The 144,179-nt window shown below is 31.8% G+C and overlaps 16 protein-coding genes, 1 long non-coding RNA gene and 2 pseudogenes across 20 annotated transcripts in view; 9 read left to right on the forward strand and 10 right to left on the reverse strand.

Annotated features, from left to right (window-relative positions):
• Window positions 1-5,191: 5,191 nt before the first annotated feature.
• LOC114423824 lies at window positions 5,192-12,024 on the reverse strand. Its single transcript, XM_028390721.1, has 4 exons — window positions 10,636-12,024; window positions 7,227-7,798; window positions 6,896-7,115; window positions 5,192-6,694 (listed from the first exon to the last, which is right to left on the reverse strand). The coding sequence occupies exons 1-4, from the start codon at window positions 11,851-11,853 to the stop codon at window positions 5,345-5,347; spliced, it is 3,360 nt and encodes a 1,119-aa protein (XP_028246522.1). The 5' UTR covers window positions 11,854-12,024; the 3' UTR covers window positions 5,192-5,344.
• A 4,324-nt stretch (window positions 12,025-16,348) lies between these two features.
• LOC114423825 lies at window positions 16,349-19,385 on the reverse strand. The gene is made up of 2 exons (XM_028390723.1): window positions 18,880-19,385; window positions 16,349-16,964 (listed from the first exon to the last, which is right to left on the reverse strand). The coding sequence occupies exons 1-2, from the start codon at window positions 19,185-19,187 to the stop codon at window positions 16,553-16,555; spliced, it is 720 nt and encodes a 239-aa protein (XP_028246524.1). The 5' UTR covers window positions 19,188-19,385; the 3' UTR covers window positions 16,349-16,552.
• Window positions 19,386-34,266: 14,881 nt separating this feature from the next.
• LOC114423826 (heparan-alpha-glucosaminide N-acetyltransferase-like) lies at window positions 34,267-40,962 on the forward strand. Its single transcript, XM_028390724.1, has 14 exons — window positions 34,267-34,410; window positions 34,545-34,846; window positions 37,416-37,553; window positions 37,744-37,825; window positions 38,034-38,110; window positions 38,397-38,503; window positions 38,833-38,947; window positions 39,064-39,180; window positions 39,286-39,377; window positions 39,524-39,590; window positions 39,668-39,746; window positions 39,839-39,930; window positions 40,146-40,289; window positions 40,440-40,962. Exons 2-14 carry the CDS (start codon window positions 34,592-34,594, stop codon window positions 40,464-40,466), a joined length of 1,392 nt encoding a protein of 463 aa, XP_028246525.1. The 5' UTR covers window positions 34,267-34,410; window positions 34,545-34,591; the 3' UTR covers window positions 40,467-40,962.
• Window positions 40,963-42,074: 1,112 nt separating this feature from the next.
• Window positions 42,075-48,307, reverse strand: LOC114423827 (glycine--tRNA ligase, mitochondrial 1). Its single transcript, XM_028390725.1, has 7 exons — window positions 47,313-48,307; window positions 47,013-47,207; window positions 46,679-46,903; window positions 45,151-45,210; window positions 44,934-45,014; window positions 44,425-44,830; window positions 42,075-42,606 (listed from the first exon to the last, which is right to left on the reverse strand). The coding sequence occupies exons 1-7, from the start codon at window positions 48,288-48,290 to the stop codon at window positions 42,374-42,376; spliced, it is 2,178 nt and encodes a 725-aa protein (XP_028246526.1). The 5' UTR covers window positions 48,291-48,307; the 3' UTR covers window positions 42,075-42,373.
• Window positions 48,308-50,688: 2,381 nt separating this feature from the next.
• Window positions 50,689-53,798, reverse strand: LOC114423828 (14-3-3-like protein A). Of its 2 annotated transcripts, none has more exons than XM_028390726.1 (5): window positions 53,596-53,798; window positions 52,574-53,084; window positions 52,350-52,472; window positions 51,660-51,776; window positions 50,689-51,099 (listed from the first exon to the last, which is right to left on the reverse strand). In XM_028390726.1, the coding sequence occupies exons 2-5, from the start codon at window positions 53,051-53,053 to the stop codon at window positions 51,046-51,048; spliced, it is 774 nt and encodes a 257-aa protein (XP_028246527.1). In that variant the 5' UTR covers window positions 53,054-53,084; window positions 53,596-53,798; the 3' UTR covers window positions 50,689-51,045. The 2 variants fall into 2 exon arrangements, with proteins under 2 accessions (XP_028246527.1, XP_028246528.1); XM_028390727.1 differs by lacking the exon at window positions 53,596-53,798 and adding an exon at window positions 53,509-53,566.
• Window positions 53,799-56,103: 2,305 nt separating this feature from the next.
• LOC114424400 lies at window positions 56,104-58,194 on the reverse strand (annotated as a pseudogene).
• Window positions 58,195-59,309: 1,115 nt separating this feature from the next.
• Window positions 59,310-65,671, reverse strand: LOC114423829 (T-complex protein 1 subunit zeta 1). Its single transcript, XM_028390728.1, has 15 exons — window positions 65,414-65,671; window positions 65,271-65,334; window positions 64,995-65,130; window positions 64,276-64,427; window positions 64,119-64,166; window positions 63,870-63,962; window positions 63,312-63,418; window positions 62,681-62,795; window positions 62,453-62,539; window positions 61,997-62,201; window positions 61,443-61,537; window positions 60,710-60,778; window positions 60,509-60,616; window positions 60,284-60,402; window positions 59,310-59,665 (listed from the first exon to the last, which is right to left on the reverse strand). The coding sequence occupies exons 1-15, from the start codon at window positions 65,545-65,547 to the stop codon at window positions 59,590-59,592; spliced, it is 1,608 nt and encodes a 535-aa protein (XP_028246529.1). The 5' UTR covers window positions 65,548-65,671; the 3' UTR covers window positions 59,310-59,589.
• Window positions 65,672-70,987: 5,316 nt separating this feature from the next.
• On the forward strand, window positions 70,988-72,473 carry LOC114424567 (probable carboxylesterase 17). Its single transcript, XM_028391422.1, has one exon. The coding sequence runs from the start codon at window positions 71,044-71,046 to the stop codon at window positions 72,073-72,075; it is 1,032 nt and encodes a 343-aa protein (XP_028247223.1). The 5' UTR covers window positions 70,988-71,043; the 3' UTR covers window positions 72,076-72,473.
• A 2,860-nt stretch (window positions 72,474-75,333) lies between these two features.
• Window positions 75,334-78,165, forward strand: LOC114423834 (protein SWEETIE-like). Its single transcript, XM_028390734.1, has 6 exons — window positions 75,334-75,889; window positions 75,972-76,106; window positions 76,230-76,394; window positions 76,477-76,602; window positions 76,813-77,475; window positions 77,567-78,165. Exons 1-6 carry the CDS (start codon window positions 75,623-75,625, stop codon window positions 77,888-77,890), a joined length of 1,680 nt encoding a protein of 559 aa, XP_028246535.1. The 5' UTR covers window positions 75,334-75,622; the 3' UTR covers window positions 77,891-78,165.
• On the reverse strand, window positions 75,930-77,399 carry LOC114423835. Its single transcript, XR_003668906.1, has 2 exons — window positions 77,292-77,399; window positions 75,930-77,080 (listed from the first exon to the last, which is right to left on the reverse strand). It is a non-coding gene; the product is annotated as an uncharacterized LOC114423835 (long non-coding RNA).
• Window positions 78,166-78,576: 411 nt separating the features above from the next.
• LOC114423831 lies at window positions 78,577-81,027 on the forward strand (annotated as a pseudogene).
• Window positions 81,028-81,542: 515 nt separating this feature from the next.
• On the forward strand, window positions 81,543-83,670 carry LOC114423833 (beta-mannosyltransferase 1-like). Of its 3 annotated transcripts, none has more exons than XM_028390730.1 (3): window positions 81,543-81,669; window positions 81,880-82,246; window positions 83,243-83,670. In XM_028390730.1, the coding sequence occupies exons 1-3, from the start codon at window positions 81,635-81,637 to the stop codon at window positions 83,411-83,413; spliced, it is 573 nt and encodes a 190-aa protein (XP_028246531.1). In that variant the 5' UTR covers window positions 81,543-81,634; the 3' UTR covers window positions 83,414-83,670. The 3 variants fall into 3 exon arrangements, with proteins under 3 accessions (XP_028246531.1, XP_028246532.1, XP_028246533.1); XM_028390731.1 differs by having other exon boundaries at window positions 81,549-81,674; XM_028390732.1 differs by having other exon boundaries at window positions 81,642-81,664.
• Window positions 83,671-85,451: 1,781 nt separating this feature from the next.
• Window positions 85,452-86,431, forward strand: LOC114423836. The gene is made up of 2 exons (XM_028390735.1): window positions 85,452-85,592; window positions 86,012-86,431. The coding sequence occupies exon 2, from the start codon at window positions 86,012-86,014 to the stop codon at window positions 86,216-86,218; it is 207 nt and encodes a 68-aa protein (XP_028246536.1). The 5' UTR covers window positions 85,452-85,592; the 3' UTR covers window positions 86,219-86,431.
• Window positions 86,432-87,992: 1,561 nt separating this feature from the next.
• Window positions 87,993-88,790, forward strand: LOC114423838 (30S ribosomal protein 3, chloroplastic-like). Its single transcript, XM_028390737.1, has 2 exons — window positions 87,993-88,263; window positions 88,342-88,790. The coding sequence occupies exons 1-2, from the start codon at window positions 88,069-88,071 to the stop codon at window positions 88,621-88,623; spliced, it is 477 nt and encodes a 158-aa protein (XP_028246538.1). The 5' UTR covers window positions 87,993-88,068; the 3' UTR covers window positions 88,624-88,790.
• Window positions 88,791-90,164: 1,374 nt separating this feature from the next.
• On the reverse strand, window positions 90,165-92,332 carry LOC114423837. The gene is made up of 5 exons (XM_028390736.1): window positions 91,936-92,332; window positions 91,739-91,842; window positions 91,425-91,596; window positions 91,209-91,331; window positions 90,165-91,118 (listed from the first exon to the last, which is right to left on the reverse strand). Exons 1-5 carry the CDS (start codon window positions 92,101-92,103, stop codon window positions 90,453-90,455), a joined length of 1,233 nt encoding a protein of 410 aa, XP_028246537.1. The 5' UTR covers window positions 92,104-92,332; the 3' UTR covers window positions 90,165-90,452.
• Window positions 92,333-94,988: 2,656 nt separating this feature from the next.
• Window positions 94,989-95,900, reverse strand: LOC114424261 (adenylate isopentenyltransferase 5, chloroplastic-like). The gene has a single exon (XM_028391101.1). The coding sequence runs from the start codon at window positions 95,898-95,900 to the stop codon at window positions 94,989-94,991; it is 912 nt and encodes a 303-aa protein (XP_028246902.1).
• An 18,678-nt stretch (window positions 95,901-114,578) lies between these two features.
• Window positions 114,579-118,507, forward strand: LOC114423839 (cytokinin hydroxylase-like). Its single transcript, XM_028390738.1, has 5 exons — window positions 114,579-114,959; window positions 115,073-115,299; window positions 115,409-115,650; window positions 116,130-116,520; window positions 117,860-118,507. The coding sequence occupies exons 1-5, from the start codon at window positions 114,677-114,679 to the stop codon at window positions 118,277-118,279; spliced, it is 1,563 nt and encodes a 520-aa protein (XP_028246539.1). The 5' UTR covers window positions 114,579-114,676; the 3' UTR covers window positions 118,280-118,507.
• A 16,566-nt stretch (window positions 118,508-135,073) lies between these two features.
• Window positions 135,074-136,562, reverse strand: LOC114423841 (LOB domain-containing protein 41-like). The gene is made up of 2 exons (XM_028390741.1): window positions 136,034-136,562; window positions 135,074-135,936 (listed from the first exon to the last, which is right to left on the reverse strand). The coding sequence occupies exons 1-2, from the start codon at window positions 136,221-136,223 to the stop codon at window positions 135,236-135,238; spliced, it is 891 nt and encodes a 296-aa protein (XP_028246542.1). The 5' UTR covers window positions 136,224-136,562; the 3' UTR covers window positions 135,074-135,235.
• A 7,148-nt stretch (window positions 136,563-143,710) lies between these two features.
• LOC114423843 (60S ribosomal protein L2, mitochondrial-like) overlaps window positions 143,711-144,179 on the forward strand; it is a 1,137-nt gene continuing 668 nt past the window's right edge. The window contains exon 1 of the mRNA XM_028390743.1: window positions 143,711-144,179. This exon is cut by the window's right edge and continues 668 nt beyond it. Within this exon, the coding sequence (XP_028246544.1) occupies window positions 143,796-144,179 (384 nt within the window). The 5' untranslated portion in view covers window positions 143,711-143,795.

Consider the following 144,179-nt stretch of genomic DNA (forward strand, 5'->3'; position numbering starts at 1 on the left):
TATATATATATATATATTCATGAATACAAATATAATGTATATGTTTAAAACATTTGTTATTAACAAATTTTAATTATAGTATGTATTTATATTTAAATTTATTTATTTATTACAAATTTATAATTATACGAAAAATAAACATTTATCCTTACTAGTTTAATTTAAATTAATAATTGATAAATCCTTACTTTCTTATTTTAAATGTTTTCTCATTTAAAAATATTCAAATATTTATATCGTAAAGATTCTCCACCGAATTTGTTCCTCACTATATTATTTTCAGCGGTACCTGAGACAAAATAGGTGATTGTCAACATGCATATAGAATAAAAAGATAACGTACAGTTCACAATAAAAAGCTTGGATTCCCTCACCTTGTGCATCTTGCTATCAAAATCTATCAATTGAAATGCTCATGACCTTGGAATTTGATCAATGAAATTCTTCCATCGTTAGGATCATTTTGTAAAACAACTAATTTCATTATTTGTGTTAATTTGTTAGTTCAATGCACAGTTAAATTTCGTATATTCATAGGAAAACATTTTATTTTTGTATGATTAGAAAAAGGCTTACGTATATGATTTTAAAGGCCACCAATCCTTTAACTTTTGAATAAAGTAGTATATTCCTCTTTCTTGGTTTCTTTAGTTTATGGGTTCGACAGTTGTGTGATAGGAAAAGCTTAACATATTCCCATGACTTATATTGGGAACTAAATCACGTATTCCCGTCTTTTGTTCTCCTAATGAGCCAAAAGAAACAAGTTAATAAAAAAAAAAAATAGATGTGTTTTTACTGCCTTTCCATAAATATATAGATAAGAAATTCTCATATTGGTTTTGAGGTGACTGAAATGTTTTTTGTTTTATAAAAGAATATTAAAAAGAGCAATTTTCAAAATTAAAGAATAAAAATTTAATTTAGAAAACTAAAAAAAAGTGACTCAAACTTAAGGTATAATTCAAAATCACAAGTGATATAGAAGAAACCAACCTTCATGAATAATTCTTTTTGTTCATTATGATATTAGCACAAAATTATTTTCATCAAAAGCAATAACTAATATTCCTCAATTGTCTAAAATTGTGAGTATACATAAGATAAATATTTCATTTACAATACAATTTGTTATCACTTATGTTAATCATTATTAATCCTTCATGATATGATTGTTTAGTCAGCCGATAAATGAAATATTTTATCAATGTTGTGTGTACCTTACAAAATTAACTTTGAGCAATTAATGTCATGGTTGTATTAATAAGATTAAATTTAAAAAATGACTCAATTAATTAATAGGTCTTGCTAACCAATGTCCTTAAGATATTAGTTAAGGAACTAAAAAAAATGTAAAAATCATAGAAGAGCATAAAAAAATTATAAACAGCTTAATTTTGCACATACCAATAAAAGTATTTTTTATTTTAGTTCCTTAACCAATATCTTAATGACACTAGTTAACCATTGTAGTAACTAATTCATTAAGATTAAGAAAAATGAATAATTTAGTTGATAACAATAAATTTATCTTACTTTTTTTTTAAAAAAACTTGTCTTACATTTATAATTTTTTCTAAAATCATCCTATCATTAATACTCTTCTCTCTTTAATTGTTTGTTAATATATTTTTTATTTTTTTAATTAGAGATATTCTAGTTTAAAAATAACTGATAAAAAAATAATATAAATTTGATTTCATAAAAAGAAACCAACTTCATTTTAAACATGAATCTTATAAATAAAAACGGATGGATGAAATATGTTATTATGAGATTGAGATTAGACTTTATATGCTCAATGTACCTTAAAAGTGCCAAGAAGTGGCAAAATTTGTATTACATAGATCGTACGGAATTATGAAAATATAGAATGGACAACTTTGTGGGTAAATTGCTTGTTATATTGTTTGTATGGACTTTGTGGAGTTCCTCTCATAGCATGAGTGGAACCAAGAAATATGCATTGGTCGATGAAATATATATGAGTGATGTATATCCATTTAATTTAAGAATCTCAGCAAGTAGCAAAAAATGGATTGTTGGGATGGAAATAACTTGGAGTGTGAGTGGGGGACGTTCCCCAACCAAATAAGCAATCAGATTTTTTTTTTGTTTTCATCATTATATGCCATGCTTACTTTCCTTGGACGTTTGCTCATCAAATCACGTACACATGCATTCATTCATAGAATTAATATGTGAGGCATCGCCCACTTATGATACTTCTTGTGGTCGTCCTAGCTAGGATATCTTGTGAGGAGCAAGACATATTAATAAAGAGAGAATCTCCTTCTTCTAGATGTGTGGACGCAAAAATGGAATCATAAGATCAAAAAATCTTGGAGTGATTCACTTATGATCTAAAGCCATATATTTACAGCGTAATCTATCAGAATATCTTAGATCGTCCAAAGTATACTTCTTTTTGTTGTCCACCCAAAGAACTAAAAAGGTGGAAGAAGAATGGATGAGAAGAATTTAATACAACTTTTTGTTTTTATCAACGTATACCTCTCGAACATATATCATATATATTATTTTCCCTAAAAAAAAAACATATATATTATTTTATTTGGACTGCCGGATATATATATTTTCCTTTACCATATAACTCTCAAATATATATATATATATATATATATATATATATATATATATATATATATATATATATATATTCTTTTATTAATAAAAAAATTGATATATACTATCTATGCAACAATTTATTTAAGTAAATATATATGACATTTATAATAACAAATTAATTTTCATCAAATCAAAACTATATTAATAATAACCAATCTAATGATTAATATTCTTCTTTGTTAAAATATGACATTTTTCAATCGTGTGTGTATATAAAGTAAAAGGAATGAATAACTTCTTAACAAATAAGGAAAACAAATATAGACTATTACATTAGATTATCAATATATAAAAATTATATGTCACTTTTTCAGTTTAATCAATAACTTTTTTTTTACAGAGTTTAATAAATAACTTATAGAATGGATAATTCATGTAATATTAATAATCCACATAATAAGATAGTAGTATCCCTTAATATGTTGCATGTATAATAATACTCCCACATATTTTTAGCTTGTAGGAGAACTTTATTGGGATGAAGATAAAGAAAGAATACATTTCAAATCTTCATCTGCCATTAGGGATTTGGAGCTGAATCTATGATCATCCTGCGGCGAATGCACTCTGTGAGCATTGTGGCAGCTCAAAATGTCAACGGAATCATTTAGTTAGCAAAAATCTATAAAGCATAGAAATAATTCTGAGTATCAGGTTCTATAGTTTTATCGTCACTATATATATTACTCGTTTGTAATTTATATTCCTACAAAACATCTAAAAAGTATTGGTCTCGAGGGCATATTTCAAAATTTGGAGAAGATGACTAGATGAGTATATATTAGCATCTTTCAAGCTTGATTTTTATATGCACATTTTCCTTTTTAATTTGACACTTATTAATGCCCATTTAACACAGGCACGCCATTTTAGAAATAACCACACATCATACAAGATTATGTATTAGAACGGAGGATATAAAGATTTAGAATAATGATTAATTATCTCCTTAATAAAAGAATTTTGATTTAGAAATTAGAATTGAACTTTTTTATTCACTCAAGTCGTATTCAAATCGACACGTTCTTACATAACTTCTAAACTCTTTTTAGTTTGACACTTATTAACACCCATTTAACAGAATCACAACATTTTTTTTTCAAACAGGAGGCTAGCAAACCCCACAAAAAGAAACTTTATTAAACCGCGTAGAAAAGACATAGCATATACATCAGCAATTACAGGACTATGTAGAAAAGGAGATAAAATATCAAAATTTCTACCCTATCTGTCAATGGATAAATCATACTTTGCAAGAGCTTTAGCTACACGGGGTATGTTTGATTTAAAGTTATAAAAGTGTGTTTATGAATTTCAATACAAAATTGTGTGTTCCAATAATGCATAAAACAAGAAGTAAAGATTTATTACTTTGAAAGTGAAAATACTTTTGAGCGCTCCAAACTTTATTTCAATCATACACTTAGTTTCATTGTAAATATACACCACGTAAAACATCCAACTTTGCCAATGCAAGATATGATGGATTGAACCATTTGATAGGACAAGTGGGATACCTCCAAAATGGAGTCATTCAATAATTAACTCTTTGAAACCATAAAAATAGTCCATAATTCAGATTAAGTTATAGAACAAAGGCTAAGGATATTAACATTTTGATTTTCGAACAAAAGACTAGACACCATGAAAATATTTATGCTAAATTATAATTTTGATTTTTCTAATTTTATAAATTTATAATTTTGGACTTCTCAAATTTAATCGAGACATTTGATTTTCAAATTTTAAAAATTCACGATTTTAGTTAATTCATCATATGATTTTTATTGACCGATAGATCATTAACGTTGACTAATTAAACGCTTATGTGCTAGACTTATGTTTTAGTTATTGACAAATAATTATCATTAGTAGAAATATTAAGTTAATTAATAAATAATTTAAAATCATTAATTATTACAAAAAAAAACTTTTATACAAGACTATTAACCCTTCTCAATCCTCTTCCCCCTCAATCTCAGTCACGAATCCAAGACAGCCAACTGCACACAAACACAAATCAACATAGCATTCATTCAGGTAGCAAGTGAAGAAGCCCTCAAATTGCTCCACAGAATCGCTCCCTGCTACTCAAGCTCGCTAATAATCCCTTGCACAACCATGTGATTGTGCAATTCCACAAGCTATGTGCAACATAGATACGTTCGTTTTTTATATACAATCAGCGTTCACTGTGCAGCAATTCCAGTTGTTTTCATCCCAATTTTTTTTTCCTATTTTCCCAAACTGCAAAACTTTCATCTCCTCTTCTAACCCATTTTCACGCTATAGTTTCAGGGAGAAGAAAATTCTCAACAAAGTAAACCGCAACCATTAGAGACTTGCCAATAATGATTTGGTATGCCAACGTTTATTCATGAATAAATCAAATACGATAGCAAGAACCAGGTAAATCGTAATTTGCTAGTTATTGCATATCAATTCTATTGACTTCAACAGAAGCTTCAGGCTATCTAATAAAAAGCAGAAGCTTCAGGCACGTCACAAGTGTCAAACTATACAGAAATAAATAGCCAAACCATTAACTCATCAAGAAAGATTGATTTAAATTTATCCGAATGGGTTATAGGTAATAACAAAAATGCATTCACATATTCCTCATACAAATTTAGGAAGACAAGCACGTGCATGAATACCTAAATTGACAAACATATCGTACAGTATATATGATGGTTTAGATGTACTTTAAACCAGAGATATATTGTTGCCTAGTAATTAGATACTGGGCCAGGGAATATATAACTCCTAATATACCCAAGATCTTAATCTTGAGTACATCTGTACAAGCAATAGGAAGCAGATTAAGAGGCAAAGTTATCCACGGGGATGAGTCACTCTGCTTCGTATGGCTCCACACGTACCTGTTGAAAAGTATATGACTGGGGAAGGTAAGAATGAGGAGGGCCAAATTCTTCACCACATAAATCCAGTCTGGCCCACCGATTTGAAGACCCCATCCACTATTTCCTTGCCAAACATCTTCCCATGTTCTGTAGAGGGCAGTTATAACGAAGTAGGCCGAGATGACAACAGTAACAGGAAAATATCTATGTTTGTCCCCAAAACCAGTAACAAAATCCGAATCTTGATTAAGCAGCAGCAGAATAGGAGCCAGGAAAAATATAGAGCGGTTTGAGCCACCAGTAAGGTTAACATTCAGGACTAGACATATGGCAAAGCACAATACTGTGGCAACATTGCCAACAGCAGGCATCCAGGCTCCATCAGCAGCCATCCTCTTAATTGTAAAGGAGGGTGCTGTAGTAGTCCGACGATGCTGCATAAACCTCATCCTTGGCAGGAAACTAGCAGATGCACTTTGACCGGAATGATTTTGTCTAATTCCACCTGAATCAATAACCTTCTCCCGCAAAATTGAAGCAAGTTTATACTTTATCTCCAAGGCTATAAGCATGAAGATTGCTGCATACAAACCAAGAAGGGATGTCCGGGCACCCTCTATTGCCAGCAATGTTGTAAGCTTCTTCTCCTCCTCACCCAAATTTCCTATCTCGCTATCTTCAAGAATATTTTTAATTCTCAGCTGGCCCTCCAAAAGATAAGTAACGGGAAAGAGAGCCACAAGTAGAGCAAATACCCAGGGCAAAAGCTTTGTGCTTGTAGCAGAGGGTAGATGAGTGAAGACAACAAAAACAGAGGCACAAACCATAGTGACAACAATGAGAACATGCAGAATGCCAGCCCAGAGAAAGTATTCAGCAGCAATGTAGATACCAAGGGCAACCCCCATAGCAATGGAGTAAAATGTCCGTAATTCAACAATGTATTTAATGGGTATAATAGATGTAATGGAAGCTAGAGTCAGCAAAATTGCAATAATAAGAAGCCAAGAAGGCCAGGTAGGCTTGCCAGCTATATAGCCATAAATTGAGATATCATCAGCAGAGTGACGAGCAGTCTTGATTAGGTTTGATTGGTAAGTCAATGACACAGGAAGAGGTGGCTGCATTAAAATAAAAAGTAGACCAGTTGCCACTACCAGCACTAGACATCTTTTGGCAGACTGCAGAGAGAGAAAAAAAAAAGGTTTATGATCAATCTTTAACAACAGATTAAATAGGAAGATATGATTGATTACTTTGACCATAAATAATATCTAATTGGTTATGAATCAAGTGACCACCAAAAATTTGCAATCGATATTGTATGATCCCCACTCCCAAAATAAACAATGAAAAACACAGGATTAGATATATATGCATACCAAAACATGAGAGAAATGAATAGCAACAATTGGAACACAAGCCAATCCAGTCAACAGTATGCAGAAGCCCAAAAGTAAACCATCTGAAGGAGACCTTCCATTCCACCACTGGAGGGCTTCAAAAATTGTTTCACGGCAAAACCATACAGACAAGGCAACCACACAGGCATGAACATAACCTTGCCATGGTTTCATCCTAGCAGTAGTTTTTGATCTATCCCTACAAAATCCAACAAGAATTATAATAAGGTTGACAATAAAGTCTAGAGGTGAAATATAGGTTAAGTAGGACCCCTTCAAACTGGCAAATTCCAAAGATTGTCACAATTACCTGTAAAGAAGCAATGGAGGAGAAACAGCCAACAAGAGAACTGCTGAAACCCACACAACGGACTTTGATGAAATAAACAACATGGCCAGCTTTGAAGAAAAGAGGCAAGTCAAAATCCAAACTGCTTTTCCTCCAATTCGATGATCCACGGATAGACTTCTCACCAAAGCCAAACCCAATAAAGTTGTCATCACAACCATATAGCTAGGATACATCACCTCGTCCTCAAATCCATAATAGTAAATGCTGGAGTAATTGAAAAATCGGTTCTCAATGTAGCATAAGAGCAATGCATGGCTTATCAAACCAGCCTCAGATAAAAAGGTCAGCTTTGATGGTAAAAGAGCTAAACCAGGAATAGCCATAGCTAGGACAGAATTTGCTATTATGAGTTTACAAAAAGATTTAAGGGACATGCCTGCCATCCAGATATTTAAATCCCAGAAGTTGTGCAGAACAAACCATGTAACCATCAAACTTCCAAGAATAACAAAAGCAAAGTACGATGTTAGACTCTTCTTTTCAAAAAAACGAGCCAAATAAAAGCCAGCAACTGCAGGCAGAGGGAGGAACTGCAAATCAAAGGTTGAAAATATCTCAGTAATAGAGAAATTCTAAAAGGGTTAATGAAATTAAAATATTTAACCACAAACATAAGCAATATTATCATAATCCACCAAAGATGTCGGCACACCAAGAATTGAATTTTTAAGAATGTCGTGCAGATAACCACCCAGTTGTTTTCATGAAGCAATATGAATTTTAGCACAATAAACGGTATTTTTCCAGTTACCACATTTAATATGATGACAAGGGTAGTTAATTGTGGGTCAGCAGCCGTCCTAAAAAAACACTAACAGTATAGTGGAACATAGAGTGACCATTATACAAAAGACGACAGATACAATTAAAAAGTTTCAAAAATTAAAGCAAATAAGATTCATTATTTTAAGTTTAATACAGATAATATCAAATAAATAAAACTGAAGTTTGCATTAATATTAAACTTACTAGTTTATAATTACTATACAAAATTATAAATTATCAATATTATCATTGTTGATATCTCACATGATCAACTAGAGATATGGCCAATGTAGTCCTATAAGGCTTAGGAAGTCTTCACCTTACAAGTCGATTTGATGGGGTTGGGTTAGATCCAAGACCCAAATTCTATAATGATATTAAAGTATATCCTAGATCTGTTATTGAGTCAACTATATTTGTTTACGCTCTGAATGTAAATTCCTAGGTGTAAGAGGGTGTTGTTATTGGGCTACCCGCATTTGTCTATGCTACAGATGTGCAGTGCTAGACAGGTGTGTTAAGATCTCACATTGACTAGAGATATAGCCAATGTGGTCCTTATAAGGATTGGGCAGTCCTCACCATGCAAGCTGGTTTTGTGGGGTTGAGTTAGAACCTGAACATAAACCCAAACTCTATGAATAATATACTAATTTAAAATAATGACATAAAAGTAATAATTAAGAGTTTAAAACAAATAACATGAACAGCCAATAATAATCAGTGACACAAACAAAAGTAAACAGCCCATGAAAAACCTAAACAGGGTATAAGAAGTAATCTAGATAGATAACATTAGAAAATAATACGTGCAGTAAACCATTTTAAATGCAATTTTGACAAATTATAGCAACTTTCAAGGTAGAAAGATACACCAAACCCTTGGGGTGTTTAGATGGATCCCACTACCCATAAACTTTTTATTCTGCTCAGTCGAATAGATTGCAACATAGATGGATAAATGGAAAAATACAGCAGTAATCTTGGACATTGAGCAAGACTATATGTCATTAAAGGAGACATTGACAAAAAAACAGTTGAAGGGTTAGGATTTAATGGGTCAGGATAACAATTTTTTTACAGTAAAGAACAGACAGATAGGAGTAAGAAATTTACAAGCAATATTAGGCGATTGTGGGATTGGAATAGGGACTGTTTGGGTGCTGTCTCAGATCTGTATAATGATTTTGAACAACTCTAACTTTATTCAAAGGCTTTCTAATTTACAAGACATGTTAAACTAGAAGAGTATACACACAACTGTCTCATTCACTTACCCTAATTACCATCTATTATCATATATACTAGCAGCACTATCAGTGGTCAGTAGTAAAGTCAAAGAAGCAATAACTAAAAATGGCAATAGTTTGCTCGAATTTCTATTCTATTGAAGCTATAAAGTTTTACAAAACATGTTGGCAATCAAATGATATTGATGCAAAGTGAAAAATAATCAGAAAAACAAAAGAGGAGAATATAACCTCTGTAAACAAAAAATAAAAACACACTCAAAGTTAGCACAAAAACACTCCCCAATACCTTCAAAATTCAAATATCTGTCCAAGTGATGCCCTGGAAAAAGGCCAAAGGCGTAAAATGAGAATAAAGAAAAAGAAAAGAAAACGCCAAATAGAAAATGATCCTAATGTTCCTGGGATTCCTTTTCCAAAGACAATAGGTAACTTTAATAAAGTTTTCATGGTTTATCTTGATAAATAAGATTGGTTACTGACAACATGAGATAATTTCTTATTCCCTATGCTTCCTCGATACACTGTACTATATTTTCCCAACACACAGCAAGCAGAAGCAACACCAAAAACCTGAATGAAAGAAAAATGCCTAACGAGATCTCATACAGCTCAAACCAGTCCAGAACAGAGAACAAAAGCCAAGAGAATCACACACAATCCAGAAACAGGGAACGTTGTAAACCCCACCAGAAACAGCTCAGATCAGTCACACAAGCACCAAGGTGGCACAAATTAAGTCATGTAGCCCAGCCAAAGCACAGATGAGGTCACAAAACCCTACATTAACACTAGGGTTTGAATGGAGAATGTTCAAAGCAGGTTCAGTTTTGGGTGGGTGAATGATAGACGTTGTCATTTAACTGAGTGGTTGGGTAAATTTTAGGCCAGAACAGGATTATTTTGCATCTGCCCAGTCTCCAACAACCACATTTCAGCAGAAGCTTGCAACATTCTGGAAATACACACATGACAATTATTTGTAAGTTCACAAGTAATCCCACCAAAATGTGTTAATGTGTAGGAATAGGATTGCAAAGGCTTGAGGAGTAGATACAACCGTACAACTCTATGGTCTGCATTTAACAACCATGCTCCACAAAGTTCAGCCTAAACTAAATTAAAAAGGGTAAAGCTGTGTCCAATGTGAAGGGTTTGTTTGGACAAGAGAGCTTAAGAGAATTAACAAGAATGATTTGGTCCAAAAGGCAGACCTGAAAAGGCTAATCCCCTGAAGTCTCAAGGATCCTACCGTAACTAATGGTGAGTCCCACTATAATAAAATTTTCAGTGCAAGAATATTCACAAGAGACCATCACGTATAAAATAAAAAGTAAAGCATTAGCACTTACAAGTAAGGGAAAGCCCACAACTAGTGCTCCAGCAGCACTGACCACAATAGCGGAAGTAGTGAAAGCAACAGAGCTGAGGGCATCAGAAACCATACCCATGGCATAAGCGGCGGTGGCAGAAGCCCCTCCAAGCATGGTGATAGTGACAAGAACAAAATTGAGGGGCGGAGGGACCTGAATGTACCTAGCAAAGGAATGGAAGACGACCCTGACCTCCAATGCAACGACGACAAACACCAAGGCAATGGCGCCATTAACGACGCGGATGCTGTGGAGCTGGTCGGGGTTGCTGGTGACCCACCAGAGCGCCCCTCGGGTGGAAGCATAAAGCTGAAAGAGGAAAGGGATGAAGAAGAGGAGAAGCAGGTCGCAGAAGGAAGCAGCGGAAGAGAGAACGAGGGAGTAATGAGAAGCGACGTGGAACAAGAGAGGGACCAAGACAAGGTTAAGAGTGTGGACGCAGCTCTCGAGTGGGCCCAATATGAAGCTGTCACGGGGGGCCTCGCCGCCGTGGTAGCGTGCTTCGTGTTTGGCCTTGAAGGAGGAAACACGAGGGACAGAGAAGAGCCAGTAGAAGCAACAGTTGAAGCCGGCGAGGTAGTAGGCGGCGTTGTTCATGCCGAGGGCGGCGATGGAGGCCCAGGCGAAGAGGGCGGAGGCGGAGATGGGGAGGCAGGCGAAGAGGAGGCGCTCCAGGGTGACGGCGATGGAAGGGTTTTCGAGGAGGAGCCACTTGAAGTTCAGGGAGGACCAGACGCCGAGGAGGAAGGTGGTGTGAGCGCAGAGGAAGGAGGCCAGGACAGCGACGGCGACGGAGGAGTTGAAGGCGGCAAAGAGGGAGGAGGAGGAGGAGAGGAAGAAGGCGAGCTGGGAGAAGATGAGGGAGAACCAGACGGCGAAGAAGGCGGCGGGCTTGAGGTTGAGGGAGTCGAGGATGTAGGAGATCATGAGGCCGACGAGAAGGGTGGCGACCACGGTGGTGCCACCGAGGTCCAGGAGGAAGAGGGCGGAGGGGAGCAGGGGGATGGCGATCCGGTAGTTGTGGGCGAAGGAAGAAGGGGTTTTGAGGGATCTGGAAGACGAGGTGTTGCCATGGGCGTGAAGTGACGGCGAAGTAACGGAGCCGTTAGGGTTTGGGGAGGAGGAGGAGAAGAAGGAAGGAGCGCTGGTGGAGGAAGATAACGGTATGTGGGGACGGAATGCGCGGGGTTGCAGCATTTTTGTTACACAGCGAAACTCGATCGAGGAAAGGGAATGATGAAGAAGCTAATTGCTGACTTCATTCATCTACCAAGCTCTGGTCAAACTCGATTCCATGGGCCTCAACATACAAACCCAAAGCCCGCTCACTTTGCTTGGGCCGCCTTCTATCTATATCACCATACTCAACAAAATGAAAACTAGTTCCCATAGTGTATCTTCAAATAATGAAAACTAGTTTTTATCGAATTAGTTACCAAAGTCGTATCTACGGCTAGGCAAAGTAGTCGGTTACCTCAGGCCCACTAAAATTGCAATCATTTTATCATATACTAATTTAATACGGCAACCATTAATTCACGTCAAGTAACAAAATCATTTTTTTGTTTAATGAAACGAATGTCAAGACTTTAAAGTGTGCAAGTCTAGAATTACAAATTTATACAATTATCATATTATTGGCCAATAGTAACAATATTTACAACAGTAATATTTACAACAATATTTGCAATATATATATATATATATATATATATATATATATATATATATAATTTAATATTTTCATTTGAAGTTTGGTGTGGACTTTGGTGAAGAATTGATGGTGATGTCTAGTAATGAATTGGAACAAGGGTTGACTATGGAGGGTGTAGGGGAAATATGAGAATGGGAAAGTAATGGTTCTGCAACATCATGGTGAGGTTCTTTCTCTGTGCAACTAATGTACTAGAATAACATAAACAACCAAATACACAAAGTGTAGATATGTCAAATGGTGTATTATGCAACTTTTCATGTGGGGAAACATTATTTAGGAATGGTGTAGGAAGGCAATTGATGAGTAATAATGCATGAAGAAGAGCATATAACCAAAATAGAGGGAGTAAATGTGATTGAAACAACAAGGCTCGTGTGACATTTAAGAGCTGCTGATGTTTCCTCTCAACAATGCCATTTTTTTGAAGGGTTTCAACACATGTGATTTGACGAGTGATGCCAGTTTCAATAAAGAACTGATGTATTATAAATTTTGCACCATTGTTAGACTTGACAATTTTAACTTTAGTATCAAATTGTCTCTCAACCTGATTAATGAATGCTTTCAAAAGTGTTTATGTATCGGCTTTTGAGTTTAAGGGAAAAACCCATACATATCTAGTGTGATCATCAACAATAGTGAGAAAGTATTTATGACCATGTATAGAGGGAATGGCACAAGGGCCCTAAATGTTAACATAAATCAAAGCAAAGGGAAGAAAAGCACGAGATGTATTGTTAGGGAAAACAAGTTTCTTTTGCTTTGCTCTATGGCAAGCATCACAAACAATAGATTTATTAATGGACAAATCTGGGTAATTTGCTTTCATTACAAGAATCCTATCATGAGACGGATGTCCCAATCTATAGTGCGAAAGATCAAATGGCATCTTATTGCAAGAAAAAGTAGAATGAGCAAAATTTGCTAAGGAACTTGAGTCTTGACCAACAATTGACTGCATCTGAAACTTGTACAAACCATCATTCACATTAACTATACTAATCATCTTCTAGTTGATAGTGTCTTGTATGAAACATTAAGTGGCACAAAAAGTGAGCTTACAATTCAAAGAAGTGACCAATTTAGAAATAGAGATGAGATTGAAATTGAAACTAGGCAAATATTGGACATTTATAAGGTAAAATGACTCAGTAAAGTGAATTGTCCCCGAATGAGTGGCCATAACTTATTGACCATTTGGTAACTTAACAATAATGGGTTGAATTTGTTTATATGAAGAATATAAGCTCAAGCAGAAAGCAACATGATTAGTTGCTCCGGAATCAAGAATCCAGGCAACTGAGTCATGCTTACTTACAATGCAAGTAGTTACATTTCCTACAACAATGTGAACTGAAACACGAGAGGGAAATGTACCAATCTGATTGGTGTGAGAGGAAGTAGTAGAATTTGGATTTGTTGCATTAGATTGTTGTTGAATCAAAGCAAGTAAAGTCTAATATTGTTGTGGTGTCAATTTCATTTCATTGAATTGAAAAATACTTGAATTTAAAGAATCAAAATGTGATTTAACACCATTATCAACACTACTTCTAGTATCGACTACTGCATTATTCATTGAATTCCCTTGGGGTCTATAGAACTTGCGGCCAGGAAGGTATCCAATTTTCTTATAGCATTCCTCCACTATATGGTCAGTGATGTCACAGTGTGTGCATACCTTGCTTCTTCTTCCACTTGTGGTGCCCCTACCAAAAGATCCTTGACTTCCTCTTCCTCCTGTATTAGATGAAAAGTTGGATGAAAACCCATTATTTCGATAGCAGTCCTCTATTGTGTGATCTTCTCTACCACAATAACTATATGAAACTCCAAAATTTCCGTTTGAGCCCGAACTTGCAGCATTAACTAGGCTTAAATTTCCAATCATATTTGAACTAATAATTCGTCTCTATTGTTGATCCATATAAGAGAATACTTTTAGTGATCTTAGGTAAAGGCTCCATCATTAGAATGTTTGATCTAAATTAGTGTAATTATCATTAAATCCTCTAAAAAATTGCATGACTTGATCTTGAGTCTTTCTTTGTATCATAGTTACAAAAGCATCACAAGAACATCTAGTTTCACATGTACATACAAGATCAGGTCTATAGCTATCCAATTCATCCCACATGACCCTTAATTTTATGAAATATTCAATTATAGTAGTATCACTTTGCTTTATTGACGCCAATTCTTGTTGAAGATTTGAGATATGTAATAAATCCCCTTGAGAGTATCGAGACTTCAAGTCTTTCCAAATGTCCACTACATTGTCCATCCATAATATGTTTTGGCGGATTGAAACTTTACTCAGTGTACCAACCACGATACTATCATATTGTTGCATTGTTTGCAAACTGTGAAGAGAGCATGGGTTGGTGCGGGCTTGGAAATCAAACCATCATCAAACCCACTTTGATCTTCGCGCTAAGTGTTGTAACTATCGATCTACTCCATGAATTGTAGTTAGTAGGATCCAATGCTTGTGAAACCAATGTTGTTGCAAGATTTTCACCAGGATAAAGGTAATAAGGGCTATGAACATTCAGAGATTGATCTAAATCTGCACTCATAATGAACTTTGTAAATAAGAGAAGAGGATAAGCAAATCAATCACAAGAAGCAGAGAAAATGATGAATAGAAAACGAGATGGTGAGCCACGCAACAAAACTCTTCAATTAAATTTCTGTGTGATACTATATCAAAGCTGTATGATGACATGATGATAGAAATAACAAAAAAGAATAGAGTTAACTTAAGATAATGAAAAGGATCAATCAAAGTGTATTAAATCTATAATTGATTGATTACATGAGATGAGTTCCTCTTTTATACAAGACATACAAAAATAATTACCTTGCAACTAACTTGCTAACTGAACTAACTGTTTTCCAACTAACTGTAGCAAATCCTATATACACTAAGTATCCTGGACGTGCATATACTATCCTCATTAATTTTGTGTCAAATCCAACAAAAATATAGGAAAAGTTACTGAGTAAGTTGTGGACATGAATCCAATTTGTGTCAGAAGTGGAACCAAACACGCAACAAGTTATGTTCAAAGAAAGCGCGATGTGTCTTTCCTCCGATGAGGTGTAGTTGCTTGTTTGTTCAATCAATCTTGGCATTCATATGTTAATGTTAATGTCACAGACACAATCTCACTTTTGTTGGGAAGAATTTGTGTGCATGTAAAACTTAAATAATGCAGCTGCTTCTGCATGATAAGATACGCTTCTTTTTATTGTCGGCATCGTAGAATTTTGAAGCTGTCCTGCGTGCACTTTCTCATATCAAGCTTAAGCTTCATTAAGCCCCATGACATGATAATGACGGATGGGACGGGTGGTTCCTCTTAAATGCCAATGAAGCCACCTGTTACGCGCATTTACGCTATGCAACAGCATTTCTGCACGAATCATTATCATTAATAAATATCCAAGATTATTTCGTTGCCTCCCTGCCTGCTCCTACTGCTAGCGTACAATTCACTCCATATTGTAAACAGTACTACTGTATTCGTACTTTTTATATGACAGTAAGTAAGATAATTTTATGAGAATAAATACCATTCTATCCAAATTCACGTTAATTAATTAATACAGCACTGACTGCTTAACAACTCATGTATCATCATAGTCTTGTATTGTATTCACCACCCAGACCAGACCCATGTATGTGACACTGTTTTTTAATAGAACTTAAACATTTTATAATGCTAAACACGTATAGATAATAATATCACAACACATTCCTCCTACTCATATCCCATTCACAAATGACAAACCTGCGTAATTGTACCGCTGGATCTTTGGCCTGAGTTTTTAGTACGGAAAAAGGTTCATGTAGGACCACCACCCACCCACTCTTACTTACCTAACACCCCAGCTCAGTTCGTGAGCAATTTTGCCAAGAATTATTGCGCACGTTCCACTATTTTATCTAGAGAAAGGTTTCAAATATAATTGAACAAAAAAATTCCAACCAAAGTTTAAATAACTCAACTGAAGTACAACTACCAGACTAAACGATGATCAAGTAACAACAAACATTTATAGGAACATGGGTATAATGTTAATCATACTAACTCAACAAAAAATTACTCTTGACCTTTTCGAAGGTACCCCGTCTCTTCACTACCAGATAAGCTGTGTCACGAATCATCAGTGTTAGTTTTGCTTGGGGGGGATTTCAGATACTGAAACTTGGGTTGAATACTTTTTAATTCTCAAAGAAATAACTACACTAGACAAAATACCAACTACAGGAAAAAAGTAGGACCAAATTTGAGATTTCTTAGAGCCAGAGGCTGAAGCAACAGCAGCACCAGCAAGGCTTCCAATAGATGTATTTTGCAAGATCATGGGGAGACATCCAATAGCAGTAGGAAGAAAAAAATCCAAAAGGAACCTAACATCAGTAGCCGCTAAGGTATAGTTAATAACATAAGAGGGCACAGGCGAGAAGCGGGCAAGAAGAACAAATTTCCAACCATCTCGCTCAACTCCTCTAGAGATTAAATGAAAGTATCTGTTTCTTTGGGCCCACTCCATTGCTGAGCTTGAACTCCTGAATACCAGCCTGAAAGAACCCAAAATTCAGCACAGATAAGCAAACAGAAACACCCAAGAAATTACATGTAGGCATTGCACGTCTAATCAAATAGGCAATACCTCATTAACAAGAAAATATTAGATATGGTTCCAAACCGGTAAGTGGCCATGGTCCAGAATAATCTTTACACAACATATAATTGAGATTTTCAATTTACAACGACCAGCTAAAATATTACTCAATTACGTGTCACCTAAAAATTGATTAAAACCACAATGGTCCTACACCATATAATAATTTCTCGTCATTAACACAAGTACATCCTTGTTTTTCGTTACTAGATAAGTTAAACTAGAATGGTGTTCGCACAAATGCCTCAATTCACCAATCCTATATGAATTAGCATTTATTGCTGTATATACACTAGCAGGCTAGCAGCTCTTTTCGGCAATCAGTAGTAAAGTCAAAGAGACAAAAACTAAAATGGCAATGGTTTTCTTGAATTTCTATTCTGATAAAGTTATAAATACAAACTCAACACGTTTTAAGACCAACTTGAATCAGACGATCTATTATTCTTACTATTCCCATTGAAAAAAATTAGGTCCACCTAACTGTGCCTGAGGACACAAGCTAAGTAAACAAAAACTCACGGTTTCAAGAAAAATCACAATTGTTTTGGTACAATGACAGCACCGGCATTTGGAAATACGACCTCCTACTAACAAATCAAATTTCTAACACGGGCCCAATTCAAAATTTGTATTCTGAAATTAAAATATATATTTACAAAATCCATGGAAGAAAAAAAAAGTACTAGTTGCTATTCCTTAACATGAGTGAACAAAGTTAACAAATGTCCAATTATTTGAGGAGTGCTACCAAGTACCAACATCCTCTTCATAGCATATCCTCTACTATTCATTAAAATTTATTGAAAATTACAAAATCTTGAATGAGGTTCATAAAAATATGAAGTAGGACCCACAAAATTTTGTGATTTCCTGATAATTTCAATCAATAATAAAAAGTGTATTGAAAAGGGTGAGTTAGAAAGTATCTAGTTATCATTTCTCTAATTAGTTTGACTCATTTATAAAAGAGGAAAAGTTTATTAAAAAATTAAAATGCAAAGCTAAAAATAATCAAAAAGATCAAAGAGAGGAATATAACCTCTGCAAAGCAAACAAAAAGATAAAAACAAAACACAAGTCAGCACAAAAACAGCCTCCAATGGCTTAGAATATTTGTACAAGGGATACCCACGAAAAGGCATAAAGCCTAACATGAACAAGAAAACACCAAATAGACAACATTCCTAAAGTTCGTAGCACTCCTTTTCCACAGACAAAAGGAAATTAAAATTCCAATTAAGTTCCTCTGAGCTATCTTAATAAACAAGATGGAGGAGGACCAAGGATCTGAAAAACGGTCCACGGCTACGATTTCAGGCACAACAGCAGGGTTTCTGGATGTTTGCAATGAAATTATGAACGCATTTATCCATAATTTCCTATAATATCAAGAAACTCAACAAAACCGCAATCACAACGGCAATTTAAAATCTTGAGGAGAACTAACGCCTAACAACAGAGGAGAAATCCTAATTCCCTCTGATCACTGGACAAATCAAGCATGCTGCCATCTCTAAATTGTTCTGACCAACCGATTTGTTTCCATAAAATGAAAATTTAGGTAACTGATTAAAACCCTCAAAAAGAGAATTGAGCTTCAATTTCAATTTCAACAAAGATACCACAACAAAAAATAAGTGAAATTTATGAATTTTAGCTGGATCATGCAAACCTAGTGCTCCTACGCAAAAATCAACTATCAATTAATCGCTCCTTTATGAGGAATTGACAATTAACAAGCTGCAGGCATACCCTAAAGTGAAAGCGCGCAAGTAATAGAGGCAGTGAGTGAAGAAGAGAGGGTAAACCTGCCGATGGAGAAGGAGAGTGACGCTGCGAGGATTTTGGCGGAGAAGACGCAGAAGACGGAAGGTAAGAAACCGAAGAGGAGAGGAGCGGCGGTTTCGAAGAAGATCGCAGAGGGTAAACACAGAGCGATGGAGACGGTGTGGAGCGACACGTAGAGAGGGATCGCCCAAATCCCTAACTTCTCCGACCATTCTCTGACAAAATTGAACGCTGCCTCCTTCTCCAATCCACCCACCTGCCACCCTCTCCAAACCACCGCCACTACCACCGCCAACACCGCCACTTTCCACCACCAACCCCGCCCCATTTTCGCTCCGATTCTGATACTCAACAAACCAACCAACAGCCACAACACACCGCCACTTGAGTTTACCTTATTGGATCGTCGTAATAATTTAATAATGCTAGAGATTAAAGATACATGTCAGATTTCTCTATTTTCTTCGGTGTAATTAAAAATATTTGTGAAAGACTTCAAAAAATTATCATAAAAGCCAATGAAATTATTTTAAAGGATGATATGTAATGGAATCATAATATATGTAAAGGATGATATGCAAAATGCAATGGAACAAAATATTTATTGTAAAAAATTATAAGAAAGCATAAAAAATAATAGACAGTGTAATTTTACTTATTCTAATATATGTAAAGGTTTAAAAAAAAATTGGTCCGTATAAAATAAGATATTTTTTGTTTTAGTCCTTTAAATATTTTATATTTTTGGTTTTAGTTTTCACTATCAAGTATCAAAATTAAATGATATAGATAGTCCATTAATTTATCATATTATTAAGGAGCATGATAAAACATGATTTTTTTTAGTAATTTTTTTATTTCTCGTGAACTAATCTATCTAAAGTCATCATCTGTTTAAATAGATAAGAATTTAAAAATATAGTTTGACAAAAAAAAAAAATGTTATGGTTGTTGCTAGGGCAAAGGAGCTAGACAAGGAAGTTGAGATTATGCAATGATTGTTGGAAGAAAAAGAAATGGAAGTTGTTATAGCTACAAGTAATGCTGATCTTGAATATGAAGGATTAATTAAACCAAGAAACTATGAAGATGGCAAGGCAGGTGAAGAAGCACATGATTGAGTTCAAGTTCCATTCAAATAGGATTTGTTCAAGGTTGTCTATAATTGACCTCAACAACAACAAGACTGGAGAGGTGGAGATGCTTGCTAAAGCCAAAGTCAAATTTCAACAATTTGATACTACTTTTGTTTTTTAATTATATTTTTATTAAAAAGGAAAAATAATATATAAAATATAGAAGTAACAAATAAGAGATAAAAGTCATTATATGAAATTATAGAAATAATATTAATATACATGAGAAAATTATTTCTAATATAAATGAAATATGAAAAAATAAATAAAGAAGTAATATACTTCATTTGAATGGGATTTTGACGCGCGAATCGCCCATGGCCGCAGGAGTGTAAGTAGGTATATCTCGTCATCATTCATATACGAAGCCCTAATTAGGACAGCTACTTTGTTACTTGTTTTGATCACTTTTTGGTGAAATATGCCTACTTTTGTTTTGGGTATACTATACCTAATTAATTTGTTCAGTACTTATTTATTAATTTATATATTTTGGCAGCACCAAACACCAAGCATGCATGTTACTAAAAAAAATTAACATCCCTACTTCGTGTTACATCATGGTAAAATAGAAAAATCATATTGATAAAATGATGATCATCAACACGTTCGAAAGAGATTTGCTAATTTATATATATATATATATTAAATCCTACAAACTAAACTCTCATTAATTATCATTTTATTCAATAACTTCTGATTGAATAAATTTATTTTAAAACTCTCCAATATATTAAAAAATTATTTTACTTACATCATATATTTTAAAACATAAATCATTTAATTACTTTTTATTGTGAATTTTAGTAATATATATATAAAGTTATAATTGAATAATTAGATCAATAAAATTGACAGTTTTTATAAAGTTATCAATGATATAATAATTTATTAGAGTTATACCAGTTACTAAAAGGTCTAACAATTGTTACAGATAAAAAAAAAAGTATACCAATTATACATGTGTTTTACTATTTTTTTTCATTATATTATAGCATTTAATACACGCATTAAAATTGATCACATGCCGGATTAAAGATATTTTTTATCAACTCTTTCTCCAGCCGTATGTCTTTTATCTTTAAAAGAGGGTCTTTCTCCACTAGTATTTTATTTATAAAAAAAAAAATCCTTCATTCTAATATATATGGATGACAAATTATTTATTATTTTCAGTACAATCTGTACAAGGGATTTTGCATTTGCTTTTATTATAAAAAAATAAAAATACTACTAACTAACATGAAAGGTTGAAGATTTGAACAGTAAAATGTATAATAGCTAAAATTCTTATGAAAAATGTAGAAAAGCAAAAGAAATATCTTAAATTATTTAATTTATAAAATCACAAGTGCATTTAGTAATTGTTTTCTCTACTAAACCACTTAAATTAGTATATTGATAGGTGGCAATATTTTTAAAAAATGAGCACATATGGGGTATTGGGCATTGGTGGGACAAAATGCTGGAAATTTAAGGGCCAGGACCAGAGTCCACAGGATAAGATGATTCGACATATTCTAGAGATAAGTATGACGAGGACGTTGCACCGCCCAATGCCAATACGTAACTGAGTCGAAATGGCATGAACAATGCATTATTATTTATGCATTGCATGCAACTCCAGTTTCAATTTAATTAATAATTACAAGCATTTTTCCTTTGCGTGGTTAGTGATGTCCACAAAACTGGACAAATTAACCTAATCCAATGATCATTAAGGTAGTTGTTCTAGCTAACTCTTTTTTATTATTAAACTGCTCTTCTACTTCGGTTTTTTTTTTAATATTTATAGACACATAATTAAACAGTAAAGTGTAAGTTAAAAAAATGGTTTGATGAAATGCAAATCTCCAACATTTGCATGTGCATTATTTTGAGGCTTATTAAATCAGTATTGAACTACAACTCCCCCTCACTCATTCGACACATACGTGTACTTTGTATTCGTTTATTTAGTTTAATCAACTATAACTGAATTTTAATTTAACCCTTAGAATCATTCAAGCTTTCGCTTTATCTCAAGTGTTCCTAAAAACAAAAAGTAAACAACTACAAGCATTGTTACATTAACCAAATTCCAAATATATGATACGATGGTGCTTACACTTTTATATTACTATATACAAATACAACTGAAATATAAAGCAACCACTACTAGTCCAGCATCTATACACTATTGTAATTTCTAACTGTACGTTAGTTTATTAGTGGCTAAAAGAGTAGGTAAAAGTTAACCAATCTAATTAAATAATAATATATGTCCTGTTTCTATTATATATATTAGTGGGAAAAAACAGCTTGTGCCTGAACTTGAACTTGGAAGTTGTCTATATATTTATGATTTTGAGGAATTTTTGAGTGATCATTTTTTCAGGATTAAACTGAGTGTTAATTATTTTTTCATCAATTTAGGTATTTAGTTATTTTTAATTATATCTTAATTGAACTAAAACCCCATTCAACTTTTTTTTTTTGTACCAAAAGAAAAAAAAAAAACATGTTCAACTTTATTATACACTAAAGTTAACGTTGTTATATCGATCATAACAAACAAACACATGTTAGCAATTAAGTTTGTCTGTTCTAATTAAGGAGTTTTTATCTATCAGAAATTATATTAAAAGAATCACATATTATTGGTTAGTACTTAGTTAAATTTGTTCTTGTTGGTAGATTTTAACTATTAAAAAATAATGAATTAATGAGTAAATTTAGTAACAAAACTTATTTTTCTACATTAATTATGGAGACACTAAATTTTAGTGACAAATATAATTCTTAAAAAGTATATTTGAATTCTTTTTTCTCCACTTTAAATTTTCCGAAAAATGTTTAACTAATGAAATGCAAATATATATTATTTCAACGAGAAAGGAGTAAAGGTATTTCCCCTCCTTTAATCATTAGAATAATAACAATAATGAAGAAACGTTTTTTTTTATTAGATAAGGTCGGCTATATATATAAAATGATATTATAATGTTCCGTTGTAAATTATATTAATAACGAAATTATTGGTTTCTAAATATTTTTTTAATGGTTTTATGTATAGTTTTTTTAATCTCCTCTTATTTTTAACATTTGCATGCTCCCTTTATTTTCATATCTCTAATAAAAGTATTTACATTGTATCATGCTCACTTGATCCAATCTCATGCACACGTGTTTAGAGTATAAGCGGATCGATTTGGGTTGAGTTTAATCAAATTCATGATTTAATCCAATCAAATTTGAACGGGTTGGTTTGAGTTAGTTTTCTCAATGATTCAATCCTTTTAGGAAAAGTTTGGACTGAGTTTAATTGCAATTAATTCTCTGCTTACAAAGTATCCATTGCTTCGAATTCAAATTTGATCTCCTTCCATACTTCACAAGCAGCAGCTAATTCAGGACTTCATTTGCTAGCCTCACGAATAATTTCATTACCTTCACGAGCAAGATGGCATCCTTCATTTCGAGCCTACACACATGCTTAGGAGGTCTTCATTCTTATTACTTTTTTAATATTGAAAAAGTAATAAGAATGAAAAATGAAAAGGTCGTCTTATTCAAAACCCCAACCAATTATGAAATCCCCTATCTCCCACTTCACACCTTGGAACGTACCGTTCTTATAGAGAGAGACGCTTTCACATCTTCTTAGGCTGGAAAGAGGAAATGTTCCCATTTTTTAGGATACTCCGGGGAACAGATATCCAGTGGAGATGACGGGGTAGGGCCTGTAGCTTAGAGGATTAGAGTGCGTGGCTACGAACCACACTAAAAATGCGTTTTCAAAAGGAAATGTATTTTTAGACTTGCTTAAAATTACATTCCTTGTCACCACATTTTCATTTTACCCAAAATGAGGTTCCTGATTTCAACTGAAAACACTAAAAACAAGATTTTATTGTTTCCAATTTTTAATTCGTTTGGGAAAATATTTTCACTAAAAATGAAAACAGAAATCCAACTAAACATATTTCCATCACCATTTTCTATTTTCAGTTAAAATGAAAACAAAAAACAACCAAACTAAACACCCCCTAATTTTGTTTGTTTTTTTTAACTTGATATTTTTTATAAGTTAAATTTTTTATTAAATGAATTAGATATATTTTTTTTGTTAGATTTTTTATCAAAAATTATTTTTTGTGATGCTGTCACATCTCACTCCACTTCACTAACTCCTATCTATCTATCTATATATTTATGGGATGAGAAATTAAGCATACCATATTCGAGATAAAGAGTTTCAATAAACATAGTGAAGATAGATTCCAAACATTTTTTTCTATCAAAATCAATGAGACATTATAAGACCTACTTTTTGTAGATAGATTCAAAATATTTTTAGAATCCCATCTGAAATGGCTTCAATCAATAAAATCATTGTCACTTTAATCTTGAAGGTTAAAAATGCATTAATGCTTACTCAATTCAGGTCGATAAGTTTATGTAATTAGTAGTCAATAGTATTTGATTTTTTAAAAATATATATTATATATTACATATATTAATAATATTAATTTAATACAAATTAATAGATGAACAAGTTTAAATATTAAAACTCATGAATCAACTCAAAACTTAGCAAATTTGATTGGTTTAATTTGAATCTGATCCAAACATAAAAATTATCCAACTCAAATTATTTAAATTGGTTTGAATCAATTTGGGTTGGTAGGTCACTCGTACCGTTTTTCATCCCTACACCAGTTCAAGTCAATTGTTTCTTAAAAAGTTCTTAAAACATGTTGATATATAAACACATAAAGGTGAGTAAAACCAAATAATGTGGGACATAAACCTTTTGAAATTTTCTCAAAACACAACATGTTTTAGCATGATACACAAAACTCGTAGGTACATGCATATATTTTTTTTCTTTCAAAACAAAAACGAATCTGATACATAGTAGTATAAGATTTTTTTTTTTTAAACTAATACTTGAAAATCTATATACAAATTTTATATTCATAATACTTCACTCATAAAAAACATATCCATTAATACTTCAATCACCAAAGCAAATATAGTAGTTAAAAAAGATGACACGTCAAATATAATTTTTTTTTTTGTTATATGAAGCTCTTTTCTTCTAGAATTCACTTTTCAAAACTTGAAAAAAAAAAGATATTTTTATTTGCATAAAATATAATATAATTAATAAAAAATCTAGTAACAAACGTCGACCTAAAGTTAATTTAAAGAATAATAAATGTAGGGGAAGCATATGAATTGAAAAAGAAAAAAAAGGTCAATCCAACTAATGTGTACGTTTCTTTGTGAGAGCTTGATAGTGTTGATTTAGAGCCGAAAGCAATAATGCATAGGTATGTCAGATAAATTTTAAATCTCAGGTCACAATTGCGACTAAATAAGCTTCATTTGTCACTCAAATTTCCATGGTGTTAATGAAAAGCAAATCAATTGTGAATTTGTGATCATATGTCAAAAAGTATCATGGTTGCCTGAAATTTAAAGTAGTCATTACATAAAGGGGACAACAAATATCTATATGTCCAAATAATGGGGAGAAAAAATTATTTTCAGGCCACTTGCAGTCATTGAAATTTCTCGATCACAAACGTACATAATAGTTTTGAAAATATACCTAAAGAAAAGGAAAGTCAGATAACTTCTCTAATTCGTACGAGTTAAGAAAGTCCTTGCTAGTGTTCCTTTCTATTTTATTAGTGTTTAAGAAATGAAAGATATTAAAGAAAAATAGGGAAGGAAGAGGAGTAAAGATGAGAGTGCCTTTTTTTCATATCTTTTATTTGTTAAAAGAAAATCTTAATTCAGGGACAAACTACTTAAAAAAAATTCAGGTACAAACCGACATTAAATATGGTCACTTTTTATAATAGGATTTTGAATCTTATTTTATCAAATTGCAGTGAATTAGTTCATTCTATTAGACTCAACCTCACTGTTTGTTATATGATAGAAAATAGCTAGATTTTAGAAACAATATTTAATTATAGAATATGAACAAATAGTAAAATAATTAACAGAAGATTGGAATTTAAAGTTTTAAATAAAGGCAACTAAAATAAGATAAAATTTTAAAATAAAACAAGAATAATGTGAGGAATCTGAAAAGATATGAAATGTCAATAGCCTCACCTTTTTTTTTAGATTAATATTCATTCAGAGTATTTTTGTTAATAAATTTGATTGATTATTTTTTAGTAGGAATTTGATTTCAACTCAAACTAATTACATGTTGTTATTAGCCTCACTCTAGTTATATATGTTTAAATTTATTTATTTATTTATTTATTTTTCAACCTTTAAATATTTTCTAGATCACTCGTAATGTTTATATTAATAGATAAATATTCCAATAAAGGTTATACTAATGAACAAGCCTAATAAGTAATAACCAATATTTTATTTGTTGTTAGATTTGACTCTTCGAAAATATGAAGTGAGAGTGAGGTAACTATTTATTAGAATTTTTTTTTCTTTGACAGATTGATTAGAAAATTTTAATAGTTTCATATTTTTCACTTTTAACCATTTTTTTTATTATTTAACGACAAATACTTCTTGCTTTAAAATGCATCAAACTTTTTTGAAGATGACAAAAATTAAAAACATTACTTTTGTAGAAATAGATCTAGCTTGATTTTTTAAAATTTCAATTTTAGTATTAATTTTCTCTCACTTTTAGATCATACTGATTATTTTTTTTAGATAAAGATCATACTGATTATTGACTATGTTTTTTTTTCATACATTAAAATTATTTATTAACGTGTTTCCATATTGAGAATGAGTGTGCACATTGTTTTTTTACTAAATTATATTGAATGAAAAATATATCTTAGTTCTAAAACTAAATTTACGAATAAAGATTCTTTACACGTTTTTAATATTAAAAACTCTTATTAATCACATTGTTAATCAGGACCAATGGTTATATATATCTCATGACAAATATAATCCATTTATAGGAATTCAACCTTGTTTTCCTTTAGGATTAGGTAGATTGTCTTTTTTTTTTAATAATAATTTTTTTTCTCACGCATCAATTAAGATTTGAATTCTTAATCACATTAAAGAGTCTCGATCCTAACCAGTTCAACTAACATATTTATTTATTTATTTTTTATTATTATGTAACTAACATGGTTGGTTGAATCCTTCACTCATGTGTATTTTTTGGTATTAAGTATATATTTCAATTTCATCAATTATAAGATACATATACTAATGCGACAAAATGCATAATTAAATGCCATTGTCACATCCAAGCTTTTTATTAGCAATGTTATCTTGGATATCATGCACAAATATCGCGGTACATGAGGTGCGGATTATTATTTATTTTTATTTATTTACTTTTAGATATTTTACTATTTTCGTACTAAAGTTTCGTGTTTTTTTTTTTTAATTCAACGGCATACACTTAATATTTTTTTTTCAATTCACAATTATTATCGTGTTTTCTTTATAATCTCACATTTTTAAGGTGCATGTGCTCGAAACTCCCAATATTGGTAACTAAAGTTTTTTCTTCTTGTAATATTGGTAAATAAAGTTGTGTATACTACCTTATTTGTTATGTAAGATAATTTTCATTTGTGAATTTTTATAAAATCTTCCTCTAAAAATATGGTGCTTAATTAATTAAAATATAGTTTCTTCAATCATTAGTTGAAAATGGAGACAAAGGCAGTAGCTTACATGTAAATAGATTAACATGAGGCAATTTTTTGTTTTCTGAGGTGAGAAGTATATGAATTTAATAAGAGTGAAGTGGTTTAAAAATAAGGCATATTGGCTTGGCTAGGTCCAAAAGGGTAAGTAAGTTAACATGACCCGAACAATTCTTCATCTCACTTGAACAATTCCTCACTCGTACGCCTCGTTGATTTTTGGGGCAATTCTTCATCCCATTCTTTCAATGATCAAGTAACAACAGTTTAGCGTAATGTGCCCAACACTAACATATACTCATATGGATCTACATCCTGTTGCATATTTTTATTAACACTGTTTCTAATTACCTAACGTTTACATGGGATTTATTAAATTAGAAATAAGACTCGTTGAATTAAAAAAAATCTTATTTAATAAGACTCCTATAAATTTTAATTAATAATAAAAAAACATTATTAATCGTTGAACTCAGTCTCATTAATAAAACCTATATCGTTTTATGGGATCCATAGATCAAATTATCAATCTTTTTTTATAATAAAAAGTTATGTGAAACTAATATAGAAAACGTCTAACTAATGTTTTGATTATCTTTCTACAAAGCTTTATTGTTTTGTTTTTTCGATTTTACACGTTAACCGGCTCAAAATTCAAACGTCTCACTCAGTGGCCGAAAACAATGCCCACGAGGCTCGGAAATTAAGAGATTTGTTATTATTTTCTCTAAAATGGAGTATTTTTTTTAATAATCTTGCATCCTTTCTTTAATATAGAATATTAAATAAAAATGAACAGAATTATTAGTTTATTATTACTTCATATACTTTTGGTAATAAAAAATAAATACAATTAATTTTGAAAAAAATATATAGCACATTATAAAATAATTTCATATTATCATTCGATCACAAATTATTATATATAATAAAATTGTTAACTTTTATGATAATCACTATAAAAGACATATCAATAATTATTTGTGATTGTATAAATAAATTATTGATAATGTAAAATTAGTTTACACCATCACTACATGACTATTAAGAATTTTTTACATAAATAATAATGAAAATTTATTATTTATCCAAATGATGCAAGTCAACTATTATTTATTTCCATGTCACAAATTGGTTTTCCCAAATCGATTTCTCATCTCTTTTTTTTATTTTAATTGTGAAATCTATTTCCCACAAACCAATTTCACAACGCTTTTTTAATTTAGCATTAAGCAAGCTAATGCTAAATACATATTCAACCACATTCACAAAGACCTTTCACTATATAATTGTATTTCATTGTAAACTTTGTAATTATAACATCTCTTCATTTTTGTGAATTTTTGACATAAACAATACAAAAAAATTATTATTTACCCAAATGATTAAAGCCAATTATTATTTAAATCCATGTTACAAATCATTGTTCATATGTAAGAAATCGATTCTCCCCAAATTGATTTCTTACCTTTCTTTTATTTTTATTTTTTGATTTTGGCATTAAGAAACCGGTTCCTAGAGAATCGATTTCTTAACATGTTTTATTTTTTTCATAACAATCTTACTACATCGGTTCCTAACGATGTCGTAAGGCATTTTTTTAAAATGTAGATCATAATGTGTTTTTCTTTCTCGTTTATTAATTTGAGTTTTTTTAATTATTATTTAAAAATTATCTATTTTTGTTTGGTTTTTATTTTAATTTATTTGAGTTTTTTTATTTTGTTTATTTTATTTATTTATTTTGCACAAAATTATACGAGGAGGTACAAGAACAACCCCCTCAAAAAATTAATTATCAATATGGGTGAGTGTCAAACTTTTTTCTCTTCATATTAAATATTACTTCATTTTGTATTATTCACAATAATGAAATTATATGTTTATAGCTACTCAACATATGCAAAGACAGAGCATACGTTCAATTATTTCTACAACATCTACAACATGTTGAGGGGGGAAGCAGATTAAACAATTAATTGCTTAGCAAGATTCCGCGAGAAAAATAGATTATCGCTTGGGATAGTGACCGACAATGGGGACACATGACCACTAATCTTGCTAAGTCAATTAATTTCGTACTCAAGAAATCTGTCAATAGGTGCGCTAGTAAAATCCACACATGTATGGTGTAATGCATTGTTCAACAAAAGAAGGAGAGAAATCACAACAATACTTGCATTTAGCAAAGTTTATACAAAATTACTAAACAAGGTCATCAAATACGCACTTAGAAAGATAAACACTCATAATGTTCTTAAGTTCGATCAATGTGACACATAGTTCTAGGTCCAAGAGAGAAAAAACTTGAGAGAGGTTAGTCTGTTGGAGATTTCACAGTCAGGCCGGATGAAAGGTGGTGAGACTATGACAAATTTCATAAGTTGTACATGTCTTGTTCTCATGTTGCTGCTGCTTGTAAGCATGCTCATCATTAGTACAAAAACTACATACATCCTGTGTATATGTTAGAAAGTGTCTCCAACATATACAAATGATTGGTTGGAGAATTGTGCAACGAAGCTTATTGGTCACTGTGTCATGAGCCAATGATCTCTCCTGACCTAGAAAAGAACATAAAATAAGTATTAAGGGTCGTCTTATCTCTACTCATATCACACCAAAATGGATATTTGAGAACCAAATCAACTAAATCAATGTTCCGTGTGTCACATTGTAGGTCATACAAAAAAAACTTGCTTTCACCGTGTAAGTTCAAGCCAATAACATTGAATGCATGTCATATTATTTGTGTTTGTAAAATGTTGTTGTATTGATTCAAATTTAAATATTTTACTTCAATTGAATTTGTTTCTATATTTTTAATCTTCTTTTGATTGTTTGCTACATGCTCTTTTTATTTTTATTATCATTTATATTTTTTCAACTTATTTTTAATAGGTTAAATGTTTTTATTAAATTAAATTTTGAAAATCAAATAAAATGAACTTTTATCATTAACTTAATTTTTTTCTAATTTAAAAAGTGAGTTTTAAAATTTTATTCAATGTTACTTTCTTTTCAGTAATTCAAAATATTTGATATGTATAAATATCGTAAGTGATATTATTTCATAGGAAAAATATTTGATGAGAATTTGCAATGTTATTATCAAACATCTGGGGAGAGAAAAAAATAATTATAAAAAATATAACTTTTAAAAAATTTATGATATGATAAAAAAAATAAAATATGTTAATAAGTAGGTAAAAAATGTAACTAATGAGTTTGATCTATAATCAGTTATAGATTTTATTTTTAACTTTAATTTAATCTATTTAAAAGTTTAACTTGATCTATTAATCATTTTAAACATGTATTTTATATTCAAGTTTTTACACAAGTGTACATAAATTATATTCTTTTAAATTAATATATATATATATATATATATATATATATATATATATATATATATATTAGTAAACTAAAAAAATTTGAATAAGTTAAAACAAAAAAACACTAAATTTTCTTTAAAAAAAGTTGTAGCAAAAAAATAAAAAAACAAACATATTTTTTTTAAAAAACAAAGGTAACAAAAATTTAGAAAAATATTTTAAAAAATAAAAAAAACCCAACTAAATAAATAAACGAAAAAAATTCTGACCTATGTTTTTTTTATAAAAAAATACGTCACTTTTATTAACAAAGTATATATATGAATGAAAAAGTACTTATGTTTTTAAACTTATTTTTTTAATAAAATAAATAATTTTATATTTTTTATAATCTAATATAAGTATTTTGTATTGATTTGGTCAATGCTAAACTTTTTTATATATGATATTACTTTTATATCAAATATGCTCATGTATTTAACTTAGCTTGACCAACACTAAATTTAAAATAACACTATCAATTCTTAGAGAATCGATTTCACAACTAAAATAAAAATAAAAAGAGGTTAGAAAATAAAAAGAGGTGAGAAATGAGTTTGGGAGAAACTGATTTCTCACTTATAAATAATCATTTATATCATAAATATAAATAATATTTGACTTGTATTATTTGGATAAATAATAAAGTTTTTTTTTATTATTTATGTAAAAATTCTGACTATTAAACTCATTGGTTTTTGCGAACATAAAGTATTTTAATGTTACGTTTTAGGATTACTTAAATGTTATTGAATTGGTAAAAAAATATGAATTAAGAAAATAATCTATTAATTAGTTAATTACTACTAATATATATTAGGTAATAAAAATATAATTAATATTAAATATTTGATAACCACCCTAGATCACACCCTTAGTGAAGCTAATCAGGTGCAGATAGCCTTGCCAAAGTGGGAACTATGCATCCAAAGTCCAATATAGATTTTTCATGAGCCTCCTCACTCTCCGTCAGGATTCAGGGGGTCTGGCCCTCATATTTTTCGTGTCTTGAATAAAATGGTATCATTTGAATTTTGTCTTTCTTATAATTTTTGTTGCAAAATCTTTAATAATTTATTCAAAATCATTTTTTTAAAAAGTTATTTTCGATAGAAATAAAAAAATATTTAATTTATCTCGTGACATAAAAAATTTCAAATAAAATTTTTACAATTCCAAATTTGATAAACTTTTTTTTCTTCAGTATATACAATGGATGGTAACAACAATAGTTAATCTTATTTTATAAGTTGTATTTGAATTAGGAAAATACTTAATATGTTAAAATAACTCAGTATCATAAAGCTTCATTTTGATTCAATTGTGAAAACCTCTCTAATGACTTTTAATTATCCAAATAAGATTTCATCATACAAAATCATAAGAATTATCATATTTTAGATAAGTTTTAATTTATATTGTTTTCTTTTATGCTTCTAACTTATCTATCTTTACATTTTATTGATAAAATTGTTCATATATCATCACACATCCTTTTATTATTTTAAAAAATTATGGATACAATTTTGTTTATAAGTGAAACTACCATCATTAGTTGACTAATTTTTGATAATTGTATCCCTAAAAAAATTACTAGAAATCATTTTATTTTTATAACATTTTTTATATAATTTAAAAATTGGATCATTTTAATTTTATTTTAATACCCATTTAAACTAAATATTTTTTTTGGTGTCTCTCTAAAAATGAGGTCATGGGTGGTCACCCACTTCAACCGTACTCAGGTCACCACTGTTTTTCATTCATATGCTATAACCTATAGACACAATGTTTCTTCACGGGAGTTTATTTTCTTTTCCTATTTATTTTTTGTTTGGTTTTGCTTTGTTTTTTGTCATATGTAACAAAAAAAAAAGGTAGTACCATTCTTTTAGTCCCTAAAAAAGGATTAAAATGACATGTGTAAGAAGTAAAAGAGATTAAAATTAATATATATATATAGAGATTAGAGGTGGATCGAGATTTCAATAAAAGGAATGAAAACTACCATAAAAAGAATATTCATCTAACAAGTAACAAATAAGTACCATCAATTTCTATACAAGAATATTCATAAATTGATATTCCAATACTTTAATTACATTAATATTTGGTTTAAAAAATTAAATTAATAATTAAATTAATTGTTTTTTATGTGGCATGTCTTTAAGAGCCAATAACTCCTTCAATTGCAAAAAAATAATTTAACAATTAGAGTTTTTTTGGGTACAGTAACATCAGAGTTTAACAAAGCTCAAGAAAAATAAAAACTTAATATATAATAACTAAAATTAATAAAATACTACAGTATTTAGATAAAATTCATATACAAAAGATAAAATTATTATTGATTTTAAAATTTTAAAATTGAGGAAACAAAAACTGATTGGATAACAACTAAAATTTGATAAAATATAATATTTAAATATACTTTCCCAGAAAAAGATAAGATTGGTATTGATTTTATAGTTTAGAAAAAAAAATTCAAGAGATAGAAATGATTATAGAATAACTAAAATTAGTAAAATATAATCTTCACATAAAATTTATTTTAAAAAAAAGATAAATTATTATTAATTTTATAATTTAAAAAAGTCAGGAAGTAAAAACTAATTGTATAGTAACTAACATTGACAAAATATAATATGTAAAGAAGGTTTCCTAAAAAGAGATACCATTGTTATTGATATGATAGTATATATATTTGAAAAGTTATATATTAAAAAGATTCATTAAGAAAAACAATGGATTACCAATGAATTTAACCCATTGATTGAAGCAGATGTGTGATAGTTTTTGAATAATAGAAAAAGTACAATCAGTAAAAAAATAAATACAATTAATATTTTGTGAACATAAAATATCTAAATGGTAGGATTATTTAAATCTCATTTAATTGGTGAAAAAATATGAAAAGGATGAATTAAGACAAAATGAAATGATGAATTATTTAATTATTACTAATGCAGTACTGGACTAGTACATATTTTTTGGGATAAGGAATGGCCATGGTGTTAGCAAGAGCATGGTAACGTATAGGGGGGGGTGATCGTCGTTAATGGTTAATGGTACGCGCATCAATCAATGAATAAAATCATAAATATCTATTTTTGAAATAAAGATAGAATCAAGTTAAGTGCAATAATAGTGAATTTTCAATAATCTTTTTTCATTTATAGTATTTTTAAAAAAGGAGCTAGAAATCTTATCCGAGAAAGCTTTTTTGGGGGGCATAAATAATAAATATAAAAAATGCTTGTGTTGTGTGTGGCAGGTCCTTCTCCGAAAAGGCCTATAAAAGCTGGGAAGAAGGGAAAAGAAGGCAAAGAACAAGTTGAAGGAAAAAAGACTCCTTCAACTAGTACTGCATTCTTTCTTTTCTTCAAGTAAGAAGAAGACTCTTTCTTTCTTTCTTTCTTTCTTTTTTCCGAAGGATTCCCCATTCTCCTAATCAATAATTATTATTATTTGTTTGATGTGATGTGATGTAATGGGAATATTATCATGTATGTATAAATAGATGGTAGCAAGAGGCATCAAGAGCAAAAGACATTGTTAATTTCGGAGATGGCGAGTTACGAGGCTATTAAGAACTTTGATGATGATGATGATGAAGATGTGGAGATGGCACTCCCCCATAACCAGATCTCTGAATCAAGATCTGCCACTGTTTCTCCCACCATTGCCCAAACTACCCCGCTTCACCTTCACATCAACAACATTATTGAGGAACAACACATAATCGCAAGGCACCAACCTCAACCCCAACCCAAATCTCCCCGTCTAGTTTCTCTTGATGTTTTTCGTGGTCTCACCGTCGCGGTAATCTCTCTCCTCCTCTTTCTCTTCCGTCTTTTATTCCTTTTTTTTTTCTTCAATAGAAAATAAATCATTAAATCTAATAAAGGGGAACCATTTTTTTTTTTAGCTGTCATGTTTAGTAAGATTTTTTGGTCACGCCTTTTTGTTTTTTCGGTGGGACCTCGACCTATTTCTATATATATATTTTTTTTGAGATTAATCTTTATCAAGAACTCAGTTACAAGTTATAGGAATATATTGTGTGAGAAATGAGGGTCTTTTTTAACAAGTTTAGCATGTGGTTGTTGGATAATAGTGTCAAATGCTAAGATGTTTCCTTCCTTACAACTTTGGGAAGAGCCAAACGACGTCGTTTGAGTCCTTTCCTCATTCCTTCCTTAGATTTGGACTTGGTGGTAGTCCAAAAATAATTGAAGTAACGAACCACTCACTACTGAGGCTTGACTCACCGGTGGTGCTTGTTTTGGAATTTTTAATGGTTATTATTGGAAGATTGATTCCTGGAGTTTTTTTTTTCTGGCTTTAATTTGTGATCCCAAATTCAATTTGACTCCAAAACGCAAAGAGTGTGCACGTGTTGAAGTAATATTGCTTTACTTTGAAGGAAAGAATAGCGTTTGGTGTTTGTTACTCATTATTCATCTCATCTCTTGTTATTCGGAAAACCGTCCATATAAATAGCACTGCTGCTACTTGCCTGTTCCGATCAACTTCCTCAATATTCTCCCTTTTTACTTTTAACACAAACTATTATTATCTTCCACTACTTTTCATTCTTATTTAACATAAAAAATCTACCACCAACTTATTTTAAATATATTTAATTTTTTTATCTACTTATTCTCATATATTAAATTGCATTTTTAATTATAAAATTGTTTTTTAATCACCCACCGTTTTTAGAGACTTTGGGTGATTTCTCTTTAGTCCTTTTGGAGAGCCGTCCATTTAAAGAGCATTACGGCTACTTGCCTTTTCGATCAAAATCTAACAATATTCTCTGATTATAATACTATTTACTTTTGTTAAAATAGATGTTGCTAGTATTTCTTTAAATCATAATTTCTATAATCCAAAGGGTTGGCCTTGAATAATCTATTTAACGAAAAATTTATATTTAAATTCTTTTTGTGTAAAAATTTCCCTGGCACTGTGAATAAGATTACTCTCTGACCTAGTTGGTAAGTTAGGAAACACCATTAGTTAGGTTGGAGGACACATGTCTTTTACATAGGATAAAAAATCATAACATCTCTATTTGTTCTTAACTTCATCCTGTCTATTCACTTTTATCATTGTTCTTGTTCGTATTATCGTGTATTAATTAATTTTAATTACGTTTCTAATTCAAGTATGGTTTTAATTTCTTCTGTTTTTTCCCCACAAAATGCTTTAAGAAAAATAGGAGTAGTTTTTGCAATTATTGACTTGAGAAATAAATAGTAGTATCCCAACTCCCAAGCGATTAAGTACTTTCGTGTCTTGTAACGGCCTCTTATTATTAGGTTTCCTTCCCGATTAATTATTTTTTGTTTGTATGTTATTGAACATATATGTTCAATTTTTAGAGAAAAAAAAGATTCTCCTAGTAACAATATAAATATTGATTATTACCAAATGAAAGTAAAAATACTACTACTTGTTTACAAGCCAAAAAAGGGCACTCTTGCGCTTCTTTTCTTTTTAGTTAATCAGAATTAACTAAAATCTCCATGGGATAAAATATATTATCACTCGTAATGATGATAATAGTTGTTGAGCATTTTTGGCCACTCTCAAAACCGTTTGACTGTAAACGTCAGTATTTGCAAATATCAGTTCTGATTCGATCTCAGTTTCACCTCTTTTCACGCATGGCACGAATTTGGTAGTTTTCTTTCATTCAACAAGGCCAGAAAAATAAATATTCTAAATGGATTATGTTACTAATACATCGTAGAAAGAGTGGTGGTGGTGGTGGCATAACGTGCAGTCGGTTAGATGTAATGCCGACTGGTCACCACTATGTCTTACTTTTGTATTACTTTATCAATTGGAGATGACAAAGAAACGCAATGCTTCCCATTCGCTTTAGAAAATGGCATCATGCACACTTGATCATTTTAACACGTTAGAAGTAACATGCATATCCTATGTTGTTGGCAAATATGCATCATTCAATAACAAGTCTATTATTATAATAAATGAATTTTATGCAACTTATGACATTTGTAAATCCATTATTTCCTATGTGGAATTCTTTGACTTTAGAACTTGATTGGTGCGCCTAATAAAAATGGACTGGGTAGGATAAGCTGCCCTATCTAGCCATATAGTGTAAGTTATGCTATTTGCTGGTAAGCATGACCAAACCACTGGATCTTTGATGAAGATGAAGATAAAATTGCAATGACCTTAAAGGATAAGATTAATCTAAGGATTCAATAATCTCTCAATATCAAACTAATGGGACTCCCGCTAAACCTTTCATATTTAGGCAGAAAGGAACGTGTGTATTACAAACTTAGGATCTTTGATTTCCTTTTCATTTTATTGCATTTTCTTACTGAATTTATCAATCTTTATGCAGCTTATGATACTTGTTGATGATGCTGGCGGACTCATTCCTGCACTCAATCATTCACCATGGAATGGTTTAACGCTAGCTGATTATGTCATGCCATTTTTCCTATTTATTGTTGGTGTTTCGCTTGCACTCACATACAAGGTATTCAATTGAATCTGTTGTATAAATTAACAAAGTACAGCCAAAACCAAGTGCGATAATGTTGCTTAGTAATGCAATTTCTTGCAATTCTTCAATCTAGATTGTTTTATATTATTTAAGTACAATAATTTGTTGTGGAAATCTCATGATAAATGCTCCATTTAACCTAACTACTGTTTTTTTCCAACAGAAACTGTCTTGTGGAGTTGATGCATCTAGGAAAGCAAGTTTACGGGCTCTAAAACTTCTTGTGTTAGGCCTTTTCCTTCAAGGTGGTTAACTGAATCTTTGTCTTTGTTTGTGGCAAGTTCTTGGCTAAATTTTAAGCTTTTTTAGCATCTGTTCCTTTTAATGAATGTTGAGCCGAAAGTATTAAATGTTGAAAACAGTATAGTGTTTAACAATGTGTATGTTAGATGCTGAGAACATGGATTTTGTTATACATTTCTCTGTCAAATGTCTAAAATTTGCCTTCTACAGGAGGTTATTTCCATCGGGTGAATGATCTGACCTATGGAGTTGATTTGAAACAGATAAGATGGATGGGAATACTACAGGTATGCTTTCTTCGGCAGGGTTTTCTTTGCCTCTCCTTGTGATTAGTTGTAAAGTAGAAACACCAACTTTTTTTCCCTCGCAAGAAATTTGACCACAAGTTAAAAACAAAAATGAACAGTTAACCATCTAATCCTTTGCCCAATTGAGTTTTGCTTTTTAGGCTATGATAATTTTTACATTTTTCCAATTGACCAATAAGTTGAAGATGATCATAAAATTTTCTGTTTGTCTATATTCTTTCCTGTATATTAATTATTGTTCCCTATTTTCTTCATCGGATGCCAGAGAATTGGGGTAGCATATTTGGTTGCCGCACTGTGTGAAATTTGGCTCAAGAGTGATGATACTGTTAATTCAGGACCATCCCTGTTAAGGAAGTATCGGTACCAGTGGTAAGCTTAATTTTCATCTGAACTTTTACTTTCTTACTTGACATTTGATAAAGCTACAACAGTACAAATTTTTTAACCTGGAAGCATACACCGGCATGCATCTCAATTCTTTTTAATTTTATTTATTTTTGTGCATGGCATGACAGTTTATTTGCAACATGTCCATATCTCTTTTAATCAAGAATATTCTGTTGGCAATGCAATTCTATTGTTCATGATTAGTCCTAATAATGCTGCTTTTCCATTGAATCTGTATCTCAAATCATGGTTTTCTAGTGGGATTTTACCTCACCATGGCAATGCCTTGTTAATCTGTTTGACTGTAACAGGGCTGTGGCTTTGATTCTTTCTTTCCTTTATCTTTGCTTGCTATATGGATTGTACGTTCCTGATTGGGTGTATCAAATTCAAACAGAACCTTCTTCAGAGCCAAAGACATTTTCAGTGAGTGTTGATGTCTTCTGTTTTTTCTCATTGTTGGTTTGAGGTTACTTTGGAATAATATAGCTTCTGGTATTGGTTTAGAACAGGATTTATGTTTATATTTATACATTTGCTAGGTTAAATGTGGAGTAAGGGGTAACACTGGGCCAGCCTGCAATGCAGTTGGAATGATTGATCGAACAATATTGGGTATACACCACCTGTACCAGAGACCAATATATGCTCGGATGCCTGTATGATCCTCTCTTAGATTCTTATCCAATATGATAGTTCTTGTTGCTTTTCATATTTTTTACAAATATGTTACCTTTTTCTTTTCCTTTTATCATTATCAATAGGAATGCAGTATTAATTCTCCCAACTATGGACCATTGCCTCCTGACGCTCCTGCTTGGTGTCAGGCCCCTTTTGATCCCGAAGGACTCCTAAGGTGAACTCACCATGTCACTCTCAAATCTCAATGGGGGAGGGGAAAAGAGAAAAAAAGAATGGCCAATACTTGAATGTGAAATTTAGTTCCTAAAAATGAGTGCTTTTCCATGTCCCTAATTTGTGTTCCATTGTGTGGATTTATAGTTCAGTGATGGCTATTGTCACCTGCTTGATTGGGCTGCACTACGGACATATTATTGTCCATTTTAAGGTAATACTTGTTCTTCTATTGTCTTTTTCCTGTTTTACTTGTAAGTTACTGACTTATTTCCTTGTTGCTGCATGCAGGACCACAGAGTGAGAATCATATACTGGATGATCCCGACCTCTTGTCTTGTAGTTTTTGGCCTTGCGTTGGACTTATTTGGTATGGCATTCTTTTTACCTATTTCTTGCACAGGACCATTGTTCCACTGACATTTATATTGCTTGTAGATATTGACATGGTTCTTCTTGCAGGAATGCATATAAATAAGGTTCTCTACTCGCTTAGTTACACATGTGTCACTGCTGGTGCTGCAGGCATCCTCTTTGTTGGAATATACTTGATGGTTAGATTTTAATTTCTTGCTTTTAAAAGAGCTTTCTAACTATATAGACAAAAAGTTATAGGTCTATGTACTGGTATCGACTTAAATGTTTACATGATTTCCCTCTTTTGATAACTATACAATTTTTTGTTCTCATGAAATTTGCTTTAGGATAGCATTATTCTTTAATCATCTTCTGGATACATTCTTAAGTGTTTTTTCCCCCCTCTGTGCAGGTTGATGTATGTGGGTGTCGTCGCATGACCTTGGTTCTGGAGTGGATGGGCATGCATGCATTAATGATTTATATCCTTGCGGCTTGCAATGTTTTTCCAATTTTCCTTCAAGGATTTTATTGGGGAAGTCCTCACAATAACATTGTAATTTCTTTGTCCCTCTCCAGTTTGGTTTTAATCCTACTTTCATAATCATAATTTTCTATTGTGACTTGTAAAGATTCAGTAATCTACTTGCACGTTTATATTCTGCACATGCTGATAATGTAATCTGATTGCAATTTCCTATCACAGCTCAAGTTAATTGGAGTTGGTACTTGAAGAGAGGCACATACACATGCTCGTGGATAAAGATTATATGCAGTAAGACAGTGAGACATGTTTTACTGTAAAAGAAATTGGCTACCACGCGGTGTTTATTGATTATTACCCGAGTTTTGGAGCTAATCTTTTGATCAAGAACAAGAACGGGTGTATCATATTCCTCTAATCTCTTGATGACGTCACCTGCATGGATGATGGATATAGTTTAGAGTTCGCTATATCTCTTGATGGCATAACCTTTCTATATATGGAAAGCAGCTTTTGTTTATAATAGCACCACTGCAATATAATGTGTACTTTTACTTCATATCCTTGAAATGATTTCAAGAGAGTAACCATTGGACACGATATTGATGTAAAATTTAGTTTTAGATTTTTTTATTTATTGTTACTATTAGCCTAGAAATGTCAATTTCTTCTGTATGAGCAGGCTCTCTCTATTATTGGATCTAGCAAAACTTTCTTTAATCATGCCAATGCTTGCGTTCTTCCATGTGTAATAGGGACAACTTAAAGTTATAATCGAATTCTTAATACTTAATTCTGAAATTAACTAAATCTCGAAAAATGTCTTCTGTATAAATCTGATGTACTATTTGCATAAAACCCTACAGGGCTTTAATGAAAGCAAACAAACTCTTTTCACACCGTTCATGCGACTAGAAGCTTCAGTTGATAAATGCTAATAGACAAAATTCAAGGTACCTTTTTTCATTTTCACTTTATCTCCTTTTGAATTGTTACACTTGTGCTCTTCTATTTCATTTTTCACTAACATAATACCCCACTAAATACTCGTTTCAGATAGCGACAAGGTCCTTTATAAATAAAAGATTTCGTGGGACCCATTCCGCTCCAAAAAATAAAGCAAATATGAAAATGCGAAAGATGTCGACCAAAAAAAATGTGGAGGATAAGGTGTCATAAAGCAAAACCTTATTGGGTCTTATCTTTTTGCCACCCTTGAAGTGGGAAGCCAATCATTTTGAGCTACCACAACTTGGATGCAAAAATTTAAGTTCGCGATAAATGCTTTGGGCTTTCTTATGGTTGAAAAGTGTTTTTAAGTGGTTGGCCAATATGACTCTAATTCCAATCCAAACGAAAGGATAAAAGGATGTCAATACCACCGCCATTCAAAAGGATTTTTTTAAGAAAAAAAGTTAATTAAGTCAGTATATCATAATTCTTTTAAGAAATTATTTTACAATAATTATTTGGAAAAATCAAATTTTTAATTGATTGATACTAAATCTTTATATTGACAAGTGAAAATAAAAAGCTTCTTCAGCGAAAATTTCTCTTCGAGTGTTAACCATAAATAGAAACTCTGCATCTTGTATCATCTGAAAGAAACTTTGTGGAGCAATTCAGTGCATTTCAGTTCACTCAAGTTGATTTTGCTCACCCCTAGATGCAAGTATTCTACAAAATTTATTTATTGCCATGCTAAGGCCCTTATAAAACCTGGACAAATAACTTATGTATAGTGAGAGTTGGAGGTTTTATTACGTTGAGGTGAAATCACTTGCTCGTGCCTAGCATAATAGAGCAATTTCAGTAACCCAAACCAAACATCTTTTGGTTAAGCCACGTAGCCTAAAATCCACAGCAAAAAAGACATTATTTATTAAATAATCTTCGGATTCCCCCTGATATCAGCTAGGATAGACAGTAAGACCCAACCCCCACGAGAAAACCTGGAGAAGCAATTGGCAAACCAGAAATTTCTCAAAATAACATATCTATGACTACAAACAACTGCATATGTTGCACAAAAGAAATGGGTATCTACTAGTTGACAACTGGTAATATCCCTGTAGTTTGATTCGCTACTCAAAAAACACAATTTTGCAACAGAAAACTATGATGGGTCAACCTAGATGGTGACTAATAAAACTCAATCATTCATCTGCAGATGTAGAGGAATGATGAGGAAAAGTTGACCACACATCTTCCCATGTCCTCTGGCCTTCAGTCACCTCCCTAACAACAGAGGCAGCTTTATCCACATCAACACGCACTTGATCCTTGCTGTCCCTCTCCCGAATAGTCACTGATGATGTTGAATCTACAGTGATAGCAAAGGGCACGCCAAGTTCATCTGTTCTTGCATATCGTTTTCCTATTGATGTACCTATATAACATTTTTAAAAGATTTATAAAAGTTAATAAAAATATAACATTAGTATTTGGGTATTATCACAACAAAAATTGGGATAAATCCATCCCTAAAACAAAATTATGAATGCAAGACACGTTAAATACCTTAGGACAGAGTTTAATCCTTCTAATCAGTTTTATCAGGAAAAAAACACTTGAACATAAAAGACCAAAAGACCAAACTTGCAACTAGCCTACCAAGCAAAGCCTACATTATAGGAAAAATAAATAAAAAACAGCTCAAGTGCCTAGACCACATTTACTGTCACCCTCCCCAAGATGTAATTTTAAAAGAATATTGCTCTTGCCAAGACATAAAGTTTCAAAGATTTATTCGGTGAGTATTCCCACAGCCTTGAACACAATATAGATATCCTTGATGATTATGGAATTGAGATCAATGCTCAATGTGTATAAGTGTGAGCTTCAACCAACCATAGGCATACTACCAATGGTAGCTGTGTGACATTATCCCATGAATGAGCATGAGCAGATTTCTTCAGTTTTCAAATTAATCACTTTTGAGGAGAAGCATAATCTTAACAGTTTTAAAAACCAAAAACATGAAATACAGACAACTGATACATAAACAAACTGTACAGTTTGAAGAACAAGATCCTCAGTTCCTCACCCCAAAGGTTGCATTTCTAATTTTGAAAGGCTAATTTACAATTTTTGTCCCCCTATTTTTCAGAAATTCAATTTTGGTCCCTCTATTTTGTTTTTAGCAATTTTAGTCTTCCCATTTTTAAAAATGGGTGATTTTAGTCCTGCCATTAAATTCCTAGAATTGACCGTTAAATTCCTAAAGGCAAACCAATCTGCTACAAACAAGGAACAAAATCAATAAAAAAATATCAATTCTGCTAATCGTGATTCAGATTTGATTACAATCTGATTCTGATGCACATTTTATAACAAAATAATATTAAAGTAATTACTCATGACAGGATATGGAATCTCCAATATGTTTCTGGCTTTCTGCCATCTGAAATTTGTTCAAAAGCTGCCAAAATATTAAATTCCTAAATGCAAAGTTGTTCATAAAAAGGAAATTAATCTGCTACAAACAAGGAACAAAATCAATCAAAAATAAATACCAAATTTGCTATAATCTAATGGGGATTTAGATTTAATTACAATCTGATTCTGAAGCAGATTTTATAACAAAATAATATCAAATTAAGTAATTGCTCATGACAGGATCAATTCTAGCAGCTTTTGAACAAATTTCAGATGGCAGAGACATATTTGAGATTTCATATCCACTACACTATGATATTGGACCAGCAAATGGAAACCAGAAACAATGAAATAAATTCTCAAACTAAAAACCAGAAACATATCAGTATACAGATTCCAGTATACATAATTCACCAAATTCTGAAACCAGAAACCAGAAAAAAAATAGATATGACTATAAAATGTCATTCATATTATATGTAAGTAAAGTTTGAGCAACCGTAATTTGTGAAGATTAGGGGTTTGTTTCTATTTAGTGTGAGCATATTGTTCCTTCACGGGGTTGCCTTAATCAAATAAATAGTGTTCTCTCTCTCTCTCTCTCTCTCTGTTTTACTTTTCCTTTTCTCAGAATGAAGTCCAATCTTCCAAGGCTCCAATTTTTTTAAAAAAAGATCTACTTTTCGTCTTACTTATCTTCTTTATTTATATGATACACACATTTTTCTACAAGTATTTATGCAATTAATCAGTGTAAACTGTAAACCTATAAAGTTCTAACATTATCAACAGGTGCATTTACATATTAAAGAGAACTTAATCCACATACCTGTAGTGTCAATCTTGTGTGAAATTCCAACAGCAGTCAATGACTTGGAAATGAGTTTGGCAACCTCCTCATACTTCTGATTCTGAACCAGTGGGAAAACTGTACACTTAATAGGGGCTACAAGTGAAGGGAAACGAAATACATTTAACTGTTCATCCCCAGCTTTGCTTGGCCTCGTGTAGAATGTGTGCTCAAAGAGGCAATAGATTATACGTCCAATTCCAAATGATGGTTCAATCACAGATGGTGTAAAAACTCGCTGGTGCTCTTTCTTTATCTCCTTTTGAATGGTCAGCATACTCTTCTTAATAGTCACATTTTTCCCAAGTGTACACACTTGAAACTCCACCTCCCCTTTTGACTCCAGAGCAGCCTTCATATCCAAAGCTTCTTTCTCAGGCATTGCCTGCAAGAGAAGATTCCGTGTGTCAAGTAATGCAATCAGCTCTTGACAAAGACCCACGGTGCTACTAAACACACACTAACAAAAATACAACAACATGAATTACCTCAAGTGCTTCAACCACCATCCTCTGGTTCCCCTTGAATGCCAGACCCAGCTCTTTCTTTACTGGAGTTATAACCAATTTCTGAAACAATGTACAGAACAAGTCAATCAGTGATGTCCAAATATTTTCTAGAGTTGTGCTTGAGCATGAAGTTGAAGGGAAGGGACAAGTCATGTATATTCATAAACAAATCAACATCTTAAGCATTAAACAGTACCTCCACTTCCTTAGGTTCTGCAAATTTTTCATGAGCCACTAACGGAACACCACTTTTATCCTGTGATATAAAGTACAGGCATTGTGAGAATGCAGAAACTCTAACATTACATGACTAGAATTTCTTTACTTGTTTTAATACTATATTATATAAGATACATTTTACCCCATCCAGGTATAATCATTCTTCAACTTCAATGTAAGTTATGTAAGATACATTTTAAGTAAAAGTTTAACTTTTAGTCAAATCAAATGCAAGTTAGACTCCACACACTTAAAACCAAACTTAGAGATGGTCAAGTGATAGATACCAGTGGCGGAGCTTCGAAACTTCGTGGGAGTCAAAATAAAATTAAATAATATGAAACTTTATTCACTTATCTACATTTTAGATTTGAATTTAGTCATTCATGTCTAAAAAGTTTCATTTTGATCTCTTAAAGTTTTTTCAATATATTAAATTGGTCATTCCATTAATTTTTACACAAATTTAGTCAACCTGATAATGTGACAAAATGTGAGAAACGTCACGCCAACAAAATTTGGCACCATTAGTGCCAAAAACTTATAGAAGGTTCATTTTGGTCTAATAGATACATTATAATAGACCAAAATAAATCTTTTTAAACTCAAAGTGACCAAATTGGAACATAAAATATAGCTTAGAGACACAATTTCTATTATAGCTAATAAAAATTAATGCATAAATTTAATATAGATGAATAATACTAAATTGAAAGTAATTGTCAAGATCACATTATAAAGAATTATAAAAAATTTCATCATATGTCACTAGGAACTTAGAAAAATTGCTTCTTATTTGCTTCAATCCTTGTGAACTCAAGATAATTGTTGGGTTCAAATAGATGTCGAAGTTAATTTTGTTCATCTTTCTCACTAGTTTTTCTCTTTAAAGAAATTATTTCTTTCACTCTTAAATCATTATTTTTCTAATATAAATTTATCAATTACATGGAAAAAGAGAAAATGCATCTACATAATTATCATAAATTAAATAAAAGAAGTATATAAAAATCAATGCATAAATAAAAATAATATGGATGTATATTTATAATTTTTTTACTAAGAGGGCGAGATATTTTATATCTCCTAACAGTCAAGAAATAATTCTCTAAGTATTCTTTCTTACTTTTTTATTATATTATAATTATAATATACATATATTTCTAAAAAAAATTGGGGGGGGGGGGGCATGGCTCCCCCCTGTCCTAATGAAGATCCGCCCCTGAGTGATACCCTATCCGTTACTAATAGTTGTTCACATGCCTTACATTTTGCTTGATTTAAATGAAAAGAATTACATTTTCTGGCCAAAACCAAAAATGACAGGGAGGATGGTAGGTTGAGAGAGTACTATCCTCATGGAGGTAAATGTATTTTCGGTTTTCGTAGCAAGTTTCATGAGTAATGATGCAAGGAAAACATTGTGATTTTACAGTAACCCAACCCCACAATTTATTAAAGTTACAACAAAGAAGCCATTATTTAGAGTTGAGCAGAGTGGTTACCGAGTGAGCACGCAAATCATATGCAGATCTATCGGCAATGCCAACACACTCAATCCAACCATAGGAGCACTCAATCTCGGCATCCCAACAGTCAGCAGCATAGTGGGCCATCTCATTGGCGAGATGTTGCCTAAACCTCAATCGGTCCTTGTCTATACCAAGACGCGTCAAGAATAGATACACTCTCCCGATGAAGTAACCAAGTGTCTCATTGTTGACAATTCCCTGACCAAAACACACCATAAAAAGCACAAAGAATAAGAAGAAGAAGAAGAAAAAAACCTAAAAAACTATCATAATGATAAGTTCAATCTTGAAACCAAACCAACCTTACCTTGGAAACAGCATCACGAAGAGGAATCCTCTTGGCAGACTGACCCGACATTTGCTCCTCCCTCGGGAACATCAAGAACTCCAAGTCAGCAACCTCAGGGTACTTGGGATGAGACTTATCTAGAGGGTCAACAAAGTGCTCAATCTCCGCCAACGTGAACTCCCGCACTCTCAGAAGCCCCTGTCGTGGAGATATCTAAACACACAAACAACATCCAACCCAATTCATGCAAAGACTATATCTAATTTAGAAAGTATAAAAAAAATAAAGTCTAAATTGCCACGAAAATCATGAACCCACCTCATTCCTAAACGCTTGGCCAATCTGCGCAGCAGCGAAAGGAAGCTTGTTGCCATTGTAATAATACAAATCCTTAAAATTGACGAAAATGCCCTGGGCAGTCTCGGGTCTCATAAAGCCAGGGCTGAAGCCGGAGGGACCAATGGAAGTCTGAAACATCAAATTGAAAGGGTAGGGATCAGAGAGAGAGTTCTTAGTCTCAGGAGAAACAATCCCATAGTCCTTAATCTTGGCACCAAGCTCTTCAGCAGAGAAATCATCCAGCATGGCAAGCACGTGCTTAAGCTCCGCAACCTTATCAGAAGACAACGCAAGGTCACGCTGGAGCTTGTCGTTGCAGAAGTCCTTGAGCAGGTGATCGGCGCGGTAGCACGTGCCGGTCTTCTCGTCTTTGACCATGAGATCGGTGAATTTGTCCACGTGCCCAGAGGCCTTGAGAACAATTTCGGGAGTGACGCAGGGGCAATCGACTTCGAGCATGTTCTCTTCCAGGACGAAGTGTTGGCGCCAGAACGAGAGCACGTTGGACTTGACGGAGCAGCCGGGAGGGCCGTAGTCGAAGAGGCCGGCGACGCCGCGGTAGATCTTGAAGGAGGGGATGTAGAAGAGGCGCCGTTCAAGGGTGTTCACCACGGACTGACGGAAGGCCTCGCGGCTGTCGGAGCCGCCGAGGAGGGAGTGCTCGATGGAGCTTTTTTCGAGCTTCAGCGCGTTTAGGGCTTCGATTGCGGCGTCGATTTCGGGTTTGGCGGCTTTGGCGGCCTTGAGGGCGCGGACGGCGTTGCCTTGGGCTTCCACTGCGGCGTGCTTCTCGGCGAGGGATTTGCGGAGGGATTCATCGGTGGCGGCCATGGGAGAAGACGATATGGCGAATGTGAGTGGAATTGAATGACAAGATATTTTATTTTTAGGCTTAGGGAAGGAAGAAGATATTGCTGTTTTTGCTATCGCTCTCACTCTCACTAAATGCTTCAGCATACCAAACTCTTCAGCATAGGGTAAGTAACGGTGTTCCAATCAACGCCTTTTTTAGTGCTATAGGCCTGGCCTCACTTGGGCCTTACCCAACTAGATTACTAATTGCTTCCAGCACTTCCTTTTATTTCTTGCTCAACTTGACTTCTTCGGTTAAATAATCATTTTCATCCTCATGGTATAGAGTGCTGATAAATTTATTTTCGAAACATAAAAATTCAAATTTTAATCTCTAAAAATGAAAAGAAAATGCGACAAATTGATTCACTCATTAATTTTTATCTGCTACTGTTAATGAAAGAAATTATATGACAGAGACAAAAATGTCACAAAAATAATTGTCTTCTTCATATGTTCCCATTAGTGTAGGTTTTACGTTTACTGTCTTACCAAGGAAGGCTTAGTTAACCTCAAACAAATCAATTGGATACTGTCATACTTGAATTGTCTTTTCTATTAGTGTAGGTTTTACGTGAAATGTTCCCATTAGTGTATTCATTTACTATATAAAAAAATTTGGATACTGTCACACTTGAATTGTCTTTTCTATTTATCTGAATTTTCTGTTTACACTTTCGAAGAAGACTTATTTTAGCCTATAAAACAAACCAAGCTAAACGTATTGCTACATGGAAAATCTATTTCGTTTATTTTCTCTATGCAGGCTTTATCATGATAAATTTAATAATTTTAGCCCACATAATCATTGTTTGCTCAACAGTTGAAGCTTTCAGAGAGTTTAACTGATATTTTATTTCATTCTTTTATTGAACTGATTACGCATTCAGGTGCTTCAGATATTTACGTAATGAGGGGGTAGATCTGGGGTGATTTTTTTTTTTTTTGGAAAAAATTAAGAGATTGATGATGCACAAATATGCTGAAAATAACCAGTGTTGAGTGTGTCTGTGTACTGTATGAGTTTCACAAGCACCATTTCTTTATTGGTTGAAAAAAGCAAACCCACTTTGAAATGTCTGAAATGCATTTCAAAGTTCAAATTCATAGAAAGTTAGAAAACATATTTTGAAATTCACTGTTATACCAATAAATAATGACCATGCAACACAGTTATCTGATTACATCAGCTACAAAGATAGTTTTATTGAAGAATGAAGACTATCAACCGATTAAGAATAATCTTGATATGATTTTAAAGTGATTAACATCAGCATACATAACTTATATTTAGATGACAATATAAAAGAAATAATGTTATCATATTTTAATCTTTTGTTAGAGATCACATATTTCCATATGTCCTGTAGAGAATCTTTGATATAAAAATTCATTTTGAATTTTTTAGATAATTTTTTATGAATTTCATGATATGACACAGGATGCAAGAATTCATTGTATGCCTGAATCATAAATAGGATAAATGAGACATTAATACTTAAGCAATAAACATTTAGGACATAAAATTACAAATCTTCTCACAAAAACAAAACTAACATATATAATTATCTTTCTTGCAAGGCATCTGTATAAATATTAAGATCCCTCATGGTATGGTTAATTTAAGGTCACTCATCTTTCACCCGTTGTAGCAGAACACCTGTGCGGCCGTTGATCAATAGGAAAATGTGACAAATTCTTCCCAAGTGGAGTAAGGGAAAGGAACAGTCATCCGAAGCAGCTTGGAGTATTAGATAAAATTGTTTTCTGCGTGATCTTTATTCTACGTTTCTCATACAAATGTTCCTTTTTCTTCATCCTGGGCACGAGGGATAACGCGTGGTGTAACCATGATAAATACTAAATAGGAAGGTCGTCAGTAAAATTCTTTTATAGAAATTAGTTTTTTTTACACAATTATAAAAATTAGTTATTCAAAATGTTAATGGATATTCGATAATATTAAATCAAAAGTTATTAACACAAGTAATTTCACATTTAAGTCTCTTAACTAAAATAAAATATAAGATTTGAATATAAGATTTGATTTTCCGCTTGAGTCAAAATGGATTAACCTGAAAGTTAGGTGTTAAACAAAAAGTATAGATATTTCTTGATTACACAAAAAGAAAAATCAATAATATTAAGAGTCAACGTTGTGGGTGAATTATTATAAAATCTTTTGTATTTTGTATTTTTTTTATCAGTTCTACCGAATTTGATACTTAAATGTAAAAAAATAGTAATTCAAAAATTTATTACCAATTTTAGTAGTGAGAAATTTGGATTGTTGGTCTCAAGTTCAAATTTGATTGTTATTATACATATAAAAATAAAAATACATTACTAAAACAATTTGAATGAAATTAACCTTATCATCCTAAATTCATTTTTAATTTTTTGTTCTTCATCAATAATATTATAAGAAATGAGTGAAAAAAGAAAATAACATTGAAAGCTAAAATGAGTAAATGACACCTTTAAAAAAAAAGTAAATGGCAACTATTTTGAAACTCATTTTTTCTCCTTACACACGAAGATTTATTACAGGATGGAGGGAGTATGTCACGGCCTGTGCTCAGCAAGTGATTTAGGAGCATAAACAAACAACATCAAATGAAAAATGAATCTCACAAAAACGCTACTAGCAACAATAAAAAATTTATAAATCACTAAACCACATTCTTCTCATCCATAAAACACATTAGACAATCCACTGAAACATTGTAAATCCCAAGCGCAACGCGCACTTGAAATCATAAAATTCATTAATACAATAATCCCACTATGGCAAGCCACATTGGATCCATATTATCGGTAATACATATCCAATCAACTACCACATCGCTACTGCCATCGCCTATTCGCCTGGTTGTTGCTTAGATGTTTCCTTGATCTCATCTCCAGCATCGTCCTGAATATTAAAGGCAATTCGAGTAAAAAAATTAATAACTAATTATTCTCAAATCAATGTGCAGCTGAGACAGAAAAGAATGGAAAACATTCCACTCCAAAATACTCCATGTCTAAAAGCTGTCAACAGCAACATAAAGCATAGGCAGGGTAATGCATTAGAAACAGCTTCAGTAAGTATGAGGATAAAACTAAATTAGCAAATGAAGAAAAGCTCAAAAGCCTAACTCCTACACTACTACAGCGCACCAACAAAAACAAGAAAGATGTTAATTAGTAAGCTTGGATTTGTACCTAGAAGAATGTACAACCAAATAAGTTTAGTAAGCCTGGCTCTTACAAAAGAATAGCTTATGGTGTAGCTGCTCAGCTTATTAAAGAACTATTAATCATGGCCTGTTCCTTTACAATTTAATTTTGTCCAGCCATCAAGAATTAGACAACAAAATTAACAGATTACACAACATACATGAAAAAAAATCTACTTCAAAGTCTACAGTTAAACACATAAGAAATATTTACAATATACAATAAGAGAGAAATAGAGAGAGAGAAAGAAACCGTGATGTCTGATGTCCACAAAGTCAGATTGTCACGGAGAAGTTGCATGATCAATGTACTATCTTTGTATGACTCTTCACCCAATGTGTCAAGCTCGGAAATTGCCTCATCAAATGCCTGCCATAGTCAAGCATATTTCACTAATCATCAAAGAGAAGAGAAAGCAGAATAGGGGAATGCAATGCATCAAGGAAAAAAAACACATCATAGGCATAATCCATCAATATTGTCAAACAAGAAAACCGTAAAATGACCAAGGAATGAACAGTATTGAAATCAGTTTACCAACAAAATATCACTGAAGACTGAGGCCCCACTCTATAACACAAATACAAGATTTACTTATTTGGTCCATATGTCTGCATAATCTTTACATTTTAGTCCCTACACCTAAAAGCTCATTTTGGTCCTTCTCAAACACTTTAATCCATTTTAGTCTTTGCCATCCAAAATTGTCGGGACTAAAACCAATGAAAGGTGTATGTGAAAGAACTAAAACGGATTAAAAAGTGTATGTAGGCAGTTTCTATGCGTAGGGACTAAAACATAAAGATTTAAAGATGGTGCAAGTTCAGGGACCAAATGAGTAATTCAACCTAAGTACAATTTAATCGTCAATGAACAATGGAGACATACAAGTAAAAACAAGGAATTGAAAAAAAAAAAAACAAAAAAAGCCTTTAGATATACCTGCTTGGCAAGATTACAAGCACGATCTGGCGAGTTAAGGATTTCATAATAGAACACAGAAAAGTTGAGAGCAAGTCCCAGCCTAATGGGGTGAGTGGGGGCCAAGTCAGCAAGAGCAATATCCTGCATCAAGTAAACACAAGTTTTTAAGTTGAGTAAATCAGTAACTAGCAAGTTCTAGTAACAACTACAATTCCACAAAAGCAATATATAATTATATATACCTGAGCGGATTTGTAAGCAAGCAAAGTACTCTCTGCAGCCTCTTTCCTCTCTGCCCCAGTCTTGAACTCAGCAAGGTACCTGTGGTAATCACCCTTCATTTTAAGGTAAAAGACTTTGCTCTCGGGAGATGCAGCGGAAGGAATGAGGTTGGACTCAAGGAGGTTCAAAATCCCATCACAGATCTTGCTGAGTTCAGCCTCAATTTTGCCCCTGTACTCCTTTATAATGGCCACGTGGTCCTCATTGCCCCTGCTCTCCTCCTTCTGCTCAATGGAGGATATGATCCTCCACGAAGCCCTCCTCGCACCAATCACGTTCTTGTAAGCCACAGAGAGGAGATTCCTCTCCTCCACCGTCAACTCCTCAACCTCCACAGTCTTTGCAACCTTCTCCATGAACTCAACCATCTCCTCGTAACGCTCGGCCTGCTCCGCCAATTTCGCCATGTAAACGTTCTCCTCCCGAGAAGAATCCGCCATTTCTCAGATTCGCAAATCTCACCGCTTAACCCTGCAAGATAAATTTCACAATATTACGCAATTCATAATTAAGTGACAAGTGTGTGTCACACGTAATCATAGGTAAATATTCATAATACTACATAATTGATTCTAGATCCAAAATTGATTTGAGTTTGAGAAATTGAGTATTTTTTGCCCTAAATAAATAACACTACACTCAATTTTATCATTAATTTGATTTTAGAATAAAAACATTCAAATATAGATTCCACCACTTCACAATCAATTTCACTAAAATACAACACACAACACGATCTATTTCTCCAGTGTTTTTTTTTATTCTTCGCGGGAAGAAAAAAGAGGAGAAAATACAAATATACGAAATCGAGAAGAAAGAAGGAATAAATGGGAATCGGAAAGAAGAAGAAGAATAAGCAGTAAGAAGTGAAGATGCAGATCGGGAAGAAAGAAACCTAGGAGAAACAAAAATGAGAAAAGAATAGGCGCAATCGAAACCCTAAAAAGAGATGATGAGGTAAGAGAGAGTGGAGAAGACGAACCTGAAGGAAAAGAATGCGTAGCAAAATGGAAGAGAATTGAAGGCGTAGATATAGGAGAGGAGATGAAGAAGGGGGAGGTCCAATGAGAAGATGGCACGTGGTGGGTGGCGGGGATTCCGTGAGAAGTGGGAAGCGTTGACCGTTGTTGAGTTTGTCTTGTTAGGTGGTGGGGCCTAGCTTGCCCTCGCACTTCACGCTGACATGCTTTTCATGTCTGCTTTGCCTTTCTTGTGTTTTCTTAGTATTTCAGATTCTCTTTGGCGTGTAAAAAGGCTACTCTCTCGGTTTTGAATATAATCAACAACAACAAAAATTAACTTATGCAAGCTCAATTTGTTCAAGTTTATTTTATTAAAATAAGTAATTTTTCCATAAATATCTTTTTAATATGTTTATTTAAATTATTTTTATTTAAAATAAGTAATTTTCTTTTTTTTTTTTCGAAACAAATTTTATCTATCTCTTTAAAAAAATTGATGTTAAATAAAATTATGCTACATTGTGATCCTTAAACTTCATTTAGTAAATTTAGTTATTCATCTATCAACATAAATCCTCTACAACTCTACAAATTTGTCAACATAAATGAAGTTTTGCTGGACCGGTGACTTTCAGATTATTATCACAATGCTCTAATCAACTTAGCTAATGAGCTAATTACATTATAAAATAAATAATGTTGTTGTACATAATATTAAAATTTTTAATGTATATTTAATGTGCATGTAAATTTAAATAATAAAATTTGTAATAATTAATTTTGATATAAATCATACGAATTATTTAATCCATATATTTTTTTATAAATAAAAAATATTTATTATTACAAAATTTAATATATATTAAATTTTGTAATAATAATAAAAATTTAATGCACAAATGAGTAATTTAACCTATTAATAATTAAAAAATAAAACTTCAAGGAATTAAAAAAAAACCAACCAATACGGATGAACTTCATCCATATAAATCATACAGATGAGCTTCATCCGTCTAAAACATGCAGATAAAGTTCATCCGTATACTTTATACAAATGAACTTCATCTGTATAAACCATATGGATCAACTTAATCCGTATGCTTTATACAAATAAACTTCATATTTATGAAGTTGATTTGTATATGAAAAATTTGCTTACGGATCACAATTTAATCAGAAAAAACAACTTAAAAAGGAATAACAAGTCAAGAGTATTTTGGACATTAATAAAAAATAACAATAGTGCTGAATATACCTAGCAACACCCTTAAACTTCTCAAATCTCAACCCCCACCGAAAATTTACCCGTCCGGTACTTTATTTTTTTCTTTTCCTTTATTACTACATCAGGTTTTTATAGGTATGTATTAAAGCATATAGTAGTATCATTATTTTAATTCATCAAGTTATGGTTATTACTAAATATATATGATCACAATAAATTTAAACAGAAGTCCCTAGAGACTCTATGATTCCAAGCATATAGTAATACTAATAATAAACTTCTTACTTCGGTACGAAATTGCTTTGAGGATCACAGTCACAAAAGCTGTCAAAGTCATGTCAAAATTCTTATATCTATATATAGCATTATAGCTAGTGCTAAAACAATTCTAGTTTCTGCAATTATGTGGTGAAAATGGATGGAGCAGAGTGCTAATTAAACATTATGTTGATTGTACAATTGTCATGCTTACAAGTTGTTTACTTGAGCGCCGACCAAAAAAAATGGATTTAATCGAGTGGTTGAGCCTTCAATGGTCTACGCTTTAGATTTACTTTTGATAGGAGATGATGTAGAGGAAGCTGACTCAAGATGAGCTGAAAGTAGAAGTAGTTATAAAAACATTTCAATATTAAAGTCAATGAATGAATCAGTAGTGTAATGATATATGGAAAAATATGTGTACATGGTGGTCCTCTGTATGCTATATTTATAGGGCTTAGGTAAGCACCAAAAAAAGAAGAATTATAGGGCTTAGGTGCGGGTTAGTTATAGTGAATACATTTGCACATATCTATGAGGCTAATCCTCTGCAACGTAAATTCCCTTAATTGCGAAATATTTTAAAGCCTCTACTCTAGCATAACAAATATGTCAGGTCTAAGAATTATTTGGTTTGAGAGCATAGAGCATTTGTGTGCAATGGACTTGTTCACCTCAGAAGTGCATTCAAAATGGCCAGCGAATTATCAATTATCGTGGCTGTAACCACATTTAACCTTTCTTTATCTTGATCATCTGTTATGGTGAAATTATTATCTATAATTCCAACTGATCATGAAACTTAAATAGAAAATATGCCTTGAACTTGGTAGGTCTATACCTCTCATCTATTTCTTTCACAGTTTCAATCATCTACTTTGTAGTTCTAATTCAACCAAACCAGATGCAAATTTAGCTTTGTCTCTTAAGTGAGAGAGAATGAACGTATCTACTGTTGATTTTCTCATTTTACATATCTCATTATTTTAGGAGAGCCAAATCCACCTAATGCAGCTACTTTATCTTCTACATAATTTATGCATACTGAAAATTTTACATTTTCTGCTCAAGGCAGAAGGTGAGAATAAGGCCTTGCCAGCTGCCGCAGTTCAAGTACATAAAAGATTCTCAATTGAATATGTTTAAAACATATCAAGCTTCAACTATCAAAATACTGAAAAAATCATTCAGGGGCAACACGAATGACTTGCTTACCAACGTTCTTGCCATGGAAAAGCCCAACGAATGCAGCTGGAGCATTTTCCAAGCCTTCATTCATGTCTTCAATATACACAATCTTTCCTTGCTTGTAGTAACTTGAAACATCTTCCACAAAGTGCGGGTATAGGTGCAAGTAATCACTTCGCAAAAAACCCTACATTTTGATGTGCTTTGTAATGAGGTTGAATAAATTGTATATCCCTATGGGCTTGGAAAGGCTTTGCTGAGATACCATTCCACAAACTGCAATTCTACCATGAATCCTCATGTTAAGGAGTGCAGCATTGAGCATATCCTCGCCCACATTGTCAAAGTAGATATCTATGCCTTGCCGGAAATACCTATCATGTGATCCAGGATAAATGAAGTTTCCAGTTTTGATTGTGGAAGTCATGAAGGAAAAGACTGAGAAGCACTAATATTTGGAACCTTCTCAAAACAGTTTTTTTTTTAAAAATCATTTCCCTTTCCTTAGACAATAGCTAACAATTCAAACTTGTATTCTTTTCGAGCTTGTTACACACCTTTGTAGAGCTGCATTCAAGTCTAATTCTTCCTTGTAATTAAAAGCTTCATCGAATCCAAGCTTGTTCTGTAGAAGGTCAATCTAATATAACAGATTTAATGAGAAAATGAACAAAAATAATGGGTTCTAGTGTTTGTGTGTACATCCATGTGTGTCTAAATGGCAATACTTCATATATTGTATACATGAAGGAATAACTAATTCAAGAAGAGTTGTTTTTTTTGGACAATCATTATACGATAAATAATTAGTGAAATTCACCTTTTCCTTTGATCCAGCACTTCCAACTACATAGCAACCATGCAACTTAGCAAGTTGGCCTACAAGCTGACCTACGGCATCAGATGCTGCAGATACAAAAACATATTCTCCTTTGCTTGGGGTGCAGACCTCATAAAATCCTGCATAAGCAGTAAAACCTGGCATTCCTATAAAAGTAAAAGGAAAATTGAAGGGTTAATTATTTGTAAAACTGGAGCACCACTAGAAGACTGGAAAATGATTTCACTTCCATACACAAGCCAGAAAAAATAAAAACACAAAGCCTATGGTAAAAGGATATGCAAGGTTTTAACAATTATGCCATAAAAAAAAAAAAAAACAAACAAACTAAGGAACTCTCTAAACTAGAAGATTCGCTCTATGACAACCTCATAATCTGAAAATAATAACTATGCAGAAAATAGTGCTTAAATAGGCTGAAAGAAACTATCAACACTTTGAAGTTATTGAAATCTGAAAGTATTAGCACTCTATTAGAGAGGCCAATTAGTGGATGAAGGCCATGCTGGGCGTAATATAATAATATATGGAGAGATTACTCTGGAGAAGAAGGAACAGGTTAGAAAGGGAAACTGTGGCACGCGGGCAGAATATTCTATTCTGTTATAAATGCAAGAGCCTTAGACAGAGAATTCAGATCAATTATCTAGAGGGAAATTAATTTTATTTAATTTCTTGGTTGTAGCTGCGAAAGAGGATTCAGAAAATGATTCCTAATTAGATTGAGGGTCCATACCAAGAAGACCGACATGGAAGGAGAGAGGAATGGCATGATCTGGGTGAATTCTTCGGATGTGGCTATATTCTTCCCAGGCTTGTAATTTGGATTATCACACCGAATCATTCAAGTGCCTTCATCATCAAAATAACACACAATTTTACAGATGGTGCATAGTGTATATATAAATGATTTGAAAAGAGTTAATTAGTTAGTTAGTTACCTGGTGGGATCCAAATGCAAGAGGAGAACAAGTTCAAGTTCAGCGCCACACAATGCAAAGAAAACAAAAATGTTACGTTATGTAATTGTAGTACAACCACCTCATGACTTCCACTAGATAACACCCTCCACGCGTCTGAGTTGCCACTCGTGGATCTGCAAAACAAAACTACACCCGTCTTCCTTTATTTACATTTTTTTTAGTATTATATGGGTGGACATTAATGAAATTCACATAATTTTATCATTTTTAATAAATTTCAGTTAATAAAAAAAATTCTCAAAAGTACGTATTTTAATCATTTTTCTTTTATTTAATAAGGTTACTATAATTTTTGTTCAACAATACAAATATGTTAACAAATTGTGGTGCCTACACTTTTTTAATTTTTATTTAAAAGTCATCTTACTTTCCACTATTTATCTACAAATTGATCAAATTCACTTTTCGAGCAAATTTTTGTTTCATACTTTAACCTTGAATTTAAGATTTTACTTAAAATAAAAATATACTACTTTTAAATCAACAACTTGAAAAAATGAGCAAGTTGAATAATGCATCCCGACCTCCAATGAGTTTAAATTTGTTAATTGTTAATATAAGATTTTTTTACATTATTAACTAATTAAAAATACTTTAAAATGTAATTATTGAAAAAAAAACTCAATAACTTTAGTTTAAAACATACTAATGCTTCTTAACTTATTTTTGTTTTAAATTTAAATTGATCTCCTAATTTTCTAAAATTCCAAAATAATCTCCTTATTTAATTAATCATTTTCAATTTTTGAGCATATTTTTTAACTTCTTTTTATTGATTTAAGACATAAAACTAAACCCATTAAATTCATCTCCATGTAAACCAACTAATATACAGAACAAAAAAAAGATAAACAAGATACAAATTAAACAAAGAGTTTCTGAGCAACCAGAAAAGTGATTAATTAATTAAATATAAGAATAAAATCATACTTTAAGGAAATAAAAATATATTCAGATTTGCAGATACCAACGATGTAGGTACACGCAAAGCAAACATATCTTAGCTTATTGTAAATTAGTATATTGCATAGCAAACTACAGGTCATCACAGTAGTGCAGACTGTGCAGTAGTTTTTCTCCATCAGGCACCTGACGTAGTCGAAGAATACCAAAAATTAAAATCTTCCTATTTTAAAACTATATTAATTCAATGCCATCGACGTTTCATACAAAATTACAAAGATGATGCCATCTTGGGACCTGGGGTTGCTCGTGTGTGTGTGCGAGTCAGGGAGAGATTTGCTGGTTAAAGCAAGCAACTTATCAAAGGTAAAGCATTCTTTCAACTAATTTTCTACAAAATAATTATGCTTACAAATTTCAAAAGGAGACCAAAATTCAGCCATGGTACACTTATATGACAGTGTCATCGAGAGAATAAAAATAAAATGGGAAAAAACAAAACCCAGAAGCAATGTTTCATTAGAGCAGATTAAAAGAAGCGAATCATAACAATCCCAACGAATGCTGCTGGCACACCCTATTCAAAAGAGAAACTTCGAGTGAGAAAGAACACTTAAGTTGGCTTCCGCATGTTACGTCCAGCACGAATTACTTCGTCCACCACCAGTAACTGAGATACTATAACTGGCCTGTATAGCATATGTACAGATAAGAGAAAAATAACTACATAATTGTAACCAAGCCAACTTAAATGAAACTTATTGTTTTGGTGCAATGGAACTTTTTAAATGGTTATCCTAGAGTCTAGAGATGTGATTTTGGGTTCCAATCATTATTTACTGTTAGCTTAGATGGTCGAAAGAGAGATGTCACCACCGTGCAAAACATATGCTCATTTCAATTTAGACTAGTGATTTCGTTTGAAACTTTATTATATTATTTTATTTTAATTTATGGATTGGCCTAGTTTTATTCAGAAAAATAAACAAAATCCAAAGCACACCCATCATGAGCAGGTAAAGAAAAAAGCTCCAAGCTTATGGTAATGTTTGGATGGGAGGAAAGAAAATAATAGAGAGGGGAAAAACAGATAAAAATGTATTTCTTTTGTTTGGTTGGAGACAGTGGAAAGAAAAGAGAGAAAAATTGACTTCTAAAAACAAAAATTCACATTTCTCTCCTTTCACTTTCCCTTCAATTTAAATTTCAAAACTCTCTTTCCTCCCTCACTTTCTAGTATTTAATGTGATCCTAGTTTCAAACAAACAACAAATTGATGGTGTCAATTGTTCAAGATTCAACCATACCCTGAGTTTATAATTTGGCGCTTCACAGAGTAGTTGTCAAAAATACCCTCCATTGCAGGGTCTATAGGTTCTCCTGTGTTCAGGCTCAACCCCACAATATTCCCTTTGTCATGCTCTCCCTGATACAGCATTCAGCAAGTACAATATTGCTAATCAGTCTTCTACTTCCGTTCATTCACAATTAGGGGAAAGGAGACAAGTGGAATAAATTTAAGGGAAGTATACCGTAAGGGCAATAATCACATCTTGAGTGTCAAGCCCAGAGTTTTCAGCAAGTGTCTTAGGCACCACAAGAAGTGCATCAGCAAAAGCCTCAACACCAAGTTGTGCACGCTGTTCAAGGTTATAAATATCAGTATTGAAAATTGACATGTGACAATTAAAGAACAATAAAAACATGGAAAACCAGAGACACTCATTATTTACCCCTTGAACTGTTTTCTTAACTTCATTCATCAGATATTGTCTAGCAGCAACTTCAAATGCACCAGCACCCTGATCATGGGAAAGAAAATTCTCTTCAAGTCTATTACAATCACAATAAAAATAAAGTGCAAACAAGAGTTCTGTATTGAAGGATATATGAATTCTATAAAGTGCTATAAAAGAGTTAGCTGCAACTGCTGTGTTATTGCATGTATCCAGCTTCCTTGTAGTTGTACTGGTTTCTTTCCTACTATTAACTACTTGAAAAAAGTGGATTCAACTAGAAGCTCAAAATTATTCAATCAACTATGGAAACATATCAAGTTATTAACCTAAACATATGTAAAAGCACATTTTTTTTCTCCCAATTAGATTCACTCATCAACACAAGCACACAAGAGAGTATAGACATGCACCTTATTACAATAATGTCAGATCAAATATTCTGGCTCTTTTTATATAACTCAATTAAGGACTTGCTGAAAGCATGTCAAATTCTACATTCATCTTTCCTTGATTTAAATCAGAACTCCAATAATTATCTTAGTTTTTGTACTAAGGTTAATCAAACCATGTGTGCATTTTAGGGAACATCTGAAAATTCATTTGACAGAGGAAAATACCACAAGAAAATAAAGTGAATCAATAGCATGGGCATGCACATAAGAAAAGAGGAGAAAAATTGTACAATACAAGTATCAAAGTAATTGATTGGCTCAGAAAAAGGTCTTACTAAGACAACAGATTCATCTTCAAGGGTATTCTTAACAGCCCTCAAACCATCACGAACAGCATCTTTAATCTGAGCTATTGTATGGTCATTAGGACCTGTATCATCATGACAGCATTGCAAATCATATCATCTTAAATCTGTCAGTGCCAATAAAAAGACAGTGTTGTTCCAAAGACATAAAGCAAACATCATGAAAAGATAACACTCCCTCTGTTCCTATTTATAGGACCCAAGTTTGAAATGGTGCTTGTTCCTTTTTATAAGACCCAACCTATAATGTTTCATGCATTAATTAATTTTAGACTAGAAATACCCTTCATTAAACAAAGAGAATGAATTAACAAACAAGTAGAAGAGAGGAGTATTAATAACAAGGATAGTTTTGAAAAAGTTATAAATTTAAGACAAATTTATTGTTATAAACTAAATTAACCACTTTTCTTAATCTTGATGAATTAGGTAATGGGTCTTACATATAGGAACGGAGGGAGTAAATAGTAGTACAGAAGGATCTGCTTAACAAACTCACAACAGGTGCAAGGAGCCAAGGTTACCTTTAATCAAGATTGTGCAGGAAAAAGGATTCTTAACATTTTCTACGAATGTATATTTCTCTTCACCAAGGACATGTTCATATACCAATCCTGCCCAACCCAGACATTCAGGAGTCAAATCATCTACAGAGTTTACTGCCTCCCCTCCACAGGCCAAAACCAATCTTTCCATGTTTCTCCTCTTTGCTCTCCGAAGAGCAATTATCTAAAACACAAGGACAAAATATCAACATAAGGAAAACAGGCTAGGGATTATGTTAATGCTTCTGAGTTCACTTCATATTACATAAGCAATGGGTAACTTGTGTTGTGGGATATTCTAACAGTTCCATTATTTTCAGGTATGTCATATTTTTCAACCAAAGACACTCTTTGGATGGTGTTTGAAATCCCCAATTAGGTTTGATAAACATTATTCTAATGAAAAAAACTTAAATATAATGGTATGTCACTTACTCCTTCCCTTGCAAGCAGGTCCAGAGATGGGGGATCAATTCCTTTTTGATTGAGGACAACAAAATTGCTATCATTACCAGAACAAACCTGCATACACACAAGTATGAAAGTATTTAGTCAAGAGCAGTCAAATAAAATTATTCTTATTATGGTAACATAACAATGGCCGAATTTTAGACCAGAGAAACATGTAAAGATAAATACATACAAGAGCAAAATATTTTCTACCTTATTCTTCAGTTCAATGATTTTTTTAACTTTTTCATCAACCTGTCGTCTTTCAGCTGCAACCATAGCTTCTCTCTGTTCCGCACTTGAGTAGAAAAAGCCTGAGTTTACTTCACTGAGGAGAAAATATTGACTTCATTAGTCTCACGGGCTACATACAATACAACCAAGATAACTAATGAGTTCAGAAAGGCTAGACATCTGACACTGAAAAACCACACAATATATACAGCATTGACCGAAGTGATATATAACAGTCAATGCTTATGTGAGTTGAAATAATTAAATTTATCATTAAAAAGCCTGCATAGAAGAAATAAACAAAATAGATTTTCCTTGTAGTAGTACATTTAGGCTTGATTTGTTTTAGGTGAAAATCCTTTTTTTCAGAAAGAGCAAACAGAAAATTCAGATTAATAAAAAAGACATTTTAAATGTGACATCTAATTTTCTTATATAGTATGAATACTTGATTTGTTTCAGGTTAACTAAGCCTTCCTTAGTAAGACAGAGTAAACATAAAACCTACACTAATGAGAACATGTAATGTCATGTGAGCATACTCGTTACTATACAACATCCACATATTGATTTGTTTAAGGAAGAAATCGACAAATATCAGCTTGATTACCTCTTCTCATACTCCAAAGATACATTACATGTCAAGATATAGCAGTTTTCTGCACGTCGCTTCATGTCAGGGTGCCTAGAACCATGATCAAGGACAATACCCTCAACCTAGAAAAACACAGAGGAATGAACTCATTGGTGCAAGAACCACATAGATATTGTATAGGTAGACCCAGTACGTAAGCTGCACTATAATAATACAATTACAAGTGAAGTAAGACAATGGAGTTAAGTTATAGTTAAATATGGGTTGCTATTTGCGTTATTGTAGGATGATGAATACTGGCATTGCTGCAGTAGCAATGATATTCTAACTTTGTCTAAAACTGTTACTATAATGAAAAGGGAGCTCCCTGGTAAACTAAGTTGATTCCTCATCACATCCCAATTTTTACTTGAGTAATATTAAGTTTAGAATTTTAATTTTAATTTGCTACCAAAATATTGATGGAAAGGGAACAACATATTAAAATCCTAGATGTATACAACACATGTATGAAATTCAGGAAAATCATCAAAGTGCAGCAAAAGAGTGGCTACAATCATTCATAAAATATACCAAGCGTGTGTCAACATCAAATTTGTGTCGCATATGCATGATCTCCACCATAAACAGATCAATTTCTTCCTCAGGCTTCTGAATACATAAAACCTGATATCATAGCAAAACACAAACACCCAGCTGTAAAAGGTCCAGGTCCAATAAAAAAACAAAATCTACTAGTTCAAATGACCAAACAACATGCAAACAAAAATCTCATATTTACAAGGATTCAAAATAAATGTCAACACTTCAATGTGTACTCACTGCATCAACAATTATATCTGTCAATTGATCTGCAAGTGATTCGTACAACTGCAAATGATGAGGAAATATAAAAATAGTAAGAATATAAAAATTGTCCACAATATCAAAGTATGATAAAACGTCACCTAAAACAAAGATAAGACAAAATAATTTTTACCTTAGTCCGGACGGTTGTTCTTGCTACCATCTTGAGAATCTCTTTATCAGGCTCACCACCCATCACAACAGGAGTCTTAAACTTTTCAAGGAATTGCAGAGTTGCTCGCTTTGCAATATCAAAACCATCAACCAACACACGAGGATGCATACCTAGAATATTCATACATCATCTTAACATTAGCAGAGTAGGAAATGACAGAAAAGTCACCAAAACGAAAAAAATACTCAACCCTTTCCCCCCATTTTAGGGATATCTCTTTGCTCCTAAACTTACTATAGAATAGGATTACATTTAACACTTCTCTTTTGGTATACAGTTCATGGTTGTTTCAACGGCATTGCTCTTGCTGAAATGCAAAGAGCCCTTCCCATTTATACTCTTGTGTTCTCATGTCTTTTACAAGCATAGTCCTTTTTTTTTTCTAAACCTGTTTTAGAGGATATTGCATCTGTCATCACCTTACTCGCATTTTTACGCTTCTCTAAATCTCTCCCTAACTAACTATAAAAGAAATACCACTTAACCACTAAAAGCAGCAAAAAAATTAACAGTGGTTCACAGTAATAAAACCACCAACAAAGCTGGATTTAGAAAAATAGTTACACATTAGAGTGTACAGCTACAAACACACACAAAGAGTACCAAGTGCCGCAATGCAAAGAATAGCTCAATAAAGAAGTAAATACAAACACCAACAGAGTGACAAACTCATTAACCTTCATCAATGTAACGCTCCGATTGTTTCATAAGCTCGCCAATGAAGATGACAGTAGAAGTGGTGCCATCACCACTAGCATCATCCTGCGCCACAGCCGTTCTAGCAATCATAATCGCCGTCGGGTTTTGGATTTGCTGAGAACACAACAAACAACATCAACAACACTTCACCCTAACGGTTTTCTAGCGTTCGTACTCGTAGATCTCAATTAATAAAACTAAAAACCAGTGAAAAATTATAAAATCTTAAAAAAAAGTAAGAAAAAAAAACTAACCATCTCTTTCAAGAGAGTGTTGCCATCTTTGGTAAGCTTGATATCACCAGCACCACCAACGAGCCTGATTCAAAGAGAGTGAGGGAAAAGGAAAACATAAAAAAAAAAATGAAATAGAGAGAGAGAGAAAGAAAGAGAGATACATTTTGATGGTTCCTTTGGGACCGAGGTTGGTTTTGAGGACATCTTGCAAACCCTTGGCGGCATTGATGTTCATGTGAAGTGCCGCCGATTTGTTCAGCACTTCGGCGTTAGGGTTCAGCACTCGTAGAGACATCTTCGAGAGAAGCAAAAGTACTGCGAGTGCTTGGTTAGAACTTGAACGGAACTAGTGAAAGAGAGAAACTGGGGTTTTTTCTAGGGGTTTCAGTCGATGCAACTCTGAATGAAACGGCACCTGATGGGTGCTTTATGTTTATGTTTATACGCCCGAGCCCAAATACGCATTGTCGTTTATGCGGATAGTCTCTTTTTTGTTTTGTACACTTTTTTTGGGCCTATCCAACATGAGTGGTATGGCCACACAAATGTCTTTTTTTGTGTCTGTGTGTGACCAAATAACAAATTTAGGTCTTATTACTATTTAAGTCTTATTCTATTGACAAAAACATAAATAAATTTAGGTCTAATACTATTGACAAAAAAAAGTATTCCTAAATTACTAAATTTTTATTAAATATACGTATTTTTTTTATTTTTTTATAATATTGGTCGGTTAAATTCATTAAATATAGTATTAATTAGGTTAATATTGTTATATTTTTAAAATTAGTGTATGTTATATCAGTTTTATTATGATTCATGAATCATGGTCATGTGTCCTGTTATTCGTTGAGAAATTCAATGGACCTAAGTCTTTTTTTTTTATATCTCATTTGCAAAATGGAAATGGATTATTTTGGCTATAGATTGAGAGTAGTCGCATATTAGCTTTGTAGATGATTGCCAGCTTGCCTTTACTAGCATTCACACATTGCCATGTGCTTGATTTAGGATTTCGGGCTATATTAGACATGTTTCTCGTGACGTTTTGAAAAATATGGACCATCCAAATGGTTTAGCTATAACCTATATTGGTCTAAAGTTTAAACTCATTCTAGACTCTAGTGGTACATATACTAATAGGACCCAACCTATCAGTACCTTTGCCTTGATTGTTTTTCATGTTCAAATTATTGAACCAATGCAGGTTCTTGATCATTGACAATTTGACATAAAATGTAGATAGGCGTCTTTTAGCTGAATGGGCATAAACCGTGAAGGTTGGCACTTGATACCAATCAATTAGTAGAGCCAATGGTTGTAGTTTAACTTTTCTGTAGTTGAAGTTATGCACTCTCTCTTTATCCGCTTATGCGTCTCAGAACACTGCTTGGCAAGTAATTTACTAACTAGGATGATTCGATTTCACTTTGGATTTATTTGAGTTTATTGTCATCAGCAGTTTGGAAGAAAAGGGTAGCATTAATTAGTTATATGTTAGGATTGAAAGTTCAAACTAATTCAGATGGATTATGGCCTTTAGTTTATTTAATATTATCTTGCTTTAGAACATTGAACGCATAATAAATTGTGGTTGAAATGCTGTGTAGATTTTACTCCACTCCTGTTTATGATGACTACTTTGTCTGCCTTTGTCTTCCCTTGAATTTCTTTATCCTGCGCCAACTTTAATTGTTGGTTCATATCCTAGATTATTAGTATTTTTTATATCATAATATTAGTATCAAATATCAATCAATTTTGTTCATTACTAATCTTTGTCAAAGAAACTGATTGACCATTTTCAGTATAGTTTTCCCTCTAGCCACATTTTTTCCATTAGCAAAACTAAAACATGATGTAAGACTAAGATTCAAGGGATACTAACCGAGTTCCAGCTTGACCAATGTAATGTTGGTAGATTATTAGTTTATTCAGATGCAAGATTTTTTTAATTCATGCTTTCGGATTAAAAAATATTTTAATCCATAACCGATATTTTCGTATATGGGGCACATGCTGCTTTTGCCTATTCTTGAAATCTGTAGATGATTATTGATTGTGTTTCCTTTTTAGTTCTGTAAGACTTTCTTGTGCACAATGTTTAGGGCCTGCTACTAAGTACTAACTAGAAGGAATAAATCACTAGTTCATAATGTTGTGTTAATCTGTGTGCTTAGTATAAAGGATCACTCACTTAAGATAAAGGTTATATATATATATATATGTTTGGTTTAAGGAAATATTCTCTATTTTTATTAATAGTTACAAAAATGTCACGTTTTCACTTTAATTTCTGGTTTGAAAGAAACGTACATGAAATGATGAAAACAATATTTTGTTGTTTGCATAAATCTTCAACTGTATCCTTAGCTAAAGTGAATAAATATATTATACATATCTAAAGCACTCTGGTGAGAGTGTCACTTTACCTTTTCACCGTTTCACACTGGTTTTATCTCAATTCTGGCTACACACATATGGATGGAGATGGTCAAAAAGGATAAGAGAAAGGAAGGAATAATTAACCTAAAGAATAAAGATGAAAAGCCTTTGGCATGTCAATGGGTTTTGAAATTTGACAGGCCCATATGGATCTATATAGATGAGAAGAATCTTGACTGTTACCACCATGAAATTTTATGTAAGGTTAATATGACACCTTGTTTTGTACGTGGGTTCCACTGCAGAATCTAGTATAAAATAAAAAAATATTGTAATTGTTTGGATTGGAGGTACATCTCCACGCTTCAGTTAGATCAGTGGATCATGAACCTCCACGACGTTAAGTAATTGCATTTGCATCAGATTTTGATTCTTCGAATAAAATCTTCCAAATGGGACCTGATGAATATTTTAAACCTTTCCAGACCAAGGTAAAAAGCTCTAAGCACATTTACCTAATTAATCCTCTGCTAATAACCCCATAAAAAAAGACTAAGAAAATACTTGTAATAGTTACTACATGAACCACATTTGTTTTGGTCAAAAGCTCATTTTATAATTTCTCAATTAATACTATTTGTTTCAAAGAAGGCCTAACATTCCACTGAAATAGCAGCAATCCAAAAGCAGTATTCAGTTAATAATTACTTTCGGTTTAGACGCAACAGTTAAAGAATTGGTGGAATCCAACAACAAAATTTGATTTTTTTTTTTTTTTTACGTATTAGATGTATTTTTCACATGCATGATCAGTCAATCTTACTTAAGCCAAATAAAATTATTATATATAATAAAAATTTACTAATTATATATTTAGAATTCAAACTTAACACTAATGATTAATCAAGAATAGCGTTGTGCGTGAAAAAATGAATAAACACATGCATATTAAAGGGTATGTATCATATTGTGACACGTTCACAACAAGGTTTGATTCTTTTTGCCAAATGCAAGCTAGTTTACCTTAAATCATGAAATATATATGAAACTAAAAAAAAGAAGCAAAACGTTCGTACTTCTGCACTAGTAATTAATAACCTGTGCATAATCCAGTATAGTAGTTATCCGGCACTGTTAGTTGAAATAGGTAAACTTTGCAATGGTATCCAGGATGATTGTGCAACGATAAGCACACCTAAATATGAAGAATATATATGTAGAATCTGACCCAGCCCGTAGAGATTGAAATTTGTTCAAGATTATGGTGCTAAATGCCATCAGTAGTGTGATTCACCTTGTTCAATGTTCAGTACGTTTTAGCTAAATGTACACATGTCATTGACATTTCAATTTAAGACAAAACATGCCTCTTTTTTTTTAATCCAAGTGAATGTTCATGTTGGATAGCCAAACTATCGCGTCGGGCGTGAAATACAGTCAGAGCCTATGAAGTGCCAACATTGACATGGACACCAGACACGATACGGACACGGACATGTGGATACCTGTCAAACACATCAAACTCAACCTGGACATAAACGTGGGTGTCATGTCCGTGCTGGTGTCGTGTTGGACCGGACACGGTAAGGGGTTGAGGTGTCCGTGCTTCATAGATGAGGACCAACTCTACTTATTTTCAGGCCTAAAAAGCAAACTTTAAAGTGATTATTTTTTAAAATTAATAAAAGTAACAGAAAAATTTGAAACTTAACAAAAAAAATTGATAAGCTGAAATGAAAAGCACAATATAAATGATACTCCAAAAAGTTATACGGTCCAAACTTGAAGTATATATATTATTTTCTGTGGTCATGTTTACAAGCAAATCTAATATGGTTTTTATTTTTATTTTTTACCTTTTCACCTGTGACTAACAAAGTAGACCCTTATATCTTGTCATAACGAACACTTTTGGTGAAAAACAAGCGCAGTTTGCTAAATATTGCTAGATAGTAACTTTTTATAATTGCTTGACAAAAAAATCAGATAAATGAAAAATGTGTATGTATGTATGTTAGCATCCGTGTGCGCGTTGGAATAAGACATATTTGTAGAGAGATGCATAAAGTTGTTTTGTTTCTTTCAATTTATAAAGAAATAAAGAATTGAAAGCGACATTAGAATAATAAGATCAATGAGAATAGAGGGAAGGCATATTTGTAGAGAGATATGAGATATATAGAGAATAAAGTTAACTTTCCATTTGCATGTACTTGGAATTAGAAGAATATCCTTTATTTATTTTTTATTTTGGTAGTCTTTCTGTCTGGTCCATTCAGGTCCATTCCCATATCTTTCGCAGCTTCTAACACAACCATCAATTTGCTGGAATTATATATAAAGAAAAGGAAACAAGTCAAACACTATAAGATGTGGACTTTGGTCAAGATGAGTGAGTTGACGCTGGATTATTTATTTGAAGATTAACATTGATCAATTGACTAGAATAATTAATATATTAGCAGAAATACATGTTTTACCAGACCATATCAATCATAGTTACACAATTCTTCCATTTTGTGTGTGTGTACAATTAGAAAGTTTAAATCAAGACCACATGCAAGCTACTCCAATCTCCCACCACTAGGCTAACCAGTGCATTTACAAAGAAAGTCTTGTAATAATAATATAAAATGTGACTAATTGCATACTTACAGAAACGTGTACTAGTACCATGTACCCTGTACTCCACGTACCGTGTATCCGTAACTATGATATCAACTAGACCATCTCTTATTTGTGGATTGTAACAATCTAAGCAACCATTATTAATGAATAGAAGATTGCACAAGGATAAAGCAGCCCAGAAGTGACCTATGACAGATGTCCTAATTCACTTCACTTTATGGATTGGGTATCAAAATCTCAAACAGATAAGCCACGTCTAATTGTCAATATCTACATCCTTAAGTGCAGAAAAAAAGTCACAGAATTTATATGTCATAACAGCGGTGCAAGTTGCAACTCATGCTTATTACAAAAGTAACGCATGAAGTGCTGCATTTACCTCCATCATCAGATAAGAATAATGTTTATCCTGAAAACTCCCCTCATTTTAATCAGATTCTCCGTGTTCAATTTCACACTAGCTAGATTTCCAGTGTGCCTTAAGCAACAACAAAGAATTAATTTCACATAAGAAAAGAAATCTTAAATCTTAAATGCAATCCCGAAGAGACAAAATATTAAGATTTTCCAACTTCACGCGGGAATCTTTATAATAGCACATGGTTATGAGAATGAAACTTCTTCTCGACCTTCTTGCCAACTTGAAACCTTTTCATTGGCCCAATCCCTTTGTCTTTTTACTCTCTAATCTTCTATAAAAGGAGCAAATCATAACACCACTATGGCATCACACAGACTTAAGGAGAATTCGAATTTTCACTCTTCTCAATATCTTTACATGGCTGCCATTTCACTCAGGCACAACCCTCAAGCAAACAACACTAACCAGCAACGTGAAATCATCACTGAAGAAATCCAAGGACTCATAAGAGTCCACAGAGATGGACGTGTAGAAAGGCCATCGATTGTGCCTAGTGTCTCCAGCACAGTGGCATCAGAACGTGGTGTCACTGCCAAAGATGTTATGATCAACAAAGAGACCAATTTGTGGGCACGTGTTTATGTGCCAATAAGTGCTTGTCACTACTCAAAGCTTCTTCCTTTGCTTGTTTACTTCCACGGTGGTGGATTCTGTGTTGGTTCTGCAGCTTGGAGCTGTTACCATGAGTTCTTGACCAACCTTGCTTCCAAAGCAAACTGTGTCATTCTCTCTGTGGATTACCACTTAGCCCCTGAGAACCGTCTTCCAATGGCATATGATGATGGTTGTAATGCTCTCATGTGGGTGAAAAGAGAAGCTTTAAATGGCTCTTGTGTGCAAAAGTGGTGGCTGAGTCATTGCAACATGTCTTCCCTTTTCCTAGCTGGTGATAGTGCAGGTGCCAACATAGCCTACAATGTGGCCACACGCATGCATATGGGATCAACATCAAACACACCATTATTATCTCTCAAGGGTGTTATATTGATCCAACCTTTCTTTGGAGGAGAAGAAAGAACTTTCTCTGAGAAACATTCCCTTCAGCCACCCAATTCAGCACTCACTTTATCCGTTTCTGACACTTATTGGCGCTTGGCACTTCCTCTTGGGGCTACACGTGACCACTCTTATTGCAACCTTCTTGCAGATGGCTCGGTCAAGTTGAGAGATTTGAGGCTTCCATCCACTATGGTGTGTGTCGCAGAAATGGATATACTGAGAGATAGGAACTTGGAGTTCTCAAACGCTTTGGCCAAAGCAGGGAAAAGGGTTGAGACGGTTGTTTACAAAGGAGTTGGCCATGCGTTCCATGTGCTGCATAATTACCAGCTTTCCCATTCCCGAACCCAAGACATGATATCTCATATCAGGAACTTTCTTAACCAGTAACTCCTGTGTTTTATGTGTGTTGTTTTCTGTTCGATAGCACGTGATGACTAGGTAGCTAGAGTGGTAGCTTTAGTATCTATAGTTTCAATCCGTTACGTACAAAAGATTTAGAAGAGTTTGAGAAATATTTGTAATACTCAAATCTGGGATTGATAGGCATTTATGTAGCTGCTGTTCTGGGTGATCGATCACAACACTGGTTTCTGTAACAGAAAATCAACTTTATCTCATAATACAAAAAAAAAAAAATAGCCTTTTTGGTTTTTGTTAAACAGTAATATACACCCTCAATCCCCTTCCCCCTTTTCCTTATTTTACTGTTAATTTTTTTTTTTCTTTTCGGCTCTCTTTTCTGCAAACGAAGAAGGGATTAAGAAATAAGTTGAGAAATTTTGATAGATATGGTGTTGTTATTCCTTTTTGTACCATATTCTGTTACTGTTGTACCTAGAGTTAAGATCAGAATAGTCTCGCTGAAAGCTACTTTGACGTGCAGGTTTCAGTCTAATTGGAAAAGAATGCAGTAACAGAAATGAAAGGGAAACAGACAGAGAGTACATCCATGAATATATAAAAGGGGTGGTCCATGTTGTTGAGTATCTTTATTCTATCTTTAGACATTCATTGTCTTTGACCAACCTTATTCTAGTGAGTCCTCTGGGGCTCTTGAGAACTTCTTGAAAGGGAATGGTGCTTTATTTACAAGGAAGACGTAATTGTCCCATAAGGACCACTATGGGAACATTATGGACATCATAGCTTTGCCACCTTTGAATTAAAAAAGAAAAAAACTCTTCTTCCAACAAATTTGACGTACTTGTATATTTGTATATTTGTTGAGATGCAAACATGTGTCAGTATTCTATGCAGTATGGATCCATTAAACTTTTTTCTTTCTTTTTCCTTCACTATTTTTCTCTTTCCCTCCTATCGGTACAGAGTAAGAGCACACTGCTCTACTTAAACTAAAACACCCTCACCAATAATATCTTGCGGACATTTCAAACAGAGGCGGATCCTGGGATGAGAGGGGAGATCAATCACCAAAAATTAAATTCATTCCCAATACCTATATATTGTTACCAATAAATTATTAGTTTCAGTGATCCCAAACTGAATGAAATAACAAGAGATTCTATTAATATTTGTGTTTGACAAATATCAATAATTTCTTGTATGTCAAAATTTATTAATAATTTTTAGTTTTTCAACAATTTTCTTTTTAATATATACTAACAAATATTCAATAAAAAAGTTAACTTTAATCTTATCACAAGGTGCAGTCTTTCTTGTGATATGATGCCGATCTTACCAATGTCGCAACTCAATGCCTACAACAACTATTATATATGTGTTTCTATAATTTAAAAATTATAACAATCTCCAACTAATTTAATGACGCTTTATATGAAATTTGAAAAATAACAATTCCTTCCATTACAAGGAAAAAAGAGTTTAACAATTAGATATTAACAAAGTCAAAAAAAAGAAAATTGATTATCTAATAATTATAAAGTTAATGAAATATAACGCAAAAAAGGTAAAATTATCATTAATTTTATAATTTTTAAAAAGTAGGAGATAAAAACTGATTATATAATAACTGAATTTGATAAAATGTATTGAGATAAGATTTCTTAAAAAAAATACTATTGATTTTATAATTTTAAAAAAATATTGTTGAGAGATAAAAACTAATTACATAATAATTTAAATTTTAAAAATATAATATTCAGTTTCAAATTAGATTTACTTACTTAATAAAAAAAACTAAATTTCTGTAAAATAAATAAACTTTAGAGGCAAAAACAACTTCATTAAAAACACTGGTCCATAAGCTAAGCCTGAGAACACTACAAAGTATTGAAACTGCACCAGCTAGTAGCATCCCCTTGGGCAAACAATCAACACAGTGTAATTAAAAATTATTACACATTACAATCCCGCACACACCATTTTGCCGGATCCATGCTCAAGTCCCTGAACGATCATCAATTCCGAGATATTAAATCTACTGGCATCCTATATAAATTAGTGATGTTTTTTCTTTTGTCTTTACTGGTTGGGAGTAGAATGTTTGGCTATTTAAAGGAAGAAATAATTGATGACGAATCTGCACTATGTTAATATATCAGTGGTAACCCACTACAGTGTCTAAGGAGAGTGGAGTGTGGAAGAGTTCTGCATGTTTACATTCATAATAATTCCTATGCTCGTATGCTTGAATGCATATTATATGGAATGGGCATAAATAAAGACTATTCTTACATTTCTTATTGTGTTTAATGGATGCAGATTCTTTCATATTCCACATACATGGATAATTCTTGGACTAGTCTTGCGATATCCATTTTATCACAGGTAGATATTACATAAACTGATTTAAGGATTGTGACTCTGCATTCTATTTTTCTCCTTTTTGTAGTAAATTTATGGTTCATGATAACCCTTTAAGCACTCTATTCCTAAGGCAGAATAGGTTCTCATTGGTAGTTTAGTAAGCTTTATACTGCTCCATTCAATTTTTTTGAGCCTTGTGAAGTTCAAGTTTCAATTTTTTCCTTACAGGTTGCACAGAATTGTCCACAAGAAATTTTCAATAGTGAAAATTTTGCTTTGATAACAATCGAACTTTGTTTGGACTACTTTTTTAAAGTGTTTCGGAGGTATTTAATTTCCAGTGACTGATGATTTAATGCAGTCTCAATTATTTGATGGACATTTTGCATTGGATATATATACTATGCTAAAGAGTTCCTGTATATCTGTTGTATAGTACCGACACAATTACAGTTACTCATCCAAACTCTGAAGTAAATGTGATACAAACACTATGTAGCACAACAAAGGCAATCATTAATCGTATTGAGACCAAGGTGTGTCTGTTGCCTATGATACTGGATAACTTATTTCTGTCTTTGCCATTGTCTTTTTGTCAAACATCTATAATTATGAATTCATGGAAGTACTTGTGCAATATTTTATTGCAAATTGGTCTTTTAATATATTTGTTGTAAACAATGATCTTCATTGATGATTTGTTCTTATGATTATTATAGATGCATAAGAATCCCAAATCAGTGGTCCTGGCATTAGTTTTACTTGGCTACAAGTGCATTAGGGAGGCTTCAACTGAGGTGTGCTTATCAGAAACCATTGACATGGTTAACTGTACAAGTCCTTTATTAAAGAGAATCATTGATGGTAAGCCAATTTATTTGGAGCTAGTTTGGTGACTTTGGTCCATATTCATGCATGCCTCCATGTGAATCATTAGTTTGAATGTCAATATTTGACATGTATTTCCTCATTGTTTGCTCATGCATTTTTACTAGTTTTAGTTTAATGGAAAAAAAGTTACAATCTTTGTCAAGAAAATGATTTGAGTCCCTTGAGTTTCGAGAGCTGTATCTTGGCAACAAGCTATTCAATATAGGTGATAAGAATCGATTTTGATTCGTTCAACAGCACAACTGATGAATCTTTTACCCAACTTTGTTTTGTAGATGAGGCCGAGCCTGATGATAGCGTGCTCCCTCTAAGAGATATGTTTAGAACTTGTCTGAGTGTAGTTGCTGCTCTGACTAAGGATTGCATTGAGGGATTTCATTTGCAGGAGGTTAAAAGTTTCAACCAACGCAGGCTAATACACACAAAGCTTGCATTTTCTCTTGAACAAATTATATCCATTTCTACACTAGCTCTTGAAAGTAAATATGCCAAAGATTGTGAAGCAAGGAACTCCATCTGTGTTGGTGCAGTGAGATATTGCATTCAATGTTTTCATACTGTACTTAGTGATTCAAATATGCAGGTAAATGAGTATGTAAGAAATATCACACACGCCATGACTGTTTCCCAGAAAGAAATACAAATGACAACTTTCTTCTTAACAGGTTCAAGTAATAGGATTGCAATTTCTTAAAGCGAGGATTCAAAGAGGTGTAAATACAGAAGATAACTCTTTTATAATGTTTCTTGTTGGGGAGCTAATTGCTGATATTTTCACTTTGATCCAAAAAATGTTGAAGGTATAGGCAATGCTTGCATATGTTTTTCCCTTAGTGCAATTAATACTGTCATCAGTTCCTGTTAATAGTGAACTTTGCAATTCACGGTGTAGCTAAAGGATTCTATATTTGTATTGATAACAGAATACCATAACAAGAGAATCTGTAACCATTGCTAGTGAATGCTTGAGTCTCCTGGTGCTGTTACAAACCTTGTCAAAAGGTGATGACTGCCAGAGAAGCTTTATGAACCTACTTCTGGAGGCCATTGTCATGATTTTCTTGTCAACAGAAGACGGGATCTCTCAGGTAATATGAACTGGGATTTTCTGTTGCTGAAGTTAGCTCTTTATTTTTTATACATTCTTTTGATCATGCGAACAAATGACAGGAAGTCAATAATTTAAGAAGCACAACTGTTAAACTTGTTTCTCGCCTTGCTCAAATTCCTTCATCAGCCATTCATGTCAAGGATGTTTTACTATCAATGCCTCCTCTTCACCGCCAGCAACTTCAGGTACTTCTATGCTACTGATGGATGTGTAAGTGAACAGATTATTGGCATTTATTTTGCTCAATTAGCATATCCTCTTGCGATTTTCTACAATTACTAATTGACCATCTGAAAGACCCTGATGTAGATTATATTTTTTGAAATGATAAATTTCTTTTTCTGTCCATTAAAATAATATCCTCCCACTAATTTCTAATTATAATCTACGTGCAGGGTGTAATACGAGCTTCTGTAACTCATGATAAAAATCCAACAGATATAAAAGTACCAGTTTTGGACATAAAAATGCCAAAGCCATCGGAAGGAACTGAAGAGAAACATACCATACCATCATCTGCTGCTGTGATGCAGACAGATGAAAATGACAAGGAAGAAGATGAGTTTAGTGAAGATGATTGGGATGCATTTCAGTCGTTTCCTGTCTCTAAAAGTGAGGATGAAGATGATTCAAAAACAGAGCATGTTGCTGAAGGCAAGGATCCTAGCACAGTTAAAATGTCATCAGAAATAGAAAGTTCTATTGGAGGTGTTGAGTTTCAAGATTTTTTTATTTCCAAATCCATCAATAGTGAAAAGGAGCTGAAAGGTGATGAATGTCTGGAGGCTGTCAAAGAGAAACATGATCAAACTTATCCTAGTACTAACAAGCCACATGATAATGAGAATCAAGAGATGGAGGGAAAATTGCAAACCTCGGTGGCTCGAGAAAAGGGGACATCAATCCCAGGAAGTGAACTAGTTTCTTGTGATCAGAAGCCTGAGGTAGAGGCTAAGATGGAGGAAAATTTGCAAAACTCGGGGCTTCAAGGAGAGGGGGCATCAATACCAGGAAATGAACGAGTTTCTTGTGATCAAAAGCCTGAGGTAGAAGCCGAGGTGGAGGAAAAAAATGCAAAACTCTGGGCTTCATGAAGAGGAGGCATCAATCCCCGGAAATGAACGAGTTTCTTGTGATCAAAAGCCTGAGGTAGAAGCTGAGATGGAGAAAAAATTGCAAAATTCAGGGCTTCAAGAAGAGGGGACATCAATCCCAGGAAATGAACTAATTTCTTGTGATCAGAAACGTGAGGTAGAAGCTGAAGGATCAATTGAAGAGGAAGTAGTGTCAGATTCTCTGACACTTCAACACGGGGTTTCTGAACAGCCTAACAGGTGTGATGAAGATGCTGAGAAGGACAGTGTTAATGAAAATGAGAGTCATCACCCGCAGCTAGAAATGTCTGAAAGTCCAATAGAGAGTGTACATAATAGTACAAAATCAGAACCATTTGCTGAAGACCATAAAGAGTAAGTTAATTGTAGGCCACAAGATATATTGATTATCACTTCATTGCATTTTTATTTATCTCCCTTTTCTTTTTGATATGTGATTTTAGTCTGAAATTCAATCTAATATATTTATTTTGTTCTAATGGAACCATAAAGGGCTAAACCTATCATACTTGTTAAAAATATAAAAATAATAAAATATATGCAGCGTTGAAGCTGAAGATGAAAGGCATACTTTACGCCTCTCAGAGCGGCAATGCATTGGACGCGTCATTTAATGACTTTGTTTGATGCATTTTGATCAGCACCCTTCAGGGTATGCTTACGGATTATGCTGTCAATTAAGATAGTTTTACTTTATATAGTTCAAATATACACCTTTATGCTTGTCAAGTATGAATGCATTATGTTATTGGATTACTGATTCATCTATCTAGAATGCACTAATTGAGTGTTCAATTCTTTTTTTATTTTAATTATTGATATTCATTCAAACATCAGATACTTCTCCTGTTCTTTGGTTAATTCTTTAGTAGAAAATATATTATCTTAACACATTAAATTCTTATACTTTTTTTTTTATAAAAATTAATATTTTCCTCTTCGTTGTATATACAAATTATCTTCCAAGTGACTAAAGATGGTATAATTATTTGTAGCTACGAAGCTTCTCTGGATCCTTGGCTGTCTTCTTTGTGGAGAATGTTAAGCATGATTAAACCAGAATTCTTACCAAATGGTCCTGATGTTGTGATTCAAGATACAGTACTGATTCATCAACCCAAAGTCCAGATCACGTATCACAACATTGCAAATGACAAGTCTCATTTTTCTAGTGCCTCGGGTATCCCAAACTGGTTATTCTTGGTTGACTTGCAATGTTTCCAATTTCCAAAGCAATTATTTTATGATATGAAGTAATGAACTAGTCCCAAATTGGTAGAAGCCCTTTTATTATTTCATTACTTACCATTTTCTGGAATCTTTGACATGTTATTGGATATGGGATATAAGTTGTGTTTGAATTGCTTATGGTGAAGTGTTTAAAGTTGTTGATGCTTAAACTTTCAAGAGCATTTTGATTTAGTCCGTCACATTTGGGCAAACACATTATAGCTGTAGCGGAAATTTTGCTTTGGTGTTCCCAATACTATGCATGGCTCACTTTGGTTGAGTTGTGGCTGTAATTATTTGATTGAGTTACACATGACCACCGTTGTTGATAAGACTTATTATTATTATTTACTAGAATAACATGCGACTGTTTCAGATTTAACATGTCTTAATGTGCAAATTGGGAGTGCTCGATCAGTGCACCCTGGAAAATCATCTTCTGACAGAAGTAGGCCTGGCTGCTTTCTTAAGATGGTATTGGATAAGACACTCTATCATTAGTAGTTGTAAGCAATATTTATTAGAATATGCCCATTATGCTGATCATTAGTGTCCAGTAACAGTTATCAATAATTGGGGTGCTGTGTATTGTCCATTAGTAAACCCTGTATAGTAAATAGATCAACTCATCATCTCTTTTATAGTATATAATAATACATTTGATATTTAGTATTCTAGTGGCTTATGTTCATTACAAGTTATAAAGGAAATGTTATGAGTTTTTTTGAAACAGCGGAACACGAGAGGGAGAGACTTGAATATTTTGCTTCACCTGAAGGAAGAGATGATCTGTAACAATATAACCAGAAAGAAAGAAGAACGGTTCTTGAGGTAAGGTCAACGAATCATATGTCGTGCTGAATTCTCTGTTGTGTGTTAAGGAGCTTCTTAGAAAATGGTGAATGGTTAAAGGGTTGTGTCTAAAACTGGTCCATGAATGTACAAGAATTAAATTTACAGTAACTAATAAGTCGTGGTGGTTCTTAAACTCTTATTCAAATTTGCTGCAAAAGTAGATATAGTGGGAGCATATAAATATTGTCTACCGAAATTAGTGATATTAGACAAATAAGATCATAATATGTTTTCTTTCATGGATAATAAAAGAAATTTCATTGGAAGGGAACAAAAATGTAAGAGGATATTATAGGCTCCATAATGAATTGATAGTTTTCTAATTTAGCTTCCATTTAACAGTTATTCAGATATCCCTTGATTCTCTGTTTTTTATTTTTTGTCTGGTTCATTTAAAACTATGCATGTATCTGTTCTCTTTGTTTGGTGGGGAAAAGGCGATAGAGGATATTCCTTCTGTACAAATGCGGTTTGAGTGGCTAGTCCAATTAGTTCCCCCCCTGCAACCAAGAGTCTTCTCCATATCTTCTTCTCAATCAGCTCACCCCAATCAAGTACACTTGACTGTGAATGTGGTGTCTTGGACAACACCTTACAAGAGGGAAAAAAAAAGGACTATGCTCCTCGTGGCTAGCTGCATTAGATCCCCGCGCTGGTATGAACACAAAACAAGCCACTTATTGCAGTTTATTTAAGTAACCATCAGTTTATCTCTATATGTACTTAAGTATTTTTTTTTTCTTCTTTTAAGCAGGTATCCATGTTCCAGCCTGGTTCCATAAAGGTTTACTTCCTACACCATCACCGTCACTCCCCCTCATACTTGTTGGACCTGGAACAGGATGTGCACCTTTTTGTGGATTTGTAGAGGAAAGAGCATTGCAAAGTAGAACTAATTCCACTGATCCAATTATTTTTTTCTTTGGCTGTTGGAATGAAAATGGTGACTTTCTGTACCGTGACTTTTGGTTGAGTCATTCACAGAACAAAGGGGTGCTTTCAGAAGCAAAAGGTGGAGGTTTCTATGTTGCATTCTCTAGAGACCAGCCCCAGAAGGTTTATGTTCAACATAAGATGAGGGAGCAGAGCCAAAGGATCTGGAACCTATTAGCTGAGGGGGCTGCTGTTTATATAGCAGGTTTTTCAAGGAAAATGCCTGCAGATGTAACATCAGCTTTTGAGGAAATTGTATCCAAGGAAAATGAGGTTTCAAGAGAAGATGCAGTTAGGTGGATTAGAGCATTAGAAAAGTGTGGTAAGTTTCATATTGAGGCATAGTCTTAGAATGAACAAGTCTCGGACTCCTGATTTTTAGACCTTTGGTAGTGCAATTATTGACCAATGAATATTTATTTGTTTATAATGATTATTATCATATGTGGTATAAAGGAAATTTTGTTCTTTCAATTACATATATATTGTAAACACTTTATTTCCCTGGTTTCTGAAAAGTATTTCGAATGCACTTGACCAACGGAGATGGGATTTATAATTATACAATAAGGTCATATACTCGATGTAGCTTGATAGAATGATAAAAATCATTGTAGTTCTTGTGCAGTGCTTTCTTAAACCATCTCTTGACAATCCAATTAAGAGCCATCTTAATTTATTGTTTTGACTTTAAGAAACTACTAATATCAATTAAGCCCCTTAAAATCATTTGTAGTGTACTCACGGTAAGATTTAAAGTTGATATCAATGATATAAAGATTAATATGAGTAGTTCGTTGACTTACAATTACTATCTTCACTGCATAAATATACAATTAAAATGGAATTGCATTCATTTTGATATTAATTAATTAATACAATTACTCCATATGATAATTTGTAATTGGATTTAAGTATCAATTTTTTATAAGTGCATACCCTATTTTCTCACTTTTGAATTGCAATAGTTATCCTCTCAACATGTATGATTATGTTAGGATTAAAATTTGAAAAATATTTTTGAAAATTTCAATGCACAATAACAAATTTTAATGAAGCGTATAAAAGGAAGAGAAAGAAGTGAATGGTAGGATCTGTTGTTGTGTTGGGTAAGGTAAGGTAAGGTAATGATTTCTGAAAACTTGGAATTACTAATGCTGCTTAGTTCATATCATAGTTTCTTGGAATTACTGTTAGATGAAACCAAAGTCAATCAACAAATGTGCCTCTCTCAAAACGTTTCGTTTTACAACTCTTTCAATTGTCTCGTGTTGCCCTCATTCTGTTTGTTGAAATGCTCACCTCTCATTCGTGTTTTCTGCGAATTAGCATGTTCCGTTCATTGCTCCGCCGCCCGTTTTCGACGACGTCGGCGAGGGCGTTGAAGCACTGCGAGAACCACGAGTTTCTCTCTAAGAACTCGTTCCTGGGAAGCTGGGATGCGCCACGGGACCCCAAGGAGGCGGAGGCGAAGCTAACGCGTCTTCGAAGAGAATACGCATTGCAAGTGAAGGAGGTTCGGAAGGAATACATAAGAGAGATGGAGGCCATGAAGATTGAGAAGGAGCGCAAGGACGAGGCTCGCAGGGAAGCACTCAGAGTCGCCAACGAAGAGCGCAAGAAGCTCAAGGCTCAAGCCGCGCAGCTCAGAGCGCAGGAACGCGACATCGAACGACAACAGTTTCGAGAAACCCTAGTATGTTCATCTTCCTCCTTTCCAATTCTTGTTTCTTTGGACTCTGAATAATTACTTAGATGCAGTTCCTTAGGTTCGTGCATTTAGTATAATTCTCCATTTAGAAATTGAAGTTTCACTTTGGTGCTGTTTCAATTTTGATTACAGAACAACTCCAAGAGCACCTAAGAGGCTGCATTTTTAAGTTTTGCCCTAACTAGTATATACGATTGCCGAAAAGTTAAAATGAACCTGGATTTACTGGCACGTCAATTTACTTGTTGAGGGTTCAAATTCTGGATTTTGATTTCACTTTGAAGTTCAAAGTCTGTTCTTCATGTGTGATCATTTTGTTATGTGGTGAACCGCTGAATACGCTTGTTATTGTGTCCTACTCTTTGAAAAGAAGTACAAATCTAAAATAGGCCATGTTTGGATAAATTCTCAATAAAAGAGAAGAAAATATGAAGGTAAAATGAGTTAAGCTTTTTTATAAGTTAAAATTATCTTATGCGTAAGCTAATTTTAGCTTATGGAAAAAGCTTAATTCATTTTGTCTTCATATTTTCTTTTCCTATAGATGCTTTTTGAGAAATTTATCCAATTAGTACCTTGGTCTCTTGGGGTTTAGACTTATAGATCTAATTATTGTTGTAGTCTAGGTGGATTTTAGTGGTACAATATGTCTTTGATTTCTCTCTTTGGATTTTTTGTCATCTCTTTATATTGCAAATGTATCATTCAAGTGATCTATTATGCAATTGGACCTGTTTCCTTCTTTTTCTTGTTTTTATTGTGTTTGAGAAAAACTTTGATCAAATTGCTTTTTGCAAAGTTCATTTCATGTTCGCTTTAGATTACTTTTCGGGAGCTAATTGCTTATTTTTCAAAAGCTTTCTAAAAAAAAGTGACAAAATAAGCAATTGTTTCTTTAGAATAAGAGAAATCAAATTCGCACAGTCTTAATTAGCTTATTCTGATGGAATGATTGGTTGATTTCTAATTTTTGTGAATCAGTTAAAAGAAAGAGCAGAGAAACTTGAAAACTGGAAGATGAAAGTCAAAATGCATGAAGAGAAGAAGGCTGAGAAGAAAGAGTTTCTGCACCGACAAAGTTCGGCGTGGATTGAAGAAGGCAATCTTGAGAAAAAAGTTGTGGAAGCTATGGTTGAAATAATGCATCTTTGAGCTCCTTGCAGTTCTACATTTGTATTGGTTGAGGGCTGTGTTATCTAGTTAGTAGAATTTGGTCCTATGTTTGAAACTGCCTCATAAAAATAGTTCTTGCATTTAGAGAATCACATTCCTGCTTTAGCCCATAGAATACGTTGGGTGTATTCACTGTTTTGCTTTTGGGATCAAGTTTTTTACTTGGCATGAGAATATTAAAAAAGATTGATATTTGAATCCAATAGCTAATAAGTGTCAATTGGCTTTATCTACAATGACTGAGTGGTAGGGAAACTATAATTGAGATCCTGGTTTGGCCTTATTGAGGGGTTTTGATGATAACACAAATCTGCGATCATAGAAAGAACAGCTGCTACTGCTATCGTGTATGGGACTTAGGGCAGAATGCCATTTCAAACCTAAAATGAAAACCATATGCACTGATTCTATGTTTGCCGTATGTTGACTTAATTGATATTTGATTCCCCATGGGGTGTGGGGAACCTCTTTCTTCTCTTTGGATTCTCTAGTGGTTTTATCCTAGTTGTTGAGGTTATGTGTGATGAGATGATTTCCAATTAGCTGGGTCTGAGTGTGTAGGCTTTTTGTCTTTTAGGTCTTGTGGAATTGAAAAACAGATTCAAGAGCTGTACAAGTGGGTATCAATATCTTTTTGAAGACTGATTGTGAAATTGAATTTCACTTGCTACTTAGTAGTCCTTGGGCATTAGACCCCCCCCCCCACAATGTCTATCATGTTGTGATTCCACTGCTCCAATTATTTTCTGTACCGTCACTTGTGGTTGAGTTAATCATTCACAGAAGAACGGGGTTCTTTCAGAAGCAAAGGGTGGGGGTTGCTTTCTCAAGAGACCAGCCCCAGAAGGTTTATGTTGAGATCATAAGAAGAGGGAGCATAGCCTAGCATCAGCTTTTGAGGAAGGAAATTGTATCAAAAGAAAATGATGTGCATGCACTTGGCCAACGAAGACGGGATTTATAATTGTACAGTAATAAGGTCATATTCTCAACGTAGCTCTAATATAAATGCATTCCTAGAGTCATTTCTTAATAAGGAAACTATAATAATGCAAAGGTCACCTTCTCATTGTTGTTCTTGTGCAATTGGCTTTTCTAAACTATCTCTTATGATATCTTTGGATTAGATGAAAGAAAACAGGAGAAAATAAATGTATCTTTCTTGTTTTTTTAACGACGAGGGGAAAAAACTTGATTTTTTAAGCAAAAATATATTCATTTTTTATTTCTCTATAATTCATATTTCAAAATTTTCTGGTTCCATTCATTTCTTTCCTCTAAATTAACCTGAAGATTACGATGGTACTAAAGTCATCTAAGTTTACTCCCAAATTGCTCTATATTAGGTATCATTTAAATTTTAAAATTGATATCACTTGTACATTTAAGGATGGATATGTACAGTTAATTAATAATTAATCTTGTCACTGCATAAAAAATACAATTAAAATGGAATGGCATTAATTTCATTTAATTCGATTTTCATTTTTTGTGTGATTATATTTTTTTAATATAAATTTTACATTATAATCTAATTATGTATTATTGTTAAAAAGTTTAACTTTGTAATAACTTAATAAAACACTTAAATAATAATATGACAACTTTCGCACTTCTTTTTTTGAAAAAGCTAAACTGAGCATTGATTCAAACTGATATTTAACATAAGATGTGTCAAAGAAAATAAAGTAATTGACATAACTTTCGCACTTCTTATAAATAAACTAAGAAAAAAGTTGTTAAATATTATTATTTTTACAAATATATTTTGTCTTTGAAAAATTCGCAGCAAACTTATGTGTTTTAATTTTTTGAAAAATTTATTTTGATTCTTAAAAATTAATAAATTATAAATGTTTTATATTAGGCTTTATGTGCTTAGTACATAAATCTGAAATATGATTTTCTTTTTAGGAAAATCTTAAATATGATGGGTATTAGAGGAATCGGAAAATTTGAACTACAGAAAACTCTTCTCGTTTGTCAGCGTCAAAAATAAATTTTATATATTAAAAAATATAAAATAAAATGCCACTTATAAATTTCCGTCGTTTGATTTTGATATTTAAAGTGCACGACGGTGTGTCCTGTTCCGTTCCTAAAAGACTATCCCTTTTACAAACTGAAGTGAATCGGAGGATCTGTTCTGTTCCATAAGGTAATGCAAATTCCCTCTCTTTTTTTTTTCCCACTTTTTCTTTGGTTTCTTCATTTCATATTATGTCATCATTTCTGAAAATTTTGATATTGCTGATGCTGTCTGGTTCATATCATAGAAACTTAATTGAAAGGTTTTCTTTGTAGCAATATGAGTAATACCCATCAAAACTTTTTCTGTTTGATGAAACAATTTGACCTCCTCCCCGTTTCGTTTTACTCCTCTTTCAATTGTGTTGGGGCTGCCTTGCCCTCATTCTGTTTGTGGAAATGTCTACCTTTTACTTTCTTCCACTCTCCTCATCATCACAATTTAGAATTACTTATCTTTTTATCTTTTGTGTTTTCTGCACTTGCATCAACAAAGGGTAATTGTAATTGTGTGAAATTGTGCTAACCCTTTTTCCCCCATTGATCAAGATGGCTGGACTTTTGGGATATAGGAGCCTTCCACCTAAGGCAAAGAATTTGGTAGTTGCTGGGGGTTTGACAGCTTTTGTCTTTGGTGCCTACTTCTACACCATGAGGGCTGTTGGAGGCACTGATGAACTGCAGGTAGCAATTGATAAGTTTGAAGCTGACAAGAACAAGAATGCGGGCGATGCCAACATGCCATCAAAGGTCTAAAGCTTGTACAATAAAGCAATACTTTGGGTGTATTCACTGTTTTGGTTTGGGATCAGCTATTTACTTAGTATGAGTGTTAAAAAAAGAATGATATTGAATCTAGTTGCTAATAAGTTTCAACCAGCTTAATGTACAATGACTGTGTGGTAGGGAAACTATAATTGAGATTCTGTTGATAAAAAAAAAAATAATTGAGATTCTGTTGTGGTCTTATTGAGGTGTTTCTTGAGGATAACACAAATCTGTGATCATTAGTATATGTAAGAACGGCTTCTACTGTGACTTAGGGAAGAATTCCATTACAAACTTAAAATGGAATCCATGTGAACTTACAGGGGGAAAAAATGAGAAAACAAAATGAATTAAGCTTATTCTATAAGTAAAATTAATTTAGGCATAGGTTAATGTATAAAAGTTTTCTCATTTAATTTTTTTTCAAAAGTTAGATTTTAACTTGTAAGTTGTTTTTAATTTCTCCTAAAAAAAGGGTTAATATTAACTTAGGAAATAAACTTATTCATTTATCTTCTTATCTTATTTTCCTACCGAGAAATTGAAAATTTTACACAAAGAGACCTTATTAGCTTCACTTTATTAAAAAAGGAAAACTTTGATCTCTTCCGATGTTCATTAGTTCAGTTCAATTTCGACAACATGATCTTTTTCTTAATTAGGTCATACTTGAATTGAACTAATAAAATTTGATCAACATGATCTTTTTCTTAATTAGGTCATACTTGAATTGAACTAATGAAATTCGATCTTGATTAGTTCGGATATTGAATTTATACATTGTAAATATGATGACATGAACTAATGACCTTGAATAACTTATTATATTTTATTTTTTAATATGTTAATAACAAGTGACTTATTATGACCAAGTGTATTTGTAACTTAACACTCACACCCATCCCCCAAATTGTTACGTTTCCATAAAATTGATTGACTTAAATGCACTTTATATTTTCAACTTTTTCTTTGTGAAATTTTTTATCTAAAACAAACAATTTTGTTGCATGTCTCATTTTAAAAAAAAATTATCCCACATTTTTAAAAATATTATGAATTTTACCTTTCATTATATCTTTGTTAAATTTTGAATGGTACTGACACTTTATGTGGTTTTAATCAACACTAAATGCACATTTAAAATATGCGTTTTTAACATAGGGATATTTAAAAACTGTCACTATTAAGTTTAACATTGTTTAAAATTTGAAAAAAAATATGACAAAAGACATAATTCACAATATTTTTAAAAGTGTGGAGTAAAATACATTTGAATAATTTGTTGGGCTAAAATTTACAAAAGAAAAAAAAAAGTTAGGATTAGGAAATGCAATGCCAAATTGATCAACTCTCACGGTTTAACTGGGGAGGAATATGTGGTTTAATTAAGGGAGCTAAAGTAATTTTTGCAAGTAGAAGATGGGCGTACAATTTTACTATAAAAAAAATATTTTAATTATGTTTTTTTTTTGCAATAGTTTAAACATATTTTTAGTAGCTTAAATTAGTGATAAGTTTGTTTTTTTTTGCAATAGTTTATTTTTAGTAGCTTAAATTAGTGATAAGTTTGTTTTTTTTTGCAATAGTTTATTTTTAGTGATAAATTAGTTGTAATTAAAAAAAAATATTTGCCTCTTTTCTTATGTGACTAATGAATTGTTTTTGGGTCCCTATTTTAATTCTATAGGAATTAAAAAAATAATTTAAAAGGCAAAAAGAAAAAACTTTCCTAAATCTAAGATCCGTAAAGAAATTGCGGGTGACCCGATTGAAAGTGAGGCAGAACAGGTTCCTTATCTTGTTGGCTTTGACTCAAAAGCTGTGTGTGGCATCAGAAAATGAACAGTTTATCAATGGCACTTCTCCACCCAAATCTTCTTCCCACTTTCAATTCCAACAATCTTACCTTTCCTTCCATCAAACTCAAACCCTCACTCTCGCACGTGCCTTCTCCAACCCCCACACGCTTCAGTCTCTCTGTTTCCGCGGCGGAAACCACCGCTTTTGCCGCCCCTCCCACTCCCCAACCTGAGGTGCTTCTCTTCTCTCACTTTTCCACCCTCCTTTTCTCTTTCTTTCAATTTCTCTCACTTAATTGGTGTGATTATTAGAAGCTTGGAGTTGTAGTTAAGCCAACGGAGAAGCCGAGACTTGTGTTGAAGTTCATATGGATGGAGAAGAACATTGGAATTGCGCTTGACCAGATGGTACCGGGCCATGGCACCATTCCTCTGAGCCCATATTACTTTTGGCCCCGAAAAGATGCCTGGGAAGAGCTCAAGGAGTTGCTTGAGAACAAGCCTTGGATCTCTCAGAAGCAGATGATTATTCTTCTCAATCAGGCCACTGATATCATCAATTTGTGGCAACAGAGTGGTGGCAACTTATCCTGAACTCATTCATGTGCCAACATATTTCAATGATGTTTTTCCTTTTCATGTTATGTTTTTCTCTTGTACTGCATTTTCGGCTGTGCTCTTCCTCTTTCTATGTATGCCTGGCATGTGCTTGATTATTATTACTATCAACTAATCCATAAATTCTTTCTCGTGATTCATTAGTTTTTTCTCTGTCATATTTTATATCACTGACTAATGTTTGATTGCAAACCTCTTGGTGACCATATGATACAAATTAGTTTTAAGCTTCTCTAGAAACAATTATATGGAAAGAAAATAAGAAGAAAAAAATGAAATGAGTTTCTTCATATGCTAAATTAGTTCTTCATTAGCTAATTTGTAGAAATTCTATCATATAATTTCTCTAAAAGATGAGAGGACATCTATAAATTAGCTAACTGAGAGTTAATTATGGTTTATAAAGAAGTTTGTTTCATTTTTTTCTTATTTTCTTTTCCACAAGTGTTTCTAAAAATGTTTACCCAAACAGGCCCAAAAAAGATGTGATTTGGGGCGATTTTGAGGGTGTTTGAGACTGTAAATATGATCCCTTCAGCAACATTGGTCTGCAATTTCTCATATTATCAAGAAACGGGATCAAACCACAACCGCTGTCACAATGTAAAAACTTCGTCCAAATATATGGTGATCTGTAGAATTCGGGGTACGATAAATGAAGTTTTAAAATGTCTAGAAACATCTGATCTTAAGAATGAACTTGGACCTTGTCATGCATTATGAGGAGTACGTTCTGAAGTTTAGTTATTGTCTCTTTAGTTGCGAAGTGAATTACATCCTGGGTTTGTATTTTACAATTCATATTGTGATTTACAAGGTTGGATATTTCACTGCTCACCCTGATTAAAGTTTTGTTCATCAGATGCAGATATTGCAATCAAAACTTGCCACCCGTGGTGTGTGGTAATCTATTTAACCAATTTGTACCCAAGTAGAATATAAGCTTTCAAACAATTTATCTTAAATGCTATCCTCAACTTTCCATTTAAAACTGTATATTACCCATTGATGGGTAATCAGGTGTTGAAGTAAAGTAGCTCCTTGAGAGCTAAATTACCTTTTTAGTTTTTTCAGATGAAGCACCGAAATCTGTAAATTTATGTAAGTCTGTTTCTCCCACAAAACCATGTTACGGGAAACCTTGCCATCATTTATCAATAAGATCATTAGTTTATAATACTATTTTTTCAAATTTGACTATCCCTTCTGCTAGCAACCATGATTTAACTGTGATCATTTAGCATCACTGCCTATCCTGATTTTCACCATTATTGATTGAGGGTAAATATAAAATGTACCATGGACTATCCTCTTATAGTTAAGACAAATGAGTATTAGCTTGCCCCTTGGAACATTTTTGCTTTTAAGTCCTACAGCAACTTATTGATGTTGCCTTTATGGTTAGCTACATCTGACATTCACGAATAGAATAAGCTTCAAGGCTTCATGAGGCTAAATTGTTAAACTAATATTTTTTTTAATGCTTGTTACACTAATATGTTTGCAAGAGGGAAACCACATGGCGGCAGAGTTGCCTTAAAAAAATGTTGCTATTAGGATCTCGATTGGATTTTACATATTCTGGTACATAGATTTCCACATTATTTTTATTTTTATTTTAATTGTTAAATAATTTTGAGAATTTGCATTTTGTACACTTTTGAAGAAATAATATGTTTGAATCCTCCACACACAAAAAAAAATTTGTTCGCCTTTTGGCTTATCTAGTCCTCACTGACATCATCTTCCGGTCCACATGTGTATGTACCTGCTTCTGAAAATGTGTTGGATCACTAGTTTCCATCTCATGCCTTCTTGCCATAGATAGTATTTAGAGTGGAATCAGATTGAGACCTCTGTGAATTCCATCTAATAGCATGGGAAGAAGGGTGAACTCTTTCTTCACTCAAGTGTTCATTTTCTGTAGCTGCATCAGAGTGACTACTGTGATCATTGTTATCCATTTGGAAGCTCTTGGCTGAGCTTAACTCACCAACTATGTGGCCCTCTCTATTTGCTTCCTCTACGTGTTCCTTGGAAATGAACTCTACAATCCTTGATGTTATCACATCATCTCTTGGATTCTGACTTAAATGATATTCTTCCCATGCAAATTGTTTTTTAATTTCCCTCCTTTCCAATCCTTTGAGTTCAATATCATGGTTGCGTTTTGATATAACTTCACCCTCTTGTTTAGAACTAGAGTTCACCATAGGATGCACATGCATCTTTTGAAGAGAAACACTATGATCTGAGTGTTTTCTGACTTCAATCCCAGATTCCAAGGCTTTTTCAGTAACAGCAGTAGCTGTATCCGTATACCTCTTCCTTTCTTCATTCTTATCAGATAAATGTTCATCCTGGATTGTGTTTCCCGGATTATTTTGGATATTTTCTTTATGGTTAGGACCATCAACACTACCATTTCTGATTTCAGGTTCATCTTGCCTTCGGTCAACACTCAATTTGTCCTGCATTAGTGTAAGAGAATTTTTCATTCTAAAATATCACAATTAAGTTAGTGCATGTTGTTATTTCTTTTTGAGACAAGGTTCTCTTACCTCATTGATCAATATAGGGTCCTGCTCCAAACGCAAATTAACTCCAATATCTGAAGCAATTTGCTTCAGCGCTTTCATTTTGATTTCCATGTTTGGGCATCTTGGTGAAAGCTTTTGTATCATCTACACAAGCCAAAGAAAAGTTATCAGAATAGTGGGAAGATTCTCAAGAAATGAGTTCTCACAAGATGTTTGTAATTAATAACAAATCAGCACCTTAGAGTTCACTCTATTATTTTTGTGCAACTCAACAGCATGGCCTGCAAATTCTTTCCCAAACTTGGATGTCAAAATCTCTCTTATCTTGTGCAGCTCTGGAAATTCTCCACACCTTGAGGATGCAAAGACAAGGCTAGAGACCGCTTCCTTGAGCTCAACGGGGCACTCCCTACATAAACACGTTTCCAAAAAATCCAAATTAGCAATTAAATCAATATAGTAAAATGCATGTGTGATTGAAGAATTCATCACTACTTCAGTTTGATGTATTCACTCAACAACCATATAAGCAAGGAGAGAACAAAACTTACTTGTTCCTTTCAAGAGCTTCAGCTCTTTCTCTCAGGAAATTACTATAACTTTCTATCATAGCAAATACTTCCAACATGTTTTGTTCTATTACCCATTGCTCCACCTGTTAATAAATAGATGATGAAATAAATATTTGCTTGTAAGAGAAAGAAAGAGAAGTGTTGGTGGGTGTTTATAATTAATTATTATAACTTACACGAAGTAGAGCACGGTCATGGTAACCAAGGTTCAAGAGTTGAGCAACATCGGAGCGAGCATAAGAGGCTCGAGCTTTGTGCTGGTTCTTCAAGATAACTATCCTAGAAACAGCAAGTGTTGTGATGCTTTTGAATTTTGAAGTGAAGCTTTTTCCAAGTAGGCCCATGTAATTATGTTATGAATGGAATTTGCTAGCACCACCAGATACGTTGTTAGGGTGTATCCAAAAGGGAAGGGGAGGATGAATGAATGATTTTTTGATCGGAGACTCCTTTTATAAGAAAACCACGATAGTTAGCACATAAAAGAGTTCAAAATTGACTTTATTGTATACGATAATGTTTGCCGGTCATTTAATAATGAAATTGTCCCCAGTATCATAAATATGAATAGGAGAGTTTTTATTTTGAATTGGCCTAATCCAAGTTTGAGTAGTTCTTATATGCTTCCTTTCGGTAACATAAATACTAGAAGCTTTGATGATTTCTGTTGGAAACTCGTCAATTTTCAAAAGGGTCCACGACATGGATGTCACGTGGGATATGACCCCTTCTCATGCAACTAGTTTGGAATTGGAAAGGTCAAAAACCTTATACTATTGCTGTGTGCGTTTTGTGAATTATTTATTTTGCCCTATTTGGTTGAAGAAGTTGCCGCAAAGCGTTGGTTTGGTAAGCATTTTCTTAGCCACCATAAATTGAGTTTAGCAAATATTGAAAATCTGAGGCGCGTAGTAATAGCTTTCCTTATGTGGATTCTTTCTAACTAGGGAATAAATAAAGTCTGTAGTGCACAATGTTTTCAGAAAAAAAATATTAAATAAACAGAGAGAAGAAGAAGAAGAAGAAAAATTGAAAGAGATGATTTTGCTCCCATGACAAGGTAGCACCTGCCTGGTGTGCGTGGTAGCTGTCATTGTGGTCAAGACTGTAGCCCACGCACAATACAATGAAACGAATTGAAAACTAAAACGTGCAAATTTTTTGAGATACGTAACATAGTTCGTATTAATTTCACATTTTAGACTCAACTCAATAGCTGGATCCAGTTAATTTTACTGAAGAATTCACTACTTGGTGCACAGAACAAATATAAAGAGTTAAATACCAAAACAAAAAATAGAGAACAAATATAAATAGTTGAGTTCACAAATTTACAGATCTATTTATCAATCCATGTTTGGTATAAGGACAAATTTTATGTTAGGTTAAGAACCTAACACAACTCTCCTCCAAAAACCATCTCTATTATGACCCTGTAATCCAATTTACATAAGTATTTTTTTATGCGAGTGCGAAGATGATGGTAATTAGTTTTTATTTTTATTTTTACGGAATGATAGTAATTAGTTAAACTGTTAAAGTATATCTTTGCATAGATACACATGAAATTAGCCTAATAGATGCATGATAATAGTTGTAATTTTGAAAAGGGTATAATAATAAATTTTGATCATACAATTATTATACTTAAATTATTAAGATTAAACATATTTTTAGCCCCTACAAAATAAGCATGTTTTGATTTTGATCTGTATAACATTTTCTTTCTTTTTTTTTTCTCCTCTAAAATTTAAAACATAGTTTCCGTAAAAAGAGCCAATTTTGGTTTTGGTCCTCATAAAATATTTATTTTTTTATTTAAAACATAGTGTACTACTGGTATAGATTAAAATGACGTGTTGTTTAACGCACCCAACCCAAAAAACAGGTGTACGTATACAAGACCTCCTTCCCCACAACTCCTCGTGCATGTACTGGTTCACAAACATTTCGCCATCTAAAATGACTTGACCATTTGCCTCGAAGTTCATGAAGTTTCTACCTTCTCATTATGTAAATAATAGACAGTCAAATAAGTGAAAAAATAAAACTGGAGAAAAATAAAGGAACACATGGCCTTTTTCCTCAACTCGTCTCTGTTTTCTAGTCAATGGCAGTAAACGATGTACCGATGCTATGGTTCCAAAGGTCAATAGAAAGATATAGAATATTAACATTGGCACTTCTCCAAAGATTGCAGAATACAAAATCACACAAAAGGATCAGTTGGAGAAGATGAATTTGAATTTTGACTAGTCCATAGGCATAAATTCATGCTGGTGATCCAATAAATAGTTGGGTGCTGGATCCTCGTTTTTATTGCATGCAAAGAATGCCAAAATATCCTAGTCAGTAACTTTTATTTTGGGGGGAGGGAGGTGTGTAACTGTCATGGTTATGCACCAACATATAGTGCTGCTACCCGTTACATTCAAGACATAATTGCCATTGTAGCTTTCATGATATTATTATAAAGGACAAAACTTATATATAATTCTTTAGGTGTTGGTGATGGTGTTCTCCGATCAGAATTAGAATTTCACTTAGGGAATTCGCATAATAAAAGTATGCATTAAAAGATTATGCATTACTAAGGTGAAACTCCAATTTTGATAGGAAAACCACACCTAAGGAGTTATATTTAAGTTGTTTTATTATAAAAGTGGAAGAGGAAGAAGAAGGCATGAACAAAAATAATTCACAAGCAGGACATGTCAAAAGTACAAACAATAGAAGTCTGCCTTTGGGACGAGAAAATAAATGCTTGAAGAAATCCATTTCTACAGAAAAATGCTTTTTTTTAAACCTATGTCTGGCCATTTTAAAAGGATATATTGTGCCCTAAAATCCTTTTTTAAAGACCATATATGATATAACAGTAAAAAAAAAAGCTCAAAGCACAATATTCTTTTGCCGCTTCAATTGGATGCATTTTCTATTGCTTTACTATTTTTACAATAATGAGAATGACATGCAAAAATTCCAAATATTAGATAACTTTCATAAACACCTATTGCTATTGGAAATAAAACAACTGCGTGACAATTCCAAGAATGCACTGTCAAGCCAATGAAGCAAAATAACAATCATGAAGTTCAAGTTAACACAACTTGTTTTATTTGTAATAGAAGTCATCTTTCACTGACATCTAATTTTGCTTCCATATTTTTCCTCATATTATTTATTATTAACAGCAACAAGTTGGTCCTAAGCACAGTTCAACAATGTTCTAAGTATAAATTGTCACTTGTTGGTCATATTGGCATGGTGTCTTTCCCCACATTCGAGTTGTCTCCTGCAGGAATCTTTTCACTATCTCCATGCTTGGTTTGAATATAATTTCATGATACAAGTTCTTATAGTCAACTCCTTTTAAGATAGCCTCAAACACTTCTGTGGAATCAATTTTGGTCATTCCCCATCCAAGCTCATAGTTAATCTTATGGATCTTTAAGAGTTGCATCTCAACCAATTTACAAGTGTTCTCTTTGGTTCTAGCAATAGCATGTTGTAGCATCTTCTCTTTTTCAGCCTTATCACTAATTTCCTTCTCAACCAGGAAATACTCTCCTAGCTCAGGAACCCTGATGGCTCTTCTAACCCCACGAGAGTAATTTGCTCCAGGCACAAAGTTTTCTTGAATCTCATCCACAACTCTCGCATCAACCATTTTGTCCACTCTTTTATCTAAATACTGAAACAACACGGTTAAAGATACATCAACCCAAATGAAGCAATAATCATATTTGGAATGAAAAGCCATGTTGAGATCCTCAAGCAATGTTGCAAGATAAGTGTTTGAGCCTCCCACGATAATAGGTAGGTGTCCATTTTCAAAGATGAGATCGAGAGCATTGAGGACATGTTTGCAAAAGTCATCAACAGTGAAATCATAGTCAGGATTGTTAATAATGCCTATCAGATGATGGGAAATACCACGACATTCTGACTCTGGTACCTTGTTGGTGATAATGTCAAGGCCCTTATAGACTTGAATTTTGTCAGAGTTAATGATTTCAGAAGGAAATTGAGTGTCTAAGTTAATGGATAACTTGGTTTTGCCTCTCTCAGTTGCACCCATTATGAAAAGAACCTTCTTTTTTCCGGTGAGTAAAGGTGTAGAACAAGATAAAGGTGCCATGAGATTCTTTGATATAATAGTTTTTTATCTGAAGAAAGTTGATTAAAAAAAAATAAAACAATTAGTTTGAACAAATGTATATCAAAACTCAAAAAAAAAGTTTTTTTTTATATTTCTACACATGCATAATACAAAAATGTTTATATCTTTTTCTTAATCACATTATATAAACTATTGCATTTATACTTTATTTCTTTCCTTCATTCTCCACAATATTTCTACTTCATTTTTTACACGACAATATAAAATAGAAGAGAGAGAGAAAAAGAAAATAAAGAAAAATATGTGTTAAAATGAATGGTGCAATAAAAAAAATAAGGAGAAAAAATGTATATAAATTAATAAAAATAATTTAGTAAAATTATTTGAATTACAAAACATAAATTATTAGTATGTAAATTCGATTTCCTAAATATGTTGTCCTTTTTACATTTTTGTATCCTACATATATATTTTGAAAAAGATGAGAGAAAAAAATATCAAAAAAAAAATGTGTAATAATGTGATAAAGAGAAGACTAAGTGTATATAAATTGTTGTGAAAAATTAATATAATTAATATATTTTGGCTCCAGAGATAATAATGGAATTTAAATCTAGTATCTTATGCAAATAAATTACTATTTCTCTACCGGACATTCATTTCACGGATATATTTTTTAGTCCCAAGAATATTATTTCCATATAAAAATATGTTTGTTTAATTATTAAAAATGTTTGAAAATATTTTTTTATCCAAAAATAATTTAAACATGTGTTTGTTTGACAATTTTCTCCTATAAAATTTTTATTTCACGTAGCACACTTAGTGTATATCGAAGTTGCCTTGTAGCCCACTTAAGGAACATAATTGGTTAGAGCAAAATGAGATAAGTACAAGTAACTGTCACTTAAGGTAAAATCTATTATCTTAAAAGGACATGATTTAGAAGATTGTATTCGCTACAATAAAATGTTTTGAAGTTGTATGTCAAAGAACCTAAAATAAGGTGTGAGAGTTATCTATGGAATACAAAATGCAAATGATGCAAATGCAGTCAAATGTTGTTTTCCCCTGTTTGATGGTTCTTTTCCTACATCTTCATTTCCAGAATTTGTATCCAGACTTTATTGGGCCTATGGATCAATACCCAAGTCAAGGTTGGTGTGAACTATTTAAATGTAGAAAGGGCTTATCATGACAAGCATATATGCACAAGCCCACAAGCTACATGACTATCTGCTCTAAACTAACCTTCAATGCAGTTTTGGAGGTTTTTACTTTTTATAGTACTAGGCACATCATTTTAGAACATATCATGCTCCAAGCTTATTCTTGCAGTAGTAGCTCAAATTGTGTTCTGGATACATCTTTAATTGTTATTAGAGCTACACTCAGAAAATGTGGCTGCTTGAAGAATGTTGTCCTCAGCAATGTGTTCAGGAGAATAAATACAACATCCATACAAGCTAACAAACTATACATGTCTGATTCATTCGGATGACACGCTCTTAAAATGTTTAGAACTTCACAGAATCCAACAGTTTTACTTGAACATTGATTAAGACTCAATCAAAAGAAAATGTTCAATTATATTGAAACAACGAGCCTAGAAATGGGGTATAAAGTTATTGTTGTCACGGGAAAGAAAGGATTCACGTTCAAATTTCACTATTACAAGTCAACTCCAATAGCTTATATATATGAGCACTCACATTCAAATGGACACAAGCAAACCACCAAATTACTCAATTAGTTTATTATGGAATTCATTCTTTTTCCCAATGTATACATGGTCCACATTTCTTACAATCCATTCTTGCATGCACTAGTTGTGATACAGCCTAAATCTTACAGCTCAGATCTCATCTTTCACATAAAGCAAATTTAATTATCTAGTCACATATCATATTGCTCAACGAGCAAATTTTACTTAAAAAGATAATATTTAACAGTACTGTACAAGTCTCTAGCTTAAACTTGTTTTTAAGTTTCTATGTCTGATTTTCTTTTTGTGGAGCACTTACGTGGGACTGGTAAATACTTTTGAAAAGAAAGCGTGCAAGACTATATTTCTTTGGTACGAAACACAAGTACTAGTATCTTTTACCGACGATACAATTTTCCTTGTGAATATTTAACATATTACATCGAACTTAAGGCGACTAATTATGTTGAAACAATCTTGCATCAATTTATTGATTCACGCACTTGCTAATAACTAAAGTTGATGACTTGATGTAACTAGTAACTAATGGGACTGTTTCTGCAAAATTCCGCACACTGAAGAGTTGGGTATTGGGGGAAGGTGATTGAACAGTTATAGAATCGTCTGAATTGGATGCCACCATTGATGTCGGTTGGTAAGGCTCTTTGGACCCAAAAGTTGGAGCCTGAGGTTGATGTGTTGGGTAAAAGTTGTGACTAGTATATAACTGGTTCATTGTTTATATATATATATAATGTTGGATTTTTTTTTTGTTAAGTATGACATTAGTAGAAAATATTTATCAATATTGTTGATGATTAATATTTATTTGAAAAATTATTTAATTGATTATCTTTAGTGAGATATTTTTTTTAATTATGTTTTTTTTTTATCAAAGTTTGAACTTAAAGATCTTATTCAAGATAGTCAATTTAGTATCACTAATAGTGATTGAAAATTGGATCTTCCTTATGGCGCAAAGTGCGTTACAATTTTAGAGTCACACACTGGTGTTTGTTTGCTTTGATATGGTTGGGGGCCAAATATTGATGGCATAGGTTGCTCAGTTACGTCACTGTACATATTGGTACCATTATGGCGTCCCTCCTCCCTTTAAACATTTGACCATTGTTCATCATTTACCACCTTTAATTTGTCGACAGCTTTCCCTTTATTACGGAAAATAGAAGATGTCATACATTTTTATTTATTATATAAGCAAGAATTAGTATACTTTATAAAAAAATATTCATAAAAAAGTAATATTAGTACTTATTTTTCAAAATCAATAATTAAGATAGCAAACCGAGAAGTTCCAAACAGTTGTAAATGATTGAATTTCTCAAACTTATTGGCATAAATGATTTAAATTCCTTAAGCATGCTAAAAGTATCTTCCTTAAGCATGGCCTGGATACAAAAATATTCATACCAAATGCCAACCAAATGCATGGGACACACGATAGGAAGATATATTTAGCATGGGAAATATTTTAACATATTTAGAAAAATAATGTAAGCTTTTTTTTCCATATTTGACAAAGAATAAAATTATTTTTTGAGTACGTATAAAAGATTTGTATAAATGTTAATTTATGAATAAATGAAAATAAATTTTTCTCACCTTCATAAAAAAGAATAAAACATTTCTGTGGTAATTGTGCGTCTGTGAAGTTACTAAAATTTTCTATTGTAACTAACAACAAATAAACATATTATTCTTAGAAAAGTTAAATAATGATCAAACATTATTTGATAAAGTATCGATCTCATGAATTATTCTGAAAATTATCACTCTAAAAAAAGTAGATTAGTTTTAAAAAGTTTTGAAATGAGAACTATAAACATAAATAATTATCAAGCGATATAATTCAGTTAGTTAAATATAATACATAAGTTCTTATAAATCTCATAACATTTTTTTTTAATTTTCACCTTTAAAAAAACAAATAATTATATATCAGTTTGAATGGTTAATATTAGAATAAAAATGTACACGATAGTTGTAAATAATCATGCATGTGATAACTAAATAATTCTTAATCTTTATTATTTATATATGATTATATGACTTAAATTTAATGTTATGATAACTTTTTTAAAATGAGAATTATCTTCACTTGATACACATCCTATATATATTTTTGAGTTTTTTTTTATGACCGGAGAGAAAACAAACAAAAAGAAAAGCAGAAGAAAACTAACTAAAGCCTTTGATAACTCACTCCCCTTAGCATTAGCATCCAGCAGAAAAAGCCAAAGAAGTCGGGGCATGCTTAATATCTCTGCAGTAGCACACTTGGTTAAATTCTAATACTATCATTGTTATCGCTTAAATAAACATTAACTTAAAGCTCACAATTAAGCCTCAATTAACTGTACGTTTTACGGAGAATTATATATACTAAAATTTTGCTTTTTCAATGGCTAAAATATAGGAATAATCCCTTATCTTATTTTTTTTTAATTAAACCTTTAATTTTTAAAATGGTCCTTATTTAATTGGTGATAAATTAGTTCTTTCAAAATATTGATTATTCTTTTGATTTTTGAATATGATTTTGGACCTTTTTTTATACGGATTCAATACGTGAAATTTGTTTCATTAAATTTACATATATAAAAATTATAAGAATCAACTAATGCTAAAAACAAAATTAATGTGAAAAAATCATGTGAAAAATTAATGTCACAAATAATAAGAAAAAATATAACATTAGATTTTTAGGTTTTTGATTGATCATGAGATTAACTTTTCATTTATTTTCACCTTATTTATATTTTTTTTTTCAAACATTAGTTGATTTTCATAATTTTCATATAAATAAATTTAATAAAATAAATTTTATACATTGAATCAATAAAAAAATATTCAAATTGAAAATGATCAATTTTTCAAAATGACTAACTTATTAGAAATCAAGTAAATAAGAACATCATTTTAAAATTTTTAAAAATTAAATAATCAATTTTTTTATGATTTTGTAAATAACCAATTTAAAACAAAAAAAAAATAAGTGAAGAGATCATTTATATATTTTAGCCTTTAATGTTTGACAAATGTAAGGTACTTTAGTTTATTGCATCATTCTCTTGTCCATCCACATCACATGCACATTTTTTTCATAAGTATTTTCGTTCAGGAACAATTATTTGAGCCACTCTCAAATACTAAATGTAACACATCCGTTAACAGAAATTTAAATTTTGGTTCACCAAATTATAAGAGACCAATTCTTTTCGCTGAATCTAACAAATTATCCACATGAGCATATCTTCAGAAAAATAAATGTCATCGTTATATATATATATATGGTAGGGCAATTTCTCTACTTTAATCGTCCGTAGAAACCTATGGGATAATATATGGGATATTAAAGACGAACAAAACCTACAAAAGCTATGTGTGCATAACAAATCTAGATTTAAAACCTAACAGACCAACACAGTATCTAAACAATCTGTTATGAATAGATTTAAAACCTAACAGAGCAAAATAGATATCTAATTAAATTAATACAAGGCTTCATTACATGTTAGGCGAGTGAGAACCATAAAACAATTCTGATTTGCCAAATAAATGTGGGCCAAAGTATAAGAACTAGATTATAAGGCAACGCTACAATGCACATGACATTTTTTTTATAATGATTTTCTAACGGATAATATGCTAGCTATCCAATTTTATTTAACTCACTTGGTGCATTCCAATTTGTCTTTCTGTCGGCCTCTTCATCTACTGATAAGACTTTCATCATAAACCTGTCTTCACAATGAAAAGCTTTTTTTTCTTCCCCAAAAGATACATATATGTGACCAAATTTACGTATGTATCAGTTTGTTCTTGGTTAGGGCAGTACATATTTTTCTATCTATTCTACCGTATTAAAAATATTTCCCAGCCATTGCATGTATCATCATTTGAAAAAAAAAAAAAAAAAAACACTTCCCACTCCTACTACAGTGACGACGAGTTTGGTTGTACATAAGAAGTGGCATCATGCCATATGCTTGATAAAAAAATTGGGATAAAAAGTACCATTAAGTCTAAAGAAAAAGAAAAAACATATATATGTAAAAATATAACATAAATGTTCCAAATGAAGAAAAAAATGTGATATACAAATAAGAAGTGGCATCATGCCATATTTTTTTTTATCTCTAATTTAGTTTTTTGACAATTTTTATCCCAACTTTTTAATTTTTTATAAATTTTATCCATAATTATTTTTTTATTTTTCGACCAAATTTTACCTTCAATGTTTATTAATAAATAATAAAGGATAAAACTTATAAATTTCTTAAAATTTGGAGGTAAAATAAGTCAAATTAAATGACCGGTGTAAAATATATTAAAAAAATAAAAAATTAAGAATAAAATGTATAAATATGTCTTTCTTTTACTCTCTTTATCATATAACAACCTAAAAATCATCTCACTTTTTACTTTTCACTATTTTTTTTCCTGTTTTTCCTTTCACCCCTACTCCACTTCTCTTTCCTAAACCAAATATATATACAAAAAAAAATTATATGTGAAAGGTTAAAACTAAATTAAATACACATAGTGTAGTTTACAAAATCAGTTAAGATTAAAATTATCTAAAAATATGTGTAAATTAAATTGTAGTATATCACCTTTATTATTGTTATAGTCTTATAGGTATAACTAAATATTAATATCAAGCAAACTTTATTTATAACGTTATGAGTTTTAATTTGGACTGAATATTAATATAAAGTTGAGCTTTATTTAAATTGTAATATTCAAAGTTTTTTTCACACCCAATTTTCTATTTGTCATGCGTACCAAAGATCTCAATTCTAAGTGTTATAGCAACTAAAGAATTGAAAAGAGGGTAGAGATATATGCACAAACACACAGATCGAATTCATAATGCGTTTGTAATCTGCATTGGTTAATAGGTATTTATATGCTATGCAAGCATATAAATATAGATTAACCTTTGGAGTATTGGATGGATTTGGAGGGCTTTTTTTCACCCTTTGGAGTAAATCTTTGGAATTTAACATTTATTTTTTACGTATAAATATGTATTTTGAGGCATGCATGCATGCATTAGCTCCATTACTATCTATACAACACTGCAACTCCCTCTTTAAAGTATAACATGTTTAATGCTCGTGCCTACTTGTTCACAAAAAAACAAGAGTATCCTTTTAACTCTTTTTTATTTTTATCTTTGCATTTCTTTTTAAATTCTCTATTTTTGTTATCAAATTTTCCGTCTTGCTACTCTTCTCCTTCTTTGGCTCTTTTAATATTTGTTTCTAATTTTGGTCTTACTTACCCAGCACTATTCTATTATTAAGCGCATGCTTGGTTTCTCATCCAATACCATGTGACACGCGTCTTTTGAATCAATAACTATTGGACGTGAAAAATCATCATTATAAGCGCTAGTTATCGGAAGTAAAACCAAACACATTATAAAACTCTTGTAGGAAATTAAATTGATTCTAATTTTCATATTTTTTTTTAGAGAATCATGCATTTTTCAATTTAATTTCAAAATTTATCCCTAAACATATATTTGATTTAATTAGTCTCCTAAATTTAAATATATAAGCATTAATAGCTTCTATTCCTATATATCTTGAATCAACATGCCGGTTCTGATTTAACCTTAAACGGGTCGAATAGTAGGTATGTCCCTAGAAAAGATGTAGCAATTGACAATGTGATAACAAGGGTCTTGTTTCTTTTGATATGAATAAAAGCGTCTCTTCTGTGTTTCTTCCCCATGAAAAAGAGCCACCGTACGCATCAAGTAAGATCCTAAGAAGATTTCACATGTTCAGTTTGGGAACGAAGTTTGTTAATTAATTTGTGTCGTTCCATTTCAATGATGGGAGAAAAAGGGAGCTACGAAGCAAAATATACACCAAGAGATTGTGCATGCTTTCTCCGATATATCCCCATCTTAAAGGTACAAGGGCATCTATACTATGATTGTTCTCCATTCTTAATTATTTGATTTTTGCAGCATGTCCCTATTAAGGACTGCCAACTCCCACATGGGAATATGCCCCTACCATTTTCTAGATTCCGATCGCATGCAGTTAATTTTCAATTACAGATGTGATTTTAATAATTACTCGTTACAAAATTGTTCTATAAAGACAAAAAAAATTGTATAAACATAATACAAAAAGCTGAAGGCTGTGAGATTGTCGTGCAATTAGATTTTGAATTGCAGGTCAACAACAACCCCTCTCACTTTTATACCATGGAAAACTTGCGTTTTAATCATTAGCACATTTTTGATTATTTTCTATAAGCCCTTTCCGCCAAGGATGACATTTTACTAGAAATCCGTTTTCAAACTACAACCATATCCTATAATGATACTCTGCTTCCTTTAATTTACTATCTTTCTTAACGTTCAAAATTACTATAATTACGGATATTTTCCACGCACCGTCATGCCAATCACCACCGTTTGATAGTGCATGGCATCTTGATATATAGAACATATCCAAAGCCAAAAAGGTGTTGGATTCTTGGACTAGATTCTGATTAATCTTTTTCTTTTTATAAGCACATTATTAATTAGGTTGTTGATCTTTAATATTAAGGAATTGCTTTGTTAAGCTTTCGGTTGGGTTCCATGGACGGATTCTTAAACTACTTTGGTACATATTAGCCTAGATACGTACGTAGTTCAAAGAATAGAAGACTCGGAAAATTCAAAAGTAATTCTAAATATATAAAATATTTCTTCACGTTGACTCATATTCATGTGCAAAAAGTGAGATTATTATTACTCGCGATCTTCTTCAAATGATGGCCTTGACCAATTTTGGAATAGAATTATATATATTTCTCTTAATTCTCCATTTCAAAAACTAAAGTAGCGTTCTCTTGTACTAGTTGGTTCTCCATGTTCTTTGTTCTGTGTAATTTTGAACATTAAATAAGGATAAATAATTATTTTTGTCCCTGAATATATAATTCATTAATAAATGCGTCTCTGAAAAATAAAAATATAAAATATAATCTTTAAAAGTATGAAAAATACGACAAATATATTTGATCATTAATTTTCGTTTGTTGTCATCGTTATTAAAACAATTTATGTGACATAGAGGAACAAATTTGTTATTGAAATGATTGTCAATGTGACCATACTGATTAGATTGGATGAGAATGTCAGTAAGATATTATTTTTAGACGTAAATATTAGTAATTTTTTATTGGATGAAAATGTCAATATTTTGATTTTGGAGGAAAATATGAGTCATTTTTTCTTACATAAATGTGAGTATGTTCCATTAGACCAAAATGTCAATAAATTATCATTATTAGATAAAAATGTTAGTAATTTTTCTATTGGACCTAAATATCAGTATGTTTCTATTGGACTAATTTGTTATATATGAAATTCTATTTCATGTAAGAATAAAATATAGTTTTAGGATAAATTTTTATCATTTTTTATCGTTACAAATATAACATAACAATAATCAATTAAAAAATATATTGACAAACATAATTTAAAACATACATAATAATAACGATAATATTAATTATCAACCATAATGTATTCTGTCACAATAAAAATTATTCAAAATAAACATTATAATAATATACTAATCATGACCAATTTTTGTAAGTTATAATGATTAGTCATAATCTGCTACAAATAAAAGATAAATATATCTCATATTTCACTTCTTCAAGTTTTGGCTATTTTATTAATGACAACAAATAGAAGTTAATGAATACTGAATATATTTGTTATATTTTTTACACTTTTGAGATTAAATTTTGTATTTTTATCTTTCTGGAACGCATTTGTCAATAAATTATACATTTAGGAACAAAAGTGACTATTTACCCATTCCTATTCCAAGAGAGTGAGAATATAGAAAGTCAAGAAAATATTATATAACAAATATGTCTCTATGTTGGTAATTAGAGATGATCACATTGACAATTATTTCAATGACAAATTTGTCTCTCTATGTCACGTAAACTATTTTATTAACGGTGATGGACAGAAGTTAATGACCGAATATATTTGTTATACTTTTTACATGTTCGATGATTAAATTTTATACTTTTTATCTTTTAAGAATGTATTTGTCAACAAATTACACATTCAAAAATAAAAATAATTATTTCCCGTTATAGTAATCAATAATATGTAATAATTAATTTGGTTTGCTTGCAATTTTGTTCTATGATAATATTATCAAGCATCTACATGTACTAAAGAAAAAGAAACGATAACTATTAAAGAGACTAGTCGTGTGTTGCTAGAAGAGTCAAACACATGCATGCATTCTCCAAAATGTGCCACATGCCTACATTTTTTTATATAAGCCATGGATAGCTAGATATTCTTCTGGTTTATAAAAGAATAATCGTGTTAAAGTTTTATACTTTATTCTTATTAGGTAACTCCAAATTAACCATAAAAAAAAATTTCTCTTTATCTGAACAACCCTTTCCTTTCATAGTTGGATTAATTAATATGCCAGTTTCAGTACACACAATGTCAAAGGCATCTTCTACTTTAGAACAAAGGGCTTCCAAAAGGGCCGCCCTAGTTGTAATGTTTAGATAACCTTTTGGCGAAAAGGCTTGGCTTGGAAAGAAACACTGTTTACCAAACAAATATTTTCTTTCTACTACAAATTAATTTGAATTTAATTTAAATATATTAACATTGTAATATATATATATATATATATATATATATATATATATATATATATTATCATTTAATTATAAATTAATGTGTATGATAAAATTAATTATCTTTTATAATAATTATTTTAAAAATCATATTTATGATAATTTCAATTACCTAATAATATAATTTTTTTACACTATACATCAAAATTGAACTCTTTTACTATTTCCAAATCTACTCTTTACCGATAGTCTTCAAACAAATTTCACGTAGCCTCTAAATTTTCTTTGCAAGTATATTATATAGCTGTTGAATTTAACTATTGATCATGTAATTGAATTTCAGTTTAGTAAAAACTAAAAATAGGTTTAATTACCTAATATTAAATTTAAATGTAGTCAATTATATCACAAATAATGATAATGATAACGATAACGATTCACAGACAATTCTTCATACAAAAGCTGTTTACACATCCTTTTTGCATCATCGAAATTTTAAAAGCTTTCAGATCGAGTATTTGCTTTTCTTTTGTTTTTCATAAAAAATTATTGATGTATGACTATTTGCTATATATTCCACTTAACTAACTTTCTAGTAGTTTGCTTTCACAATCATTTCTGTCCTATCAAAGACATTTTTTTCCCCGTTGGGTATCGACTTTAAGGGTGGTAATAAATTATGCCTTATGCAAATTATGTTTGATGGTGTAAGAAATGTCAAGGACGAAGGATCTAAGTTTTCTCATGTTATTAAATACTACTAGGAATATCAGAAGAGTGTCTAGAAATCAAAACAAAGCAAATATACAACAAATTGGCTTTTGTATGTTGGAAGTGCACGTTCACCTCCACGTTCTTTTAATTAATTAATTTTATTATTTTTGAAAAAATTAGTTATTCTGAATCTGGTCCATTTTTCATCCACATTCATCTCATATCTTTGCAAAATATATTTGCAACCACCTTCAGTAACAAATCACGTACCCATCATCTCTCACGTACTGATAATTTCTTATCTCACGTCTGATAACTTCCTATCTCACGTTCTGATAACAAGTTGAGAGCTCTGTGATGGACAGACTCTATAAATAGGATGGAGTGCTCTCAGTTTTGTATCACCAAACCCACTTCTCTATTCAGAAAAAAAATACACCATGTGAGTAAGGGTCTAGAAGAACAAAAATGTCTTTCAGGTTCGTGTGTGAGCCGCTCCCCGTTCGATTTGCAATGGCTGGAGGTACGCTTGTAATTCCTTTTAATTTCCGCTGTTTGATCTAAATATGCTATTTAAATTTATTTGCATGTTTAGATCAGTGTATGTATATTTTTACATTGTAGACATTTGAAGAGTACATTACAAAATTTGTGATCATCTCTCTATTCAGATGTTCATGTAAGAAGAAAGAAAAGATCTAATCCAAACGTGAACATTTAATTTGATGATGGTACGCATTTTTCTTAACTACTCCGTATTTGTCAATAAATGAAATCCATATATAATAACTCAAATTAACTAACAATAGTTTGAGATAGTATTTTATATGTCGTATTATATTTATAGTCGTCTAATATATTTTGTTTAAAAAATCATATAAAATTAATCTAAATTAAAAATCTTAAACCATAAAAGTGAACTCTTGTTTTAATTTGAAATGAGTATGAATCATTTTAGATGCAACTAAATTACAAACTTATCAAATTATTGTAAGTTTCCAATTGTATTGGTCTAAAATTAAGTTTAAAACATAACAGTAAAGGAAAAATATAAATTACAGTTAAAAAATTAAAAATATTTGTTTGAATGTCTATCATGAATATATATCTACCAAGATTACTTATGACATGACTAAATTAATATTTAAGATGTCTGTAACAAAAATGGAATCAATCCTTATCATGCATGCCATTGTGCCAAGGGAAAAGCGAAAATTAAAGCAATGTATCGTTAAATTTATAATTAGTTATGTCAAAATAGCCATTTTCATTGTTTATTTTTTCTTTTGGGACATGAACACAGCAAAGCAACAAGTCGACGGTCATATAACCACAGGATCAATCCCTGAATATACACAAATCAGACGGCAAAAAATCCTCACTCAAATAGGACAAAATGGATACATTTATTTAGAGTTTTAATTTTATGTTTGGATATCATCTTCAAAAAATAGTTTCTATATCATAATTATAGCTTGCATAAGATAGAATAAAAAAAATTATATAACAGACTAAAAGGGTAGTTGATCATGAGTTGTAAAGGCAAGTGAAGGCAACCTGTAAGCGTAGCAGCATGGTGGAAAACACCGCAAGTTTTGATACAATATATGCTATTCTAGTCGATCTATTCAGAAAAGCATTACATTACATCTAGAAGAGTCTTACATAGCTAGGGATCCTAATTCTTTTTACCATCTAATTAATTTTTATTGTAGGATACTGATCACTTTATTTGAATGATCGATGTTATTTTCTCACTCTGCTGGTGCCTAGCAGAAGAACCAGTAAATTAAGGTGTACGTGTTTTTTATTTTCAGTCTTCTGTCCCAAGTCCCAACTAATAACTGACAACTACAGACTTTTATTTTTTTCAACAAAGTCAACTTAAATGCTTTCCTAGTAAGTTCTTCTGACACGAAAATCTGTACATTTTACCCCAAAGAAAAAATAGAAAACTAATATATAAAATCAAATTTGACAGCTAGAGTGAATGTGCATTTCTTAAGCAGTAGTGAGTAGTGTTCTTTATATATGGAGTAGCTGAAAAGCCAGGCTTCTTCCCCACTGATTGGGGAGACATCTGAGCAGGAACAAAGCCTGCCATATATGCTGGCATGCATGCTGATCTGGTAAATAGTAGCTATCTCTCATTGGGTGCAATGAACGGTTCAACAATTTTCTATATTCATACGTTAAAGTACTTTCAATTTTTTTTTCTCATATCAACTTGTATAGGTGTTTGTTTTATTATATGGTTATAACTTTCAACGTGTTCCTACCCAAAAAATAAGGGTGCAAATTTGTCAATGTACACATTTTTTTTTAAGTATAAATTCGTTGACAAGTTACTTTATTAATGTATTTTACGATAACATTAGTGTTTAGTTATAATTGATTAACATATTCATACTAAAAGATAAGGTTAAAATATAAATTTTGTTGCTCTATTTTTTAAAATGTGTTTTTAATTTTTTTATTTTTTAATTAAGATATTTTATTTTTTACTTTTAAAAAATTTACGATTTTTATTTTTTATTTTTTAATTCAGACATTTCATATCTCATTTTTAAAAAATCTACAAATTTAGTCATTATAACCATTATTACATGTTTGTTTACTATCCACATGATAATTTTTAAAAAATTATTTAATTATTAATAAACTTAATTTATTAAAACAAAGAATTAAAAACTAGATAGTCAAAAGTTTAAAATTGACTAAAGGGACTAAACTTGTATATTTTTAAAAGTGGTCACAAAATATCTTAATTAAAAAATAAGAAAACTAATATCTTCATAATTTTAAAAAATAAGAGACAAAATATCTCAATTAAAAAATAAAGAAACTAAAATCATAGATTTAAAAAAATAAGGTGTGAAAATTATATTTTAGCCAAAAAATAAATATGTGTAACTCTTTTATATATATTTTTCATTACTAGTTGGCTGTCACCCTTCTTGCTCATTCTCTCTCTCTTTTATTTTGAAGTATTAATAAAAGATATTGCTAATATCGATGATAGGTTTATTTTATTTTTCTATTACTTTTTTAGATATTTTTATTTCAACCATCACATTATTTATATTGTTCATTCTATGATTTTAACATTATACTTTGAAATATTTTAACTATTATACTAATTAACATGATAAAATATGACATCTACTTAAGTCTTTTTTATTCTTTATTTATTTTAAACTTACTTAAAAATATTTTAAGATATAATATAAATTAATATTAATATTAAAATGTAAAGTATGAAAAAATATATAAAAAGTAAAATAAGATATAATTAAATACTTGATTTATAAATAAAAATTAAAAAATTTAAAATTAATTAAAAAACAAAAATATAATTATCCCAAAATATATTTTTTATAAATATAATAAAATTAAAACTATTAAACACGTTCAATTTTTTCTTTTATGTTTATTAGTTACTTTAAAATATAATTTTACTAAATTTATAAATCAATAAGTTAGCTTAACTATTTTAATTATTAGAAAGCTTTTCAGTGTTCAGATAATAGGAATATTCATCTATCCAAATCAATATGGCGAATTCGACAATTTGAAATATTTTTTCAAATTAATTCGGGTAAAAGATTTACATTTTTCAAACCGAAACTATGGTTTGTGCCCCAGGGAGACCGTGGTGCATTATGGTTGGCTTTCCTTCTTAATCCCGAGATCTTCCACGGCCAGCCTGTGGTTGCTTTTCATCCATTTTCTTTGCAAATTCGAAGTATTCTTGAAAAGACTCTGTATTTCATCTGTCATATATTCAATTTCTATATCAGCACAAGTTATGCTAGAAAGATTGTTTTATATATATATATATGAAGAGAAATTCATTTATTCTAAAAATAACTTTTTATGATATATATCCCAAGAGTGAAAGATTAATCTCTTTATATATGAAAACTTATTTAAAAGACTAACTTCTCTAATATATACTTTTTTTTATAATATCTAATATATACTCTCCCATAATCCATAATCACGTATCGAAATTAATCCAGACTGCAAACTTAAGAAGCATAATTATCATTCAATCATATCAGGCGATGTTGGTTTATTTACAATTTATTTTATAAGCATGTTGGTTTATTTACATGTATTTTTTATTTTTTATTTTTTTTAAAAAGTGAACAAGTAAATCCATGTAAACGAGTTGCCGCATGCGTATTATATTAAGCGGTCAAGTTGTCTATTTATCAAAATAAAATTACATGTTTTTTATATTCTTCTATTAAAAAATAACACCTCCGTGAAAAACTAGTAATAAATAGAAAATTATAATCTTAAAAAATATTTCTTATGTGTCATTTTAATTTGAAAAGTAATAAATGAAAGGAGTAAAGAAAATAATTAGCTATAAATTGAATTCTATTTTACGTGAATCATGACCTATTCCTATTATATTTTAGGCAAAACATGTTAGATTGTGTCTATAACTTGCTATGATTAGGCAATGTCAGATCAAATTTCTCAGCTGGAAATTTATTAAACACCGGTAATTATTAAGAGCAAGTTGTTATCAAGATTCAAGCACTCATGAAGTTGCAGGTGCTTAAGTGCCAATCTTTAAAAATTTTGTGAAACTCGTGCGCATGTTTTCATATGAAATAGTGATAAAATGCATCTGGTATCCTGGGATTATTTATAGCACTTATTTAGTAAAGTTAGGGATGACAATTCTTTCCACAACTTGTGATCTTTGTGGGGACGGTCCAAATCGGAGCTCTGTGGACGGAGAAAAATTTCTCGTGGAGACGGGAATGGGAATGAAAAATCTCCCGCAACTAATTCAGGAACGAGGATGGGGACTATGTTCCCCGTCCCCGTCGGGTTCCCATATATCCACGTATATAGAATTTTATTTATATATAATATGTATAACATAAATATAAGGGTTAATATAGTATTTTACTAGTAAAAAAAATACAAAATAAAATTATCATATATATATATATATATATATATATATATATATATATATGAAATATCTCACAAGTGACAAAGACACACACACATTACCCAAACCCTAAAATGTTGCATCAAACATTTAGACTTCCTTCCTTGACTTCATTTTTCACCTTTGTTTCTTCTTCACTGTTTCATCTTCGTTCCTTCTTCATTGTTCGTTTCACCGTTTCACCGTTTTACACTGTCTTCACCTTCTTCACCGTTCGTTTCACCTTAACCTAAAACGGGGTCCTTGTAGGGAGTCGGGGCACGGGGACAGGACAATAAATACCCCCACAACGAGGAACGGGGAAGCGGATGGAGAGCAGGGTAAGGTTCGGGGACGGAGAGTGGGAGAGTACTCTCCGCCCCTGCCCCGCGCGGGTGTCATGCCTAATTAAAGTTTATAAAATTTTGGGGGTTAAAATGTTAATTATTTAAATTATAAAAAGTAGAAATAGGTGATGTTTTTTATTGAAACTCAATTAAGCATATTAAAAAGTAAAAAATAAATAAAGAGTGAATATTTATACAGCAGAATAACTTTATATTATCCTTCAATTACAAAATATAATTGATATACTTTTTTAAAATAATTATTATGAAACTTAACAAATTTATCACGCATAATAAATTATGATAAATGTCAATATAAAATTATTTTACATTACTACATAATCTATTTTCTCAAAAATAAAAGTAAGTTGTTGAAATAGAGATGATTTTATATTATTATTATTAATATTCTTAATCAATTAATGTGTAAATTATTTAGTTAAAAAAATTATGCTTATATTTCATCTTAATTTTTTTATTTTGGTTTTTACATGAGAATTCGACATTTTAGTTACAATATTAAAAACATACATGGGTTGATCTTCATCATTTTCCATTTATAAAGATGAAATGTTTATCTCACTTGATTGTAGGACCAATTCGACATATATCTGTTAGCTTGATAAATATCAAATGTTATGTGATTATACATGTGGGGGAATGATAAGAGTCAAATCATAAATGTTTTCTCCATAAAAAAAAATTAAGTAAAAGATAACTAGTTTATGAGCCTAGTTTTTCATTTAAGATTTTATCCTCTTTTAAGACTATCCTCTCTCTTTTTTCTAACATTGAATATCATCTTTTTAGATTTTATTGCTAAATTAAAATAGAGAACAAAAAAGTTTTTAACTCACATGTAAAAAGTAAAACTTATTATATGGATTGTGATTAGATGACTCTATAAAATTTTTATACTATCTGATCATATATATTAAACTCATTGTAATAATATATGTGACCTAATTTATAAGAACATCTTTAGTAAAAGAATTTATTTTAAATTCTTGAATTATTTTTGTAAGTCCTATAATACCACATAGAATGCAAGATTTTTTGTCATTTTTTGCTATAGTTGTATTGGTTCTTCCATTTTACTTCACAAAAAAAAATAATCTCTCTTTTCTCTTAAATGGCGTTACAAATAACATTTTTTGAAAAAAAAAATAAAGTTCTTGAGAGTTCTTCTAAAATCCAACCTCCGACATGAAGAAATCTTAAGCAAGAATAATAACATATCTAGTTAAGGATTCTTGAACTCAAGGTAATCTAACTTATTAAAGATGTTCTTATATCAGTTGAATTTGTGGGAGATAGAATACTAAGTTCGATTTGTGATTAACATGAAGAGTGACAAACTTTAAGTATGAATAATTGTTAAGCCAACAATTAATTTCATAACCAGTCTAAATAATCAAAATTTACATAAATATCTGAAGGTTCGATTAATGAGACAAAAATCATAATCAAATAGGTATAAAAAAAAATAAAAACAATAATACATGACATTATTTTTTTGGTGTGCCTTAAGACCATTACCAAGGAGTTAGTTTTTTTTTATATAGATACTAAGTAGTCCGATATCCAAGTTCCATTCCCATGGATAAAACACACACTAAAAACTAATTGTTTTTTAAGAATAAAAATTATATAAGTGAGTTTTGCCTCTCCTAATTTCTTCACATGTTCAAAAATCAAACCCTTAAAAATATAATTAAAAAAATATATCTATTTACATGTGACATTTTAATTTGAGAACTTAATGAAAAAAATACGAAGAACTTAATCTAAACTTTATTCCTACATAATCTCATAAATACTTCATAGTCAATATTTTGCTTTAAAAATTAGTCCATTAGTACATAATCAATTGTCTTTCCACCCGTTATTATTTGTTCTCATTGATCATGTACAACATTCTTGTGGCCAAGACATTCTCATTTTTATGTACATACTACACCGGCCGGCTTAGAAGTTATAGGAAGACCGTGACACCTTTGTGAGAGAAAATAAAAACGATTGGTTTTCGAAAAAATAACTCCAACAAGGCAACATTAAACATTCACCTAGTTTTCTTGAAATGGTAGCACGTATGCACCAAAACAACTCGCCTAGAAATAGTAGTACAATTGGTTGAATAAATTCTCTTGAAATTGGAACATAGGCAAATTAAGATCATGGGCAACACACCCACTAAACCAAACTATAGGCTTTCACTAGCAGTTTAGTATTATATAAAATGGAAGCGATCATCATCAAATTCCCACTATATATATATATATATATATATATATATATATATATATATATATGTAGAGTCACGCATCAAATTCCCATCACAAGCATCTTATTACTTACACAATAGCTTAGCCACCCTCGATCACTAGCTAGTTCTGATTTCTCTAATATGACTATGGTGGTCCTCACACCCCTTTTGGCCATAGTCGGTATTATTCTCCTACTTAAACTCGTCTATGACAACCTCTCATGTTACTGGCTCACACCACTACGCATAAAAAAGATGATGGATATGCAAGGTGTCCGTGGCCCTAAACCTTGTTTCTTCACAGGCAACATCCTAGACATGGCTTCCCTTGTCTCCAAAGCAACCTCCCAAGACATGAAAACCATAAGCCATGACATTGTTGGCCGTCTTCTCCCACATTTTCTACTTTGGTCTGGCCAATTTGGTATGTAGTGCATAAATTATATATTTATATATGTGTGTACAAATTAATCAAACTTATACAACAATATGATCTCTATAATTTTATTTTGATGAAGTTAATTTTGACTGTGGCAGGAAAGAGGTTTCTATATTGGAATGGTTCAGAACCAAGGTTGTGTCTCACCGAGACTAAATTGATCAAAGAGTTCCTTTCAAAACACAGCACGGTATCTGGGAAATCCTGGCAGCAAAGACAAGGTTCCAAGAATTTCATTGGGGAAGGATTGTTGATGGCAAATGGAGAAGATTGGTACCACCAACGTCACATCGTTGCCCCAGCATTCATGGGAGACAGACTTAAGGTATTTGATACTCTTATTACTAAATTTGTTACTGTTTTGGAGTCTCCCCTTTTTTTATAAATTTGGGTGGTTTAACAAACGGTTGGTTGGTGTTAAAAATCTCTTTTAGAGCTATGCTGGGCACATGGTGGAATGCACTAAGGAGATGCTCCAATCAATGAAAATTGCGTTGGAGAGTGGCCAGACTGAGGTGGAGATTGGTCACTACATGACTAAACTCACTGCGGATATTATCTCTAGGACTGAGTTTGGTACCAGCTACCAGAAAGGGAAGAAAATATTCCACCTCCTCACGCTGCTGCAGACTCGTTGTGCTCAAGCAAGTCGTCATCTTTGCATCCCTGGAAGCAGGTTTCTTAGTTTTCAAAACTCTTTGTATTTTCCTTTTTTAAATTTCTGTGATTCCTCGTGTGTGTAGTTCCAGATTCACGTTCAAATATCACCTCACAACATGACTTTAAGTAAATATTCACATATTTGATTCCAAGTTCAAATTGATTGAACTATAATAACTTTTTGCTTTGGACCACTAATTCCCTTTTAGAATAAAAACATCCGCACCACTTCAAAATCAATTTTGCTAAATGAATGTTTATTTCTGTGCATGATGATAAACCTGTCAGTGTTTTAACCTGAGTGGATTCCTTGCTTTTTTTTATCCGGAAGCATGTTAATAATCACATTTTTAATATCTCTTATTCCACCATGGTTTGCATTATAGTTGTGTCGGTCTTATTCCATCTTAGTTGTTTTTATCTCCAAGCATTTTTGTCTGTCCTTGTCCCCCTCCCTTTTTTTTAATTGATGTCAATATCAATGTGTTTGCACAGGTTTTTTCCAAGCAAGTATAACAGAGAGATAAAGTCATTGAAGATGGAGGTGGAGACTCTGCTGATGGAGATCATACAAAGCAGAAAAGACTGTGTGGAGATTGGAAGGAGCAATTCTTATGGGAATGATTTGCTGGGGATGCTCCTGAATGAGATGCAGAAGAAAAAAGGGAATGGAAACAATAACAACAGCAGCATCAATCTGCAGCTAGTGATGGATCAATGCAAAACATTTTTCTTTGCAGGACATGAAACCACTGCACTTTTACTCACTTGGACAGTTATGTTACTAGCCAGCAACAAATCTTGGCAAGACAAAGTCAGAGCTGAGGTTACAAATGTCTGCGATGGGGGAATTCCCTCTCTGGATCAACTCTCCAAGCTCACTCTTGTAAGTAACCAAAATCACTTTTGTGTTGCAATAATTTAATTAATTAGGGATCTTAAAAATTCATTTTTCAAACATTATCAACCCTTATAATTATGTCCCATCATCACTTTACTAACATAGAATTTAAAACAAACAAATTTAATATATTATAGACTCAAAACAATTTTTTTATTAAGAATTTAAAATAAAATTTAATAATTTATCAAAGGACGTTAAACATATTTAAATTATTAATTAATAAATAATTTTCTCTCATTGTGTTTAAAGTTTAAACCATCTCCCTCTGTGAAGGTTGGAAAATCTTTTTTTGATTTCACAAAGAGAGAGAGAGAGGGTTATTTTAGGCTAGTTTTAGGGGATCAGTGGGAAGCGGCAGGTTGGTCAAATTTGTATCTTAAACAAAATTTATTTTTTTTATTTTATTGTAATTTTATAAAAATTTTACTTTTAGAGGTGTCAAGTATTACTTTTTATAGAGCCTACACGATAGTTGCTTTTAAAACCCAGCATGAGCCAGTTTTAGGAAAACTTTAATTGGGTGGTCCATAGAATTTAATAAAATATAATATATATATATATATATATATATAGGTATTTACAGTTATTCATTAATAAATAGGGTTATATAAGTTTAGCCTGTAGTTTCTTGGCCAAAAGGCTAATTAATCTAAACATCTTAGGCTTTTTTTTTACATTAGGCTTTAAGTTATTATTAGCACGACGATCAGAAAGGACAGCTAAGAAATATTTTAATCTAACCCAAATATTTGTGTATAAAGAAACAAACAAAAAATAATTTATCTAACGATCATCTTTGCACCCGTGCGCCGGTAGTTGGTGTTATTTTAAAGAATATTTATAATGGTTATCTTTCTTTTTAGAGTGTCCAAGGGAGCAAAAGTTTAAAGCTATTCATTCATTTTCTGAATAACGATACGGCAATACTTTTTTGAGGAAAAAAAATCATACTCAGAATTTCAATCTTTGTGACTTTTGCATTTGTATTTTTCTTCAAAAGAGACAAAGGAGAAAAAGAGAGAGAGAGAGAGAGAAAATAAGTTGACCCTACTCAACTCAATGGCAAGGTTCATGGCTACCCACTTGGAAAATTTAAGAAATTTTCTTCGATTGATAGATAGCTCGGAAGACTAACTAGAATATTCATGTGTACCATAGAATGCAGTAGTAATTATTATATTTAAATGCTAGATTTTCCTAAAGATGGTCAAAGATTCAGCATTAATTTTCACAAGGAATATAGTTCAAGCTGCAGCATTTGATTTGGCTTCCGTGGCCAACACAATAATCAACTAACCAAAGTTGTTATTTGATATTTCAGTTGCATATGGTGATCAACGAATCAATGAGGTTGTATCCCCCAGCATCTGTGCTCCCTAGAATGGTGTTTGAAGACATAGTGCTAGGTGACCTTTATATCCCTAAGGGCTTATCAATTTGGATCCCTGTGCTGGCTATTCATCATAGTGAAAAACTATGGGGTAAAGATGCAAATGAGTTTAACCCAGAGAGATTTACTTCAAAGTCATTTGTTCCTGGCCGTTTTTTACCATTTGCTTCTGGCCCTAGAAATTGTGTTGGACAAGCATTTGCCTTAATGGAAGCTAAGATTATATTAGCCATGTTGATTTCTCGGTTTAGCTTCACTATTTCTGAAAATTACCGTCATGCCCCTGTGGTTGTCCTCACAATTAAGCCCAAATATGGGGTTCAAGTTTGTTTGAAGCCCTTGGAGCCATGAAGGATCGTCGATTGTGGAGAGTATTGAGAGTTGAAAGGGAGTTTTTGTCTTTTATGATGCGGATATATATGGTCATCTTGATCTTGATGAGCATTCTTGTAATTTTTTATTTCATTTTCTACTTTTTTTTTTACAACGATCGGGAGATAGAGAGATGAAATAATGATTGCAAGGATTAGGATATGTAAATTAAAAACTTGAATGAAAGCACACGTATTTATCCCTTCATGATGCACAAATTGAGTAAGTAGCTCAAAACCTCATACTCACATATGTAAGACGAGAGAGAGAAATTGGAGGAGCTGTTTAGATAAGTTTCCAAGCAATTATTACTGCTTAGCACGTGAATTAATTAGAATGAAGGAAGTAATTTTAACTTAATTAGTAATTTTGAATTTTAGTTTTAATTATATTGTTTTGTTAAATATTTGAAATGAAAAACTTTTTGATAACTCATATTAGTTCTATATTTAAGGTTATCTCTAAGAAAAAAATCTAAACAAATGGCCATAATGATTAAAAACGACCCAAATAGAATGTGATGGGTACAAACGGCTTTTCCCTTTTTAGCTTAGATGCTCCATAACACTTGAGAATAATTCTTTAGTTTTGTTTCTCTCTCTATTGAGATGATTTTAATTAAGTGCTCTAACTTTGCTGAATGAAAAAATAAGGCAACTTGTTGTGTGTGACAGAAACTAAGGTAGGGTCCGTATCTCCATTTTGGAGTTAAAGGGAGTTGTTTTCTCAGCCACCTTATCATCTGATTCCACCAGTCCTCGATTCTGCTTCTTCCACTAGTTGGTTTTTATCATTCTTTTATTGCGACCATCATTTCTTTCTGAACGCTGTTCGACATCTAATAAATTGTGGACAAATTTTATAGGAGTATTTTTTTTTTATGTGGATTTTATAGGAGTATGTAGGAAGCATGCAAAAACGTTTTATTTAGGTTTAACTTTTATTAGGAATGAAAGAAATGAAAGATAGATGAAAAGTAGTTTTAGGATTCATTTAATTCATTCATTCATCAAAGTATTACAAAATTGATATATTTATACAAAGATAGAAAATAACTAATTTGACTAACCAACACTAACTTACTCAAATAACTTCTAGTAACTATAACTTGAGTAACCAACTAATTTACTCAAATAACTTCTAATAACTAACTAAATTAATTTTATGTCTAATACCCCCCGCAAGCTGGAATGTGTTGAAAAACACTTCTAACTTGGAGAATACAATACATCAACCTTAAAGAAGAAAGAGAAAAGAAAAGAAAAAGAATCTGAAAACATGAAATATAACGAAACATGTCGAAAATACATTGGTCAAAATAAAAACTTCGAGAAATCTTCGACCAACTTCGACTGCTTCCAAGAGTCCAAAGCAAGCATCAAAGCTTGTTGGCAAAAACTATGGTAACGAAGGACAAGACATTGTAACCGACACGCTCAAAGAGGTACCACAATGCGGTGGCATAAACGAGTACTGCAATCGCTCCACTCCAATTCATCCACAACACCACATCAACAGAGAACATGATGAAAGGATGAGAAACTAAGGTAATGCCAAGATTGTCAGAAGAATGAAGGGGTTAGAATCATCAATGGCAGTCATGGCCATGAGAGAAAAAAAGAAAAGAATCAACCAAACATCTGAAAGGTTCCCTTAAAAAATGATTCATAAGGGGGAAGTCTATTCAGTTATATAAGAACTTAATCATCAATGACATTCATGGCCATGAGAGAAAAAAAAAACCAACCAGACATCTGAAAGGTCCTCTTAAAAAAAACGATGCATAAGGGGGTGGCCTACCCAGTTATATAAGAACTTAATCATCAATGGCATCTATGGCCATGAGAGAAAAAAAAGAATCAACCAAGCATCCGAAAGGTCCCCTTAAAAAAAACGATGCATAAGGGGTGGCCTACCCAGTTATATAAGAACTTAATCATCAATGGCATCCGTGGCCATGAGAGAAAAAAAAAAGGACCAACTAGGCATCCAAAAGGTCCCCTTAAAAAACGATTCATAAGGAGGTGGTCTACCAGTTATATAAGAACTTAATCATCCTCGTGAACCAACCGATGTAGGACTCGCAACACGCTCCCTCGAGTCAGGGCTCGGTGCCACAAAACGAGGGCTAGCAGCACTATCCACACCACCGGGCAAAGCCATAAATAGCTTCAATAGGAAGCAATAGAAACGAAAGCAAAAACCTCTGATACCATATTAGGAATGAAAGAAATGAAAGATAGATGAAAAGTAGTTTTAGGATTCATTCAATTCATTCATTCATCAAAGTATTACAAAATTGATGTATTTATACAAAGATAGAAAATAACTAACTTGAGTAACCAACACTAACTTACTCAAATAAATTCTAGTAACTATAACTTGAGTAGCCAACTAATTTACTCAAATAACTTCTAATAACTAACTAAATTAATTTTATGTCTAATAACTTTTTAGATTCAATTTTATTGTCTTCGTACGTGGCAAATGATTCATGTAGTTGATTAAGACTTGATCGAGGTTGAGTTAACACTTACCGGTTGTCAAGTCTCACCTTGAGACTGGAACTGTGAATAGACCGTTAAGACAAGCCCACTTAGCCCAACAAGATGTTCTAAAATACTAGTAAGTTGTACAGTAACTACTAATCTTTTCTGCCATTATTTTGAAATAATTATCAATCAAATAAAAGTACATTAATCAATTTATTATTTGTTATCATTGGTTCAAGTCCTTAATTTATATACGCACGAATAAAATAAATTTATCAAATGGTTCTTCTTTTTGTCCATCAGAATATGTTTGCATAATAATGAGTTTTGATTCACTTTATGATATTCTCGACATAAAATAAGATGACTAAAATAAACTTGTTGCTAAGTCTTCTTGCGATAAAAATGATACAAAAATAATTATAACAAGTCTCATTATTACTTTTAAGAAAAAAGTTAGATAAAGTTTCTTAAGTTGTGATATAATTATAAATAATTGTATTTCTCTATCTAAGAGAAGAAAAATCTATCTCACATGTTTGAGAGTATATTTTTTAATCATATATATTCTTTTCACTCATTTCCTCTTTCTTTTTTTCTTATTCTGAAAATGAGAAGATTAAAAATTATTTATATTTTTTAATAGTATATATTCTTTTCACTCATTTCCTCTTTCTTTTTTTTCTTATTCTGAAAATGTGAAGATTAAAAATTGTTTTGGGCTACCTACGGTGTTTTCTTTCTCTTCTTTTCAATCAGAAAGGAGAATTGGTATCATGGACTGTATGCGATCACAAGATTAACCACAACACTTTTAAAAAAAAAAATTAAATTCTTTTGATTGGCAAAAGAATTCATTAATTTAAGAGAGGATATGGGTACCAGTTGTGCAAGATACAAGGTGAAATAGATATCAAACTCTCCATACACGAATACATATATGTAACTTGTGGCCTATGTTCCACATTTTCCTCCACTGTGTATATATGAATTAATTACGTACTAAGGATGTAGTGACAAAATATATTACTCCTACACCATCAAGAATCACCCCTATGATAAAAAGAAACACCCAAGCCGATCGCAATAATTTTGTACGTAATTCGATATCACAAATTAAAATGTAAATAATTCTCTGCTTTCGCATAATATATAAGCTCGATAATGTAGCAAACTCTAAATAGTTGTATCTCTTCTTAGTTTTCAATTATTTCATTTCATATTACTATTGTGTACTGCCTTGCGATATGTAAAATGCCATACTTTAACATTAACAGTAATACAAAAACCACGGGTACCTTTGATTTATTGCATGCTGATATATTGGGACTTTGTTCAATTCCTTCACTTCTTAAGCATGGATATTTTTTAACCTTAGTAGATAGTCATAGCAAACACACACTTAATTGGATAATTGTGATAAAATCCAAAAATGAAACTAGATAACATCTTATCAAATTTATTTCATTCATTGAACCTCAATATAACACCAAACACTAAAGTGTTTGACAAGTGATAATGACAATGAATTTAACGTGCCTAAATTTTACAGGGACTTTACACCAAAGGTTAGTGTTGAGAGTCTTCAACAGAATGTCATTCTTGAGAGAAATTAAAACATCAACATATATTGAATGTATCCTTCTACTTTAACGGTCTTAATTAGAGATTGGTATCCACCAATCTTTTTCCAATTTCAAAATATATTAATATGAACTTGTTTAATTTTAGAATCACAAGATGTGTTCGTACTTTTTTAATGCGGTATCAATGCCCGACCAGGCATTTTTATTCTTAATTACCACGAGGCATTTTTTTGTACATTTCGACTCCAATACCACAAGTGACCCATGTCTTTTTATTACGATCATTTTTAAACTAATTTTTAAAGGCGACATAAATCTTTTTTAAAATAATAAGAGTCCTTCTTTGCAAATATTTTAAACATACTCAAATGTACGTTCCACTTTGACTTACTGTGGTGGTTATTTAAGTTGGAGCTTTCTCAGTCAAACCTTTTTTTCTTGGTCGTTAACTCTGTCAAACTTTTAAATGCTACGGTTATATATATGTGGAACATATTTGAACAAAATGTCTTCAAGGCAAAAGAGAATGATTCGACAGTCAAATAATCTTAATGAAAATTTACAAAAAAAATTGATCAAATGCATCGTGATATTTCCGCATTCTATTTATATAATTAATGATATAAGGTACAGTACAATTTATTCCATAAAAAATAATGTGCAAGAACTATTTCTCCCCCATTAATATATATATATTCTTTGACTGATGCAGGCGAAAATCCCAGCAAAATCCCACTAACCAATCTGCTAGAGTTGCAAGATTATGATTAAAAGATTGATGATCTTCTTTTAGTTTCGGGCACATTTAGGGCAATATCTTGCATTAGTTAGTGTTGTAAAATCAGTAAAGTGATTGATTATGCTTTAATAATTGTACGCATGATGATACATAGGTGAATGATGATTACGTGAATGATAATCTTCATGATGCTGCGTGCCACTGGGATATAGGCCACCTTTTAGGCTTCCTGTGAGCCATCAACACTGATTTTCATAATTAGAAACTCTAAACTACCGTTTAGAAGGAGAGGTCAAGGACAAAAAAAAAACGGTTTCTGATGTCTCTTTTCTGATTGGAAAGAAGGGAAAGAAAACATGTAACTCAACAAATTTTAATCTTCTCATTTTCAGAAGAAAAAAAGAACAGAGGGGAAATGAGCAAAAAGAATATACAATTCAAAATTATATACTCAAACATGTGAGGGGGATTTTTATTATATTATACAGAGAAATATTTTTTTATAAATTATATCAGTCGATAAATATAGTTCATCATATATAACATGATTTTATAATATAGGAGTGTAACTAACTAAACAAGACAAAAGATATATAAAAAAAAAATAACTACCATGCGCGTAAATAAATTAAAGTAGGGTTATTTTAGCTTCTTCAATCAATAATTTTGAATTTGAGTTATACAATTTTCATAAGGAAACTTGATTGGTGTTGGTTTTTCTTAATGCGTAATATCTCATTATCAGTTAAAATATACTTTCGTTTAACTTTGGAGTTGAACCAAGAGATTTCTTAATCAACAATTAAAGATTAATTTCTTGAGATAATAAAATTTATTTAAGAGATTATTTTTTTTAATAAATATTTTTTTCATATGTACTAACATAAAATAGAATTTTCAGTCACATGTTTAAATGACACAAAATTCTGGTTCAATCATGTAACCATGTTGGTGACATCCTATTATAGCAAACCATAAAAATTCTACTTATAATTTTTTTAATCGTGCTTTTTATCATTTTGTTCTGTCTTGCCGAACAAAGGGTAAGAATATTTTAGTATGTAAAAAGTGTTTTTATTATTATTTGATGTATATCATTTAATTATGCAAGTCATTATTGTTTCGCACTTTTAATAATATTATTATGTTATAATTGATATGATATTTAATAAATTCGAGAATAAAAAACCCTGAAAACAATTAAAAAAATAATGACTGTTACAAAAAAAATACAAGTAGTATTAAAAGAATTATATACTGATCAGTCAAATACATTTATTTTTTAAAAAAATAAAAATAAAAGATAAATAATTAATTTAATTGATAATGTAATACAATAAAAAGAAAGATATATTGTGAGAGAAATTGTTGATTAGTGTTTTAAAATTTTTAATTTTCAAAATAATCGTTGCTTGCTTTTTAGCACCTTTCAAATATAATTCAACGTCTATATATATTGTCCAGTAATTGAATTGAACTTAATCATTAAAACTTCTGACATTGTAGAATCACATGCGCAACTCATGGAAAATCATGCTTTCCCTTGTTACTTGTTTGATGGATGTTCACGTCCACAGTTATGTATGCATCTCCGTTAATGATGTTGAAATGAAAGGTAAGCTTTTCGATTACCAAAAGAGAATTGTTGTTGCTCTCACCAGGCTTTCCAGGTCCATTTGGACGGTAGTGGGATACTTACAAATACTCCAATGTTAAAAATTAATAGTATTAAATATGTACTAATGTCACTTTTAATTTATTATATTTTACACTTTTTTATTTTAATATATTAAATTTTAAAAGTTTTATTTTAATTTTTTATATTTTTAAAATGTATTATTTTAATATTTTTAATTTTCTATTAAAAACGTCAGTATTTTATTAACTTTTAAATTTTAAAATATTTTAATATTACTTTTAGTTGATTATATTTTACACACTTTGGTGTGTTATGTATTAAAAGTTTTTATTATTATTCTTTATATTTTTGAAATGTATCATTTTGATAAAAAAAAATTTAAACTTTAATTAGAAATGTTATGTTTAAATTTTAAAATAGTTAAGTTAATATAGTGATAACTAAAAATGGTAACTATCTTTTTTATTTAAAAAATTAAAAATCACTAAAATAAATGAAGAAAATGTGAATTTGAAACCACAAACAACAACAACCTTTATTCTCATAATAATAATAATATTTTATTTAATCATTTAATAATGATAATAATTTCATTCATCAATTATTCTCGATCTCAATGGATAAGAGTCAAGAGTCTCTTCTCCTCTCGTCATTGTACCTCTCGTTGTCGACCCAAAAAGATACAACCTCCCCACATGGTCAGAATTGTCACCTCACCTAACAACAATTGTCTCAACATCACCCCTCTTTGCATTAATTGGCCATTTTTGCTTGACCCGATTGTAGAAATCAAATAGAAAATTCTTTACTTGTCTGACCCTATCGTGCACGACCGTGGAAGTCTAGCTTGCAGACCTCACAAAGAGTCACATTGTGACTTCTTCATTCAAATATGGATTTATTGACAAGTTAGAGTCATATTTTTGTCTTTCATTGAGGAGAGAACTCTTGCTCCGATCTCCTCTGCTTCTTCTATTTCCAATAATATAGTTGTATGAAAGGTTTTAGTTTCTCAGTGAGGAGTATAAAAATATTTTATGATTCCAACGAGATTATATGTTGACGTTATTCAATTTGTATAGTGTTGCATATTCAATTCAAATCTGAAAAAGGTTGGAGGAGATGATATTTTTTAAGTTGTTTATTTTTTAAAAATATAAAATAAAGAAAGTGACAATTTTTAGCCATCACTATCTAAATTTAACTATTTAAAAAAGGCTTAATATTACTTTTGATAAATTATGTTTTACTTTGGTATATTAAATTTTAAAAATTTCATTATGGTCATTTATGTTTTTGAAATATATCATTTTGGTCCTTTTTTAAAATTTAAAGTTAACAAAATACTAACATTTGTAACAGAAAAAAAACAAAATGATATATTTCAAAAACATAAATGACCATAATAAAACGTGATGTATCAAAATGAAATAATTGTGAAACATAATAAACCAAAAGTGACATAAGCCTTAAATATTTAAAGGGAGAACTTTATTCCTCATAATAATTTTATCTAACTAAAACATGATTGTCTCTGGTTGAGGATATGTGCGATTTAGATCAAAAAATAATAAAATAAAAAAGAATTAGAGTAATATATATATATATATATATATATCATTATATAATAATAACTTTTTTTAAAAAAAAAAGTCATCAATTTACAATGTAAAGTTTTTATATTATCAATTACACAAAAATTATTATAGATGCAATTTTAAAAATAATTATTATAAATTTAATCATTTTTAATTATTAGATATTAAATAGACAATTGAGAAAATTAAATAATTAGAATATATATATATATATATATATATATATATATTAAATTTTTACACTAATATCTTTTTCACGATAATTAGATATTTGTTCATCATCATATATATTAAGTTCAAGAATCCAAAAGAACGCATGCTTCAAGAAGTTATAATCCTAGACTCATCCCAATACATACATGATAATCAATCTCAGATCCAGCTACATGTACAAGATTCCTTATTATGCACTTAGCCTGAAATCATTCAATCATTGTCCAATTAATAAAAAGTATTAAAAACAAGGATGAATACTCAAGCTCATGAAAACTTGCACAAATATAAGAGTTTAATTATAAAGGATTCTCATATATTCCTAACCAAACGAGATTTAGTGAAATACACACACACACACACACACATATATATATATATATATATATATATATATATATATATATATATATATATATATAATCATGGATGAAGCGCAACTCCATTAATTCTTCATGATTCTTTTCCAAGGGTTGTTGAACCCTCTGTATTAATGAAATCTTTAGGATTATAGGATCTTATAAGGAAATGGAGGCTTAGGGATGGAAGGGATGATGAGTTTGGACGTCTCCTTCAGATATCCCGTAATGTCTAATGATTTTTTTTTTGTTAAAAAATTATTCTAAAAATGACTTATGTATATAATATTGATATATTTTCTATTTTGTGTTAGACCATTGTTTAGCCACATCCTAACCTGTGAAAAGAAATGACAAATCCAAAAATTTATTGTTTAGCTCTAATCCTTATAGGCTACTTCACCAGCATTGCAAGAGAGAGGAAGCTAGTAACCCTTATAGAGACTCTACTGTTCAAGTTTGTATTTGGCAAAAGTGACGACTAATTTTTATGAATGAAACATACTTGAAGAAAGAGGTTATAGAAAATGCATATTTGGTGATTAATTTAATGATGTCACTCCCATGTGTTTTGCTAGAGGAAAGAGTTCACACACACACACAGATATAAAGTGAGCAAATGTCAACCAGGTTTCTACAATATTATGCAAAATCTTTTAACATTTTATCTGGTTGACTTTATCATCATTGTCTCCACCTCCGAGATACGTATATATTGAAAACTCGTTAGGGAAGAAGAAATCTTCATAATGGAAATCATCAAGAAAGGGAAAGCTCGTTTTTTTTTACCAGTCAAACAAAAAAAAACTAAGTGAAAGTTCTTGTAAGTTCGAAGCGTGGTAAATGAAGAGTTTGGCTTTCTTAATCCCAAAACGTAATGCTCCCAAAGCATCACCAAATCAATGGGTACATTTTCGAAGGGAAATGAAAGAACTTATGAACAAAATTTATGTGGACTTTTTCTGAAAACGTGGCAACATTGACGCTACGTATAGCTTCATAATATTAATATTAACATATAGTATTAATTAAAGGAGATATTAAAGCAAACTTAACGCATGATCTGATCTCATCTCCCTCCACTAAATTAATGTCATCCCCGGATTTGTATATATAAAAAAAAATAACACTTCCGCTTGGCATCTACTAATTTCAAAGCCATTTTTTCATCGTTATGATTATTCACGCAATTTGGGGTCAAGTTAGTGGTTAATTAAATTCCCCGTGACTTTTATCCTGAGCAGCTATATACGTACTTTTAGGTAGAAACTCCTTGTTTATAATTAATATTTTTTTAAAAAAAATATTTTAGTTAATTAGACAGAAAATATATATTTAAATAACTTTTATAACATTTTGAGGGGTTAATTTCATTAAATCATCTAAGCTTGTACAAATTACAGTTTTTAAGGTTTCTAAATCCAAATTTAATTTAAAACATCATTATCTATTGAAAGAAAGAAAATCATGCTTTCTTTATTGTGAGAATCGCCACCGTCTCTCTTATGTACGTGTATGGTAGTTTTGCCTGTCAATTGTCATTGGCAAAGTGTGTTTAATGGAAATCCATTAAAAGTAAAATCAACTTAACGTGGATCATCCTTATAAATTGCTTCATGGAATAATGTGTGAACCTTTGCAAGTTCGTTTCTAAACACACTAAAAGTCTTCTGTAGGATCCAAGATATATGATCCACTGTACGTATTCAGCATTAATTCACGTTAATTAGTTTTTGTGCGTAAAATTTGGTTTTAATTAAGGGCGGCTGAGTGCAGTGTGACCTTGCTAGAGCAATTGGTAGAATTTTGAGCTACATATACCCTACAATTCAAAAAAGCTTACTGAAACTTCATTATCCAAAAACAAAAAAGAATGATGAATATGGTTTTGTATATATAAATCAGTGCGCATAATCTCTTGCTATACACTTTTAAGAGTCCTTCTCAATTCTCCTCATGCAACCAACCTTTCCGTTTTTTAGGGTCAAATGTTGAATGTTGCCGTATCCTTGATCGGATCCGTTGACTTTTAGTGGCCACACCACACAGCTTTCATGGGGCTCATAATGCTTGACCAAAAAATAATATACAAGTCAGTGATGGGACACATGTAATTAGTTCAGTGTGGGAAACAACAAATTACCCTTATTCGAATCAGAGGGGAAAATCAAAAGAAGGACAATTTTTTTTAAAATGTGAATTTAGAAGAATTTTTTTTTTTAAGTGCGCGTTTCTTTCTTTCTTTTCTCTGTATTTTTCTTCAATTAAATAATAAAAATTTCACCATAAGGCTAGGGAAATATAGCGAGTGAGAAATTTCTGCACCAAATTGTGTTATTCAATAACTCATGATTTATATATAATACTATTTCAGTGCCTATTTCTTTCCCTTGTATCATTTTATTATATTATATTTCATTTTTTTCTCTCAATTATATTATTTACTGCATGCATGAGTGTTTATATACTCCTATATATCGTCCCATTTCTCTATTGCGACTGATGGAAGGGAATGCCATTGCATATCAAATGCCATCTATCTGTTAAGCATAAGTAGTATCGGTACGCATTAATGGGTACAAAATCTTTAGAGTTGACTGATTTGCTATACTATAAGTCTATAAGCTTTGGTCTTACAATTCCATTCTCTCAATAGAAATATTTTTTCATGTACGTACATTATTATCAGCATTTTTCATTCACATGTGATCTAAAATTGAACTTAAGTTAACGTAAAAAGAAAAAAAAAATGAACTTTAGTTTATATGTTTTGATAACCAAAAAAGTTAATATAGGTTTCCTTGGTATTTGAATGATGAGGACATTTTCAGATTAATAAAAAGAAACAAAATAAAAATAAAATGTAATTTTATTCTCTAAAATTTTCAAAGTTCGATTCTAGTCCTCTAAAAAATTATCTACTTTTTGTTTCTTAAATTTTGAAATGTACTGCATTTGATTCTCAAATGCTATCTAAATCACTTTTTATTTCTATATAGTCCATGGGCTACAAATTGTGCTTTTGAAAATTAGACAAACGAAAAACAGACATTTTTTTAGAAAAATTAAAATTGAATTGCAAAAATTTTAGAAAGACCAAAATTATATTTTTTTTCTTTAAATAAAATAGATTAAAATAAAATGGAGTAAAATAAAATAAATTCATTTCATGGTTTAAATATGTCAATAGAAGGGAATCAGACTCTTATTCCATCTCATTATTTTAAATTTCAAGAAGGGGAAACAAAACTAAACAATAGAATAAAATAGATTTCACTAATTTTCATACTATATATATTCCACCTTGATTTTATCAATTTAAATAATAAAACATAATGCTATTGTATTTTATTCTTTTATTTTTCATGCTCTGTCATAAATCTAAATATATCCTCAATTTGCTAAGCAAAAACTCTAACTCGATCCGGCTTAAGAATTTTCGCATAGATCACGTGTATTAGTGTATAATTTGTAAGAATGTAATTCTCTGATACGACAATGAGAGTGAGAGTTTGATTTTTAGAGAAATAAATAAGTATTAACAATGCATGCAGAAAAGAGTAAGGAAATTAATAAAAATCGCGTAGAATCAGCAAAAATAAATATTAAGATCTACGATTGTTTGCAACTTGCAAGTTAATTTTCTCCACGGTAGGGAAAAAGAAAAAAGAGAAACGTAATGAACTGTGCATTGCATAATATTGATCACTTATGCTTATCATATCGGATTTTAAGCGATTTGCTTTCCAATTAACCTTGGTTATGGTAGATCTGTTGGAGGGTACACGTATAGTAATGGAAATAACACTATAACAGCATCGGTCCATGCGTACTTTAATGGAATTAACAATATCAATATTAGCTGATAAAACGAAACCTAGATATATTTTACAATATCTCTTAATAATTTTATACTTTCTAAAAAATTAAGCATACAACATTTAGAATAAATAACTTATTTTTGTTATGTATTCTCTTTTATAACTCAAATTTAAGTATTTAACTGTTGTGAACTAGGGAACTTTTCTATCGGTTCTACAAGTACATGGTAAATTGATCTCAAGTGTTCAAAGTATCAAGGGTAGAGAGATTCAAGGTGCTTCTTAATGGATTGATCACCTATTTGATAATAGTATGAAATATTAACAATTAAAAATAATGATAATAAAATTGAACTAATGATAATATATTTATAAAATATGAGAGAATATGTATAAGGTTTTTTTTTATATGTATAGGAATCCAAGATAAGTATGAGATTTACCATAACTTCAGTATCTTATTTAACCAACTCAGGTATAGCCCTCATTGATTTGTAAAAGGTTTTATAATTCGGCTAGTGTACATATATACTTGAAATAAGATATCTAAGTTAGAATTTTGTTTATAAAAAAAGATTTAGAGTGGAAAAAGTGAATGGTCCCATGTTATAAGGCGTCCAACAGAAAACCTCTGAAATTTGTATTTGATGAAGCAGGCAAGGCAAGTTGTATAGACATAGTTGGAGCACTGAGATTGGAGAAGTGACGGCTCAGAAAGAATGGCAAGGCAATGCAATGCAATGCCCTCTTCCCTTGATGAGTATTTTGATAGAATTGACAAGGCACTTACATGCTAATGCTAGTGACCACCCCAATACATATCAACATCATATCCTTCTATGGATAAAATGCTATAATACGTTAACATTATGTTATGACGAGACAAACAAGAAAATGCGATACTTATGAACAGCGTTTGGCACCATTTTGCTTAAAGTGGCCAAAGTGGATGACCACTTCACCGTTGAGGATGAGAGGAAGACTTGGAGCATGTTTTGCTAAAGAGATTATTATTCTACTTCTACAAGATGGGGTCGACTGAATTTGTTTTAACACAGTACCATGATCGTACTTCTCTCTATACCAATAACCAATTGAAACAAATGTGTTGTCAATCAAGTGACACCATTCTGTTCTGTATAACACTACCATCATATATCATATATATTCCTAAGGATAAGAACTTTTCTTTTCTTTTCTTTTCTTTTGCTTTGCACCAAATTACGAGAACCGTTGATGGGAATTTCATTTTAGTTTTCCTTTAAAACGTTGTTTACTGTTAACTTAAAATGTCATGAACAAAAAGCAGACAGGTCATATCCTCAGCTCAAACAAATCTTTTGCTTTCACATCTCTGTTCAGTATGATTTTGAATCAATTTTTTCTTAATATGAATAATTCTTTTATGATTTCTTAAGAAAATTTTCTTAACAATAAATATGATTATTTTTTATGATTGGTTTGGGATAAGGAATAAAAAAAGTAATAATAGTATAGAGATATGCAATGTAGTATTAAGTGTGATTTGCATATTTAGTCAAGCTGCTCAAAGACAAAGGGCAAAGTGAAGATTAGAGTAGAAATAGGAATCATAATTCACAATAGAGCAGTGATACACGTAGTAATAACCATCATCCAACCACTGCCTATATGGAATAAAATATATTATTTTATATTTAATAAAAGAAAAAGAAAATTTTCAAATAATGAAAAGGGAGAATTCAGCAGTTTAGGGTAGAATGTTTCTCTTTTTTTCTTTGTGTGTGTTTATCGTTCTCCCATCTTTATTGTGCGTTTACCCAAATCATCCCTCCCTTTCCATTGTGGGTTGATCCCACCACTCCTAACTCCCAGTGACACATTGCAAAAGATTAACAGAGAGAAGAGAGAAGAGAGCATCGCTCAATTAAAATATCTAAAATCTTTGTTTCATCCTACTCTTTTTGAACACATTACACCCAATTGATATATACAGATTAGTTAATCCGTAAGTTATATTAAAACTTACAGATTACTTAATCCATATGTTACACAAACAAACAAAATTAACGATGTACCTCCGACGTATCTCCGTTAATAATCGAACCAACTATCGATGTACCTCTGTGGATCTTTCACCTCGATCGAAGCAACAACGTGTATCTCTCACAACAATGAAAAATCAAGAGGAAACGGAGAAAACAAAGAAGGAATGAATGCATAACTCAAATTGAAAAGAAAAAAAAAATCAACTTAAAAAGGAAGAAGAAAGCAAAAGGATATTTTCATAATTACATAAAATTATTGGGTGCACAAGCAATAATGCTGGTGCACCTAGCAACACACCTTCTTGTAACATTTCATTTCCCAAATAAGATAATGTTGGTAGCCATATCTGTTTTCTCTTTGTCAAAAACTATAGAATCATAAGTAAAAACAAAATCATTAAATAAGGAAACTTACTCAGAATTTTTGTAATTTTTCATAAATTTCAACTAATAAAAAAATGTTTTAAAAATATATTACTAACATTTTTTTCCATCAATAAGTGATATGTACGTAATTTGCCTTGTAAACCATTAATTTGGTGGTTTGCCTTGATAGTAAAATGGAGAGAATTTTTTGTATTTTTAATCACTTTAAAAAGGTTAAATTAATTTTTTGTCCTCTAATTTTTTATTTAGGTTTAATTTGATTCTTTATTTTTTTTTATTCAATTTAATCCTCTAATTTTTAAAGTTGTAATTCATTTTTTTTTAAAAAATATGTATTTTGTGACAGTTTAAATTGACTGAGTGATAATTTTGAATAATTACAAAGTGTGATTTCTTACCATTTTGAGTGAATGACTAATTTGAATTAATTTAAGAAATCAAATGACCAAATTAAACAAAAAAAAAATTAAAGAACCAAATTGAATCTAAAAAATAATTTAACCTTTTAAAAAAAAAAGGGTTCAGCCTACAAATTCACTCAAGAAAGTATAGATTAAGATATAAGGTTAACTACAAAAGCACTAAAATGTTTGGTGATAGTGAAAACAAACATCAAATAGGGAATCGTATTTCTATAATAAAGATCTAGTGGCATAAATCATAAATGACTCTTATTTCACCCCTTTGGACACTAATATTTTACAATGTCTATCTCCTAAAGTTCTAATATGGTGTAACTTATCTTTTGTTCATAGTCTATCCAAATATTTCCCCTCCTATTTGTTTGCGGAGGAAGAGAAAAGGACAGCACAGCATTCATCTAATTTATAAACGTGAACTTGTTCTTTTTTCTCAGAAGAAAATGCCGTATATCTGTGTAGTACAGCATCATCGACTTATCTAGGCTTTCTATACAATGACAATGACACTTGCTTGTGCTGTGTGTGTAGGGTTTACCCAGCCCAATAACTCCTATGGATATTTAAGCCCAGTAATCGAGGGTGGAAATAATGGCTTAATTGTCCAAGTCTTTTGGTTTTTTATTATTCCGAATATGGGCTTTACTCCTATCCCCACAACTATGATAGTAGGATATACACACGCCTGTTTTTATGTCTTTTTCTTTTTCAGGATTCACATGCCGACTCTCTCTTACTACTACACTATAGACAACGTCTCTCATATTTTTGTCCAAGGAAAATTCGTGATGCTTAAGGTTAAGGGTAAGCAGCAGAAATCATTACAATCTTATAACTTTATGGTAAAAATTTTAATTTTGAAAAACAATAGTGTTCTTCAAAACATGGACCTCTTGAGAATGAGTAGTCGTTTATTTTTTTTGTAAACCCTCTTATTCATAACAGAATATTAATAAAAAAAAATTAAATGCATTCAATACAACATTCTACAAAAAAAAAATACAGAAGTTATTAGGAAAAATTAACGGTAAAAGAATTCAAAATCATTCCTTTCCAAAAGCTACCTTACCTTACATTTAAAAAAAAATTTACTAACATCATCCGTTATAAGCAATTATAAACATTTTATGTGAAACATTAGACTATACACTAATACAATCGCAAACCATAATGCAAACCACCATATAATTTATTAACAATAATTTTTTATAATTTATAATAATTACTAAACTATGTTATTAGTGATCAATTAAAAGTTTAAAGTTTTATTAAACCCATTTTTTTATACTTCTACATTTTCAATGCAATAAATACTCTTTTACCCAAACCTTTTACTGGTATTTTTTTTTTCTCTTTCAAGTTGTTAAAAAAAAGTTTAAAATTATTGAACATTGTTAATTTTTAAAAATAAATTTACTTAAACTCAAATTTCTATCTTTTATAATCTAAATGAATTATGCCATTCGTATTTTTAAAATAAAAAATACTTAAAATGACAAGAAAGCTTGGTGGCCCAACCGCATTCACAAAGGGGTTAACAATAACCCAAATTACAAAATAAAAACAACAACAATAATAAAACGGTTCTGTACTTCTGTTCTCTTATATCAAACACAGAAAGCCGATGAGTCAAAACTGAGCCGAGCCACTAGTCCTCAAGCCGAGCATTCAAGCCCCAGCTCCATCTTGCACGACGAGCCACTAAAATCCTTCAAATCAATCCTTCTCTTCTTCACCGGAACCACGTGCTGCGCACCTGATACCGGCTCGAACCCTAGCGTAAGCTCTAAACCAACATCATCGGTCCGGTCCAAGCGCTTCGGGTTGGATTCCGGTTCATCTCGGAAGAGGATCGAAGTCTCAGCAGACAAAATGCTCTCACTTTCCACCGCATTCGCCGCCTCCGACTGGTGGCTCAGCGTCGAATCGTGACTTCCAGACCGGTTCAACGCCTCCTCGGTCCAATCGCATGCCACCAAACCCGGTTCATCCGATCCGAATTCGGTTCCCGTATTCTTAGTGTTAATGTTGTTGTTTTGGTTGGCGGTGGATTTGGGCTTGGCGAGGGGTCGCTTCACTCGAGAGCGGGTCTTGACTCGTTGGTGCTGAGTTTCGTTGGACGCGGCGGCGGAGTTCTCGTCTTTGAACACGTGGCGTATGTCGTAAGCCTTGAGCGGTGGGCACCGCCCGCTAGCCGCGGCTTCAGACGTGATCGGCGTAATCGGCGCGCCTTTCAAGACGTTTTCCACGGCGGCTTGACACAGCTGCCAGCTCCCGGACCATAATAGCCCGACAGACCCGTAAATCGGGTTCACTATCCGACCGCATGCCTCGTACAACAACGAGCGAAAGATCGCTGCGAAAATTCAAACAAAAATACTGAAATTTAGTAAACACCTTTCATGTCTTAGTTGATGTGTGACTTTAAGAAAGTGCAAGAAAATGACACAAACCTGGACGAAGATGTTCGGGGCCTGCGTTAACGAGGTTCATGAGACCAGCACGACCATAAAACTTAGCGAGAAACACAGTAGCATTGGCTTGGGATTCTGGGCTTTTGATCCATTGTAAACAGGGTCTGATGCTGCAATTTTCACTGCAACCTTTTCTCAGAACTCGACATCCATTGCAACTCATCCGCATTTTTGAAGACCCAATTGAGAATCTAAGAGAATTGAGAAAGAAAGACGCGAAATTGATGACGATTTTGAAGGAGGCGGAGAAGTAGGAGAGAAAGAGAAGATTGTGATCATAGAATTGTGGGAAGGAAGGGTATATATTTGCTGGGGGGGGGGGGTTAGGAGAGAGAGAGAGAGGCAGTGGATTTTTCAGGTACTGGATTGTGGGGGACGCAGTTGTTTCTCAAGAATTGTTTTATAGTATTAGTAGTAGTAACAAAGAACAGCAACACACAAACCATGGTTTCCACGTTGAAAGAGGATGGAGTTGGAGGAAGTAAAGAGCTACTTTTGCAAGTGAAAAGGAGAGTCTCGTGAGAAGCGCGTGCGCTCAACTCCCAATCATAGGGAGACTCATTCCTCTGTAATTGGGACGTAGGTGACGTGGGATAAGCCTTAAATGGCACAGACCCGAAAGTGTCTGGTGCAAGTTGCAAGGTTGGAAAATTACGGAATCTGGCACTGGGAAGAGAGAAAGAGGGAAGTGCATGCAAATGGGTACAAAAATTGAGGAGAGAACAATGAAGCGCGTGGCGGCCACGGTCAGGTGACAGAGTGCGGTCGAATCGCCACATATTGTGGAATAAGGATCCCTTCATAGAGTGGTTTTTTTTAATGAAAATATCAAAAATGGGAAAGAGCTCCTGGTTTTCGGGAATTGAATGGAAAGTGGTTTTGGGACTAAACCGGACACTGGTTTCCGGTTTTGCTTTTAAGACTGTGGGCGCGGTTGATCAAAGAGGATATGGTTTTGGAGATGCCGTTTTTTGGTTCTAATCAATTTTAGGAAAATAATAAATAATAGTATCAGTTTATCTGTACTATGTTTTGAATATAAAAAATTAAATAAAAATTGATACTCCTTCAATAAGGGGAATGAACATGCCCGACTTGCATTTCTTTAGCCACTTTGCTCTAACTAACACCTTCCATAGTTTTTATACATTTTTTTATTTTCCTAATCTAGTATCTTTTACTTCACGTTCTTTCGTTATTATTAACCAATATTTTTAGGATATTGGTTAAAAAATAATATATATTAAATGTTAAAAAAATAAATATTTTTATTAAAATACATAAAATTATATCATCAATGAGTTTTTTTTAAATAATTTTCATTATAGATGATTTGGTGTATAATATATAACTTTGATATTCCTCACATATATATTAGTATTAGATTGATGATTGATCATTGCATTCAGCAGCAAACTCGGTCTAAATTTTATTCGTTTTGATACCAACTAAAGTAATATGTATATAGACTAAATTGGTTGTTTAGTACAAGTATTTTATATGGATGTACATGTACGTTTCAGTCGTTGCTGATACTTTATATATCTTATAGTAATATTTATCTGTGAAGTTTCATTTGAGTAAAATTAAGGATTTCTATTACCAAATTTTGCGATATGTTAATGAACTCATTTCCAAGCATTTTGTATTGGCTTTTTTATAAATCTCTTCCACTCAATACAGAGTACAGACGCTGACTTTATATATTGATCAGGGAAAATAAAATAAAAGATACAGAAAGATGGAGGGAAATAAAAGCTTAGGGGAAGGAAAAACACGATTTGCATACGGCTTTGTGGCACGTACTCATCACTTTTTGACTTAAATTTCTGTCACGTTTGTGTGATCAGATCAGGGAAATCCATTCAGCTGTGAACGACACAATGCCATCCATGATCCAATACTGTCTCCCTCCCCCTTCGTTTACAGCTCTCGGTTTTGGGGACTGTATAATTCCACTCAGAATTCTATTTAATTTTCAATACACCATATGTATGTATATTGATACATATATAAAATGAGTTTACTTATATACGTAATAGTAATACATTATATATACATGTGCGTGTACGTGAAGATATTCGATCATTTTGTAATCTTTAATTTGGTTTTTATGCTTATATTCATTTAATCAATTTGTAGTCATAATATTCTTATTCGTAAAAGTTTTTTTCTCATTACGTACGCACCCAAGAAAACTCAGGAAAACGAAAAATGCCATTTTGTTTTGCGTACACGGATTCCCGATCCGTTGAAGATAACCAACATATGTAACATAATTAGGAAATTTTTATGCTGGTGTTAGTATTTTACAATATTAAATAAAAATTATCAAGCTAGAGAAAATGATTATTAATCTTACGTTGAAGTGGACACGTGTGGAGAAGGAGATGAAAGTGGTAAATGTGGCGTACATGCAAGCAGAAGAGGAGAGCGCGTGGTTGGAATGTCAGAAGCCAATTTATTTGGAATCTCATCCCATCTTTCCACTTAAGCTCCTGGTTTTTGGGAACTATACTTTAATTAATTGTTGTTAAGTGTTGCTAACACTGGTTTTCTTAAAAACCAATGCCTGGTTTCTGGTTTAGATTCAGTCCTATGGGCGACTCTGCTGTGGTTCCCACACGCTACTATTTTCAATCTACGTTCATTGAATTGAATGCTTCATTAATGTGAAAGCCTTGATTAGTGATCATTTCTTAATGCTAAACCAAAAATGTTTGGATTATTACTCATTAGTGGATTGGCCCAGTAGCTGACCAACTATATGGTATATTCAACTCCTATCTTCTCTCAACTTTTTCCATGGAGCTAAATGCTTAAATCCTCTAAACAGCCATCTATTTGTTGCATTGAAATATGCTTTCATGTGAAGGTCAAATGTTTTTTGCTTTTCTTTTTTATTTCTTCAGTTGAGTCCATATGTTTGAGGGTTTTATTTTAATTATCATCATCAGGCTATTATTATACTTCCTCCTTTCTTTATTTTAAAAAAATGACATGTAGATTATGAATTATAATAAATATATTTTAATATAATTTTTATTATCATCTCTTTCATACTTATGTTAAGTGTACAAAATATTACATCTATTTCTTTTTATTATTTTTTTAAGATGGAAATAAAGTTAAAAAATGTACTGTAATTAAGATTTTTATTTATATATTATTTAACTTTTTAATATGATTCTCGTTATCATTTCTCTCTATAAAATATTTCAGAATTAAGTAGAAATAAACATTTAGTTAAAAATGATAAATTAAAAATATAATAATTGACATTGTCTCAAATTTTAAAAAATATAGATAAATAAATAAACTAAATAAAGATAAAAATAGTTGGACTGTTTCTAAAATGTTTATTATCCTAAATACTGGAGATTTTAAAATGAGTCAAGTTCGATAGGTTGATTCAATTAGTTTAATGTGTAAGTTAGGTTTAGCCATTAAATTAGGGTAGTTGTTAAGTATATTTTTCCATATTTTTTTTAAGATACCTTTTTTTTTTAATTCCCCTCCTCCCAAATAAGTTTATAGAAAATATAATACATGCTGGTAAGGTTGAGCATGGGTCGGGTTCGAGCGGGTTTCGGGCCAACTCAAGCAATCCAAGCCAATTCGATAAGTTACAAAACAGGCCTCACTTCGATCGCTTTTTGTCTTCGAGTTGTGTGGGTTTGGGTTGGGCGAGTTACGGGTGAGTCGATTAGGTTCAAATGGGTTGGACCAAGAGTTTAAACTTTTTTTTCATATTCTTAATTTATTCATTTGGGTTTGGCCCATATTGTCAAGCCAAATTTTATCATTCAATTTTTTCTTTGTTGTTTAATGTCCATAAAATTTTGTATTAATTGAAATTAAATGGCTAGAAGACTAAAAAATCAACTAAAAATAAAACATCAAATGACTGGATGAGTAAATGATGTTCAAATACAAACTAAATCTGTAAAGCTTAAAAAAGTTTTAAGGCACCAAATATGCAGCCTAGTAATGTACTACTCCCATAGGTTATTACATGTCATAATAATAATTACATTTTAAATTTTCACAACAATGGTCAATTTGCATCTTCACGTAACATCTAATTCCAACTTTCAACTTTCATAGTGGGGAGTCTTCCTTTTAAAAGACCAAAACCTCAATTTGCTTATTCAGCTAACAATTAACAATGTTGTTAGTACAATGGTCATATTGCATAAGTCATTGGGTTTTTGTTTTTAATTAAATGAAATCTTCTAAGTTTATACCTTGTTCTTAAAAGAGCTAAACATCTTGAGCTTCATTAACATCTTGGTTGGCGTGATTAAGGATAGCATGCAAAAATTCAGAACATGATTTCAAGTGGTTAACTAAGTTAGAGGTACCATTACAGTTAGTACCACATAAATATTTTTCACCACAAAATTACATACTGCAATTATATTTTTAGCATCATTTTCAAGAAGCTTTGTGAAGTGGTCCTACATTAGAAATAGATTGTTCCATTAGTGCTTTAATGAGAGAGAGAAAAGACAATCAATAGTCAACTATTAAAAATAATAATCGAACCAAATCTAAATCATTATATACACAAAAATAGTGCACACCAATTATATCCAACACAATATTTTCTTACCAAATAGTTATTAACTCAATGGAATTTTTCAGAAGCACTTCAATGAAGTTGACATAACCAATATGTTTCCCTCCCACTTGCTACTTTCCTCCTGAAACTGACCAATTTACAATCACAACATGAACTCAACTTGTGTGGATAATCAACAAGCACATTCTCAGAAGTTTGCCACTACTTTAGTATCAAACCCAAAAAGTTCATATTACTGATTATTGAAGAGACTAAACAGAAGAAATAGTATATCACCTTCTAATCTCCTATAAAAGGTATCGAAACAATCTATCACTTATGTTGTAGAAATAGGTATTTTTAGGGGGGAAAATAAAAAAGAAGTGAAATAACATATTTAGTCCTTTATCTTATTTGCTTGGTTCAATTTGATCCTTTATTTTTTATAATATTCATTTCGGTCATTTTTAAAAAATTATTCAAAATGGTCCTTCCATCCATTAAAATTTGATGTTGTTAATGAAATAAAGATATTAATGACTAAAAATCACTACAAAATATAAGTTTTTTCTCTTCATCTTCTCCCTCTCTTTTTCTCTATTATCATTCTTCCTTTCTCTCTCTCTCTTCGGACCTCGAGTCACATAACCTCCTCCTCCTTCTCCTCGACAACGTCAATGACCTCTTACATTTTAGAAACCTGTGTGGATCCTCTTCTCCACACCCCACGAAGTCATTATCTCACAAAACAATTCTCATTTGCACAAGTTCCTCCACTTTGTTATGGCGGCAGAACTGACAACATGGCTAGTTCACCAAGACTAGTGGTGCACGACCACCATGTTTGCCACCCCAATCTTAACCCTAACCCAAAACCTAATTCCCAAATTTGTCAAAAACACAACACCAGGTTTGGGAACAAAAAATTCTAGATGGTGATTCAAATGCGCAAACGCCGTAAAATTGTGAATATTGATTTGAAAAACAAAAAAATAAAAATATAAAGCCCCAAATTTCATAATAGAAGACCCTCAGATATGTGAATGTTGTGGATTTGAAACGCAACACCATATTTAAACTCTCAAAATCTCATAATAGAGGACATGTGTTAAGATGGAAGTGTTGTTGTACTGATTGCCTTGGAAGAAGCTTGAAGAGGACGAAAAATTGCCTATCATTCACTTTGTGATTTTCAATCTGAGAATTAGGATTTGTCATTTTTAATTTGAAAATTTGAGTTTGTTCATTTTGTGTTGGTTAAAAGTTGTTGTTATTTGTAAATTACTTAACAATATTAACTTTAAATTGACAGAAGGATCATTTTGAATCAATTTTAAAAGATAAATGATCAAATTAAACTTTTTAAAAGATAAAGGATCAAAATAAATTAAACAAATAAGATAAAGGATGAAATTGGTCATTTGACCAAATAAAAATGAAAAAGGAGGTATATTTAATAATATGGGGAGGTATATTTAACAATTGCCCAAAATTAGGCTTGAATTTATTTTGACTTAATTGATCCGCTCTAGCCTAAAGCTTATAAGTCCATTTATAAGAGGCTTTTTTTTAATAATATTAAAAATTTCACTTATTATAACAATTTAAATCTACTATAATATTTTGTTGATTCACATGTATCTTCTCTAGTAGTGGAGACTATCTAAGGATTTTCCATCAAAGGTGTTAGCTTCCACCTGGAGCCATATCTACAAAGAGGCTAACCATGTCGATGATGCGCTTGCTAAACAGGATTTGTCGAGTAGTCAGAGATATGTTAACATTTTTTTTATTTCCCCCTTTTCTAACTAGTTTTATTGTGGTTGATGTAATTGATACTCAATTTTCTTGTGGATTTTAAATAAAGTTTCTCATTGGGGTATGTTATCCCCGAACTTGCCAAAAAAACAAAATATCTTATTGTTTTATAGCATTTAAATGTCTAGTGATTAAAATTGCTACAATAAAATAGTTAAAACTGTTACAAAAGTCTTTATTTTTTAATAGTGAATTTCTCATGAAAATATATTTGTATTGTCTTTTTTATATGTAGCAAGTATAAAAAAATTTATAATATTTATATATCATATTTAACCAACTGAATTAAATCTCCTTAATATATGTTTGTATTATCTTGATCTTAAAATGAAACAACTTATCATCAAAAAATAAAAAAATGTCAAGATGTTATATTATTTGATATAACATTTATACTTATATTTTAAGTCACTGAATAAATAAATACTAGTTATATTTTAATAATCTATATTAGTAATTAATTTTAATATTTTTAAAACAAAAGTAATTTTTTAATGCTTTATTGTTTGATAAATAATAATATTAATAAAAATAACTTAGCTTAATTGTAAAATGATTTTGGTCTACCTTATTTTAATTGTTTTCATTTAATTTTTATAGTTTTTTAATAATTAAAACTGATTCTTTTTCCTTTAAATTTCATTTAGAAATTAAGAAAAATCTAATAATTTTTTTTAATAAGAATGTATAAAACGAAAAATGAAAAGTACTTAATGTATTTAATTAAAACTAATTAAAAAAAACAACTTTATTACTACATCTTGTGTGTTCCATTGTTTTTTTTTGTTATATAATCTGTATATTAAAATTAATTTACAGAAAAATCATGTAAATAATTTACATATTACACTATTCAAAATAAAAATATATAAAATGATATAAAATAAAATTAAAAATATTTATATATTAAATATTTTTTTATTTATTAATTTTGATGATTTTAAAAAATTAATAATTCATATAACTAATGATACATAAAACATAATGTTAAAGTATTTAATTAAAAAAATAAGTGAATTAATAATTTATTTTTATATTTATGAATAAAAAATAAAAATTTCAATTTTTATTAAAAATATTTTTTATTTTTATTTTATTTATTTTTTTTAGAATAGAATTATATAGAGACCAAAATTATAATTTAATCTTTTTTAATATAAATATTTTATAATTGTTAAAACAATTAAAAAATTAAAGTAACACGTAAATGAAAATACATACATATATATATATATATATATATATATATATATATATATAGGTAATTAGAATTATTGTACTCTGAATAACGCTAACCTGAAGAAAAGAGTGTAAGAGTAGGAAACGAGATTGACGAACCCTAAGCTGAAAGAAGAAAAAATGTCTGGCGTGAAGAGAGCACTGAGGCAGTTCACCTTCGGAACCGGCAAGACCGCCGGTCGCAACTCGGCGGGGCGCATAACGTCCTTCCACCGCGGCGGCGGAGCCAAGCGCTTGCAACGAACCGTCGATCACAAACGGAATACCGCTTCTTCTCTCGGCGTCGTCGAAAGGATCGAGTACGACCCTAACCGCTCCTCCAAAATCGCCCTCGTTCGCTGGATCGAAGGCGTCCATCACCGTCGCCGCCGCGCTGCCCCCGCCAACGCCGCTTCGCCCAAGCTCCTCCATCTCGATCCCGCCGCTACCGACGCTAACAGCATTCGCGGCGTTTTCGCTCTCAATTCGATGCTGCCGCACACTCACGCTGGAACATCCTCCAGA

This window comes from Glycine soja, chromosome 8 (assembly GCF_004193775.1).
Source record: "Glycine soja cultivar W05 chromosome 8, ASM419377v2, whole genome shotgun sequence".
Classification (NCBI taxonomy): domain Eukaryota; kingdom Viridiplantae; phylum Streptophyta; class Magnoliopsida; order Fabales; family Fabaceae; genus Glycine; species Glycine soja.

Coding starts and splice junctions, on each gene's coding strand:
- LOC114423824 (XM_028390721.1), bottom strand. CDS start 11,853: ATGCTGCAACCCCGCGCATTCCGTCCCCACATACCGTTATCTTCCTCC. Junction 7,799..10,635: donor TTGTGGGCTTTCCCTTACTT/GTAAGTGCTAAT, acceptor TTTGATTTGCAG/TTCCTCCCTCTGCCTGCAGT. Junction 7,116..7,226: donor CCTCCATTGCTTCTTTACAG/GTAATTGTGACA, acceptor TGGATTTTGTAG/GGATAGATCAAAAACTACTG.
- LOC114423841 (XM_028390741.1), bottom strand. CDS start 136,223: ATGCGGATGAGTTGCAATGGATGTCGAGTTCTGAGAAAAGGTTGCAGT. Junction 135,937..136,033: donor CCCCGAACATCTTCGTCCAG/GTTTGTGTCATT, acceptor GAATTTTCGCAG/CGATCTTTCGCTCGTTGTTG.
- LOC114423834 (XM_028390734.1), top strand. CDS start 75,623: ATGTTTAGAACTTGTCTGAGTGTAGTTGCTGCTCTGACTAAGGATTGC. Junction 75,890..75,971: donor TTAGTGATTCAAATATGCAG/GTAAATGAGTAT, acceptor TCTTCTTAACAG/GTTCAAGTAATAGGATTGCA. Junction 77,476..77,566: donor AGCCTGAGGTAGAAGCCGAG/GTGGAGGAAAAA, acceptor CAAAAGCCTGAG/GTAGAAGCTGAGATGGAGAA.
- LOC114424261 (XM_028391101.1), bottom strand. CDS start 95,900: ATGGCACCTTTATCTTGTTCTACACCTTTACTCACCGGAAAAAAGAAG.
- LOC114423837 (XM_028390736.1), bottom strand. CDS start 92,103: ATGGGCCTACTTGGAAAAAGCTTCACTTCAAAATTCAAAAGCATCACA. Junction 91,843..91,935: donor ATGACCGTGCTCTACTTCGT/GTAAGTTATAAT, acceptor ATTTATTAACAG/GTGGAGCAATGGGTAATAGA. Junction 91,119..91,208: donor ACCCTATATTGATCAATGAG/GTAAGAGAACCT, acceptor ACACTAATGCAG/GACAAATTGAGTGTTGACCG.
- LOC114423828 (XM_028390726.1), bottom strand. CDS start 53,053: ATGGCGGATTCTTCTCGGGAGGAGAACGTTTACATGGCGAAATTGGCG. Junction 51,777..52,349: donor CTTGTAATCTTGCCAAGCAG/GTATATCTAAAG, acceptor TGACTATGGCAG/GCATTTGATGAGGCAATTTC. Junction 51,100..51,659: donor TGTGGACATCAGACATCACG/GTTTCTTTCTCT, acceptor TTTAATATTCAG/GACGATGCTGGAGATGAGAT.
- LOC114423827 (XM_028390725.1), bottom strand. CDS start 48,290: ATGCTGAAGCATTTAGTGAGAGTGAGAGCGATAGCAAAAACAGCAATA. Junction 46,904..47,012: donor TTCGTGATGCTGTTTCCAAG/GTAAGGTTGGTT, acceptor TGTTTTGGTCAG/GGAATTGTCAACAATGAGAC. Junction 45,211..46,678: donor ATGATTTGCGTGCTCACTCG/GTAACCACTCTG, acceptor TTTATATCACAG/GATAAAAGTGGTGTTCCGTT.
- LOC114423838 (XM_028390737.1), top strand. CDS start 88,069: ATGAACAGTTTATCAATGGCACTTCTCCACCCAAATCTTCTTCCCACT. Junction 88,264..88,341: donor CTCCCACTCCCCAACCTGAG/GTGCTTCTCTTC, acceptor TGTGATTATTAG/AAGCTTGGAGTTGTAGTTAA.
- LOC114423839 (XM_028390738.1), top strand. CDS start 114,677: ATGACTATGGTGGTCCTCACACCCCTTTTGGCCATAGTCGGTATTATT. Junction 115,300..115,408: donor TCATGGGAGACAGACTTAAG/GTATTTGATACT, acceptor AATCTCTTTTAG/AGCTATGCTGGGCACATGGT. Junction 116,521..117,859: donor AACTCTCCAAGCTCACTCTT/GTAAGTAACCAA, acceptor TTGATATTTCAG/TTGCATATGGTGATCAACGA.
- LOC114423829 (XM_028390728.1), bottom strand. CDS start 65,547: ATGTCTCTACGAGTGCTGAACCCTAACGCCGAAGTGCTGAACAAATCG. Junction 63,963..64,118: donor CAGATATAATTGTTGATGCA/GTGAGTACACAT, acceptor CTATGATATCAG/GTTTTATGTATTCAGAAGCC. Junction 60,403..60,508: donor ATGTGATTATTGCCCTTACG/GTATACTTCCCT, acceptor ATGCTGTATCAG/GGAGAGCATGACAAAGGGAA.
- LOC114423825 (XM_028390723.1), bottom strand. CDS start 19,187: ATGGGGCGGGGTTGGTGGTGGAAAGTGGCGGTGTTGGCGGTGGTAGTG. Junction 16,965..18,879: donor CTCTCCTTCTCCATCGGCAG/GTTTACCCTCTC, acceptor GGGTTCTTTCAG/GCTGGTATTCAGGAGTTCAA.
- LOC114424567 (XM_028391422.1), top strand. CDS start 71,044: ATGGCTGCCATTTCACTCAGGCACAACCCTCAAGCAAACAACACTAAC.
- LOC114423836 (XM_028390735.1), top strand. CDS start 86,012: ATGGCTGGACTTTTGGGATATAGGAGCCTTCCACCTAAGGCAAAGAAT.
- LOC114423833 (XM_028390730.1), top strand. CDS start 81,635: ATGGTAGGATCTGTTGTTGTGTTGGGTAAGGTAAG. Junction 81,670..81,879: donor GTTGTGTTGGGTAAGGTAAG/GTAAGGTAATGA, acceptor TCTGCGAATTAG/CATGTTCCGTTCATTGCTCC. Junction 82,247..83,242: donor AACAGTTTCGAGAAACCCTA/GTATGTTCATCT, acceptor TTTGTGAATCAG/TTAAAAGAAAGAGCAGAGAA.
- LOC114423826 (XM_028390724.1), top strand. CDS start 34,592: ATGGCGAGTTACGAGGCTATTAAGAACTTTGATGATGATGATGATGAA. Junction 39,378..39,523: donor GATCCCGAAGGACTCCTAAG/GTGAACTCACCA, acceptor GTGGATTTATAG/TTCAGTGATGGCTATTGTCA. Junction 39,747..39,838: donor CCTTGCGTTGGACTTATTTG/GTATGGCATTCT, acceptor TTCTTCTTGCAG/GAATGCATATAAATAAGGTT.